Source organism: Balaenoptera ricei, chromosome 5 (genome assembly GCF_028023285.1).
Source record: "Balaenoptera ricei isolate mBalRic1 chromosome 5, mBalRic1.hap2, whole genome shotgun sequence".
Taxonomy (NCBI): domain Eukaryota; kingdom Metazoa; phylum Chordata; class Mammalia; order Artiodactyla; family Balaenopteridae; genus Balaenoptera; species Balaenoptera ricei.
In genome coordinates, this window is record NC_082643.1 from 39,699,138 (window position 1) to 39,832,129 (window position 132,992).

Below are 132,992 nucleotides of genomic sequence, written 5' to 3' on the forward strand. Positions count from 1 at the left end.
ATACGTCATCAGGATCTCACATGTACCAATATAATAGCACAGTAGCTATAATCTCATTAATCTCATAATCTCATTTGTTCTTCAACACTATTCTGACAAGTAACAGGAGAACTATTTTTAAATGCCCTCTAAGCTATGGTGAGAAGTTTAAAGACAGCTCATTTCAGCTCTCTCTAAGAATTGGGCATTCTTAACGCAAGATTCTAAAAAATGAAAAAGAAACAGGTCTATTTAATAATAGAGAGTAGACAAAGATAGAAGTGGCACCATCTGCCTACTTGTCCTCTTCTCTCACATCTCTGGTTCCAGGACAGGATCCTCTCAGGGTTCTGTGCTAACAGCTCCTGGGCATAGCGGACACAGTGATGGAGATGGAGATGGAGAGAGAGATACTTCCTGTGTCAGGAGCACGGAGCTGGACCCAGAGCACCATCTCCCAGTTTGACACCAGCTGCAGCACGGAGTCTGTCACCTCCCCGCCTTGCCCTTTCCCTTCATTATAGCACAAGTTTTCACCGATTCCTCTCTCCCTAAAGCTGCTACACCGGACTCTGGGCTTCTTTACATTCCTGAGATCCCTTCTGTGAGGGGTGTGTGGTGGAGGGAATGTGTCTAAGGACTTGACTGCTTGTCTTGCTCAGGAAGTCAATGTTACTGACACTTAGGAGCCATAACTTTTTTATGGTCAGATTTTATTGGCCCTTACAAAGCTATGTCTGAGCCGTGGTACATTTTAACCAAAACATAATACCACAACCTAAAGATTTTAGTGTGTCTTCCATGTTTACCTACCCTTACATTCTATAGAGAATTTCCTATTGGTAGGCTTATGGGCTTATCAGGAAAAGAACTTTAATAAATATCTTAATAACAACTATACTGTCTTCTAGTTAATATGAGGAGACTGAGCTTCCGGAAGGTGCCAAGCACCGCCCCCCCCCCACCTATCATTCAGTGAGGTCTCCTGAGCAGAGCCCAGGGCTCTCTCTCCCCACCATGATGCCTCATCTTTCGAGCTCATTTTTCCCAGTGTTAAGTTAGTCAGGTTGCAGTCTCTCACATTGTCAATAGCGAAGGAAGCAACTTAATTGTCTACTAAATTTCTGTTTCACTCAGGGACCTGATTGCAGATAAGCCAGGCACATTCCAGAATTAGGATCTGGGCTCCCAGGGTCAGGGCTGGGGTTAGAGGTTGTGAGAAGATCCATGGGGTCCTCTAGAGGGCAAGCTGCCAGAAAAAGGCTGAGACTGAGGATGGCCCCTCCCAGAGGGAGGGCCTGTGGGAAGGAGGAGGAAGGAGACACCTAGGCTGCTTGACCTCAGCCCTTTCTTGGCTAAATGCAGTCGTGACCCAGAGAGGTACAGAGGGGCAGAGGGGGAGAGTGCCGGGGGGTAAGGATAGAGGCGGCAGAAGAGACAGAAAGATAAGGGTGAAGGGACGTTATGGAGACTCATGACAGATAAAATGTGCCTGAGACAGACGTGATCAGGAAAACAGAAAAGTAGAAATGCGAAAGAAATGGGTGCATGTTTTATGTTGCAAAAACTCAAAAATAATGATACCAGGTTTCAAAATGACTCCTAAGTGGGGAAAAAATAACTTTCTGCTTTTCCATTTCTTTGTTTAGGTATAATCCCAAAAAATCTGTCCATGTAGGCCACATACAATTTATGGAGGCTCACAGCTGCCCCAGATACGAAGCTGGAGTTTATGTTATCTCGTGCTCTGGTTGCCGGGGGGGCCGCATTCTCATTTCTGTGTGGGTGAATCAAAGGAAGAAGAGATACCATGACCAGGTTTGTGCGGGCAGGAGCCTGCAGGACCATTCACTTGGCAAAGGACTCAGCCAAAACTCCAGCACCTAATCCCTTTTCCACATCTGCCTGTCAGCTCTGCCTGTCTGTCGGTGCCTCCTGCAGACTGAAAGAGCACATGTGGCCGGACCTTGAGGTGGACACACACAGCTGGTGCTTTCTTACTTTAATTACACACACACTTGGCTTTGAAATACCTCTGTGTATTTAGTGCACAGGGAAGTATATTTAGGTTTAAAGTGAAGAATGCTGCACCACCGCAGCTTTAATCTTCCCTGACCAGACTCCAAATCCCACAGCCGTATTTCACGTGACCAGATGAGCCAGGACTCCAACAACTGCACGGAGCCCTGGTCAGGCTCAATATGTTTTCCTCACCATCTTGCTCTTCAAATTTAAGGTTTAAAATAAACACAAAGGAAAATCTGCAGGGAAGTTTCTGGAGGGTAGCTGTGGGCAAATGACTGTGGCCAGCTGCTTGTAGACTGTTTCATTGCAAGGGCAGGGATGGAAGTGGGCCTGGTGGTGTCAGGGTTGATTTTTCAGGAATTTCTAGAATAAATATTAGTGTAAAATGTGAGAAGAAACAGCAGTTTTAGCCAGAATGTTCATTGGAAAATCGTTAAGTCATCTAATCAAGACAACGAGAATGCATTATTATGATATTCAAACTCATGAAATTTGACTAACTCATCCACTGATTAAGCTATTCAAAAAGTCATTGTATCATTGTTCACATATTTTGTACATGTGTTATGCTTTGTTTTTTTGTAATCAATTAGTGATTTCTTAGAAATTCATTAAATATTCACTAGTCAGTTTTTTTAAGTCCATGAATAGGTTTTCGGCCAGATCAATTTTAAGACACAGAGCCAGTTACAGTTTAATTCTGAAAAATCATATAGGAAAGAAATATGAGAAAAAGACTGTATTTCTTCCACTTTTACAGCAATTGCAGTAGGTACATTTTAAGTGTTTATATAATAAAAAGGGCAGGTTTATTTGTGTCTATTGTTTCATCAGTGTTTTCTTCCCCGTAGGTTTTCTAAATGTGTCAGATGGATTGCTTGCTGTTGATCAGGCTCTGATTGTATTTGTGGGTCGATGTTGGGACACCTTTGTTCAAGGGGAGGCTGCTCACCTGACGTCATGCACCTTCCTCTCTCACATCATCATCTTTCCAACAGATACCTGAGTATAGACACCCATGCCCAGTAACCCCGTGTCCTACCATCTTCCACCACTGTACTCGCCACATGGATGTTTAGCTGATGACATTTCAGAAACACCAAGTTTTCACAGTGGAGGTTGGACACTAACCTCACAAATCTTGAAGTATAAATTCATTATGGTTTTATTGCTCTTTTTCATTGTATCATTCTGGCCTTAATATTAAATGGTTGCTGATTATACACAGAAATGAGTAGAAAAAATACAAATAATTATTTTAGATCATTTTAAGTTATTCAAATACTGCTATAGTTGACACTAAAAATATTACTAAAGAAGACCCTTTTGGTACCGGTTGCGGCGGGGCGGCGGGGCCGGGGCCGGCAGGAGGCCCGGCGCCCGCGGTGTACGAGCCGCCGAGCCCAGGGGCCCGGGCCTGCTGCCGCTGCTGGCAGTTGTGCATCATGAAAGATGAGCCAGCAGAGGCAGAGCTAATTTTGCGTGATGCTCTTCTTCTTGCCTATAAGCGTGATAACAAGAAGGCCATCACTTACACTTACGATTGGGCGGAAAAACTTTTTAAACCAACAATGAGTTACCTGCTTAGAAGGGCCATGGAACAGGAAGGCAATGCAATAATAGTAATCTCTCTAAAGCCGGCCACTATTTATGCTGCTCAGAATAGACAGGAGTTGACTCTTGCTGGTTATGAATTCTGCATTTCAACTCTAGAGGAAAAAATTGAAAGAGAAAAGGAATTATCAGAAGACACTTTGTCAGTGGAAGAGAAAGCCAACACCCACCTCCTCTTGGGCATGTGCCTAGACACCTATGCCCGCTACCTTCTGTTCTCCAAGCAGCCATCACAGGCACAAAGGATGAATGAAAAAGCTTTGCAGATTTCTGAAGAAATACTACGAGAAAGACACCCACAGACCATGGTGCTGCTGAGTGACCTGGCCACCACCCTGGATGCGCAGGGCCGCTCCGACGAGGCTCGTGTTCGCTCGCAGAGGGCGTCAGACCTGGCGAGACAGGTGGAGCACCCTGAGCTCCACGTGCTGCTCAGTGATCTGGCTGCGGCCCTGATGCACAGAGAACAATATGCACAAGCAGAAGAGATCTACCAGGAATGCTAAAGCGAGCAAAGCTGAAAAGAGATGAGGTTTCTCTGCAGCACATCAGGGAAGAGCTGGCTGAGCTGTCACGAAAAAGTAGACCTTTGTCGTAACCTTATCAAGCTCTAGACCCCTTTTGGTTGTAGGGAATTTATAGTGACACCTCTTATTCTAGTCCCAGTGGCATCCTGATCAATGGCTTAAATTCTTTGTCCTTGATACTCAAGTCCCCTCAACTTAGCCTTGCTGGAGGACAAGCTGTATACACTGTATACACTGCCATGTTTGTTTTGCAAAGAAAACTTTCACCCCCACCTGATTTTGCTTCTAAGGATGGGTGTCAGTTGATGCTTTCCATTGTAGCAGATGGTTGGTTAGGTGCTGTCCATGCTGGTCTGAGAATAACTCTAGATTAAGAGAGGCCAGTTTCCCTCTGGGGTGGGGTCTGGCATTTCAGCCAGGTGTCTCTCCCACAAGAGTTTTGTCCACCGATTTGCTGCCTTCTCTTATCAATACCTGGCAGACCAGAGCTACCGGTCTCATGGCAAAGGGGGATGACGGTGAGTTATTTTCTCTTATAGTCTGTCTCCTGAAGCCCAGTGTGGGATTTAATGCATAAAAATGTAGTATCTTGGCTTGCCACCAGCATCCAGCATGAAGTTTTAAAGTGGGAATTAGGCACTTGAAAGCATAGCGCCCATTTGATTATAAATAAAAGTGAACTGTATGTTTTTGTATGTATCTGGTTGTACACAACTGTGAAAAAAGGAGGGCAAGGAATGACGGCCACCTGCATCCCTGCTCTCTGAGCATTCACTCCTCTGCACCTGGTCACAGTGTCTCCAAACCCTCTGACTCCGAGTGGGGCCCTGTAGGTGTAGTGTTGAAAGCTTCCCAGTCATTCTGACGTGTCCCGCTGGTGCTATAGAAGAACCAGTGCCCTGAACCCTAGCTCTGGCTTTTGGGGTTTGGGTCTCAGTATCCTCATGTGTAGTGAGAGTCTCTCTTAGCTCTGGAAGAATGCATTTGGTGGATGACCTTCCCTGGATAGGCCGCTGTGTTGAGAGCCTTATCACACTGCCTCAGAGTGTGCAAAGTACACAACACAGGGTACTTTAAAAAACACTTTAAACATTGCATCTGTTTCACAGGTACTTTAAAACATCGATGATGTTTTCACCCCAGCAGCTCTGCGGTTCTTCTAGGTACCACGAAGGAACCCTGTTGTTGCTGGTATGTCGGTGGGGGTGGGGTGGGCAGGATAAACTGATAGTTGGGTTCCTGTGTACATACTGGGAGAACCCTTTCATAATAAACTAGACACTCTACAATAAAATTAAAAAAAAGGAAGAAGACCCTTTTGTATGAGGCCCACACCTTTTTCCCTTTGCTGCCCACTGGTACCACCGTCAGACTCAAGTCAACTTCAGCTGCCTGGACTGATCCTGATCTAACAGAGGGATATTTAAACAGTTCCAAGGGTCTTATCTCCATCTCGATATTACACCATTGCAGTTCTGATAAATAGGTTTTCACCTCATGTCCAAGCACTGGTCCCACCTCTGGGTCTTTTACCCAGGTTTCTTCCATGGTCCCAGTTTTTCAGTACCAAATCTCATAACCTACCTTGCAATAACAGCAGTAGTAATAAAAATAATAACACATCTTCGAGTAATAATAACACATTGTTGAATAATAATAGCAATAATTACATTCTTGAGCACTTGCTACATGCCAGGCTGTTTTCAAAATGCATTACACACATTAATTCATTTAATATGTGCATCGGAGGTGCCCCCTTGCCAGCCTTCCTCCTAGGATTGTAAACCGACTGGGAACTTTGTCCACGAGCAGAAGCCTCCCTCTGCGTGGAGAGCTGCCTTAACACTAAGGGTCTTGATCCCTTCATCCCATTATTGAAGTGTTGTCTACATCAATTTTTACTGGATTTTAGGGCCCTTAGCATTTCATTTTACACCCTCCCATCCACTCCTGCTGTAGCTTGCCCTGACTACAACCTCCAGACAACTTCTGCAACCAGAGCCTGCAGTTGGTCAGCTGCCCAGGAATCCCTGCCTCCTCGGAGGAAGGGGGCAATAGGGGGCAGTACTGGTGCCAAGCTCTCCTTTCTTCACCGGCCCTGCTTTGCTGTCAGTTACTGACATGTCCTGGTAAATCCTGAAACGCATCTCTCTATGGCATTCATGTCAGGGCCAAACATCACCATGTCCACAGGGAACTTGATGCAACGAACTGATTCACACTAATTCCATGTAGCAAGAAACTATAAAACAGGAGCTTATTGTATTTATTTGCAAAATGTTTTAAAATTATCTTTAAAGGGTTTCTTTCAGAGTAGGTAATAAATACTCCCCAGAAACCCTAAGCATAGCAATCAGCATATGTGAAGTAATCAAAAGAATAAAACAATGTTTAATCAAGAAGAATACAGCTCTTTCTGGGTCATGCTAGAGAAATGAGGAAACAGGACAGGCTCAGGGTCAAGCAATTAGGAGTTTTAATGTTGGTCTGTCATTTACCAGCTGCGCGAGGTGAGGAATTTAAGTTCTGCATCTGTTTCTTCATCTGTTAAATAAAAATGCTGCGACACTTCTATCTTACAGTGCTGCAGTGGGGTTTCAAAATATGGCATTTCAAAGTGCCTGGCACAGAGTGTGGCACAAATACATGCTCAGTAGTGGTGAGGACACTAGTGATGCAATGATGATGACTACAATGACCAATGGCCATGGCCATGGACCATGGAGATGTGCTATTTGGCTCTCCGGGAGAGACCACAGGATGAGCATTTGGTAACTGATGAGTGAAACATCAAAACAGAAGAATGGAGAAAGGAAAAGGAAGGGAAAGGGGAAAAAGAGCTAAGATAGTTTAAAAAACCAGAAGAGGCAGAAAAAAGTAAAGCAATATAAAACCAGCCTTGTGGTCCCTGGCATCATAAACATTTCCTAGAAGCTTCATCAAGCTGATTTTTCTTTTCTCAGCCATTGCAGACTATTTCAATATCTGCCTGGGTTGCACTGAGGACCCTTAACCCAACTAAGTTTTGCTCTGTGTTTAAAAACACTGATTCTCAGGGAATTTGCAATGATTTAAATTAATCACATGAAACTAAAGGCATGTACTACACTACGCTACAAACTCAAGTTATAACTGAGTTGGCTGTCTAGTAGAAATAAAGAATAAAGAATCAGAACATCATAAGTACCTAGAATGATATTTACCTAAGAACAGCAAAAGCAGGAAGTAGTGCAGACATAAAGTGAGACCTGAAAGTCAACATTATTCTGTCGGACTTTCCTGAGGCAGACACCCCAAATGCCATCCAATCCCGACCACAGAAGACAAACCTCGTGAGAATTTTGAAAAGACAAGTTGAGTCATATGTTGGAAAAAATGATGGGTTTTTACTCTCCCACAACACCAAATTGTTGAAAGCTTTCAGAGGTTGTATAAATAAAATATGAATATCGAAGTTCATAGTTCCCCTTCCACAAGTTTATCTCTGTTTATGTGAAGAATTGAAAATCAAAATGTGAGTTGAGATTAGCTATTCCTTCCATAGTAATTTCTGATTTTGTCAATGAGGGAAAAAAAAGTTCAAATATGTTTATTATTTCATTAAAATCAACTGCCCAGTCCTCTCCCTTTCTGATTTTCGTTACCTAAAAAAATTTGGTCTTGTTGTTCACAGTCCGATCTGCTTAATGCTCAGCTCTAACATCCCCCATGTTCTTGTCTGCTCTAACCTGTAGTTTCAAACCAAATCAAAAACGTTAGTTCAGAGTTTACATTTATGCTAAGTTTATGTGAGGCAACAATGCAACATAACCTCCAAAAAAGGTAAGTATCATCCTAGAGATAAGAGAAGTACAGTATTCAGAATGCAAGAGGTGCTGGTCCCATTTCACTTTTGAAAAAAAAAAAAAAAACAAAAGCACTACACCTAACATATTATTTATATCTCTTAAAGGTTTTAGGGATTCCTCCATTCCTGAGTTCAGAACCAGCCAAAAAATAAGACACGGGAGACCAACAGGTTAAACTATCAGCTTTATTACTGATAAACTGATTGGAGAAAGTGATCTTAGATCTGTGGACAAAAGAGCCTATTAATACTGTACTCCTACAAGCCCTTTCTGCATCCCAGCGCACACACACAAAGCCTCCCTCAGTGCCCGGGGGAGAGTCTGGAGCTGCCTCTGCCTGGGGCAGGGAAGGGAGGGTAAGGGAAGATTACTGTCCTTTTATATTAATAGATTTGTTCCACCCCATTAGCTCACCAGTCATCACCTAACAAGTGAGTGGCTGGCTTCTCTGTAGGAAAGAGTGAGTGAGGGATGGATTAAAGGCCAAGAGTCTCATTCCAGTAGGGGTCCTTCAACATAGAAACGTTAACCAAATGAAAGGAGAGTCCTTCTCAACAACACTCAATTCTAGACTCCTCATCAGATAAAATCTGAGCACGTTGAAACCATGACCAGGATAGTTCGGACCTTTAAAACCCTGTATCATAATCACAAATTGCTGTAAGGGTAGGACTATGTGAAATTAACACCTTCCTTCCAACTGTTAAATGAGTGGTGGATTTGTCTGCATGGCCCTGTGGCAGAGGCCGACATTCTACTTGCCCCCCAGTATTTCCTGCATCCTGTTCAGTTAGGCAAGGCCACGTGACTAGTCCTGCCCAGTGAATTGTGAGCAGGGTTGACGTGTCACCTGCAGCCTAAGGCAAGTCTGTTCTTGGTCCTTGGGTCTCTCTTACCCTCTGCTACAGTGACCTGGGAGGTCTCATGTTCCAGATGGTGAGCTATGCTAGGTGGGGCCTCTGTCAACCTAGGTCTTGAGTGAATGAGAGAGACGTTCAAGAAGGCAAGGCCATGGCCACGGGGAACAATGAGGAAGGAAGTGCTTCCCAGAGTGTAGAATCAGTTCTGAATCCAGGAACGTTCTTCATCCCCTGAAGAGGAGGCCTATAAAATATCCGTTCAGCAAGATTTCAGAATTGCTGCAGATCAGTGATTGCTGGGCACCTCTTACTCCTTATCATTCTGAATGGAGTGTTGACTCTGTTCTGTCACTGTATGCTGGGTGTGAGGGATGCATAGAACCTCTTTTTAGTTCACAAGTTTCTGGAGCAAGAGTGACCATATGCAGACCTCATACAGAGGCTATCATGGGACGCCTCAAAAATCCCAAACCTGAAGCTCAAAGCCTTGATTTGCTGTGACTTTAAGCTGCCTCCCCTGTGGAGGAGCTAGGTGAAATCTATATTTGGAAAAAGAAGAGCAAAGGTATGTTGGTGGCCAGAAGGAAAGACTAAGGTGGTGACAGTGTTGCTCACCAAATGCTCTGGTTCAACGAGGCTAAGCGCCGAGGTCTTGTCAATAAGCTGTGGACGGAAGTGACTCCAGGTATCTGTCCCTGCGTCCAAGACAAGAGACTAAGGAAACTTTATGTTGAGACAGCAGAGCCACAGCAGAGCCTGAAACACTCCTGGTGCGTCACTACACACTGCAGGACAACTTTCCTGGAGAGTTACAGGGACCTATAGGCATTTCATGAAATTACTAAGTTAAACCATTAAGATTTAGGGTTTTGCTTCTTACTGCAGCATAGCCTAGCTTATCCTGTCTGATATGAACCACAGGGAGCAGAATTCTGAAGTTCCTCAGAGATCAGTCCGGATCCTATTTTCCTTCTAACTCTATGGGCTCTTCCTAGAGGATCTTATACATTCTCATGACTTTAAATAACATCTATAGGTAGGTAAGCCTACTCCCAAGTTGCCCCTGGCAGTTCTGAATTGTACTTGCCATCCTGGCAAAATTAGTTGTGCCCCTTTCATTCTCAAAACTGCCCTGGTTTGGATAATTAAATAATATAGCACCTTATTTATATGTCAACTACTGTCAAATCTCTATTTCCAATCCCAGGCCTCTTTTAGAGCTTCACACATAGACTGTGCAGCCATACATGCAACACCTCCATTTGTATATATCACAAGCATAGGCATCTCAAGCTTAACATTTCCTATACTGAAATTTTTTCTTCTCACCTTTGCAATCTGCTGCTTCTTCAGTATGCCACATGCCATGTACCCATTTGGTCAAGTTAGAAACATGATGTCATCTGTGACACCTGCCTCCTCATCACCCACATCCAATGTCTCACCAAGGCCTGTCAATTCCACCTCTGAAATACATCACAAACCACGCACATCTTCTCATCTCTACTGCCACAACCTGATCCAAGTTGCCACTATTCTTGGCCCTGAAATAGCTTCCTGACTAGTCTCTACTCTTGCTTCTACTCTGGACACAGCGGCAAGAATGACCTTTAAAACTTAAATTAGATCATGTCCTTTCCTAGCTTAAGACCATTCAGTGATTCTAAAAACAGAATCCCATAACCTCAATTCTGGTCCATAAGGTCCTGCATGATTTTGTACCTGTCAACTTTCCTGGCCTTTACTTCCCACCTCCCACATCTCTGCTCCAGTCATTCTGTCCTTTCTCTAGTCCTCCAGCAAGCCATGTTCTTTCCTACCCTAATGCATCTTCACCTACTCTTCCTTCTATCTGGCAGAGGCTGTTAGATGCTCACCAAAGATCATATTCTCTTCACTTACATAGGTGTGCTGCTAGACTACATTTCCCAGACTCCCTTGCAGTCATTATAGCCAGAGGATACAATTCTAGACAATATGATGTGATCATAAGTCACATATACCTCTTCCAGGCCTGGCCCATACAGACATCCCCCACATGCTCCTCCGTGCTCTTTCCCCTTTCCCATTGGCTGCAATGGAGATGACCACCAGGCAACTCTGGCAGCCACATGTAGAAGATGGAAGATCATCTGTCAGAATGAGACCCAGAATGACTGGGTGGAGAAAAGCTATCTCATCTTTCTGTCTTCTGCCCAGTACAGGTACCTGAGTAAGAAATACACTTCTATTGTGTTTAAGACAGAATATATTTGGGGGTCTATTATTACAATGGTTAGCACTATTTAATCAAAAACCTGTACCTAGAGCATTGCTCAACCATACCACCACCACCATGCACACACACACGCACCCCTACACTCAGTAACTCTGCATTGCTCACACCTACTCATAGCCTAGGTCTGGGCTTACATGCATTGAGAGGCCATGCCTGAATCCCCTCATCCACTCTAAATTAAGTTGTGCTGACATTCTCTTTCTCCACACACTAGTCCTTCCTGTCACTTTACTCATCACAATGCTTAATTACATATTCATTTGTGTGTATATTTATTTAAAGTCTATGTCCACAACTGGTCCATAAGATCCATGGAATCAGAACCTTTTGTCCATCAAAATAATATACACAGAGCTTGCACTGTGCCTGGCATACAACAGTCACTTAATAAATTTAAAAATATACAGGATGAACCAATGAGAGGCCACTCTTAAGGGAATACATATGTTTTTTATCACCAGACCACAACTCTAGACCAAAAATCATAGAGAATTAAAATATAGATCATAGGGAATTTTTAATCTTTATTCATTCAGAACGCAATTCTGGGACAATCGACAACCAAGAGAAACCCTACACTGTGAAGTAGTGTTAGCCAGCTGAATAATATAACAGTATTGCCCTGATATGTGCAAGCAAGAAGTCAATTTCCATTCCTTTCAAAAAACCTCTTGCTAAACGTTTACATTTTCTTCCCATCAAGAATGCATTAACAAGATCATGCTTATATAGCTAGTCAGCACAAGAGACAAACGACAATTTACACAGGTCTGTTTAAGTCTTGCAGTAGAGTGCTCACAACTCAAGCTACAGCTGTTGACCTTTCCGATGGCATTCATTATGTGACATTGTCACCAATTACATTAAAAGGACTCACTAACTTTTAAAGGTAGAATTACTCAAAAAGTTCTGTATTGCAAATAACACATGGACTATTGCATCTACACCTAAAATGGCAAAATCACTTAAATCTCTTCTATGGTCCTCCGTGTCTTATATGTAGGAAAATGAATATTATAGACCAAGTTCTTATATTTTTACTTGAGTCTATTTTAAGTAATGCCTATTAATATTTAAATGATTAAAAAATAAATCAATGTTAAATATTAACTGCACAAAATCTAAAAGAAAATGGCCATATTACATCATACTACATTATATAGATAGATTAAAAGCAGTTAATTAGAAGGCTTTTTAAAAATTTAAAGTTTCTGACATCATCTTCCACCATTCCATTAATTCTTCCTTCTCTTCTTCTTTCCTTTCAGAAAATGACTCCAGTTCAAAATCAACCTAAAGGAGAAAATAAGGATATACTCTTATCAAACTGATTACATACTTTTTAAAACTGAGAAAAGAACAACAGGTTTAGAGTTTATTAAAATAAGCTCAATCCAGCCACCTGAATTAAAGTATATCCTAAAAAAACTCTCATGATAAGCAACAAGATACTTTTAGGGAAGAAGAATATCAAAAGTCATTATGTTTCAAATGTGCTTTGATCTAATAGCTTTCTAGAATTATTGGAAAGCAGATTATTTAGAGGCAGATTGTTTAAAGGCAGTTTTTCCCCCATAAAAAGATGTAACTTATAATTAGTTTTCTGCCTTTGACTATTCAGTGAGCTTCTCCTGCCAACCTTGAATTTTCTCCTAAAAGCTGGGGGAATATGGAAGAATGCAGTTTGGTGTCCTGGTGTTCCAAACCACAGGGTTCTGCTTTCTAGAACCTTGAATGTGCTAAAGAAACTGATGGAAATACACACATCTCCAAACCACCACGAAGGCCAGTAGTCCAGGAACTCAACTCTCCTATGAACTGGGCATCCTCATCAGGTCTATGGAGAATTCATACACTTCTGCACAAAGGACTATTCAAAATATGCAGCTCCAAACCCCAGTCCTCCCTGGGCCCAGGAGACAGCCATGCCCCATTCCACGTGGATCTAAGAGTTCTTTGATCTGGCCACTCGAGCCTGTGGTTATTTAAGAAAGTGACTACTCAATACCTCCTTGAACTCACACGGGCTAGAAAGGCTAAGGGTCAAAATAGTTGAACCTTTTACAACCTGGCTCTGGAGCTACTTTTTTCCAGGTTTTATTTGCCCAAATTTACCTCCTGATTTTAATACATATCCAGCCTAATATATATATACACACAGTCGAAACCAAAGCAACAGTTAAAAACTCAGGATATTTAGTTTGCAAAACCAAGCATTTATACTCCAAACTTTGGGGACATAAACAAAAACACAATAAATTCTTTTCAAGCTTTTTAATTGGAAACTCTGTAGGCCATTCCATAGTAATGTAATACAAGGACAGTAGTAAAATCCTTCTCTAAGAGAGTTTTGGTCTTATCACCATCACCTTCCTAGTAAAATAAATGGTATTTACTTAAATAGTATCATTCTTGATAGTTCTTAGCATAGAGGGCCTTGCTCATAGTGTGTGCTTAATAAATGTTTAGTTAATGCCTAAGTTACCTTGCAGGCCTAATTTATTTTTCCAAATACTTATTGAGTAAGGTATTATACTAGGTGCTAGGGATAAAAAGATAAATTGAACAGAATATTATTGAGATTGAAATCAAGGTCAGCAAATAAAAGCTTCATTTTTTAAAGGTTTTATTTGATTTTCTGGTGGATCTCTTCAAAAACTGAGAAATGGTAATAGAGCTTCACATTGAGTGGTATTAAATCAATCACTGAGCCCTTGGGCAAGTCACTTAACTTTGCTAGGCCTCAGTTTTCTCATCTTTTAACAGATGGATAACAGGATAATAATGGCTTCTATCTCACAGAATTATTATGAAAGCTAAATATAATCACTTAAACATGCCTGACCCATGGTAAGTGCTTAATAAATTTTAGCTATTATCACGATCACTTACCCTGACAGCGGGGCTATAAGGAACTGCCACTTTCTTTGTTATCGCCAGATAGCCTGGTGCTGAGGCTGTAACTTTATAGTTTCCAGGTACAAGCAATCTCCAGTAATCACCATCCTTTGCTGCAGGGCAACAAAATTTCAAGTCACAGGCACATATATGAAATGCATAGTTATGCCATCTAAGTTCAATTTTGATTCCCTGTTTTTAAAGTAGATGTTTATTGAATTTAATGAAATTCCATTGAAAAGATCATGACACTCTCTAGAGGGCATCGTTACTTACAGCAATTTTACAGACATTAATGTTAAACTGTCTAATAAATCTTCTAATATGATGAACCATCATAATCATGTCAGGAGTAACACAGGTTAACGGATATATCAAGTCCCCAAGCAGTGGGATCCCACCATCTGGCACCGTGTTTTGACTCTTGCCGAGCATCTGGCTGTGAAGACCCGGCGGTCTGAGTCTAGGTCAGTGTCTCAGAAAGTGTGGCTGAAGGCACCTCGTCAGAAACCCTCAGGGACTTGTTAGAAATTTCAATTTCTGAAGACTCAGAATAGTTGGTCTGGCTGCCTTCTAGGAACTGCATTTTCAATCAGCCCTCCAGAGGATTTCTGTTCCCATTCCTCCCCTCACACCCCCGTCCTCTCCTTGAGCAGCTTAGGTTCCTGGGCACCCCAGTCAATGACACACATATCCTTCAACCTATGTGCTGTTCTGCACCTGCTTATAGGCCTGGCAAACCACCAGCGCTGGGTAACACCCACCCCCTCTACTCTCTGCCTGCCCCTTTGGCTGCGAGGGGCTGGGGAAAACACACACCCATGCTGAGCTGTCTCCTGTCCACAAACACCAGCCTTCCACAGGCCCTCGTCCTGCCCTGTCTTCCTCCCGAGCCCTTTCACTCTCCCATTTCCTAGATTAGTGCGCATCAATCACCTGGGAAACAGTAAAGTACAAATTCTAATTCACTGGCTCTGGGATGAGGCCTGAGCTTCTGCATTTCTGACCAGCTCCAGGTGATGCTGAATTCAGCTGCTGGTAGGGGTCATACTCTGAATACCAAGGACCTAGTGGACAGTCTCCCTTTTCCTAACACCTGTAAAGCATCCTCTTCATCCTCACTCTCTGTTGATGCTTCACATTGTATTTCATTGTGAATATGGAAACCATCAGAAAAAAATAAAACCCCATCACCATCTCTTCCATTCTACCTCTGGACTCTACATCTCCTTTCAGCTAGTGCCTCATTTATCTTCTTCGCTTTACAGCAAAATCTCTGGGAAGACTTGTCAATACTCTTCATTTCAAATGTGTCTCCTCCTCTCTCCTTAGACTCTCCCCAGTCGGGCTCCGCTGGTCCACTGAAATAGACTCATCACAAGACTCTCCACTCTGCCTTATCCACAAGATTCTCCACGCTGCCTCATTCCTGACACTTTTCACACTCTCTCCCTCCTGAAACATTCCAGCCTTCCCGAACAAGGCACTGGGTTTTCTCTCCACCTTAGACCCCGTTGCTCATCCCTCCCTACTACCTCACCCTGCCCTAGAAAAGCTGCAGTGTCCCAGAGCCCACTCCTCAGATTTCATTCCTTTCTACCTATAATTATTCCCAACATCCAGATTTTTCTAAATTTTTCACATCTGGAATGCAGAGAAAATAATGTTTGTATGTTACGCTAGAGCTAACAGAAGCAGTTACTTGTGGCCACACGGGACATGGCCTGGGTCCTTCAGGAGTTCCTCCCTGGGGGCGAAGGGAGCAATAATTTGGCACAGGTTCTGGCCTATTGGTCTGGAAGCTGGGCTGGCACTTCATGGGGTGTTGATAAGTATTGTTTAATAAATAAATAAATGGAGTTTTAGAGAACAAATATTCAGGATTAAAAAAAATACAAATTATAAATGTGGAGGTTAAGAAACAGGTAATGGTATAGGATGTTTGGGCACTAAAGGTTAATTAATGCTAAGGTCTACAAACATGTAGAGTTTATAGCTAAAAAGATATTACTGTTGTTGAAAAGATCCCAACAGATGAGAGTTACACTAAAATAAGCTGGATAGATATTTATTAACAGGAGTAGGTAGGTTTGCCAAGAAAATACATCATTTTCCCCAAAGTAGGAAAATGGAAATGGGGCTTTAAACTTAGAAATAACTAACATCAACCTCAATCCTGTAACATCCTGTTCAGCCTTGAATACATCTGGATTTATGATACAGATTAAATGAAGAAATGGATGGGAAATCCTAGACACACAATACACCGGCAGTTACCGTCCTTCCTACTCCTCTGCTCCCTCCTGAGGTTCACCAGTTAACAGCTCATTAGTACTTCTTCTTAGGAGAGATCAGTATTTTAATTCCAGCTGGTTCATCTTCCTTTGCCTCAACAACTGCAAAGACTCCCGCAGATGGCCCCGCCTCGCAGCTCTGGGGTGAGATAGCTGAGGAAAGGGCGCCACCTGCTGTACCCCAATTTCTAAGTGCAGCAGCCATCCTGAGTAATTGCCTGACCTGCTCCCCAGAAAAAATTTAACTAGATCAAAGCTGGGGGGAGAGATGGGGTAAAGAGACATGAGGCATTTAATTGCTGTGCTTAGAACAGTGTAAGAAGTATAACTATGCTAAGAAGTAACCACGCTCTCGTGTGCAATACTAGAGCCTCCGATCACAGCAGAGAACACCCACCAGATGTGACATCATGGTCTATTCCTTCCACGGAGATGGTTGCATTGGCAATTGGGTTACCCTGAAGGTCTCGGACAAATCCTTTAACTCCTCGGTGTATCTGTGATGGTCAAGAACAACCAAAAAATCTGTATTAGAAACGACCTAAAAACATGCTTCAATCAAACATCTCCTTATTTTTTAGCAAAATACTGCAGATCCCCACTGTTTAAGAATCAAAACAAGCTAAAAAAAGCCGCTGAATTTTCTGTGTACTCTTTACTCTGCTTTTCCGCAAGTAGACAAATGAGAAGTAACCCCCTGAAAACTGACATCTTGTTCTGAGTCAAAGAAGACTTTGAAGTACCTTCCAAACCACCAAAACAAAAACAAAACAAAAAGGTCTGTCAATGTGTAAAACAGTTCTGGTCTTAGCACATTTCATTGTTTTCTATTTTAAATTTGGTCACTTGCGTATACTTTATATGGCAGCTGTCAGTTAAAAAGATAACCACATTACAGCCCTTCAATACTTTTTACTTCTAGATAAAAGGATATATACACTGTGAATACTTTTGCATTAAACCCATTAATAATATCATTCTGATTGATAATCAGTGCATGAAAGGTCAGTGAACTTACTAACTGAAAACTGGGTTTAGAAGTAAAATGGAAGAGTTTTTATTGAGACAAGCCCCTGAATTAAGTTGCTGTCATCAGCTAACTACTGCAATGCAAACTACAGAAACAGCTTTATTTTTAAATGATAATTCAACTAAGTCAATATGTATCTGAAGTGACGGAGAGTCACTTAAGGTCTCTGAGAAGGTACTGCTTCTGAAATATCAAATGATAATCTATTAAGCTTGATTACCTAACAAAACGTCCCCCTCCCCAATGCTCCAGTTGCTCCTCACTCATCTGGCCCCAGAAAATGAATTTTCTTTTGCTACTGATGATATTTGAATATTTCCCTACAGAAAGTAGAATAAGTCTCATGTGTCCCTTTGTCACTGGAGAATAAATTTGGCAGTGGTACAATGTTTTATCAAAGAGATAGCCCTGGATAGCAGCAAATTTTTTTTTCACTTGCTATTTTTTTAAAAAGCAAAACCTCTGAAACTCTATAAAAGTAACACACAATTCTTTTCTCTAAAGGTAATTTACCAATGGTAAAAAGCTATACATGTTGTCAGTAATAATAAATAATATTTTAATGGCAACCAGTATAGTGTGAAGAGAGTAAACACTTTTTTTTAAAACAAAAAGACATTCTTAGACTTTTCCCCAAGACTTACCTATGGATTAGCTAACCAAAATTGTAAGAGACTGAAATTTAGCCACTGGAAACAAGAAAAGTTAGCTTTCTGAATGAAATTCACATGGTAAAAGTCATTGGGATCAGAAAAATTGTGGAGATGAATTTATTCATCTTGAGGCACTATAATCCTGATATATTATAAACCTTAAAGAAATGAAAGTTTGAAACTTCCTCATCTTTGGAAAATAAATCAATCATTTCAAAAACATATAATGCACCTACATTAGGCACAAATATACCCAGTTAATATTCATAACTTTACTTTTTTCTGCCTCTGCAACCCAAGACTTAAATTACAGTATGTGATTAACAAATAGTTAAATAAGTAAATGTCTATCTCTGATATGCCAACTGTGGAGCACAATATTTCTGTTTGAAATTTTCCACTGTAGGAATAAATCTCAACTGAAGTGTTATAGGCTGTCACGACTCCACAGGAATGCAGACTGGAAAGTACTGTCACTTTATGACTTTTGCAAAAGAAATCCCAGAAGTTCAAATTTCACTCATACCTGGGGAAGCTATTTTACTACACTTGTCCTTCCTATAATTCTCTCTCCCCAGATTCCAGGACATTTCAATCAACCAAGGCTAAAAAAAAAAAAATGCTGAATATTCTTCATTGTTACTAGAATTGTTTATGTCAATAGCCCTTAAATCCTCAAATACTTAAATGCCCCCCAGAGAGCTTGCTGAAATGGAGACTCCAGGGTCCTGCCCTGCTAGGAGTGTGATTCAGTGTTGGGACAGGAAACTCGTTTTTAACAAGAATCTAGATGATTCTGACGCAGGTGCTCATGAACCATTCTTGAAAAATTCTTTGGAAATTTTGAGAACTAGATGGTTCCAAAGCTATTGTGTGGGAGCTCTTCTTAGCAAACTATTTACCCTAATTAACTTTACAGTTCCAGTTCCTGCAAACATTCCTTTAAAACTCTGCAAGAGATTTCCTCTCAACCAATTACTGAATTGTATCTCCTAATCACCTACTTTCCATGAGTTGTAAAATTAGTCCACACTTAGATTTTGGGCCCAGGTGTTCAATCATTAATCACCACCATATTGTTCCATTGTCAAGAAAATTTCAACACAGAACTTCTGGCAGTCTTCACTGATCTTCCGCCAGCCTTTGATTCCCTAAACTAGAGTGTCCTCCGAGGCAAGCTGTGTGAGCTCACTGCAAATACAACTCTTACTGCTTCTATATAGTCTGCACCATAACACTGATGTCATGCCAGGGTGGGTCACAGGTATCTGTGGACAGATCAAATTCTCATTCCAAGTGGCATAAAACAGGACTGTATGACCTGGCCCCTCTTCTTTTCAGCTTATTCTTATATAAATTGTAACAGCTTTTAGATGAATTAATGCACCTGCCACCATAAATATGACAAGCATTCTCCTCTTTCCAATGGCACACATTTGGGTTTTGTTTTATATTGCATTTTTTTCTCAAGAACTAAGAGAGAACTTAAGTAGCAGCTGAACTAGTTTTTTAATTGTTGACAGGGTAATAATCTTATTGACATGGACTACAGGGAATCCTATAGCATAGCTCCAAGAAGCCTTTTCTGAACTGGCAGGACTGGGTTAGGGACCCTTCTGTGTACTGCCATTGCTCTTTATTTTAGCATTTATCATCCTCTCTTGTAATTAGGTACTGACATCTGAACCTCATTAATACAAAGCCCTCTTGAGGGCAGTCAGTCTCCCCAGTACCTCACAGGGTACCTAGGACATGAAAATAGCTTAATTTTTGTTGAAAAAATATGTACATAAAATGAAAAGCATTGTATTAAGGAGGCACTCTTTGATACCTAGGCAAAGGACACACCAAATCGGCCCATCTTACTTCCTCTGCCTAAAACTATATGTTTAAATTTTGCTCTTAAAAGGTCCATCCAAATATAGCTCTCCTCAAAGGACATTCTACAGGGGTACCCACTAAGGTTGTTCCAGGGTCAACATGGCTAATTATCCTTAGTTTTGTTGTTGAAAAATGCCTTTTTATGTTAACATGCAGCAGGATCCCAATGATTAAAAAAATCCTGTGTAATGGGTGTTTTTTAATCACTGTCTGTCATCAGTGGATCTATTCCATGATAATCTCTTTTGGTAAGGTATTATATGTATACTTGACATGTGTAAAAGAATTCTTAAGCTGATTTTACATTTTTTAATGCACTGGGTTCATGTGTATATGTTTATATGTACCTATATATGCAAACAACTACCTGTCTATTTAACAGCATCTGTTTATGTCAAATTAGCTTAAACATTAGTCTGGACTACCTGCTAGCATATGAAACTAACATCACTCTCCCTGACTTTGGGTGTAAATGGCCGCATACAGAATGGAATGTGAAATTGTCAAGGCACTGCAGGCAAAGAACAGAGTCCTTAGGTCTTTCCCACTAGCACTGCCCCTGGTGCCAGTGTCTACCTGGTACAGAGGGCTAGGGCTATCAGGGCACCGACCTGGGTTAAGTCTGAGTAGGTAGGTATTTTATTCTGACACATTGTGAGATTCCCCCAAATTCTGTACAGTGACTCTCTGGTAAAGATCTAAGCTTATGTCATGAGAGGCAACATGGCATGGTGATTCTGGAACTAGACATCCTGGCTGTTTAACTTCTCTGTGCCTCTGATTCCTCATTTTTATTTCAGGGATGATGATGATGAGGGAGTAGAAGATGATAATGGATCCAGCTGAGTCTAGGGTGAGACAAGTGAGTCATGTCGGGCACAGAATTTAAGGAGATACTCACACCCCGGTGCTGATCCTATACCCGCATGACCTTGAGAGTGAACGGCTCCTTAAATTTGCATCCCAGGTGCCTCACTTACCTCATTCTAGCTCTGGTCCTGCCTCAGATGCCTGACAGACCCAAGGTGATAAGGGTGGAGGAGGATCCTAGGATTGCCCTTGCTTAGTGCAATATGAAAGAAAGTAAGGTGTCACCTCACTTCTCCACAACTCTCCAGTTTAATCAGTTCTCAGTGAATATTCATGAACCACAAAACCTATGACAAATGAAAGCCTATTTGAATCACTACTGACACATTTTCCAAACGCAGCATCCTCATTCTGGGTCAGATGGAGTCCCGTAGGCTGGGATCCTCTTAGGAGACTATTGTACTCCAGGTTTAAATGTTCTTAAATCTCCCATTTTATGCTAGAGACTGTGTTTACCTGCTGAATGTAGCTAATGAGGGAGTTTTTGTTATCTTCCCAGTAGCTCTTCAAAGTCTCTTCAGGTGGAAACTTTTCACAGCTAAGCTCCACGGTAATCTCAAAGCAGTTGCTGCTGAGGTAATTGAAATCTTGCATTCCTGACAAAAAAAACAAATGGAAAGTCAAAATATGCATGTGGTGACTAAAACTCTACATAGACTGCTCTGCTGAGGGCCAAGTAAAAGATGTACCAACCAGTGCATCTTGGGGAGACTGTGGGAAATCGCAAGTGAAATCACCTACCATAAGCGATGGAACAACACACTTGGGAAATAGTTACCACCTCACAAGCACAAACTCTCTCAGGTTCTTAAGCAGTCATTTAGTGTAACACATTGCTGTTTTACAGTGCTAAAGCAAGTATCAGCCACGTTCCACAATGCTGGAATCAGCTTTGAAGACTGAGAGTGGTGTCATCAAAATGGTGAAACAGGAGTTTTCTACTGTCTTCCCTCCCCAAAGAACACCAGTTTTGACAATTACCCATGAATAGAGTGCCTTTGTGGAAGTTCAGGAATCTAATGGAAAAGTTAAAGCACATCACTGGAGAAAAAAAAAAATCCAAGCTTGGACACATTGAAGGGAATAAGAGGAAGAGTTTCACTTTACCTGCGTCACCCCCTTCTCTAAGGTGGCACAGCTCAGTGCCAAAGAGACCTAATTTAGTGATATTCAAACATATAAAAATATACAACACACTGGTAAAGGTAAGTATATAGTCAGATTCAGAATATTCTAATAGTTTAATATGGTAGTGTATTAATCACTTAACTCTAGTATAAAGGTTTAAAAATATTAAAAAATAACAATAGCTACAATAATTTGTTCATAGATACATAAAATGGTAAGATGTAAATTGTGACATCAAAACATAAAATGTGGGGGGAAGGAGGTAAAAGGGTAAAGTTTTTGTTTGCAATCAAAGTTAGGTTGTTGACAGCTTAAAATGGAGTGTTATGCTATAAGATGTTTTATGTAAGCCTCATGGTAACCATAAAGCAAAAACCTATGGTAGATTCAAAAAAAGCTAAAGAGAAAGGAATCAAAGCATACCATTGCAGAAAATCATCAGTTCACAAAGGAAGAGAGCAAGGGGGGAAGAAAGGAACAAGGGGACTGCAAAACAGAAAACAATAAAATGGGAAGTCCTCATCAATATTTTAAATGTAAATAGATTAAATTCTCCAATCAAAAGGCATAGAGAAGCTGAATAAATAAAAAAATGAGACCCAACTATAAGGCGCCTACAAGAAACTCACTTCAGCTTTAAGAATACACATAGGCTCAAAGTGAAGGGATGACAAAAAATATTCCATGTTTATGGAAACCAAAAGAGAGGAGAGGTAGTGATACTTATCTCAGACAAAATACAGTTTAAGCCAAAAACTGTAACAAGAGACAAAGAAGGTCATTATATTTTGATAAAGTGGTCAATTCGTCAAAGGATATAACTATCAAAAATATATAAACACTCAACATTGGAGCATCTAAATATATTAAGCAAATACTAACAGGTCTGAAGGGAGAAATGACAATAGTACAATAATAGTAGGGGACTTCAGTACCCCACTTCCAATAATGGATAAATAGATCATCCAGACAGAGTATCAGTAAGGAAACACTGGCCTTGAACTATAGTTTATACCATATGAACCTAACAGACATACAGAACATACCATCCAACAGCTGCAGAATAAACATTCTTCTCAAGCATACATGAAACATTCTCCAGGGTAGATCATATGATAGGTCACAAAACAAATCTCAGCAGACTTAAGTAGACTGAAATCATACCAAGTATCTTTTCCAACCATAGTGATACAAAACTAGAAATCATAACAAGAGTAAAACTGAAAAATTCACAAACATGTAGAAAAGTAAACAACACACTCTTGAACAACCAGTGGGTCAAAGGGAAGCCAAAATATCTTGAACAAATGAAAACAGAAACACAACCTGCCAAAACTTATAAGATGCAGCAAAAGCAGTCCTAAGAAAGAAGTTTATTATGATAAATGCCTACATTTAAAAGAAAAAAGAAATATGTAAAATAAACAATTTATTCCTACACTTCAAAAAACTAGAAAATGAACAAACCAAGAGCAAAGTTGGCAGAAGGAAGGAAATAATAAGGATCAAAGCAGAAATAAATGAAATAGAGGCCAGGAAAATAATAGAAAAGATAAACAAATCTAAGGGCTGGTTTTTGAAAAGATAAACAAAATAGACAAACCTTTAGTTAGACGTAACAAGAAAAAAAAAGAGAGGGGACTCAAAAAAATCAGAAAATAAAGAGGAGACATTTCAACTAATACCATACAAATACAAAGGATCATAAAAGACTACTGTGAACAATTATAAGCCAACAACTGGATAACCTAGAAGAAATGGATAAATTCATAGAAACATACAACCTACCCAGACTGAACCATGAAGAAATAGAAAATCAAAACAGACCAATTACTGGTAAGGAGATTGGATCAGTAATCAAAAACTTCCTAAAAAGAAAAGCCCAGGGTCAGATGGTTTCACTGGTGAATTCTACCAAACATTTAAAGAAGAATTAACACCAATCCTTATCAAACTCCTCCAAAAAACTGAAGAGGAGGGAACACTCCCAAATTCTTTTTTACAAGTCCAGCATTATGCTGATTCCAAAGCCAGATAAGGACACTACAGGAAAAGAAATTACAGGCTAATTATAATGATGAATACAGATGCAAAATTTCTCAACAAAACACTAGCAAACTGAATTCAACAGTACATAAAAAAAAGTCATACACCATGATCAAATGAAATTTATCCCTAGGATGCAAGGATGGTTCAACATACACAAATCAACAAATGTAATATACTGCATTAATAGAATGAAAGATAAAAATGATATCATCATCTCAAAATACGCAGAAAAAGCATTTGAAAACATTCAGCATTTTTTCATGATAAAAACCCTCAACAGATTGGGTATAAAAGGAACATATCTTAACATAATAAAGTCCATATATGACAACACCACAGCTAACATCATACTCAATGGTGAAAGATTTAAAGCTTTTCCTCTAAGATCAAGAACACGACAAGGGTGCCTACTCTCACCATTCTTATTCAACTTAGTGCTAGAAGTTCTAGCCAGAGAAATGAGGCAAGAAAAATAAATAAAAGATATCCAAGTTGGAAAGGAAGAAGTAAAATTATCTCTGTCTGTAATGATATGACCTTATGTATAGAAAACCCTAGCGACTCCACAAACACACACACACAAAGAAAAAAAAAAGTTGGGACTAATAAAATAATTCATAGAAGTTTCAGGATACCAAATCACCATACAAAGGTAAGTTGCATTTCTATATGTTAACAACAAACTATCCAAAAAAATATAAAGACATCAATCTCATTTACAATAGCCTCAAAAACAATAAAATACTTAGGAATAAATTTAACCAAGGAGATGAAAGAGCTGTACACTGAAAACTATAAGACACTGATAAAAGAAATTGAAGAAGATACAAAGATAATGGAAAGATATCCCATGTTCATAAATTTAATATTGTTAAAACATCCATACCACTCAAAGCTATCTATAGATTCAATACAATCCCTATCAAAATTCCAATGGAATTTTTCACAGAGATGGGGGAAAAAAAACAATCCTAAGATTCATATAGAGCCACAAAAGACAATGACTAGCCAAAGCAATCTTGAAAAAGAAGAACAAAGCTGGAGGCATCACACTTCCTGATTTCAAACTATACTACAAAGGCTAAAATAATGAAAACAGTAATGGTACTGGCATTAAAAACAGACACACAGACCACTGTAATAGAATCAAGAGCCCAGAAATAAACCCTGATATATACACTCAACTAATATTTGACAATAGAGCCAAGAATACTAAATGGGAATAAGACACAGTCTCTTTAATAAAAAGTTTTGGGAAAACTGGATACACATGTGCAAAAGAATGAAATTGGACTTTTATCTTACGCTATACACTAATATTAATTCAAAATGGATTAAAGGCTTAAATGCAAGACCTGAACTGTAAAGCTCCTAGAAGAAAACAGAGAAAAAGCTCCCAATACTGGTCTTAGTAAAGTTTTTTGGGTATGACACCAAAAGCACAAGCAACAAAAGCAAAAATTAATAAGTGGGACTACATCAAACTGAAAGCTTCTGCACAGCAAAGGATACGGTCAACAAAGTGAAAAGGCAACTTAAGGAACGGGAGAAAGTATTTGTAAATCATATATTGCATAAGGAGTTAATATCCAAAATACATAAGGAACTTATACAACTCAACATCAAAAAAAACCAAACAACCTGATTAAATAATGGGCAGAAGACCTGAATAGACATTTTTCCAAAGAAGACACACAGGTGGCCTACAGGCACATGAAAAGACGCTCAACATCATTAGTCATCAGAGAAATGCAAATCAAAACCAAACTGAGATATCACCTCACACCTGTCAGAATGGCTATCATCAAAAATAACACAAATAACAAATGTTGACAACGATGCAGAGAAAAAGGAACCCTCCAACACTGTTGTTGGGAATTTAAATTGGTGCAGCCACTGTGAAAAACATTCTGAAGGTTTCTAAAAAAACTAAAAATAGAACTACCATATAGCCCAGCAATTCCACTCCTGAGTATAAATCCGAAAAAAATAACAACATTAATTCAAAAAGTTACATGCACCCCAATGTTCATAGCAGCATTATTTACAATTGACAAGATATGGAAGCAACCTAAGTGTCCATCAACAGATCAATGGATGAAGATGTGGTATATTTACACAATGGAATACTACTTAGCCATAAAACAGAATGAAATTTTGCCATTTACAGCAACATGGATGGAGTTGGAGGGTATTATGCACCCAGTGAAATAAGTCAGACAGAGAAAGATAAATACTGTATGATATCACTTATATGTGGAATCTAAAAAGTAAAGCTGTGAATATAACAACAACAACAACAAAACAGACTCACAGATATAGAGAACAAACTAGTGGTTACCAGTGGGGAGAGGGAAGCGGGGGGCAAGATAGGGGTAGGTGATTAAGAGGTACAATTACTATATATAAAATAAGCTACAAGGATATATTGTATAGCACAGGGAATACAGCCAATACTTTATAATAACTATAAATAGAGTACCACCTTTAAAAATTGTGAATCACTATGCTGTACACCTGTAACATATACTATTGTACATCAGCTATACCTCAATTTTTTAAAAAAACAGAATAAACATATATCAGAAAGAAAAAATCTGGAAGAATATTTTTCTCAGGGCATAATTCAACCAAAAAAAAAAAAAAAAGCATATTAAACAAACCAAAATACTATAATTAGCCACTGCTGCTACCGTCCTAAATTCTCTTTTCACTTCCAGGTAGGCCACAGAAAATTGTTCTTAGGCAGAGGAAAAAAAATCAGTATCTTTACGTTTCACTCTTCATCCTTGGTAGAGGCAATATTACACAACTATGAGTGATCCACGTAGCCCGAAAAATGAGAGCTCTTCAAAGTCCATACTAGAACAGATTGCCACATGAGCTGCCTTGGTGTCTAGAGATGCTTCCTCCAGCTGTGCTGAGGTGGGCTTTTCCCTTTTCAGACCCAATAAAAGGTGAAGTGCTTCCTGATCTAATAATAGTGTTTACTGCAGCAGTGAATACAAAATAAACATTCCACATGAAGTGAAATTTTTTAAATAAAAACAAACGGTATGTGGACCAAGATACACTAAAGGCCAAAGCCAGCCCTCTAAAATATACATTTACCTACAATCGAAGCATGACTAACATATAACCAGGATGGTATCTTATTCCTTAAGGCCAGAATTTGAAAAGTAGGGTAATTAACAATATTCAATCTATATTTTCCCAGCGGATGTCTTCAGTTCGTTTACTACAGCTCTTCAATTAGCATCTTGATTCTTAAAAATCAACAAAAAACTATACATAGCAATCATTCATACAGAAAGCGGACTAATTTTAATGGATGAACTATAGGTTCAGTCTATTTCTTAATGATTGAAGATTGAAGTTTCCCTAAATGTAAACGGTAATTATTTTTTAAAAGCCACTAATCACATAAAGAGCGAAAGGGAAACTCGCCTCCAGGCACGCTGTACCACGCTGCGCCGTTGGTCGTTCCTTCTACGAAGCTGCTGTCGTCATCATTCTTGCGACACGGGGGCCGATCGGGGTCCGACATGGGGGGGTTGAAGGACGAGTACGCCCGCGCCAAGCTTTGGAAGATGTCATCATCTGGGCAGGAGCTGTATTCATGAGCGCTACCTGGAAAATAAACCCACAAGACTAAAGAAACTGACACAGGCTGAGGAGCACTGCGTGTTTTCTGAAGAGTGATTTGGTGTTGATCTCTTGCTGACGTATTTTTTAGCTACATCACTATGGGAAAGGAGTGAAGGTTTACGTACTCAACAATTACACCTTAGTTTTTAGGTGGTATAACGTCCACTCCTAATACTACAAAGCAGAAACTGGGTAGAATGTACATTCTGCTTATGAATTGAAAGCTTCACAAGAAAAGGTGACAAGTTCATAGTAAATTGGACTTGGGAAGACAGCAGGGAGATTTCCATTGTTAACTCCACAGGCACTATGAACTCTCACACATATTTTTCAGTATCTAAATTTACAGTTTTAAAAAATCTCCTATGTGTATTACTGAAATAAATAATATCTATTTTAGTACACAGTATTCTTATTCTGTATTATCAACTATGCCAGTCCTTTAAATTTCCAGCTATTGACAAACCACAAAATCTCCAAATTTTAAGGATGTTTTACCAGACTCTTCAAAACTCAGTTTCCAATACCTACAGTTATCCTGTGTTTACAAAGACCTAACTTTTCAAAGGCTCCTGAGAATCCATTCAAAGCAGGAAATTTCCTGGAACAACAAAAATTAGGCTGATAATATCTATGTGGCTAAAGTTTGCTGTGCTTAACTAAAACTAGTTAAAGCTTAACTAAAACTAGTTAAAGGAAACCAAAGCATCACTTCCCCTCCCTGACACCACCAAGAAACATTTCCAAATGCAGAAGTGTGAGCGCACAAAAAGACACATGCAGAGATGTATATGGGCCCTGATGGAGCGCCAAAAGGCTGCCTCCATTTTTAAGCTATCTTGTACATAAACCTACATAAATTCCATTATTCCTCCATTTTACCAGAGTCTAAGAGTGACCCAAGTTCATGACTCGTTTTCTTCCTTTCTCTTCTCTAAGTATTCAGTCAAGATCATGTTTCTCTTCACCTAAACTTTTTTTTAAATTTATAGTCTTTTTCTGCCAGATATATATGCCAATACCACATGAAATAGGGAATATTCCAGTTCAGTAGATGTATTTCTACAGGCAAAATCAGTGAATGACCAGTCCCTTAAAAGAATATTACAGAAATCATCCAATAAACTCTTGTAAACGAATTGTAAACCTTGAACCAATTAGAGAAGCAGGAAGGACACCTACCGCTCCGCGTCTCATCATATGGGTAATTAGCCACAAGGTCTCCTCCATGAAGATTGGCCGATAGCACAAAAGGAATATCCATAATCCAATGAATGACAGCCTTGGTCTCAGGAGCAAGCTGTATTAAAGATTAGAGATTAAAAGGATTCTAAATGTGGCAGTCATTGGTGGGATCACTTGACAGAAAAGACATAGAAAAGGTAAAAACAACAACAAAAACCAAAAACAACAACTGAAAGCTGGTCATATTCCAAGCACTCTGTGATTGTTTTCGTAGAAAAAAAGAAAGGAGCAGCATTCCCCATCTCTATCTTTCTCAGACTTATAAAAAATATTTCGATTTCCTTGAAAGTTCTACTTAAAAGCTGCCAGCTTTTCTTTCTTTGTAACTTGAAAAATAGCATACAAATCACTTACAAATTTGGGCACAACGCCATCTGATCTTTGTTAATAATAACTAAGGATAAGACAAGGAGAAAAGAAAATAGCTGAGCCACAGAACAGGGTTCTTTCTCTGTGGTGGTGCAACTGAAGAAACATATGGTAGAGTTTCCTTCCAATTTTTGCTTACTATTTTTCCAATTCTCTTCAACTGCTTTAAACATTTTTCCTAAGAGAAAAATTAAATTGGGTCTCTTCCAGATTTCACCATCAAATAGTTTACTTTGGGATGATCATCTTAAATTTTAAAACAAAGGCAAAAGTTTCAGGAATTCATGTTGTCTTTTGAATGATTCACAGCCCCTCACACCTTGGAAGCAAAACAAAGGAGGAAAGAAATTTATACCAAAGAATTAAACTGAGCCAAAAGCTTGATACTTTTATGTGATGAGTTTTTAATAGCAACTAGGAAGACTCTCAAACTACCAAGTACCTCTCTGATTAAAAAAAAAAAAAAAGCTTTTTACTGGAGATGTGATTCATATTGTTCTTTGGGACAGAATAACTAAAAGCATCAGTAGGTTTTGATGGTTATAATTAGATCTTGTATTTGTATGTCTCTGTTCAGTTTATGAATAGCTCTCACATACACTATTGTATTGAGCTTCACAACACCCCCATTTGATAGGGGATATCCATCCCCATTTTACAGGTGAGAATCTGAGAGTTGGGAGTGTTAATGACGTGTCCAAGTTCAGACATTTAAGATTCAAATCCAGTATATAAACTATAAATCCCACATTATTTTCAGTATGTCAGCTTTAATGTATCAAAACTATCCTATTTTTCATGTAGGCTACTCCTAATTGTGGAAAAGTGTGATTTAGAATAGGACATTGTCTTTATTATTTGTTTGGTTTATCTTATTCTCACTATAAAAAATATGTTCACTGTAAAAAATGTAGAGGAGATAAACACAAAGGAAATTAATATCATTTATATACCATTTTGTATGCTACCTATTTTGCTCAACAGATAACACTTTTTCATGTCACTGAATATCCTGAGTTATTATTTTAATGGCTGAGTAGTATCCAATGTATGGACATACTCTTAAACATGGAACAAATAACAGCTAATACTTATTAAACACATTCTGTGTGACACACTGAATTTTCACATCCACCCTATGAGATAGGGACTGCACATACCCCCATTTTACTGATGCGTAAAGTGAGACACAGAGAAGTCGGGAAATAGCATGAGGCCACCTCGTTGGGAGTGGTAGGACTGGACTCAAACCCAGCAGCCTGGCTCAGAGCTACTACACGAGCACTAGGGATCTCCATTTGGTGGAAGAGGAGGAGGAAATAGGAAGATGTTGGTCAAAGGGTACAAACTTTCAGTTACAGAACGAATTAGCTCTGGGAATCTAATGTATCCCCAAATGACTTAATAATACTGTATTGTGTTCTTGAAATGTGCTAAGAGCGTCACAAGCGTTCTCACCACAAAAGAAAAAAAAAAAAAAGATAACTATGTGAGGTGATGGATGTGTTAATTAGCTTGATTGTGGTGACCATTTCACAGCATATACATATATCAAATCATCACACTGTACATCTTAAATCTATACAATTTTTATGTGTCAATTATACTTCAATAAAGCTGGGGGGAGTGGACTGCCAATTGCTGGGTATTGACTTGTTTACTATGAAAAAAAATGCTGTGAACACACTTGTAGCTGCACTCTTTGTGCAGATCCATATTTTTTTAAGGGAAATTTCCCTAGAAATGGAAAGAATTGACCAAAAGCTAAGCACATTTAGAAGAAATTTTTAAATGTATTCCAGACTGCACCCCTGAAAGATACAACAATATACCCAGCAACAGTATAATAAACCTGTCATTTGTAATTACTCTTACCAACATGGGATATGTGTTTTTTAAGTCTGTCACTTTGATACATGACAAATAGAATTTTTAAAATTTTCATTCTTTGATTAATAAAACTAGAGCAGTTTTTTATATGTTTAGTGACCATTTAGGTTTATTCTTTGGTGACATGTTTATACATGGTTTAACTGATTTTTCTATTGAAATGTATATTTTCTTATTAATTTGCAAGAGTTGTTTATTTATTAAAAGCATTAACCCTCTATCTACTACATATTATAGATATTTTCTAAGTTTCTTATTTGCCTTTCAAATTTAAGAATAATAATAATTAAAATATAAAACATTAAGATATTTATGTTGTCAAATCTACTGATCTTTTTTTATGGTCTTGTCCTTTGCTTTTATATTTCATTCCTTTATTCAATAACTACTAAGTGGCCACCATATGCCAGTTTTCTATACTGGGATTTAGAAAGTTCTATCACACTCCAAAAATGACAGATTTACCAAAGTTTTCTTTTACTAGGTTCATACTTTTTATATTTAAGTCATAATACATCTAGATTTTATTTTGATCTATGCTAATATTTGTGAGATGGAGTTGTCTCAATTCCATTTATTGAATAATCTATTCTTTCCATAATAATCTGAAACACTCCCTTATCATAAACTAAATTCTTATACACACTTAAATTTGTTTCTAAAGTTTAAATTAATTTAAATCAAATCCAGTTTAAATTTTAATTTAAATCAACTTTAAAATAACTAATATAGGACAATTTAATCAAAAAATCTATAACGTTTATGCTTTTTTGCAACGAATTTACGGTTTATTAGGCTCAATTGCTCAAGAATGGCATTAATATTATATGATATGGGTTTATCACACATTCTTCTATAATATTCTGTTCAGAAGTGTTTCTTTTACTGCTGAATTTCTTGTCAGTCCTCTTGTTTGTACATCTGCCCCATTTTCCCTATTTATTCAAAACCCAGTGATTGGCTCTGACAAATATTTCACTGAGTTCAGACGAGACAGAAATCTCTGTGGTTTGAAGAATCACTGAGGATTTCAGGAAGGAGGTGGAACTTCACAATGTCTCGGGGGAAAAATAAGGTAGATTTGGATAAGGAAGCAAGCAAATACTCCCTGGAGCGAAGGATAGGTTTGAGTGTGAGCTCAGGAGGCAACGCCATTCTGTGGCGGACTGTACTCTTGTATTTATTATTCACCTGAAAGGATTCAAAATGGCATGTTTCCATATATTTATATGTTGATTCATGTGTAAGAAATAATTTTGAAGGACACATAACAAAATGTGAATGGTGGTCATTTAAGAATGTTGGGTAATGGGTTATTTTTCTGCTTATTTATATTTGCTTTATCTTTTTGTTTATAATAAAATATTAATTTTTTAATAAAAAAGTTTTTAAAGAAAATGTTTTTTGAAACAAATTTAAAGATACAGTCCTGAAATGAAACACTGACACACGCTACAACATAAATGATCCTTGAAAACATGCTCAGTGAAACAAGCCAGGCACAAAAGACCATATATTATACAATTCCACTCATATGAAGTGGCCAGAACAAGGAAATCCATAGAAACAGAAAGCAGATTAGTGGTTTAAGCTGGAGTGGGGGTAGAGGGATAGGGGGGGGATAGCTAAAGGGTATGGGGTTTCTTTCTGAGATGATAAAAATATTCCGAAACTGTGTGGTATTGGTTGCTCATTACCTGTGAATGTACTAAAAACCACTGAATTGTACACTTCACATGGGTGAGTTCTATGGTATATAAATCATATCTCAACAAAGCTGTTTTTTTAAAAGAGAAAAAGAAAAAAAAAGATACAGTCCTGAATACACAAAGTCATATGTGGCTATTAGGTTTAGCGTATTGTTAGTTCCTATACATACACTATTGCTAATATTCATGTTACTAGATGTTCAAAAGCAAGAAAGCAAACTCCACAATTTGATAAGTTGAACTCCATTTCTCTTTGACTATTAATAGAGTCTTTTAGGCTGACTAAATGCTGAAATCTCCTGGGTACTGTAATCACATATTTAACTAATCCATAGAGAAGTCTTAGGAGCACCTCTTAGATGGAGCCCTTAACAGAATCCAGAGCCAATTATGACCTATCTTTAAAACTTCCATTTTAAAGACTGTAAATATAGTTCAAATGTTATGCTCTATAAGTAGATAGCTTTGGCTCTTAAAATATATCAAAGCTATATTTATTCCATTTTCTTCACCACTCTAGCCATTAAAGACAAGTATTTAATATAATTATTTGATTTAATCACTCTGTTTCCATGCAGTCCAAGCCAAGGCTCATGTACCAAGCCCAGATAATGGTGGAAGTGACCAGGCTGAAGAGCTGGAGAGCAGATGAGAAATGACTTAGCAGGAAGAACTCCGGGGAGCAGGAGAGACCTTGCATGCAGAGAGGTTTGGAAGAGCAAGGAGAGCCTCTGGAGGACTTGGTAAAAATGCAAATTCCTTCCTATCACTCATTCCCATAGCATATACACCCCAGACTTCTTGATTCAGCAATCACAGGAATCTGCAGTTTTTAAAATTGACGTATAGTTGATGTGCAATATTATATAAGTTTCAGTGTACAACATAGTGATTCACAATTTTTAAAGGTTATACTCCATTTGTAGTTATTATAAAATATTGGCTATATTGCCTGTGCTGTACAATATGTCCTTGTAGTTTACTTATTTATACATAGTAGTTTGTACCTCTTAATCCACGACCCTTATCTTGCCCCTCCCCCTTCCCTGTAACCACCAGTTTGTTCTCTATATCTGTGAGTCTGCTTCTTTTTTGTTATATTCACTAGACTGTTCTTTTTTTAGATTTCACCTATAAGTGATATCATACAGTATTTATCTTTCTCTTGTCTGACTTATTTCACTTAGCCTAATGCCCTCCAAGTCTATCCATGTTGTTGCAAATGGCAAAATGTCATTCTTTTATGGCTGAGTAATATTCCATTGTATATATGTACCACATCTTCTTTATCCATTCCTCTGTTGAGGACACTTAGGTTGCTTCCATATCTTGGCTGTTGTAAATAAGCAATCTGTATATTTAACCCCTGATTCCTACAACCATAGAGATTTTAAAACCACTCTAAGGAAACAGGGAACAGATTGGTGGGTGCCAGAGGCAGGAGGCTGGGGGTGGATGAAATAGGTGAAGGGAGTCAAAAGTACAGACTTCCAGTTAAACAATAAATAAGTCCTAGGCATGTCATGTACAGCATGGAGACCATAGTTAATAATACCATACTGTATATTTGGAAGTTGCTAAGAGAGAAGATCTTAAAAGTTCTCCCTGCAAGAAAAAAAATGTGTAACTGTGTATGGTGATGGATGTTAACTAGACTTATTATGGTGATCATTTCACAATATATAAAATATCAAATCATTATGTTGTACACCTCAAATTAAATAATGTTATACATTAATTATATCTCAGTAAATACATACACACACACACACACACACACACACACACACACATACCTACATACACACACACCACTACAAGGCCAAGAAGGGGAAGTGAGAAAGGCGTGATGTGTAATAACATTAATGAAATGCCTACTATGTATCTTGTACTGGGCTGGGTCCAAACACTGTCTCTGTCTAATTGAGAAAGATGGAAAAAGGAGATGAGCCAGACATGGGCAATATCATCCCGTGATTTAAGCAGGTTTACTGAAGATTTAGTAAAATGTAAACAAATCTTGCTTCTGTTCCAGAAAGGAGACTAAAATTTAATTTTTATGCATTTTTCTTTATTTTACCTTTACCCAGAAAAAGTATTGGCATTGAGACTTTTTAAAATAAAAGCTCTAATTTTCTAAAAGTGCCTTAAACAAGCATCTTTTTTAAAAAGTATTGCTTAAACTAGATATATGAAAACATCTAATATAAACATTATACAAGTCCCATTGAGGAAGAGGAAGGCAGTGCTGGCTGAAAATGAAGGCACTTACATGAAGGCTGCTAATCTCATATCCTGTCAACATGAGTTTATTTCACAATTCTTCTATGATAGGTGACAGATATTCTTTCTCTCATTTCTTAGTTTTAACAGACAGCATGGGCAAGGGGGAAAGTTTGGGCTGATATCCACACTGGGCTTCCAGAACAGTTTTTCATTTCTGTCTTAGGCCTCATAGGTCATCACACAAGACTACCCTCTTTTCCCCTCTAATTACTCCTGCCCTTTGCTTTTCCAGCTCTCCCTTCTCCAGGGAAAGGTGGTTTAGGGGCTGAGAAACTGCGAATCTGTGACTCAGAAACAGGAGTGTTTAAGTGAGTCACTTATCAAGTTCTGCCAAAATCCTCAGCCCCTGGCAGCCCTTTTCAAAGACCAGTACCCACTTGTAGGCTCAGCCCAGGTTTCTGGGATGAACTCTAAATATAGGCAGGAGAATTTGAAGAATTTTAGACCAATAAGCTGAGATTCCCTCTCTCCTGGACCCTCTACCCAGTGTCCCAGCCACGTGCTGAGTGTGTGTCTGGAACTCCAGCAGCTGGTGTTGCGATCTGCTTGCCAGGCTGGATTGCACTCATTCATAATAGGCTTCAAGCCTACTATGATTCAGACTCAAATAGGAATTCTAATTCCTGTAATCAAGGGACTGAAATCTAGAATCAAAAAGAAAAACAGCTGTGTAAACAAATAATAATATAACATCTATAAAGTTCTATATAACTATAAGCACCAGACTGGAAATATACATAAAGAACATAAAGGCATGCTCAACAGGATCTGTCTGGAGGAGGAGAGGAAGGCTTCACAGAGGAGGTGACATGGAAGGAGAGGGAAGAGCACTGTGAACATAAAGTTAGTAGAAGACAGTATGCTTAGGGAATACATGGCATGGCAAAGCCAGATTAAAGAGTGGCTGAGCTGGCAGCTGCCAGGGGCCAAGGGAAACTTGAATGGCCCTGGAGCTGTAATAAAATGGAGACACCATCTTTTCCAAGCTCTCACTTAGGAAAGATACTGGAAGAAGCTGATAAGCCAGAGTTGAACTGCCTGGAAAGACACAAGACGCAGTGGGGGCTGCCCCCAGCAGTCCTTGCCGTTCCTCCGTGATGGGCTCGCCTCCCCTCTGTGGAACTGAAAATGGTGTTCAAACGGTATGAGCTTCAAACCCAGTGTTTAGTGGGTGTGTGCGTCCATCTGACCTTGTGGTCCATAACAGAGCACTGAGCAATGATGCTGACACAGCAGTAACAATTCCAGGTCCTGGCCTCCAGCACCGCACGTGTACTGGCTCATCCAATCCTCATAACCTCACTATGGGCTGGATGCTATAGTCACGTCCACACTTCGGATGAAGGGAAGGAAGCACACAGTGGTTACAGAACTTTGCAAAACTCACACAGCAAGGACGGAACCAGAATTAGAAGCAAGGTGGCTGCCTCCAGAGCCTCCACACTAAACCATCACACTATTCTGACATTTTGAGTCTTTTCCTTTATCCTCTGGGCAGTGGAGACCCAGCAAGGTTAGGGTTTTTCAGCAATAGAGCAATAATTTGTGTATGAAGATCACTCTGGAGGAATTTGAGAAGACTGAATGGAGCTGGGAGAGGCTGAACCCAAAACAAGAATGGGGGCTCCCTTCCTCGTCAGAGCAGCCCACAGGGCCTGAGTTGGCAGAGGAAGGAGAGGCTGAAGGGTGTCAGGAGGCCGAATCGCCAAGATCTGGTTACATGGGTGGTGAGTGGTGACAGAGATGGAAAAATCAAGGCTTTGATGATCAAGTAAATGAGAGAATAGTGTTTTCTTAGGGAATGATTTATTTCTGGTCATGCTGAGCTTGAGGCCCCAGATGTCACTAGATAAAGGGACTCAGTGAGCAAGCAAAAGAGATCTGGGAGAATCTGTAAAATGGACAACACTGAAGGTCCAGGAGAGGATGGAAACCCAAGGAGAGACAGGAGGGTAGCAGATGGGACCCTGAAGGCCAGCGTTTAGGCCAAGGCAGAAGAAGCAGGGAAAGAAACTGAGGAGTGGTTTGAAAGGCACTAGAAGAGGTAGGAGAAAGTGCAGTTGTGCAAGGCAGAAGAGGAGAAAGTTCTGGAAAATAAGAAAAAGGTCAACAAGTGCGGAATGCTGTAGGAGTTGCTAATCAGATGTGCTGATAAAGGGCCTCTGAACAGGCCAAAAAGACTTTCTAGACAACTGGGTTCTCCCTCCTGCCCCTGTCCCTACCTCCCACTCCCTAAACCCCTGACCAATTCTAGGGGCAGGACTAGTTTCCAGGCCCCAGGCATCCCAGCCTTGGCTTTCACATCCGTAGTGAACTATCCCATACAAGCTTTCACAACACTCCTGCGTCCTTCATTGTGATGAAGATAATAGACATCTTTCCTTAGGCTGGAGGACAGAACCCAGGAAAACCATACATGTTCTCTACCTTTGTGTTTTGATCCACAATTTTCTTCAGATTTTTCAACAGATGATTATTTGGACCACCTTCTTTCTCATTAACATAAACTATTCTGTCCAGGTCAGGAAAGTTCCGGTTCAGATCTATTCCCTGGGCATTGCTTCGACCCACAAACCAGTCCTTCAGCTCACCAGGCTGAAAAAAAAAAAAATCAGAGGAAAATCATCAGTTATTTATTATTATTGTTACCATCTATTTAAGGTCTTCATTAATGGTTTTTAAAATAATTTATTAAGATTATTCATTTCAACAGTATCTTCCTACAATGGCATTTTCACCATCTTACTGATATACACATGAAAGTATCAGGTTTAAGGTATATATTATGGATATTTTGAAAATATTCTCAACGAACAATATTTTAAATGTCAGTAATAATTATATTTAAAAGATATTCAACATCAAACTGCAAAAAAAGTCCATGTGTGTTAGCTAGTAGTAGATGGCATGTCTCACAGCATGCCACTCTGTACTTGGTTTAAGTAAAATACTCACTGCCTCCAAAAAGCACAGCAACTACTTTTAAATATTCAAAAGAATAAATTACTAAAGAAGGTTAGATGCTTAAAATGAGTTTAACATGAATTGTTTACATATTAATAATATACCTCTCTCTTACAGTCTTCATGAAAAAATATGAGCTCTAGAACTTCTGCTTCAACTTTGTAAGCTGAAAATTTTCTGTTCAATTTTAAACCTTTCATTTCACTAATGATATAATCTGGAAATTTAATAAATTTCCAGAATATTCAGTTATATTCCATAATGTAGATTTTCTTGTTTTACTATTAAATTATACTAGATCGCTAATATAGAGATAATGCCCGTATTCTTAAAGTCATGTAAACTCAGATACCTTAGACTGTGAGGAATCAAAACCTGTAAGACAGAAAATAGCAATGACAGTTTTTTGTCTATCCTGTCTTACAGTTCTGAATATCACCTTAAAATAGTCAATAATTTAATTCTCTATGTTACTAGAATTTTTCTCTCATAACTTTAGAAATTATATCAATATTATACTTACAGAAATTCACTGTCTGGGTTTCTTACAAGGTCAATCAGGTCACTTGATCTTTTATTTTTAAGGTACAAAACAACTTCTAAACTATAGATTAACATACTAAATATATGCTTTAATATGTTCCCGTAAAATAAGAAAATTATTTCAAACTGTAGAAAATAAAATGTCCTCCACCCCTGTCTAAACAAAACAGGGAGCACACTTAACTGTGAAAACATAATTACTTCCCAGCTTCTCTAACAGTTAAAATGTATTAAATTAATTTTGATTTATAGGTAGGAGGGTTTTGTTTTTGTTTGTTTGTTTGTTTTTTACTTTACACATCGCATATAGATAAGGATTAAACATCAGTGAAACATTGGCCAAAAATCCTCATTCCTTGATTTCAGTAGAGGGCGCTATGATATCGCCTCATTCAGAGACAGCAATGGCCTCACTCTTCAATACATGGCAGTAGTTTTCAAACTTCTAGATTTTTAGGAAGAAACTTACCTAGTCACACACATGAATGAATAAATATGATTCATTTAACAACGAAAACAAAACATTAATTTAATACTGACTAACAAAATTTCTCATTCTCAATCTCTGCTAAAGAAACCCTCGCCCACCATCCTTTACCTTCTGCACTTTTTCCTTACCAGCAAATTAAACACCATATCATTTATACCCGCCCCTGCACTATCTGTAAGCTTCATGTGAGCGTATATTCCTTATATATGAGCATATATGTACAAACCATAAAAAAAAAAGCAAGCATGCCCTGTTGTGAGCTGGCCCACACCCACCTGAGATGCTGCCTTCTCAAAGCCATCAGGGTTGAGGGAGGGCATGATGTGGATCCGGGTGTTGTGGATCAGCTGGACGATTGTCTCATTCCCCTTTTGGTATTCGTTGCACAGGTGCTGGGCCAGGAAAACCAGCAGTTCCCGTCCAACAGCCTCATTGCCATGCATATTCCCAATGTATTTAAATTCAGGCTCACCTAAAAGCACAAAAATAGATAGTATGGAGACTTTTTCTATCGCACCAAAGAGAAGGCAAATGACATACAGTGTAAAAAATATTGTATAGTTACTAATTTATTACACACAGCTGATAACTTCTTTGCCCTCCACAGTTGACGCCTAAGAAATCTGCCCTAAAAATGAAATACTCCAAATGCCCCTTCTGTCCTTCTAGTTCTCTCTCCCCAGCTTCCCATTTGTTATGCAGTGAATTGCGCCCCCCAAACTCATAGGTTGAAGCCCTAAGTTCCAGTGTGACTGTATTTGGAGATAAGACCTTTAAGGAGGTAATTAAGGTTAAATGAGGTCATAATCCAGAAGGATTGTTGTCCTTATAAGAAGAGGAAGAGACACCAAAGATTCTCTTTCCACATGCATTAATAAAAGGCCATGTGAGGACTCCTCAGGCAGGCAGCCGCCTGCAAGTCAGGAAGAGGCCTCATCAGAAACTAACACTGCAGGTGCCTTGACCTTGGACTTCCAGCTTCCAGAACTGTGAGAAAATAAGTGTCTGTTGTGGTATTTTGTTATGGCAGCCCGAGCAGACAAATATACACCCCCTCCCAATAACTAATAATAGTACATCGTGTGCGTCCTACCATTAAACAGTGAACTTTCATGTTTTCTTATTTAGTCCCCACCAAACAGCTAAAAATAGGTATTATTACCCATCTCTATTTTAAGGTGAGCAAACTAAAGTTCTGACTGCTTGAGAGGCCTGACTTCAGTTACACAGCCAATGAACCCAGGATTCAAATGCTGGTCTTCTGATTTAGTTAAAAATCTACTTTTTTTAAAATTCTTTTTTAAACCATAGTGACTAAAAGCATTAACTTCTAGAGCCAGACTGGGTGGTTTCAAATCCTGGCACCAATTCTTACTGGCTGGCCTCAAGAAGTTACTTCAGCTCTCTGCGGCTCTGTTTCCCCATTTATAAATGAGATCCTAGATTCTACCTCATAAGGTTATTACAAAGTTAAATAATGCGTGTCAGTGCTTAGAACAGTGCCTGGCAAAAAAACAAGTGCTATGTGTTTGCTATTAATTTTTAATATTATTATTATTACATCACATTGTCTTGTCATTGTAAGGTGCTTTACCATACATAATCTAGTTTTCTCTTTATAACAGCCCACTAAAATACAGAAGACAGATAGTTTTATTATCATTATCGTAGAAATGCAGCCAAAGAGGATAAATTTTGCTCAAGGTCCCAGAATTCAAACATAAATCATGCTGCCTATTCCATTGCATTTTAGGAGGAGTAATAAAATTGCAGAGCATGGCAGCAAAATAATCTTTTTTTTTTTAATTTACAGAGACGTTTAGTTAGCTTTATTTACAGAACAGAGATTTTTTTCAGTCTCCAATGGTGCCTAGATAACATCATTAGGCAAGAATGCCAGTTTAGAAGAAATCTACGCAGAATCCTAAAAATAGCAGATGTTGATGCTCCTCAGGCAGGGGCAAGTTTGACTATATCAGCAGCTCTATGTCTCAGAAGCAATTCTGTTGCAGTCTCTACATCCCAAGATTTTGAAGACAAGGCCACTATTACTGCATTCCTATCAAAGCCCATAGCACATAGGTTTTCTATTTTTTTGGTGTATTCTGGACTAGAAACTGGTGCTCCAGCATACACATGTGCCCGAAGTCGAGCTGTCTGAACATTTCGGGATTTTGTTTGTACTGATTTGCTACTACTGCATCTTGTGGATCATCTGGCTCTGCAGCTGCCAGTAATGCTTGCAATGACAATAATACCGTGCGGAGAGTCATTGCTGCTGCCCATTGATCTTTCAGGATATCCAAACAAATAGCCCCTGTGACAGAACTAATATTAGGATGCCATATTTTAGTGATAAACCGGACCTTAGGGGGATTAAATGGATATGTTGCTGGTATTGTAATCTCTAGTTGATACCTTCCTTCTTCATATGGTGTGTCTGGAGGTCCTACTTCTCCTCTTAATTCTGTAAAATTCTCATCTACAAGATCTACTTTAATTTGATTTTTGCACCGCGATGTTGCCCATGTCTCCGCCCGCAGCTGATTCGTACCCGCCTCCTCCGCCACCGCTACGACCCCCGCCGCCTCTTCCTCCACCGCCTCCTCCCTCGGCGATTCACACCCGAGCACACGAACGCTGCCAATACCACCCCTGCCGCCGCGCTTTCCTGAGTGTGGAATCACCTCCGCGCCCGGCCACCAAAATCCAAAATAATCTTAATTAATCCTATTGTTCTGCTCCTTTCTGCTTCATCCATCCAACAGGACCAATTTCTGCAGTGAACAAGATCCTCCCATTTACAAAATCACTAGGACTGCTCACCCCTGGTTAAAAAAAAGAAGTTGGAATGATCCTTCTCTTAGAAATATGTTATCTAAATATTCTTTGCATAAGATTCCTGGGTGTGTGATTTGAGTGACCGCCAGCTGCAGAAACCATGTCCTGTGTGACCTCTCGGACTGAGCTGAAGCTAATCTTAATCTAAGGATCAAGTGGGAGCAGGGTCAGGGCTGTATTTATATGTCCCTCATTTTTCACTTGGAGGGAAAGAAAGCCTCACTTAAACCACCTCCAGGGACACGCGCCGAAGGTATGCATGTGGGAAGAGATGTTTTCTTCGCTTCTGATTTCAAGTCATCATCATCTTCCTCCTTTCTGTCAAACTCACCCCTTCAGTGTGTGTGTTAGTGGGATTGAGGCACAGGGGAAACTGCACCAGTCCACTATGGAAGAAAACAAGAGACCAGGAAGCCAGGGGGTTCTCAGAAGCCTGCCTCCCAAAGTTATTAGAGAAGATTGCGGTGTTGGAGGCTTTCTGGTCCTGCCGCTTTACCCCAACACAACTTTGGAGCTTTGGTCACTCAGAAGAGCTTGGCCCACAACTCATAATGAGTACGTGAGCACATTGAAATTTTCTATTATTCCTCTGGATTAAAAAACTAAAATTCTTTAATCACTTGAAGGAGAAATGGCGAACTCATAGTCACTTAGCTAAACTTAGCATCCCAGTGTTTTGTTTGGCTATCAGAGCCTATCTTGTGTTTGAATTTGAATGCTTGGGATAGAGCGTGCTTTTTCCAGTCTGCCACAGGCCGCACCACTCCATATCACTGCTTTATTTATTTATGTTTCCAGAGTCAGAAAATTTCCAATGTGGTTTTGCTTCCTGCTCTGTAGGAAGTCTCAGGAACCAATCTCCCCAATATGTCTATTATATTTGTAAGGAGGTAGTAATGACACTAGCAATGCTTTAGGTTGACATAAAGATAGACTCTAAAGGTCATTTCATAGAAGATATTAACGTATGGAAATAAAGTGCAAGGCATATATGAGTTAGCAAAAGAAAAGGAAAGTATATTTTTATACACTTCCTCTGTCTTCAGGAATAAATTAGATCGCTAGATAATACTGTCACCAGAATACAGAAGGGCTGTGATCTTTTAAGGCGACTGACATGTCTTGTGAGTTGGGGAAGAGGCACAGTTTAAATACAGCCTTTGCTGAATGTATGCAAAGCCCAGTGTCAGACACTACAGGGACCCCCAAAGCAAGTAAGGCAGCATTCCTGAACTCAAGGAACGCAGGGTCTGGAGGAGGGCACTGACATGCGAACAGTGTTTAGGAGGGAGGCAACCATGCAGGAATTTTGGATCCAAAACCAACCAGCTTCAAGGCTCCAAAATGAAATGTTACCACCACCTCTCTGGCCTCTCTCTGGCCCTTTTTCCTCCCAAAGCCAGAGCTATCTTTTCAAAATACAGTCCTCATCCAGTTCCCTCTACCTGAAAATCCATCAGCTAACTTCCCACTGGCCTTCACCATAAACACCAAAGTTCTCCATAGTGTTAGAGCAGGCAGGTAGCTAGGTGTGAGCAGAGAAAGGGGGGCAGGGGCCAGGTGACAGGAAACCACGCCTCTTGTAAACAGTGGGGGTTCACGGGCAGATAAAGAAAAGCAGGAACTTCCAGACTGAAAGGAAACCATACATTTTGGGGTGATAAGTGTCCTGGAGACAGACAAAGAAAGGTGGGAAAGGGCAGGAATCTCCAGTGTCTGCATGTAACCTGTTGTTCATTATGCTCTCCTTACAATAAAATTAGCCTTGCAGATAAGAAATTCCCATCATGCACCAAAGCTAAGACACTTTCAATCAAAGCTAAACAAGGACAGAAATCCCTCCTCCCCTTGGGAATGTGGAGCTGGGATGAAAATCAGGGAATACGACCCCCAAACCTGTCCTTCCCCAGTGAAATCCCACCCCTTCATTTGGATGGCCCTCAAAACCGGCTTGCCAAAGAAACCCAGGGCTGCTCCTCACCTGTCTGCCCACTCTCCCTCTGAGAGCGTATTCTTGCTTAAATAAACTCTCACTTTACTTTCTTAGCCTCCCTGTCTCCTTTCTGAATTCTTTCTGCGAGGAGACAAGAACCTTACTTTCACAAGAACAGTAGGATCTCTAACCCCCAAGGGGCCTGGCCTGAGGACCTCTCATCTCCTGAGGCACCATCTCCTCTCCCGTCTTCCAGCCACACCTCCTTCAGCACAGGACTCTTCTGTGATGCTGTCTGCTCCTCACATACATTTTGCCCTCTCATCCCTCTGATCATGGATAACTCTGGTTTCCTTAGAGTATCTTTCATCCAAGTCCAGTTCCTTTGTTATTTTTAATACCTCAGTTGGAAAATGTACATTAGTCAGTGTGATTATGTGTTTAATCCCCATCCCACACTGTACGTAGTGGGATGGTGTCTATGTCAGCTCACGCGTGCATCACCCGTGCCTGGCATAGAGTCTGAGACACAGTGAGAGCACAGATATATCAGTTAAATAAATTCATGACTAAATGAATAGAGGAATGGTCTTTTTCTAAATCCCATGCTCCCAGCAGCATGGCTGAGAGTAGAGCTTACCCTTGAGATGTTCCTTTCGGGAACAGTGAAGGAAATAACTGAATAACTGAAGGGGGCCTGAGGCAGTGTCAGGGAGGCTGCGCCCCGAGTCCTCAATGCTTGTTGCCCCATCCTGTATTCTCAGACAGGAATGGAAATTCTTCTTCGGGGAGGAAGGCAGCAGTGCTGTGGATAGCTGATTTCCCAAAAAGATTAATCTCCATGGTCACAGAGAACCATAAAGCTCTCCAGGCAAGCAGTTCCCTAAGGCTGTTTTTGTTGTAAGGTCTAAACAAAGGGTTCTGACAAGACTTTGCCTTCATAATCTTTAATCCAGAAATAGAGATAAAATGGAAGATTTTGGAATAAGCCTCTCGGTTTCAATTTACTTTCAATTTGTTTAACAAAGGGGTGACAGCTTTTCCTGAGCACTTAATTTTCTTTTCTATGGCTATAGAGTTTACAACAGGATGACATATGCATTCCTGTTTATAGTGTCTGTGTGGACCAGATGCCAGGTTTAACCGAGACGTCATTCCTTGTGTTTATAACTGGTGACGCATGTGTACCCTGGCACTGGCTCATCTCTCTCCTGGCAACGGGAGGAAAAGGCAGCAGGCACTCTTCCCAGTACACTGGGGGACAGTTGTTTTTACCTTCATCTTACTTTCTTCACTATCTTTTTACGAAGTAGTTATCCTGTTCCTGAGGAATCACACTTGCACAGCCTGCATCACATTGGCTCAGGAAGTACAGTTTCCCTGTTGCACCAATTTTTCCAGTTTTGTGTAACTATCAGTTTTCCAGTCACTTCACATGGCACATAGTCATCAATCAAGCTAGCATTAAAAGACAATCAACTCACAAACCACATTCAGCCTGGCTGGGCTGCGTTTCTATCTTTCTCATCTGTGTCGTAGAACAATTAATGTACCTGAGTGGATCTGTATTTTCATCAGAACAAGATAAGGATAACTTATAAGATTTTTTTAACATAAGATCCAAACTTTTATTGAAGTCAGAAATAATAAATCCCCACCTGGAGCAAGCAAATAATTTTAAATTCCATACTTGTTGTAACTCTTAAGTTGCCCCAGTTGTATATTGATGTGATTTGAAATAATTAAATCAGTAAGGAGGGAGATGGGGAGGGGGAAGAAGGGAGGGAGGAAGGAAGGAAGGGAGGGAGGGAGGGAGGGAGGGAGGAAGGAAGGAAAGGAATTTCTATTGCTTTAAAAATAAAACATAAGTATTTTACACCCCAGAACCCCACACCCTTAGGCTCAGCATTTGAGGCAAGTCTGCAGCTGACAGCAGACTGGCAAAGCCCCCAAATGGGAGAATTAATGGTCTCAAGGTGACCAGAGAGACTCTGAAGCAGAATCCATACTCAATAGGCTGATCCTGAAAAAAATGATCAAATAAAGGGGCAAAAGTAAAAAAATACTGTCTGCCTTTCCCACAAAAAGCAAAATTTACTTTCACCTCCTTATTTGACCCAATTAGTCTCTCTAATATTTTCTCCTCCTCGAAATAGCTAACAGACAGGCTGACTATTGGGTAGAGTAACTGATCAGATACATTTAAGGTCCCTTTCAAATCTCAGAGTCAATTATTCAATGACCTTATATGGGAAGAAAACTGCAGAGGGAAAATATCTAATGGAAAATGAGATAAATGTGAAAGTGGGTGGTAAATTGTGAAGTTCTATCTAAGAGGTGTAGCGTCATTATTTAGAAAATATAAGTAGATTAAGGGTATTTTAAGAAAGAACTTGATCATAGTAACAGAACCCTTCTTCTTTCATCCTGTAAATAGAGATGAAACTCACACTGAGATGAATCCTCCAACATCAAATTATTGCCAAAATATAAGTTCACTAACTCATTCGAAGTGTATATACTTAACTCACTGATTACATAATTCTTAGAGCTAGGGACAATTTCAAAATATATGTTCCAGGCACAAGTAATATACTAAACACATTGCTGAACAACTATAGCATCCAAAAACAAAACCCCATTTCTCAAAGATATCATGGTAAAATGCACTCATAACCAATGATTTTGAGAAACTGATAAGCAGTTACACAAGCAGCACAATCACTGAACTGACTTGACTCACAAAACACTGGGCAAGCAAGTCAGACACACCTTTGGAACAGATGGACCTTTTAATCGATGACCTTCCTCCCTCAGTTGTGAAACTGGGATTAAGACGTTAGTGCTGGTAATGGTTTCCACTTGTTTGACATTCTAACATATTATAGCCTGTAAATCATTCTTGCAGAATGAACCCTGCAAGTTTCCTAGGACTCGTGGACAAATATGTCATAAATTGGCTCCTGTTTTAGCACATCTTAGCAACCTAAAATGCTAAGCAAATTCCTCAAAAAAATGCAAATCTTCAGGGTCCAAAGAAACAATGGAAGAGTATGGGTATGCTTATAAAAAATGATTCCTCTTCTACAGAAGAGATGAGGAGCAAATAAAGAAGGAAGGGAGAAAGAGAAACCAAGGAAAGGCAAAAGGATAAAAAACAGTTGCAGAAGAAATTACAGAATTAGAAGATTATATTATCTCCCCTCACTCCCTCCTTCAGAGTAATATTTTTAAGTAATTAAATTAAATGACATCTTGAAAGGGAAACCTGATTTTTAATGGGCAGTCAAAATAGAATACATTAAAGAATTATTCTGTAGAGATGCATTACAGAATTGTTTTTGAAAATATGAAGTATTAGCCATTACACATAATTTTAAAGTTTTCTTACATATGACATCCAGAATGTTTCTAGTAATATTCTACTTGAAGAAAGAGGCTAAACAAAAGACCAGAAGATATTTCTAGCCATACAAGTCCATAAAACAATGTAAGAGTTCTAATATTAATGAATACGCTCAATTTTTTTTAATTAAAATGTTTGTTTTCACGTGAGTATGCCAGATACAATGAGAAGCTGGTAAATGTTTAACAACCAGCTCTGATCTGTAGCATATGCCAATTTCCATGGTGTAAATACTCCCACCATGGCCAATTTGAAGCTATCTATGTGAGGTCAATTAGCTCACAAATTTACTGAATAGTAAAAATAGGTCTCCTAAGCCAGTACAAGCCTACTCCAGCACACCACTGGACAGCAGTTATTTGGGATGTATGGCTCCCAGTTTCCTCATAAGTTCTCCAGAAGGGGAATCTGAGGTCTAGGAAATTTGAAGACTTTTCAAACACATGATAAGAAATATAATCAGATTAGCTTCTACTCTACTGTCTTTCTTTATGTTTAAGGAAGAATTAAAAGAGGTTTGTTTGGGTTTTTTCTTATATTGAGATAGAGCTGTTTTCCAAAGCACTGCACCATCATCCATTCATTCTAGGAGGAAGGAAAGACAGAGAGAAGTGGGAAATTTTTTTGGTTGAGTTAATTATCCCAGAAGGGACTAATGCACTGGATTATATCACCCTTTGCTCTAAATCTGCCCATAATAAATCAATGAAAAAAATTTAACCTAGTCAATAGTTTTTCTAAAATATTTGTCAGCAGTTTCACATTTTCAAAGTTCCTCTGTTCTTCCTACAGTCTTGACCTATGAGGCTATCTTTACAGTGGAAAAGGCAATATAATTTCTGTGCCCACTCACAGAAATCAGTTATTTAAAATTAGTAACATGGGGCTTCCCTCGTGGCACAGTTGTGTTAAATTCAGGGGACACGGGTTTGAGCCCTGGTCCGGGAAGATCCCACATGCCGCGGAGCAACTAAGCCCGTGCGCCACAACTACTGAGCCTGCGCTCTAGAGCCCCTGAGCCACAACTACTGAGCCCGCAAACCACAACTGCTGAGCCTATGTGCCACAACTACTGCAGCCCACGCACCTAGAGCCCGTGCTCCGACAACAAGACAAGCCACTGCAATGAGAAGCCCGCGCACCACAACAAAGAGTAGCCCCCGCTCGCCGCAACTAGAGAAGGCCCGCGCACAGCAACGAAGACCCAATGCAGCCAAAAATAATAAATAAAATAAATTTTAAAAAGTTTTTAAAATTAAAATTAGTAACATGAAACACTTTATAATTACTGAGGAGAGACTGCCTACAAAAGCCTTTAGATTCAGAAAAATCTTTGATTTAAGAGCATCTTGAAGTGAACACAGAGAACTTTTAATACAGAAATGAGATAAGGCAGAGATTATTTTAATGATGTAGTTTCATGATAGATTATCTTTCTGTAATACTAATCACAGAATTGCTTTAAAGCACTGCAACAGTTATGGATCTCCCCAAATGCTTGGCAGGATGCCTTTGTGCACTCATTTACCAAAGGTGGCTTTTGGACCTTAAAGCATCCTTCAGAAATATTAATTTCTAGTTATTTTAGATAACTCTCTTAGAAGATTCTGCTTTCACCAGTATTCTTATCAAATAAAATAAAATGTAAAGTTAAATTTATCTAAGAGGCCAGGAACAGAACAGAATTAAATGAACTGGCACTAGAAGAGAGGAAAGGAAACAGGAAAGGACCCAGTTTCAGACAAGTGATTATGATTCAGGTCTTTGCCAACTCTCTCACTAACGTATTTTGTTGTGACTGGTATGTTTATTCTGGAAAACAATGCTTATGAGGAACTCATTTTGTAGCTTGAGAAGAGAAATTTAGGAGCAGCGTCAAGTTTCTGAAGGTTGAAGTTTAAGTTTCCTAAGGTTGTTATGTGGGGAAGGATTTGATTGATTCTGCAAAAGTCCAAGGACAAAACTAGAATTGAAACTAGAAAGTTCAGAGAGAGAGAGCATTTAATACAGCTGAAGAACAAACTTTCTTTCAGCTAGAGCTCTTGGAAGACAGAATGGCTGCAATGAAGTCATTAATTCCCAAAGCTATCTCAGAGATACGGTATAGAGGTTGGACTGGATGGTCTCTTAAAACATCCTATGATTCCACTGAAACAGGACCTTTGACAAACTATTGGTGTTTAAGCTTCTAAACTTGTCCTATACAAATCATAGCCCTCAATACATGATAGTTGACAATTTTGATAGTTCTCTGAAACAGAGAAAATGGTGGATCATCATAGTGAACTAAGACATGATTACGAAATGTAATGGAAAAACACGAGTCCATTTCTACCAATCATCTCTCTTTATGCCCATGAACAAAGAGCTAATCTTAGTTCAAAGATGAATATTTGAGAGGATGAGTAAAGTGAAGTCATCAGAACCTGTACGGGTGGAAAATGACAAGCATTTCTAGCAGACAAAGATGAATGAAGAAGAAAAACTTCAATTTGCTAATAAGCAGATAAAGTAGTAGCACAAGTAACTACCTAAAGCAAAATCAGCAATGTAAAAGCTTAGTTGAACAATCTCTCCCCAGAAACTCCTTGGAACTTTCTTTTTAACTCTCTCAGGAATAACTCAAAAGTCAAATTTATTTGTCAAAACATCTTCAAGATGTTATTTTTTGCAATATCATAACTAAAGACTTGCAGTGCTAAACATATACCAGTCTCAGCAGCAGTGGGCAACACAGCAGAATCTTCAAAGATGAGTAAAGGGCCAAATGGAGTCTGGTCTCTGTGCTGCCTCAGTACCTAGCTGGTGATGACTCACCTGTGGGAGGGCTGAGTCTACCCCAGGTCTCCCTCCTGGAGATTACTCCATACCAGGGCATGCATGAAGTATCCTCTTTTTTCAAAGATTTTAAAGAAAAGTGTGCTGACTTAACGGCTCTGTAGGTCAGAATCATTTGTGGACTTCCTATACATACAGATTTCTGAGCTCCGTTACCAAAGATCATACTTCAAAAGGTCTGAGAAGGGGCCTGAACACATGTATTTTTTAAAGGATCTAGAGGTGATTCTGATGCCCTTCCAGGATTGAGAAGGAGTGGTTAAGGAGGCAGGTGCAGGGAAAGTCTAAAGGTAGAGAGGAGTTCGATAATGCCAGCAGACAGGTGGGAATTCCAACAGCCAATTCCATCAGGATACAGCCTGAGTAGGGTGATCGTTCTTAACAATTTGAGGGTTGTGGACTTTTTTTGAGAATTTGATTTAAACAAAACTATGAATTCTCTTCCCTCACATTTGCAAGGAAAAAAAATCCACAAAATTATGCGAAGATCTTACAAACTTAAGGAATATTATACTAAACATTTATGTGTCAAGAAAGAGGGGAAATCATAGCCACCATAAATATCAATCTCTTACACAGGTTTCTTTTCTGTTCCAGACAAATAGGAGACTATTGCATGCACTTCCTTCCTGCAAATGGAACACGGCAGCACAGCAGCAACTTGGCACTGTTTTAAAAAGTTGGGGAGGTGCGGAGCATGGACTTTGATGAGACAAACTTGGGTTTGAATTTCAGCTCTAACATATCTAAACTTCTGCAAGCAACCCCTTCCCTGAACCCGAGTATTCTTTTCCATAAATTGGCTTACTAAAACCTCTTTTGTCGAGTTGTTGAGGATTAAATGAGAAAATATAGACAAGGCATTCTGCACCATGCCCAACAAATAGTAGGTAACCAATAAATGGAAATAATATTGCCCATGACCCACGCTGTTATGATAATATGAACAATCTTCTCTACTCAAGGCATATAGAAGCTAGAAGCTTCCAACAGGAATATGAGGTGCGTTGGGATCTTTCAAAGAGCTATGGAGTGTAAGTGGGTTTGGAAAACTAACCAGTCCTTCCAGGAGTGTAGATAATAATTTCAGCCTAGTGTCAACCTATCCCGTATGGCAGGCTCCTCGAGCTTGGATGTGCATGTGAATCACCTGGAGATCCTGTTAAAATGCAGATTCCGATTCAGTAGGTCTGCAGTGGGGCCTGAGAGCCTGAAGCTCTAATAATCTCCTCAGGGATACTGCTGCTGGTCTATGGACCACTCTTTCAGTGTAGAAAGACTATTTGAAACCTCTAAAATGAAGAGTAGGAGAGCGAAAGAGCAAGGGAGACTGACTTTTAAATAACAAAAAAACCCTTTAGAAACTTGAGTGCTTCTTCTTATTGTTGGGTTACTCCAACCAACCTGAGTGCCTACCTCCCCAAAGGGACACAGCATAATTCTGGAGGCCATGACATGGCCTTAGGTCTAAGATTCACAATAAATGCTAAACTGCATGACCAAAAAAGTATCTGCTGGTGTACACTGAACCCAATGTTAGATGCAGGAAGATGGTAGACTATTACAGGGCTTACTGAAATAACCCTATAATGCTCCGGAACTATTCAGATCATAGGAAAGTACACTGCTCTTCTCAATTTTAATATCAATGTTTACACTTTAAATATACATTAAATAATTATACACAGGGTTACATTTTTATTATAGTTATGAATAAATTGAGTAATCAGAGTTGTATAGGATTATGTACTATCATATTTTTATTTTGTTTATAGTTCTCTCACTAAAGTACTTTCAAGATTTTCACTGATTGAAACTATTGATTTTACCTCCCACTCCATCTCACCCATTTTCTGCTACCCTTTTTATTTCTTCAAAGACTAAGATAAAACCTATAGAGAATTTGTGGGGGTTTTTTTGCAATGAAGAGAAGAGGTTAGTAAAATAAGGGACAAAATCTCATACGAGGTCAAGTAGACAACTAAACAGATACACATGGCCCCCAAAAGACTAGAGATTTCTGATCTTATAATATTTTATATTAGTTTGTATCGATATTAGTATTTTAATTTTTCCTTCCCTTAGGGATTCTTTAATGTTAATTTAAATAAATGTTCTACAAGCATTCAAAAGTAAAAATAATACTGAAATGTTCTGCTAAATAAAATATAAGCCACCTGGCTTCAATGAAGAAATAAAGACAATGAAGAAATAATGTCCTAAATATTAACTAATCATCTTTAATTTCATGTGATCACAAATAAACCATATCTAGAATCCCAAAATGTCAACAAAAAGTTTTATATTGAACCTTATTATTGTTTTTGCTATCATTGTTTTTATTCACAATTCTTTTAAAGCTATTTAAGATTTTGTATTTGGATGGTTTGAGATATCTTGTCAAAAACAGTCTTACTGAAACATTTCTTGGTGAACAAAATAAAGTTGTCTGTTTTCAAGTTTAATGACACAAATCATCATGTGTATCAAAATTTTCCATTTAAAAAGATTTTCTAATTGCTTAACAGCTCAGAAAAAGAAAAATAACTGTATCCCAAGCCCAACAAGAGAAAGAATTTCTTTTCTGGGAACATAATTAAGTAACAACAACAACAAAAAAAACCCAGAAAAATTGCACATGAAATTGCATGAAATCAAAGAAAACAAAAATTTATACAGTTCTATCTACACAGATAGATACGTATATTTCAATAGCTTCTTCCAAAAAGGTTATAGCAATTCACACGCCCATAAGCAATGTAAGACAGTATCTGTTTACCCAGACCATGGCCAGCAATGGAGCTTATTGTCTGTTTTTAATTTTAATAATAATTTCAATTTAATTTTAACTTGTATTTCTTTTATTAAAGAAATTGAACCTTTTTCCTATATTTCATTCATTTGTATTGGCCATCTGCATTCCATCATATGTATCTTGCTTAATTGCAAGCTTTGCCTATTTTCTATCACGTTTCTGTTTCTCTTATTTTTTATAGAAGCTCATAGTACATTAAGTACAAGTTTCTACTTTATCATGCAGTCTTGCAAATATTTTCTCAGTCTAGAATTTTATTTTTTTACTTTTTGTCACATATTTTCCCACATAAAAATTCCTAATTTTGCTAGTCAAAAACTATCCAACTCTTTTTTTAAATGGCATCTAGACTTTTCTTCTCTTTTAAGAAAAATTAAACAAATGTAATCCTAAATTTTCTTCTATTACTGTATCATTTTAATTTTTGCATTTAGATCTTTATTCCACTTCCATATATGTATATGATGTGAGGTAGTGTTTAACTTTATCTCATTCCAGATGGAGGCCAATTACACCAACATCATTTTCCCCCTGAATTTAAATTATACATTTATCACAAATTAGATTTCCATATATACTTTAGTCTATTTCTGGATGTTTTTCTATACTACTAGTTATTTCTTTCTGGACTTTACACCATGCTGTTTTGATTAGATAATCTTAAAAGTATATTTTAACAGCTGGTAAGACAATATAATTTTCCTTTTCCAAGATTTTCTCTGGAATTATGATACATTCATTCTTTCACGTAAAAGTGGAAATAATTTCCTTCATTTTAAAAACATAAGACTCTGGCTGGAATTTCATTAAAAATGCACATTCATTTTGGAAGAATTACTATTTTCATGATTTTAAGTTTTTCTGTGAATTCAGTTTCCATTTATTCAACTCCTCTCAATAAAACTGTACATCCTTCTTCACAGAGAAGCTGCGCCTTTCTTGTTAAATCTATTCATGGATATATAACTGTGAAAGGAATATTTTTCCAATACGATATGTAACTTATTATTGCTACTATTTTTTAAAAACTGTTAACTTTTTTGTTGTTTCTTTTATTTTTTCAAATGCAAAGAAAATATCAAAATCAACAAAAGAAGGTAGGGAATTTTCAAAGCTACAAGCAAAAATTAACCACTAAGATAGGAAATATTAATAAAATATAAATTCTGTTGAGTCTGAAAAGAAAAAAAGATAAAAGGAATTTACATACTATTAGAAAAAAGGATAAAGAACCATAAATGTAGACAAAGTTAAAATAACTTTTATTATTAGTAAAAAACCAAAGCAACAAAACATAAATAAACAAGTGGGACTACATCTAACCTGTGACCTGTTTTCCCCACTTGGTCATCATCACCCCCAAAGCTCCACCTCAATCAACAGTTATTTCTTTTTCTAATACATTTCAAATCCAAATGGGTTGCCAGCTTAAGAAGATGCAGTACCTCTCCAAGTGGTTAAAAATGCAAGCTCTGGAGGCAGACAGGCTAGATTTCTATCTGTATTCCATCATTTACCAGCTGGGAGACTTTGAGCAAGGTATTTATCCTCTGTACCTCAGTTTCCTCAACTTGGATGCAGGAATAAAAATAATACTACTTCATAGGGTTACTGGGAGGATTAAATTAGAAAATCTATTAAAAGCACTTAGCATAATGGCTCGTATGTAATAAATGCCCCAAAAGGTTAACTATTTGATAATGATGATGATGACGAAGAGGAGGGAGGAGAGACGGGAGAAGAAGGAAGAGAGGAAAAAGGAGGAAGCACTCAGAAAACTGTTTGCTAAATTCTTTTTTCTGACTTCTACATGGAAGACACTTCCAATGACTCTTACCTGCTCCTTCTCATAATTCCTAGAGAACCTTCAAAATGATCCAAACCCCAAGAGATGCTCACATCTTTGTACTTAAGGACCCTTTAATTGGTCTTTGCTGAGTTCTTTCATTTATTCACTCACAGAAGTGTTTATTGAGTGTCTGCTATGAGCCAGGCCCTGGAATTACAATGGAAAACAAAGCAGACGTAGACCTAACGTTCATAAAATTTCAAGTCTCCTAGACCTTGGGTTCTGAGTTCTGGGACCACTTTTAGGTTTCATTGCTCTTCCTCAAACTAACACAAGGGTGTCTCCTAGAGCTCTGACTCACTGGCACAGACTCAGAACTGAAGACACACTTCAGGTTGATCAACTATATTTTCACCAGAGAATAAAAGGACTGTTTATACAAGCTCTGCCTATTCCTCTTTGACATCGCCATCCAGTAGAACTTTCTGTACTGGTGGCAATCTTCTATATCTGTGCTGTGTATAGTAACACGAGGGCACCCAAAATGTGGCTAGTGCAACTGAGAACTGGATTTTTAATTATACTTAATTTTAATTTAAATAGCTGTATGTGGCTACCATATTGAAGAACACAGGACTAAACTCCTTACAGCTTTTTTGTTTGTTTGTTTGTTAAAATCTGGAAACCGAATTTGGCACTTTTGTATGAATTCCCTGTATGCTGAGTTTATTTACATTACAAAAAGAAAGGTTTGAGGAGTTTTGGAAGGAAACTCAGAAGCACTACTGTGGACAAACAAGCAAAACCTGCAGTTATATTTTGGAATAAAAAACTCACTGTTTTGCTGTAGAAAGAAACTGTCCTTAGTGGGGAAATTTTAAAAGGTTCTGCCAAACCAGAAATTCTATTTGAATAATAAGAATTTACTCCCTTTTTTTTAGCAGCAGAGATGACCAATGATTAGAACCATTTACAAAAGTCACCTTGAACACATCTGCATCCACAACCTACTAAGGCAGCAGCAAGAGAATGGAAGCAACAGAGGTCATTTTGGTGTGGTCAAAATATCCATAGGTCCTCAACCATAACCCACACCCTCCAGCTAGTGATGAAAGTCAAACCCAAGATTCTGAGTGGAGTCAAAGGAAAATAAAAAGGATCTGTAAAGAAAGCCCAAATATGATGTGTTAAATAATTGAGAGTAACTGAAACCAGGACCTTATGGAAAATGCCCACACTGAAAGTTACTATTATTGGTTCTAGACTGCTACTTGGAAAACAGAGTTAGTGAGCGTGTGGAGCTGGCTTGCGAGTGCTGAGTGGCCTACTCCAGAGGCAGGCCTTGACAGGACATTCAAATGATGGCATCGTTCTTTAGCAAAATGGAGCTGAGTCACTGTGATGTCCTCTGTCACAGGAAAGCTGAGATCCACCAAGTGCTGCTGATCAGCCTTCTCTATGAGTTCAGGATATACACGAGCCACCTCTTCTCCAAGTTGCTTCACTTCTCTGGATAAACAATACTTACGTATTTGAGCCATTAAAAACACTTCAACATTCAGCAGATAACCAACCAAATTGGGACTCCTGAGAGTACAAGGGTTCTCAATGATTAATTACTCCAGGGAAACAGTCATAAACCAGTCCATCCTGAGCAAACCAGGATAGGCGGTTACGCTAGCAATGCTGGGCATCTGGTGCAAAGGCCCCAGTTTGCGGTCAGGAGATGTTTCAGCACCTGTATCTCCCTCACTTTGTCTCCTTTGTACTGATGAAATTTTCCATCCAGTGACATGCTGCAGTTCTTTTAAGGTAACAGCATTTTACATTCTTCTTTTACTGATGAGATTAGATTGTAGGGGCTGGACTTTTAAGATTTACCTCATACTGACGTTTGCTAATGTTGTCCACGTGATAAGGAGCACGGGAGCCTCACTGGGAACCAAGAAGCCCCTACCTCAGAGAGGGCTGTCAGACACTCAGTAGCCAGTGCTTATCAAGAATTCACAGGTCCCTGAGGAAAGCCCCTCAAGGCAAGCATTTCCCCATTGGAGATACAGAGACAGAGGTGGCCGTACTTTCTTGCACACTCCTTGGAATTCCCCCAGCACTGATGCTTATATTTACTAAGGACTATAGGTCATAGTGACACTATAAAGGAGCTCAAACGGGAGGGTATGAAGAGGATATCCTGTAAAGTGGATAAGGCTTAAAGTATATAAATTATTATAAAAATTTACTCTTGTTCATTCCCATGGTATTTACATGAATCATAAAATCAGTGACATTTCCCAAAACCCTGAAAGTCATACCACTGCTCCAGAAGCCACAGCTTGGGAAGGGGTATGGCAGTAGCTGGGGGAATTCTGAAACTTATGCTTTGTTTGTTTCTGCTGCAAATGAATACCTTGGTAATACTTCCATTTGCCAACATGTATGTTATAAGAAGGGCTTAGCTGATCTGACTTCTGAATAAGTAGAGACAAAGTTCTTTTCTGTGATGGTGAAGATTAACTCTAAAACCACCAATCTTCCTGCTGCCCAGTGATTCAGCACTGACAAAAACACTAGGAGCCTTTCTGGTTAAAGACATCACAGCATGAGAAGCATGTTGAAAACTTGGAGAGGATACACAGAAAATAAAAACAGAAAACACACATATACACACAGTGTTTTTAGTAGGAAAAACTAAACAAAGCAAGAAAGGCTGATGTGGAAGTCCTATGTGAAGCTACATAACAGCATAATTATATTATGCAAATGATAGTCTTTGAGCTAAGGTATTCAAATCTAAAAATTTCTAGAAAGCAGAGAAGTAAATCTTCAAACAATCAAATTGCATTCTGTTTGTTCATCGGGTTAATGAGCTGATCTTGGGAATGGTTTAGCTCACTCATAACTCCATCAGTTCCCCATCACCTCAACATTCTTTTATCTAGAACACTGACATTCTCTCAATTTGAGAAATCTGCTCCCCTTTTCTAACCAGATGGCTGCCCCAATCTTCTGGAAAGTTCTAGCAACTGCAGATTTATATTCTCCTTATTAGTAACAGTATCCTTTTATTGTTAGTCTCTCTGAATTTTTTATAAGTAGGAAATGCAGCATGAATTTTCTGTCACATGAGAAATAAGTTTAAAACTGAAGTAAATCTTCAAAGTGACATAAAAAATTGCTTCAGCAGACTTCTGCCACAATACTTTGTTTTTCCTATGCGGATAAATTAGCAATAGAGAACACAGATGAATAATTTACCTCTAACAATTTAACTAGGAAATGAATTCCTCTTGCCTTATTTTTTCTCTGAATGCTTCACATATATGCTTTATTTAATCCCATAACAACCCTTTGAAGTAGACATAGAGAGGTTAAGTGACTTGCTCAAGGAAACACAGCTAGTCAGAGCTGCACCAATGTTCAAACCTAAGCAATCTGGCTCCAAACTCTGCTCTTAACCACTCCTCTGGAGTGAGGGTTTCCAGCAAAGGCTTTTTTTTTTTTTTTTTAAATTGAAGTATAATTGCTTTACAATGCTGTTACTTTCTGCTGTACAGTGAAGCAAATCAGCCATATGTATACAAATATCCCCTCCCTCTTGGACTTCCCCCCACCCCTTCCCATCCATCTAGGTCATCACAGAGCACTGAGCTGAACTCCCTGTGCTAAACAGCAGGTTCCCACTATCTATTTTACACACGGTAGTGTATTTATGTCAAACCTAATCTCCCAATTCATTCCACCCTCCCCTTCTCCCCGTGTCCACACATTCGTTCTCTACATCTGCCTTTCTATTCCTGCCCTGCAAATAGGTTCATGTGTACCATTTTTCTAGATTCCACATATATGCGTTAATATACAATATTTGTTTTTTTCTTTATGGATTACTTCACTCTCTATGACAGACTCTAGGTCCATCCACATCTCTACAAATGACCCAATTTCATTTCTTTTTATGGCTGAGTAATATTCCATTATATATATGTACCACATCTTCTTTATCCATTTGTCTGTCAATGGACATTTAGGTTGTTTCCATGTAGTGCTGCAATAAATACTGGGGTACATGTGTCTTTTTGAATTATGGTTTTCTCAGGGTATATGCAGTAGTGGAACTGCTGGGTCATATGGTAGTTCTATTTTTAGTTTTTTAAGGAACCACCATACTATTCTCCGCAGTGGCTGTATCAATTTACATTCCCACCAACAGTGCAACAGGGTTCCCTTTTCTCTGCACCCTCTCCAGCATTTATTGTTTGTAGATTTTTTGATGATGGCCATTCTGACCAGTGTGTGGTGATGCCTCATTGTAGTTTTGATTTGCGTTTCTCCAATAATTAGTGCTGTTGAGCATCTTTTCACATGCCTCTTGGCCATCCGTATGTCTTCTTTGGAGAAATGTCTATTAGGTCTTCCACCCATTTTTTGATTGGGTTGTTTGTTTTTTTGATATTGAGCTGCATGAGCTGCTTGTGTATTTTGGAGATTAATCCTTTGTCCATTGCTTCATTTGCAAATATTTTCTCCCATTCTGTGGGTTCTCTTTTCATCTTGTTTATGGTTTCCTTTGCTGTGCAAAAGCTTTTAAGTTTAATTAGGTCCCATTCACTTACTTTTGTTTTTATTTTCATTGCTCTAGGAGGTGGGTCAGGATAGAAAGCCCCAGAGATAAACCCATGCACCTATGGTCACCTAATCTATGACAAAGGAGGCAAGAAGATACAAGCTTTTTGTCTTGTCTCTTTCTGACAGCTCTAGCAGTTTTCATATTTGGTCATAGTTTCAACATTTTAACATGTGAATTATAGGGTTCCATGTTGGTTTCCAGATTTTATTGTTTGACTATGTACTATGGAACTTTAAGTCATATATACATATATATATATTATTCTAAGGGGGGAAATGTTATATTTTTCTTTTTCTATAAGAGATGAATAAAGTGGATACTTTTTCTATTGGTAATGATTGAGTTCACCTCTTTCAGAAGACAGTTTCTTTCTCTTCTGAGTAATTCAAATAAAATCTGGCCCTTGTGAAACCCTGGAAATCTTAAAAGTCTGTTGAAATACCAGGTTAAACACATTCCAAGAGATCTGTTCAAACTAAAATTCTTTTGTATACTTCTGAGGTGCCTGAGAAAAAGACTTCATTATTTATGAGAAAATGTGCTTTATCTTGGAAATTGTGTTCAAACATTAGCTTACTATTTTGTAGAATGAATGCTTATAAAGCTGACACGAGACCATCTCAGAAGAACCAGGCAGGTTCCTTTACCTCTTGCTTGCTTTTCTGAACAGTGTGAATACTACACATTTCTTTCTAAATTACTCTAGATTATACAGATGTCAATGGTATGAAACACCACTGTACTGGAAGAATTAATATATTACTTTAGTAATGTACCAGAGCTAAATGACTGAAGCTTTAGGGGTACATAAAAACCACCGTAATTTGTATGACATTTTGAAGTGAATTAAATATTTTTGAACATGCTTCTTCGACAGCCAGTGTTATATTTTTTCAGATCAACACAAAGTACAATGGTTACTCTAAACTCAATATTTTCAAATTCACATAATTTAAAGTCATGCAAGCTGCAATTTCCCTGTCTAAATTACTGGCTGCCAAATTTATACCTGTTTCTTCAGCTGTAGCTTTTGATATTTAGAATTTTTAAATTTCTGTAAAGTAGATTTTGTAGAATGTAATGTGTTCACTGCCTTTGTGAAGCAGTGTATAATTGTATAATTTCTGTGTGTAAACTGAATGCTTGGGCTTTCAATACAGTATTCATATAAAGCAATAAATATTAATGTTATGAAATTAAAAAAATAAAAATAAATAAAAGATCCCCTAAGGTAATGCTGAAATAATCACTTCCCTATTTCCTTCAGGTCTGAAAGACCGTAATGTCCTCCATTCATACTCTCTCTGGTCCTGGATTCATCTCCTCATGTAGTCTGGAAATCACCTTTGACATCCCCCAAACCAGGCTTCCTGCTGAACTGTTGTCCTTTAGTCTCAATCCTGTAGCATCCACAGAAAGGGAACCCCAACACACACACAGACCCCATGTACCTAAGGGGCAAGGTAGCACCATAAGCGAAAAGAAAAGAAATTTAGAGCAAGATTTTTTCATTCTCTAAACTAATCCCAGGCTTTCAGTTAAGCCTTTAAAATATCTATTAGTAAATTATTCCACCTTCCATTTTGGGAAAGGAACAAAAAAAGTGAAGACAAATTTGGTCCACTCCCCTTAGTTATCTTTTCTTTTTTTTTTAACAGCTGCAAACTTATAAAACCTCTGTCTCAACTCAAGTAGTACTGAGATTCTATTTCAGCACCTTCTGGGATGACAAGAATCCATCCAAATGTATAATAAAAATAAATCTCCATTAATAGCTGGGTCTTCAGCAGCTGACAGAGTTACTGGTCTCTTTTGTTTACTCACCCAGAGAGGGTGTGAGTTCTACTTTGGGCATAGCTGTGAATAGGACCATTAATAGTCAGGCTGCATCAAAAAGGGATCAGTTCATAGCTCTGGGCTTCAGTGATTATTTTTTGATCCTTATAAATTGAATTGTTCTTCTGAATGGATTGCTCATACAGTTCAAGACTGATTCATTAAGATCTCTGATTTTTTTTTGGATTTTTTTTTTAATTTATTAACTTAAAAGCCTTGTATGGTTGATAGAAAGAGGGGCAACCAGTACACAATCCTGAGATTTCTGTAAATCCCATTAATACTGCTTCTGCAATGAATTTACAGAACTCAGCAATATCAAGGTTACTAGGTGAGCATAAAGTCTAAATACACATGGTATCAATCATGGTATATAAAATATGTTCAAATGTATGTGTCATATTATTTTTTGCTCCCTTTCTATACCTTTTATGAATCATAAAGCTAAGAGGGCACACAAGAGAGGTCATAGGCCTCATATTTCCAAAACTTTCAGGAATTGTTAATATTTCACATCATAGCTATAATTACTTCCTATAATTAAACAACCCATAACATATTCCACTAATGAGTTAATTATATATCTACTCTTTATAAAAACACAAACTCAAGCTTTCATTCTTTCTTCCTTTGCATCTCTGAATTATTTTTCAAGGTATGTTTTCTCCTATAGCCCAAAAAGCATTAGCATTTCAATTCTCCCAGAAAGTCATGATGTGCAAAATCATGGTCCCTTTTCATTTCATGGAGGCTGTATACAGTATTTGAGGCTATAACTTTTCCATCTTTTTTCCTATAGTTTTGACCAACTAGCTCCAAGGATCTTTTGTTATCACACATCAATCACCAGGTGTTGCTACAGCTCTTGTACCTGCTCACAGGCAGTTTCCCTCACTCTTACTTCCAGGATTTCATCTCCATCAAGAGCTCATTAAACCCAGTGTTCAAGGCAACACGGTCCAGGTGGGCACTGTGATCCCTATGTTGGTGTTTGTTGGTTCCAATGAGTCCTTTAGGTGTTGGAAGTAAGAAGCTATACGAAAGAGGGTACACAATATTTAGTATTAGGTTGAGGCACATGAAATTGCCTTTTTTGTAGGTCAAGGATAGTCAAATGTAAGCAGTTTCATATGGTTCAGCCTCTGCAGAAAAAGTTTTTCTTGCAAAATCTGTAGGCCCTCCATAGCTGCTAGCCAAACACTACAACATCTCCATTTCACCTTGATACTAGAAACTAGAAACAGTCTCTCTAATATCAATTTTCACATTACAGATAGCAATTATAGATTTATTTACTTAGCAAATATTTGCTAAGTGCCTACTATAAAGGCACAGTATTTGATGTTGAGAATTCATAGGTGAAACTCCAGACATGTTTCCTGACCCTCAGGCTTTACTGTCTAGTAAGGGGCTAAATGTTAGACAAACAATGACACAGTTGGGACTTCCCTGCAGTCCGGTGGTTAAGACTCTGCTCTTCCAATGCAGGGGGTGCTGCTTCGATCCCTGGTCAGGGAACTAAGATCCCACATGCCACACAGTGCAACCAAAAAATAAACACAAAAAACAAACAAAAACCAATGACACAAGTTTATTTAATTAAATTGAGTTTAAAACTATGAAAAAAAAAGTACGGATATAGCAGAAAGAAACTAAATTAGTCTGCAAGGGTGTAGGGACGATTTCCCTAGGAAAGTGACATGTAAGCTGAGAGTTGAGTGAGAGTTAGGAAAGCGAAGGTTTCCAGGGAAAGGAAAACAACTTGTATAAAGACCCCAAGACAGGAAGGAACTTGGAGCTTTCAAGGACCTCAGTGAAATAAGGCCAAAAGGACTGGCTCAAAATGATCAAGAAAGAAGGGGGTCATAAGGAGAACAAAGACGCGGGCATTTCCAATTTACTCCCGTGAGCTGCGAGAAGCAATTAAACAGCGTTAAGCAGGGGCCTGACACCATTCACTCTGCATTTAAGAAGCATCACTAGCCACAGTGTAAAGCAGGATTCTCAGCAAACCATGGCTAGGACACCAAACCCTGCGGATGTGTTTTGTTCTGTTTTTCTATCTACCACATTCTTCTCTCTTGCCTTTGTTACCTATGTTCTCTATTAGCCTCTGCCATGGATGGTAATATCTACTTTATTCTGTGAAGCCCTAAATATATGCCCTTCCCTTCAGATCTTTTCTCATATATTTAACCGTTCTTATGACTCTCTGGGATCTTTATCATCCTTTACCATATTTTAATGCCTTCATGTTCAAACAGAAACCTAATCAGCTTTCACAAGTCTCTACCCCAAATTCCAAGTTCTTCAAGTACTTAATTTCAGTTATCACCATTGTATGTTATACAGAAAAAGCTGAAGCTTTCCATTTCAAATGTTTCAAACTTGTAAGGCAGCAGCATGTTATGGTGGAAAAAGAATGATTTTTGTCAGAAAAATTCCTCCTATTAACTGTGTGTCCTGACGTAATGGGGCTATGAACACCTGCTTCATAGAGAGCTGAGGGAATTAAATACAGAGATTACATATGGAAAGTGCCCCCAAGTTACCTTCTTCCCCTTCTTCCCTTCCCCTCCTCTCTCTTATACAGAAAGACAATCAGTTCTGCTAGCCCTTTACCCTTTGTGTAAGGGTGATTTTGTAGCATTAACATGCATTAAAGCACAGTCAGACAGGTATGGAGCAGATGCAAAAACAAACGCTGACGCTAACCTGGGTGGCGTAATGTAGGCATGGACAGTGGGCAACAGAGGTGTCCCCTCAGGACGAGGGAGTCGTACCAGAGCAGGATCTGACAGGTATGGATGTCACTCAACACTACAGCTCCGGAGCTCAGAGGAAATATGGCTCGCAGATCAATATAAGGAGATCTAAGGGAAAAAAGCCAGGAGGCTGGGAAAAGGCAGGGGACATGTGGGAAACTCACTAGGAAATGGGGCTGGGGCTCCATCTTTCCAGAGTGAGCAGGTGCAGCAGGGGTTTGAGGCCAGGTGCTGAAGGGCTATCTTTGGAGGCAAGTTTACTGGAAAAGGCCAGAGCCCAGGGCTGGTCACGAGCAACCACCAAAGCCAGAGTTTCCTCTAGTAGGGAAGGTGCTGCATCAGTAACAGGATGCAGGTGCTGCATTGGACTTGCCCAGAGTCCCATTCAGTCCTTAGTTTCCTCTGGACTGTGTCAGCATCCTTCAACCTAAATCCAAATATTTAACTGAAATCATTTTCTGATTGTTCTTTTTGCTTTTTCTGAAATACAACTTCCTCACCCTAAATTTCATTCTCCCTTAGTAAGCCTGAAAAGTATATATCCTTAAATAACTTTCTGTTTACATTTCTTTTGTAAGGCATATAGTAGATATAAGTAAAAATCACTTTCATACAGATCTATATTTTTTTCAAACTCCAACATGGAATGAAAACTATATATTTTACCAGCACACAGTTTCAACCATCAATCATATTGTGTATTTCAGAGAGCTCTTATCATCTTCCTTTTGGGATTTGTGCCAGAAATGATGAAGCTTAATATTAATTGACAACAGTTCTAGTCTGTTCAAAATGTCACTGAAATGGGATCTTGCAGAATATATCTATAAACATCATTCAAAATGTCACTGAAATGGGATCTTGCAGAATATATCTATAAACATCATTCTGAAATCCCACACAAGCGCTTAGGTTTGGAATCAGGCCCCCTAAAAATATTTTTGTTAATTTGTCACATGTTGTTTTGCACTGCTTTAAAAAAAATTTGTGCAAACTTCCCAAAGTGACATTTTCTTCAGGAACAAGAAGTCTTGTAGCAAGTATGACTAAGATTACTTCTTCCCAAAGTTGAGCCAGCACATGCAATCAATTTGGCCACATATGGTTACTTATATTAAATAAGTTAAATTTTTTAAATGAAAACTACCTCTAGGCTATGTGATTTCTATATCTATTAAAAACTGATACAAAGATAAAAAGACTAAAATCAATCCATTGTAAAGAGCATGGTAGCAATAATAACATTATTTCTATTTTTCTTTGATATTTACACTCAGCTTTCAAACAGAATAATGAGTCCCAACACCATCCTGACTGGACTCATGCCAGTTGAGGTTATGACTTCCCCAGGAATTAGAAGTTAAGCATAAAACCTTTTTTACCTAACCATTAGTCATATATACAGCATGCTAAATAATCCAAAAACACAAGCACAGAATAAACAAGAATTTATAATCCCTTATGGTTTGTCTTGGTGATTTATTGTTTTTACATTATATGTACGTATATTTAATCTTTCTTATAAATTTAAAGTGTTGGTAACATGACAGAAGCTTAATAATTTTTAAAGTGTGTGTAAAAGAACAAAGAATCTTCCGAATATACTTACTCTGGTAATGCTTTTGTACAAACTTGGATTTCCAAAAGTATTAAATATGGGAGATGCAGGGAATTGTTAGAAACTGTTAAATTAATGGCTCTCAAACAATCACAACTCCCTGAGTCCACATCCTGTGGCATCCCCTCTGGCCTGTTGGTAACCCATAGCCTGCGCAGGCAGAGATAAGTGCAGCCATGAACCCACCAGCTTCTATGTGAACTCAGGCAAACCCAGAAGAACTGCCCAGCTGAGCCCAGCCCAAACTGCTGACCTACAGATTGATGAAAATAATCAAATGATTGTTTTTAAGTCACTGAGTTTTGAGGGTGGTTTGTTATGTAGCAATAGATAACAAACTAATACAGGAGAGAAGAGTGACAGCACTGGTTCAGAGAAACAGTAAAGATTGATGTTGTTAAAAGATAAACTGAAGCATATTAAAATGTTTTGGAGTTTATTTGAGCAAAAATCGATTCAAATCAGGCAGCATCCAATCTAGCAGACAGAAAGGAGCTCCAAGAAGCTGTACAAAATGGAAAATTTTTACAGGCAGAAGGGAGCACAAACAAGGAAGTTATAATAGGCAAAAAAAGCAGGTTGCTTATTGCAAGGTTCCTTTCCTTCAGTGGATGGCAGGGGTCTATCAGGCAGGTTACTAGTGCTACTGGTGCTGATCAGGTGATTCCTAATTGACTGGGTTAAGTTTCCACTTCTGGGAGAGCTGAAACTGTCATTAAGTCTTGGTTTGGTGATGTGGGGCTCAGCAAAATTGACTCCATATGCTATGAGGAGATTTCACATACAGAAGAGGAGAAAGCAGTGTGACTACAAAGGCAGAGACTGGAGTGAGATGGCCACAAGCCAAGGAATGCTGGCAGCAACCACAACCTGGAACAGGAAAGGAAGGGGCTCTCCCCTAGAGCCTCTGGAGGGAGCAATGGCCCTGCCAACACCTTTACTTCAGCCCAGTGATGCTAATTTTGAAATTCTGGACTCCAAAACTGTAGAGAATAAATTTCTGTTGTTTTAAACCACCAAGTAATTTGTTACAGAACCCACAGGAAACTAATACAATGGGTAATGCATGTATATGGGAGACAGGCTGTCTTTATGTATGACGTCAAAGGAAAACTTATCTCCCATTACAGATAAATCTTTTTTCTTTGAGCAGCAGGTCATTCTTTGAGTGTTTTCACTCTGGAATACTTAAAACTTGCCAAGGCGTAAGAAAGTACAGCATAAAGTACATAATCTTAAGGAAAGAGTCCATTTCACTAATAAGAAATAAAAACATTATTTTGGGGCCTTCCCTGGTGGTGCAGCAGTTAAGAATCCGCCTGCCAATGCAGGGGACATGGGTTCAACCCCTGGTCCGGGAAGATCCCACAGGCCACGGAGCAACTAAGCCCATGCGCCACAACTACTGAGCCCACGTGCCACAACTATTGAAGCCTGCGCGCCTAGAGCTCGTGCTCCGCAACAAGAGAAGCCATCTCAATGAGAAGCCCGTGCACCACAACGAAGAGTAGCCCTCGCTCGCTGCAACTAGAGAAAGCCCATGCACAACAACAAAGACCCAACACTGCCAAAAATAAAAATAAATAAAATAAACAAATATTTAAAAACACATTATTTTTATGTTATAGAATGCAATACAAATTCATATGATTTTTTTCAAGAAGAAAATTACACCTAAAATAAATATCAAATGTACAAGGTATGGGTGCTTAGGAATACACTCTGAGAGATTCTAAATCACTATCCCCTATTGCTAGAGGAAATTCGATGAAAACTACTGAGATGACTTATATCCACTTGTATTCATGTGACAAGGATAATGGATACTTCTGACAGAGTCTTAGAGATGTAAAGCATCATCAGCAGGGAGTTCTGTCCATTCTGTAGAAGACAGGGTCTCCTTTAGAGGATCTAATATTCAGAAAGAAAGAATCAAAAAAGTTTGTAGGTTCTTACCCAATGTCCATATAATTTTTTCTTTTTAATTCAGAAAGTATTCTCCACAAAACAAGTAAACTATGCTACATCCATAAAATGGATTATGATGCAACCATTAATATGTCTTCCAAATCCCTGTAGGAAATGGTTGAGGAGATGTTTCTGATAAAATGCTTTAAAAAGGCAAGGCAAAACTATAACATCTACATACACAAAACTAGAATATCTACATACACATATGCATGGAAAGAGGACAAAAGAAGGAGTAATGCCAAAGCACTACTGTGGTTATTTATATTTTTAATTTTCCCAAATGTGTGTGCATGTCTTTCTTTTATAAACCAGAAATGGTCCACCTCAGATAGACACAGGAGATTTTTACTTCTTCCTACTTCTAAAAGAATTTGAGGCAGCTTACATAATTTAACATTACATAAACTAGACACTGAAATTGAAAAGTAAGACCAAGACCAACAAAAGGTGTCTCAAACTTTACTGTGCATAGAAATCACCTGGGACCTTGTTTACACGGAGACTTTGATCCAGTGAGTCTGTCTAGGGCCTGAGAGCCTGCACTTCTAAGGCAGGTGTTGCCAGTGCTGCTGGTAGAGGGGGCGGAGTGGGCACCACACTTTAGGCAGCAAGGAAAGAAACAGGGAGCAGGTGGCGTGGAGCACCTGAGATGACTTACTCACTGTAACTGGATGCGGGATTTAGCACTTTTCCTACCTGTTTAAACAGAATGAATCACCATACGTAACAAAGGCTAACCTTGGAAACTGTAACTCAGTAAAAAGAATTTTTCCAATAACCTAGCCTTCAATTTTACTTTTTAAAAATACACAAGTTTGCTTCACATCCTTCTTGAAGAAACAGTATTTACAGATTTACATAGGCTTTTGTTGAGCCACTAAAATAGAGCCTTAAGTTTCTACTCTTGAAAGGCATTCCCCAAGAGAATTTTTTTCAGTGTGGTAAAATTACCAGTTATTTTGACTTGGCTGAAAACTCTAGATCATAGCTAGTAAGAGTCCTGAAATCCAAAATACAGAGAATACAGAAAAGTTTATTGCTGACATCTTCAAGCACTTCATTCAGGCATGAATAGGTATTTGGATTTTTGCTTCTGTCTTAGAAAAGTTATACAATGCACATCAACATTATAAAAAAAACAACATTTACTACTGTACATAACCACTTAATCTAAAGTATCACCTAAGCTAAAGGAGGTATAACTGCGGCACTACTGCCCTTTGGGGTCAGATTATTCATTGTGGGGCTGTCCTATGCACTGTAGGATGTTTAGCAGCACCTAGGCCTCGACCCAATAAATGCCAGTAACACCTCTCCATGAGCTGTAACAATGAAAAATGTCTCCAGACATTGCTAAATGTCCCCTGGGGAGCAAAATCTCCCCTTGAAAACCACTAATCTAAAACATCTACTTGAATTTACTGGTATTAAGTAGTTTTTAGAGGAATATTTTGCTTGTAAACATATCTGACTTTGAGCAATCTTTGTATGATTTTGAGTGCATTATCAATATCTTGGCAACTCTGACAGATTATCTTTCGTTTCTGGCTCATCTTTATCCAACTAAGAAACAGGCAGGTTGAAGTTTCTATTTTCCTAAGCAAGAATCAGGCAAAGCTTTCACCCTATCTTCTATCTGTAGGCACATAAAGGGGATATTAATCCAAAATATTTCTTGAGCAGACTTCTACAAATTCCTTATACTCAGGAGATTAATTCAAGAACCAGAAGATGCAGTAAAAAAGGACCTGTAGCAGTTTTTTAACAAGATAAAACTATAGAAGCTAAAAAATCAGAGGAAAAACTCCTAACTTAAATACACAGAACCAACAAATGTTGAAAGATTTATATTTTTATAATAATAAAAAGATTATAAATCTATATTATCTTTATGGTAAGCAACAGTGAAATTAAAAAGAGCTTTCTACTTTTTAAATCATTATAGAAGCTAAAAATAACGATGATGGCCTTTGTTGTAAAATGCAAAATAGAAAGTAAATAGTAATGAAAAATAAAACCATAAGAATGATAAAATCAGGGGCTTCCCTGGTGGCGCAGTGGTTGAGAATCTGCCTGCCAATGAAGGGGACGCGGGTTCGAGCCCTGGTCCGGGAAGATCCCACATGCCGCGGAGCAAATAGGCCCGTGAGCCACAACTACTGAGCCTGCGCGTCTGGAGCCTGTGCTCCGCAACAAGAGAGGCTGCGATAGTGAGAGGCCCGCGCACCGCGATGAAGTGTGGCCCCGCTTGCCGCAACTAGAGAAAGCCCTCACAGAAACGAAAACCCAACACAGCCAAAAATAAATAAATTTAAAAAAAAAAAAGAGTACTGTTTAAAACAAAAAAAAAAAGAATGATAAAATAAAACATAATAATTATGGCAATAAATATAAACCTTTTATATTTTACTTCTATAAATCTTTTATATTTTACTATCAAAATGATAAAGGCCTAAGCCTAATTCTACAACTTCTGATAAATATACCTAAAATAAAATGACATGGAAATATTTTTTTTAAAAGAATATGTATAATGCATAAAGCATGTATAAAGCAAACCCAAAAATAAAAAAGTGAACTAATTATGCAAAGTTGACTTTATCTTTTTCTAAGAAGTAAGTAATATTTTGAAGTTACAATACCTACTGAGTACATATAACTCTGAATAAGGCATCAAGAAAAGTATATACACAAAAACCTTTGGAGATATAAGTAGAAAATGGTCAAAGTACACTTACATAAGAGACCAATCGTCCTCCACCAGTTTTCAGTAGGTCAAGCAGACAAAAAGAAGGATGGGGAGATTTTAAAAAGAAAGATGAAAATTAATCAAAACATATCCAACTTGATAATCTAGAAATGGGAAATTCACCTTCTAACTTACAAATGAAACATAATGACTAACTACATAATTGGTCATAAAGAAATTTTTGAGAAATTTCAAGAGGCAAAATTGTATAAATAAGACTATAGATCACAGTCTCTAATAACAATACAACAAAACTGGAAATTAATAAAAGTTTGAAAAGAGGCATATAATTAGAAATTTTAAAACGTTTTCCTAAAAAATGAGATTAAAGAAAAAATTAAAATCAAATAGCAATAATGAGTTTGTTTTATCAAAACCTTTAGGATTGGTCAAAAGTATATGTACTCAGAGACACTGCCATTATTTTTTTCATATTTAAATATTAAAATAAATGGACAAAACTATTTTTAAATTATAAAAAGATAGAAAAATTCCTTTAAAAATAATTAAAAGTAAAAAAAAATTAGGGGGCTTCCCTGGCGGCGCAGTGGTTGAGAGTCTGCCTGCTAATGCAGGGGACACGGGTTCGAGCCCTGGTCTGGGAAGATCCCACATGCCACGGAGCAGCTGGGCCCGTGAGCCACAACTACTGAGCCTGCGCATCTGGAGCCTGTGCCCCGCAACGGGAGGGGCCGCGATAGTGAAAGGCCCGCGCACCGCGATGAAGAGCGGTCCCCGTACCGCGATGAAGAGTGGCCCCCGCTTGCCGCAACTAGAGAAAGCCCTCGCACGAACTGAAGACCCAACACAGCCAAAAATAAATAAATAAATAAAGTAGCTATAAAATTAAAAAAAAAAAAAAAAAAAAAGTAAAAAAAAATTAGAGAGAAAAACTATGACTTGAATAAACAAATTCCAAAACTCCTTACTTGAAGAAATAATGATGTTGATGAAATAGACTAACACTTGCCAAATTGGTGCTAAGGAAAAAGTCAATAACTGTGCCAAGAAAAAGTCTTCCTCTACACAAATAAGTTCTTTATTTTTAAGTTCTTTAAAACATTAAATAGACTTCACAAGTTTTCCCGTTTACTTTGAAACTTCTCAGATCTTTTCTTATGTTAATATGTACTTTGAATCCTTAAGAAGGGTATTTACTACAATTTCCCAAGCTTATTTGCCCTCTTTTTTAGTATTCTGAGAATAGACTGCAAAATGCTGAACTAGACAAACCCCTAGCAAAACTATTAATGAAAAAAGCAGAAATGATTAGATTAGAAACAATAAAATGGAAATAATATGTAGAGAAAAATGTGTTAAAATGGGGTGCTATGCACACACATTAATTAAAATGGGAGAACACACTAAGAAAGCACTGCCTTCTCATTTTAACTTTTGTTTTAAATCAGGACATGATATTAATTAGGATTATAAGATGGAAGAAAATGTGAGCACAAAATATTTAGCCTAAATCCAATTTTAAGTGAGCATTCTATAACTGCAGTTCAAATTGTCCTTTTCCAGGTGAAAAGATAGGCTATTTGAAGGGAGACAAAGAAGCTTCAAGTGTTCCTCTTTTAAAAGCAAGAAGGATAGGGGATTTGTTAGGCAAATGTTAGGGGTACTTTGGCCAAACTTGGAGAAGAAAAGGGAATTTGCGCATTGGGAATGAGCCCTACCTCAGACAGTGAGACACAGGGACAGGAGCTTTAAACTGCCATGTTCAGGGAATGGAATAGGGGCAGAGGTTATTTGCTGACCAGCCACACAAGGGACATAAAAATTAAGATTCAGTCCCTTCTCTGCCCACTGGAGGAAAAGGAGCCAGGCATGCACGTCCTGAAAGTAAACCTGTCAATATACCTGTTCTTTTCTGCCCTGAAGAAACCATCAGCCTACAGAGCACAGCAATGAAAAGTCTCCAAATCCTACTACAGGGAGAGTAGAAAAAAATAGATTTAGATGATAAAATATTTTTTACTTTACTACTGCACTTAAGTGTCTGCCTTAAGATCATGCTTAATTTGACCAGTCTTAGGCAATTAAGGCAGAGTATTAAGAACTGTAATACTTATGTAATTTTCCTCTATGATGCAGACCTAAGTACATTTCCCATTACATTAATAAATATGTAGATCTCCATTAAATAATTTGCTGAAAATAAATTACAACTCTAATTCCAAATCTGACAAAAACTATATAAAATAGAAAAGTATAGGCTGTCAACTGAAAAAAAAAAAAGCACAACCTAAAAGTTGAGAATTACGTTTTATTTGGCAGACAAAACTGAGGACTTAAGCTGGGGAAACAGGTCTCAGCAGCTCTGAGGGATGGGTCTCAAGAGGTCAGGGAGGAGCCAGGTTACACAGGAGGTTTTGCAGCAAAGACCAGGCATTCGGAACATCAAAAGATTACTGTTAATTAAAGACAACCAGACATCTCAAGTTAACGAGTTTAGCACTTTTCTTTGTATGGGAAGATTCAAGAGTCTGGGCTCATTGAAATCATTCCTTTGATACACATCTTAGCTATCTAGGGCCATATCCTGCTTTTCTCCATCCTGAATCCCCTCAGGTGCACAGGTGGGGGGTGGCTGAGTGTCTGACTGCCAGATGGTAGGGCACCCCGTTTCTATCCTGAGTCCCCTCAGGGTGCACTGTCAAGGTGGCTGTTATGTGATGGCTTGAAGGCTGCAACACCCTTTGTTTACTGATATGGCAGGCAACATTTTTTCATTGACAAGGCCAATCTCCTTTATGAAAATAGACATAAAAATCTAAATGAAATGTCAGAAAACAGAATATATTAGAAGAACAATCTGCCCCAATCAGAGTTTTTAATAGCTTTTAAATAAAAATTCATTTCAAGTCAAAACAACATTTGATACAACTAATTAATTATTGTAAAGGCTTAACATATTGAATCTGCAAGTACAGAAGTGTAGGCATGTGGACCATCATGCAGTGACACAGAAGAGCCATTCTTTCAAAAGTCAGAGGAAAGAGATACCTAATGGTATTATTATGTAACAATGCATTAGAAATTCTTAACTTTCAATATACACATGTGAAGAAATTAAGATATATAAACTTTGACAAAAAAAATGCAAACATTGTATACAAATTATATCATATATTCAGGAAAACTGAAAGGAATCAACTGGACTACTATTAGACTTGAGAGTTTGGCAAAATGGCCCAAAATAAGATACATATACAAAAAATCAATAATTCTTATACTCCAGCAATAACTTTAAAATACAATTGAAAGACAATTCACCCACAGTAGTAATAAAAATATTGTCTATATAGGAATGACTATAATGAAAAGTATATTACCAATATTAATAAACTGCTAGAATTTTCTGAGAAACAAAAGGTGTAAAATATTTTCATTTTTTCCAGATTCATTCTTTGATGCATTTTCAGTCAGTATAAAAGAGGATATTTTTGTTACATGATAAAATGATTCTGAAGTCCTCTTATAGAACAGAAATGGTGAGAATAACAAAACAAAGAAAAAAATTAACGAGATGAGATCTGAGAATGAGGGTGAGGAAAGCACTAATCCTGAAAGATATTATGAGATACCCATACATATAAGCCATAAAAGTGAAAAAAATATGAGCACAAGAAGAGAGAAATAATTATGTGTATATGTACATATATCTCTCAGAAATAACCTATTGTATTTCTTAATACCTGACAAAAAGACATTCTAAATCTGTGGTTTAAAGACAGTATTCAATAAAGGAGGTTGGATCAATTGGCTAGCAACTTGTAGAAAATAATGTTTAGGTCTTCACCTACCACCATACAATAAAGACTGAGTGGGTGGATGGGTGGGTTGGTCGGTTGGTTGGTTTGGAAACCTTGAACTTTAGCAGTTCCCAACTGAAGGTTGGAATCAGAAGCTCCCCTGAAACTTTTTCCATATATGTATGCTTAGGCTCTACCCTGGACAAGTGTAAAGGACAAGTAGTCTAGGGGACAATGGGATTTATTTGCAAAACCCCTCCCCCTATTAAGATGCACTAGCAATGGAAAGAGCTGGGAGACAAACAAAACTGAATTTAATTCCTGACTCCGTCACTTATTAGGTGAAGACATTGACTTGGTTTTTATGATCCTTTCTTTCCCCAATTATAAAGTAAGGAAGATAATAACTGTTAAAATGCTATTGTGAGGATTAAATAACTTATGTAAAGTGTCAAGATATCATGATTCTGGTTCATTTAAAAATATACCAATACACAAGCTTGTTTCTCTGTCTGGAAAACCGTGTTTTTAAAAAGTAAAATAAATTTTCATGATACAGTTGACCCTTTAACCATGCAGGGGTTAGGGGCACTAACCCTCCACACAGTCGAAAATACATGTACAACTTATAGTCGGCCCTCCATATGCGAAGTTCCTCCATATTCACAGTTCCTCTTGTTTGCAGTTCTGTATCTGCAGATTCAACCAACTGAGGACCAAGAGGTATTGTAGTACTTACTGTTGAAAAAAAAATGCCTATCAGTGAAGCCACACAGTCCAAATCCATGTTGTTCAAGGGTCAACTTTATATCTGTTTTTTTGCCTTCAGTTTTCAAGGTAAAAGGCAGAAGCATCACTATACAATCCACCCCCCAGCCTTTCACTGTAGCCATTTAAACTTAAAACACAAAACTTACTTGTCAGTATGGTTAAAAATACAAGAGCAAATCAACAAAAATAGATAAGAATCCAATATATTAAATTATTAATAATTTCTTCTAAAGATGGAGAGTGAAGCATCTAATATTTCTTACACATGAAATCAAAGGCATGTTCAAGCACACAGCAGAAATGCTTAGGTGGTCTAGAAGAAGGCTATAAAAACTCAAACTTCTTTGATTCCTTAAATTGGATACTGCCCTAAAAAAATGAAATAAGTAGATCGAATTAAAATTTAAGCATAGAAGGAGGCATGGCCAAGATGGCAGAGTAGGAAGACCTGGTCTCACTTCCTCCCGTGGACACACCAAAATTACAACTATTTACAGAGCAACTATCTATGAAATGACCTGAAGACTAGCAAAAAAGATTTTCCACAACTAGAGACATAAAGAAGGAACCTCAACAAGAAGGAAAAGAGGGGCAGAGACATGGTATACTCAAGACCTACACCCCTGGGTAGGTGACCCACAGACAGGAGGATAATCACAACTGCAGAGTTTCTCCCCAAGAAGTGAGGCATCTGAGCCCCACATAAGGCTCCCGATCCCAGAGGTCCTGCACCAGGAAGATGAGACACCAGAATGTCTGGCTTTGAAGGGCAGCAGGGCTTCCATACAGGAGAGCCAGAGGGCTGTAGGAAACAGAGACTCAGCTTTTCAAGTGCATGTGCAAAATCTCACACGTGCTGAGACTCAGGGCAGAAGTAGCATTTTGAAAGGAGCCAGGGTCAGACCCACTTGCTGATCTTGGAGAACCTCTCAGAGAAGTGGGAGGCAACTGGGACTCCCCCTGGGGATATAGATGCTGGCAGCAGCCATTTTAAGGATCTCATTCTACCATGAGGACAACGGCACTGGCAAATACCCTTTCAGAATCATCCCTCTAGCCTATCAGCACTGGAGGCTTACCTACCCACCAGGAGGCAAGGATGGACCCCCAAGCCCATGCATCCAGTCACTCCAAGACTGGGCCCCACCCACCAGTGAGCCAAAACCAGCATGGGACCCCCAGCACTAGCAGGCAGACACCCCAGGACCTGGCTCTGCCCACCACTGGGCACCCAGCCCCCACAGCCAGCTGCCCCTGGACCCAGCAGCATCCACCAGTGGGCCAGCAGCCACTGCATGAACCAGATCCTGGCAGCTAAGTAGGCTAGTGGCCAGCCCTGCTTACTAGCATGCCCATAGTAGTTAACCCTGCCACAACACAAGGGTCCACTCAGCACACATAGGGAGGATGCCTAGATCATACAGCTCTGGTGACCAGAGGGGAGAGTGATGCTGGGCTCCAAAGGATGGCTCCTATAGAAGGCCACATCTCCAAGAATCAGGAAACATAACCAACCTACCTAACACATAAAAATAAACACAGAGAATTAAAATGCGGAGACAGAGGAATATGTTTCAAATGAAGGAACAAGACAAAACCTCAGAAAAAGAACCAAATCAAGTGGAGGTAAGCAATCTACCCAATAAAGATTTCAAAGTAATGATCATAAAGATGCTCAATAAACTCAGGAGAAGAAAGGAAGTGAGAATTTTAAAATGAGTTAGAAAATGTAAAGGATAACCAAACAGCTGAAGAATATAATAACTGAAATAAAAAATAAACTAGAAGGAATCAAGAGTAGATTAGATGATACATAGGAATGGATCAGTGAACTTGAAGATAAAGTAGTGGAAATCACCCAAGCTGAAAATAAAAAAGAAAAGAGAATTTTAAAAAATGAGGATAGTTTAAGAGACCTCTAGGACACTATCAGTGTACTAACATTTGCATGACAGGGGTACCAAAGGAGAAGAGAGAGAGAAAGGGGCAGAGAATTTGTTTGAAGAATAATAGAAAACTTCCCCAACCTCGGAAAAGAAACAGACCTCCAGGTCCAGGAAGCACAGAGTCCCAAATGAGAGGACCTGAAAGAAGTCCACCCCAAGACACATTATAATTAAAACAGCAAAAATTAAAGATAAAGAGAGAATCTTAAAAATAGCAAGAGAAAACCTTATGAACTGCCATAAGGCTTTCAGATGACCTTTCAGCAGAAATTTTGTGGGCCAGAAGGAATGGCTTTATATATTCCAAATGATGAAAGGACAAAACCTACAACCAAGAATACTCTACCTGGCAAAGCTTTCATTTAGATTTCATTCAGATTTGATGGACAGATCAACAGTTTTACAGACAAGCAAAAGCTAAAAGTGTGCAGCACCACCAAACCAGCTTTATAAGAAATGTTCAAGGGACTTCTCTAAGACCATAACTAGATACATGAAAATTACAAAATGAAAAATCTCATTGGTAAAGGCAAATATACATAAAGGTAGTAAATCAACCACATGTAAAGCTAGTAGGAAGGTTAAAAAGACAAAAGGAGTAAAATCATCTATATCCACATAAGTAGTTAAAGAATACAAAAAACACAAAGATGTAAAATATAACATCAAAAATATTAAATGAAAATGGGGGAGTAAAAATGCAGGGTTGTTAAAATGTGTTCAAACTTAAGAGAAGATCAATTTAAAATAATCTCATATATGTATATATATGAACTTCATGGTAATCACAAAACAAAAACCTATAATAGACACACACACACACAAAAGAGAAAGGAAACCAAACATAACACTAAAGATACTCATCAAATCACATGGGAAGGGAACAAAAGAAGAAAAAGGAATAAAAAACTACTACTACAACAACAACCAGAAAACAATTAACAAAATGGCAATAAGTACCTACCTATCAATAATTACTTTAAATGTAACAGGACTCCAATAAAAGACAGAGTGGGTAAATGGATTAAAAAAACAAGACCCATTTTTATACTTCCTACAAGAGACACACTTCATATCTAAAGACAAGCACAGACTGAGTAAGAGGATGGAAGAAGGTATTCCATGCACTTGGAAATGAAAAGAAAGCTGGGGAAGCAATACTTAATGTCAGACTTTAAAACAAGACTGTAACGAGACAAAGAAGGACATTATATAATGATAAAGGGATCCATCCAACAAGAAGATATAAAATTGTAAACTATATGCACCTAATATAGGAGCACCTAAATACATAAGGCAAATATTAACAAACATAAAGGGATACATTGATAGTAGTACCAGAACACTAGGAGACTTTAACACCCCACTTACATCAATAGACAGATACTTCAGACAGAAAATCAGTAAGGAAACACTGGCTTTAAATGACACATTAGACCAGATAAACTTAATAAGTATATATATAACATGCCATCCAAAAGCAGCAGAATACACATCCTTCTCAAGTTTTCATGAAACATTCTCCAGGATAGATCACATGCGAGGCCACAAAACAAGGCTCAACAAATTTAAGACAACTGACATCATATCAAACATATTTTCTTACCAAAACAGAATGAGAATAGAAATTAACTATAAAAAAAAAATTCTAAAAACACGAACATGTGGATGCTAAATAATATGTTACTAAACAACCAATGGGTCACTGAAGAAATCAAAGAGGAAATCAAAAAATACTTGTAGACAAAGGAAAATGAAAGCATAATGATACAAAATCTATGGAACGCAGCCAAAAGCAGTTCTAAGAGGAAATTTATAGCAATACAAGCTTACCTCAGGAAACAATAAAAATCTCAAATAAACATTCTAAGCTTACACCTAAAGGAACCAGAAAAAGAAGAACAAAGGAAACCCAATGTTACTAGAAGGAAAGAAATCATAAATATCAGAGCAGAAATAAATGAAACAGAGCCTAAAAAAACAGAAAAGATCAATGAAACTAAGAGCTGATTCTTTGAAAAGATACACAAATTGATAAACCTTCAGCCAGACTCATCAAGGAAAAAAGAGGGCCCAAATAAATAAAGTCAGAAATAAAAGAGGAGAAGTTACAATAGACATCACAGAAATACAAAGGATAATAAGAGATTACTAGGAGATATAAAATTGACAACCTAGAAGAAATGGATAATTTCCTAGAAATGTACAATCTCCCAAGGCTGAATCCAGATGGAATATTTTTAAAAACTCCCAACAAACGAAAGTCCAGGATGAGAAGGCTTCACAAATAAATTCTACCAAACATTTAAAGAAGAGTTAACAACTATCCTTCTCGAACTATTCCAAAATTAGCAAACTTAATTCAACACAGACATTAAAAGGATCATACACCATGATCAAGTGGGATTATCCCAGGGATGCAAGGATGGCTCAATATCCATAATTCAATCAATGTGATACACTACATTAACAAACTGAAGAATGAAAATCATGATAATCTCAATAGATGTGAAAAAAGTTTTTGACAGAATTCAATATTCATTTATGATTAAAACTCTCGACAGAGTGGGTATAGACGGAACATACTTCAATATAATAAAGGCTATATCATAGTCAATGGAAAAAAGCTGAAAGCATCTCCTCTAAGATCACAAACAAGATATGGATGCCCACTCTTGCCATTTCTATTTAGTATATTATTGGAAGTCCTAGCCACAGCAATCAGACAAGAAAAAGGAATAAAAGCAATCCAAATTGGAAAGAAGTAAAACTGTCACTGTTTGCACACAACTGATACTATATACAGGAAGTTCTAAAGACATCATCAAAAAACTTAGAACTCATCAATAAGTTCAGTAAAGTTGCAGGATACAAAATTAGTATACAGAAGTCTGTTCAATTTTTACACACTAACAACGAACTATCATAAAGAGAAATCAAGAGAACAATTTCATTTACAATTACATTAAAAAGAATAAAATACCTAGGAATAAATCTAACCAAGGAGGTAAAAGACTTGTGCTCAGAAAACTATAAGATGTTGATGAAAGAAACTGAAGACAACACAAACAAATTGAAAGATATACTGTGCTTGTGGATTAGAAGAATTAATACTATTAAAATGACCATACTAACCAATACAATCTACAGATTCAATGCAATCCCTATCTAAATACCAAAGTCATTTTTCACAGAACTAGAACAAATAATTCTAAAATTTATATGGAAATACAAAAGACCCCGAATAGCCAAAGCAAACTTGAGAAATAAAAATATGCTGAAGGTATCAAACTTCTGATTTCAAACTCTACTACAATGGTACTTTAATCAAGCCAGTATGGTACTGGCACAAAAACAGACACATAGATCAATGGAACAGAATAGAGAACCCAGAAATAAACCCATATGTATATGGTCAATTAATCTACAACAAAGCAAGCAAGAATGTACAATGCGGAAAAGAAACCTTCTTCAATAAACTGCATTGGGAAAACTGGACAGCTAAGTGTAAAAGAATCAAACTGGACTACTTCCTCACACCATATACAAAATTAAACTCAATATAGATTAAAGACTTAAATGTAAGACCTGAAACCATAAATATCCTAGAAGAAAACATAGATAGTACACCCTTTGACGTCAGTCTTACCAATCTTTTTTTGGATCTTTCTCCTCAGGCAAGGGAAACAAAAGCAAAAATAAACAAATGGGACTACAACAAACTAAAAAGCTTCTGCACAGCAAAGGAAACTACCACAAAATGAAAAGTCAGCCTAGTGTATGGAAGAAGATACTTGCAAACTATATACCTGATAAAGGGTTAATATACAAAATACACAAAGAACTCACAACTCAACATCAAAAAGACAACCAACCCGATTTTAAAATGGGCAGAGGATCTGAATAGACATTTTTTCAAAGAAAGACATACAGATGGCCAACAGGCACATGAAAAGATGCTCAACATCACTAACCAAAACGGAAATGCAAATCAAAACCACAGAATACCACCTCACACCTATCAGGATGTCACCTGACACCTATCAACAAAGAAAACAAATAACAAGTGCTAGTGAAGACGTGAAGAAAAGGGAACCCTGATACACTCTTCGTGGGAATGTAAACTGGTGCAGCCACTATGGAAAACAGTATTGAGGTTCCTCAAAAACTTAAAAATAAAACTACCACACAATCCAGCAGTTGCACTTCTAGGTATTTATATAAAGAAAACAAAAACATTAACCCAAAAAGATATATGCACCCCTATGTACACTGCAGTATTACTTACATTGGCCAAGATACGCAAGCAACCTAAGTGTCCATAAATTGATAAATAGATAAAGAAGATATGGTGTATATATACAATGGAATATTAATCAGTTATAAAAAATGAAATCTTGCCATTTGTAACAACATGGATGGATCTAGAGAGTATTATGCTAAGGGAAATGAGTCAGACAGAGAAAGACAAATACTGCATGATCTCACTTATATGTGAAATCTAAAAAGCAAAACAAACAAACAAAAAAAACCAATATGAAAACAGGCTCATAGATCCAGAGAACAAATGTCGTTGCCAAAAGTGACGGCAGTGGGAGTGGGTGGAGGAAACTGGTGAAGGGGATTAAGAGTATAAACCTCCAGTTATATAATAAATAAATCCTAAGATGTAACATACAGTATAATGAATAGAGTCAATAATATTGTAATAATGTTATATGGGGACAGATGGTAAATAGATTTATCATGGTGATCATTTCATAAGGTACTGAGATGTCAAATCATTATGTAGTATACCTGAAACTAACATAATATTGTATGTCAATAATATTTCAATTTAAAAAATTTAAGCATAGGGTGGAGTAGAAGGACGTGCACTCACTCCCTCTGGTGAGAGCACTGGAATCACAACTAACTGCCAAACAATCATCGACAGGAAGACACTGGAACTCACCAAAAATGATACCCCACATCCAAAGACAAAGGAGAAGCCACAATGAGACAGTAGGAGGGGCAGAATCACAATAAAATCAAATCCCATAACCACTGGGTGGGTGACTCACAAACTGGAGAAAAATTATACCACAGAAGTCCATCCACTGGAATGAAGGTTCTGAGCCCCACGTCAGGCTTCCCAATGTGGGGGTCTGGCAACAGGAGGAGGAATTCTCAGAGAATCAGACTTTGAAGACTAGCGGGATTTGACTGCAGGACTTCCAACAGGACTGGGGGAAACAGAGACTCCACTCTTGGAGGGCACACACAAAGTAGTGTGCTCATCATGAGGACCCCAGGGGAAGGAGCAGTGACCCCATAAGAGACTGAACCAGACCTACCTGCTAGTGTTGGAGGGTCTCCTGCAGAGGTGGGGGGCAGCTGTGGCTCACCACTGGGACAAGGACTGGCAGCAGAAGTTCTGTGAAGTACTCCTTGGTGTGAGCACTCCCAGAGTCTGCCATTAGCCCCACCAAAGAGCCTCTAGGCTCCAGTGCTGGGTCGCCTCAGGCCAAACAACCAACAGGGAGGGAACTCAGCCCCACCCAACAGCAGACAAGTGAATTAAAGTTTTACTGAGCTCTACCCACTGCCAGTCCCTCCCATCAGGAAGCGTGCATAAGCCTCTTAGGCACCAGACGGCAGACAGCAGAAGCAAGAAGAACTACTATCCTGCAGCCTGTGGAATGAAAACCACCTTCACAGAAAGACAGACAAAATGAAAAGGCAGAGGACTATGTAACAGATAAAGGAACAAGATAAAACCACAGAAAAACAACTAAATGAAGTACAGATACGCAACCTTCCAGAAAAAGAATTCAGAATAACAAGAGTGAAGATGATCCAGGACTCGGAAAAAGAATGGAAGCAAAGATCGAGAAGAGGCAAGAAATGTTTAACAAACATAGAGAAGAATTAAAGAACAAACACCTAAAAGAATTAAAGAACAAACAAATAGAGATGAACAATACAATAACTGAAATGAAAACTACACTAGAAGGAATCAATAGTAGAATAACTGAGGCAGAAGAACGGATAAGTGACCTGGAAGACAGAATGGTGGAATTCACTGCCACGGAACAGAATAAAGAAAAAGAATGAAAAGAAAAGAAGACAGCCTAAGAGACCTCTGGGACTACATTAAACGCATCAACATTCACATTAGAGGGGTCCCAGAAGAAGAGAGAGAGAAAGGGCCCAAGAAAATATTTGAAGAGATGATAGTTGAAAACTTCCCTAACTTGGCAAAAAAATAGTCACCCAAGTCCAGGAAGCAGAGAGAGTCCCAAGCAGGATAAACCCAAGGAGAAACATGCCGAGACACACAGTAATCTAACTGACAAAAATTAAAGACAAAGAAAAATTATTCAAAGTAACAAGGTAAAAATGACAAATAACATACAAGGAAACTCGCATAAGATTAACAGCTGATTTCTCAGCAGAAACTCTACAAGCCAAAAGGGAGTGGCACGATATAGTTAATTAGATGAAGGGGAAGAAACTACATCCAAGATTACTCAACCCGGCAAGGATCTCATTCAGAGTTGACAGAGAAATCAAAAGCTTTACAGACAAGCAAAAGCTAAGAGAATTCAGCACCACCAAACCAGCTCTACAGCAAACACTAAAGGAACTTCTCTAGGTGGGAAACATAAGGGAAGAAAAGGACGTACAAAAACAAACCCAAAACAATTAAGAAAATGGTCATAGGAACATACGTATCGATAATTACCTTAAACATGAATGGATTAAATGCTCCAACCAAAAGACACAAGCTTGCCGAATGGATACAAAAACAAGACCCATATATATGCTGTCCACAAGAGACCCACTTCAAACCTAGGGACACATACAGACTGAAAGTGAGGGGAGGGAAAAAGATATTCCATGCAAATGGAAATCAAAAGAAAGCTGGAGTAGCAATACTCATATCAGATAAAGTAGACTTTAAAATAATGTTACGAGAGGCAAGGAAGGATACTACATAATGATCAAGGGATCTATCCAAGAAGAAGATATAACAATTATAAATACATATGCACCCAACATAGGAGCACCTCAATACATACGGCAAATGCTAACAGCTATAAAAGAGGAAATCAACATTTAACACAATAATAGTGGGGGACTTTAATACCTCACTTACACCAATGGACAGATCATCCAGACAGAAAATTAATAAGGAAACAAAAGATTTAAATGATACAACAGACCAGATCAGATAGATTTAATTGATATTCATAAGACATTCCATCTGAAAACAGCAGATTACACTTTCTTCTCAAGTGCACATGAACATTCTCCAGGATAGATCACATCTTGGGTCACAAATCAAACCTTAGTAAATTTAAGAAAATTGAAATCATATCAAACATGTTTTCCGACCACAACGTTATGAGATTAGAAATCAATTACAGGGAATAAAATGAAAAAAACACAGACACATGGAGGCTAAACAATATGTTACTAAATAACCAAGAGAACACTGAAGAAATCGAAGAGGAAATAAAAAAATACCTAGAGACAATTTATAATGAAAACAAAATGACCCAAAACCTAGGGGATGCAGCAAACGCAGTTCTAAGAGGGAAGTTTATAGCAATACAAGCCTACCTCAAGAAACAAGAAAAAACTCAAATAAAGAATCTAACCTTACACCTCAAGGAACTAGAGGAAGAAGAACAAACAAAACCCAAAGTTAGTAGAAGGAAAGAAATCATAAAGATCTGAGCAGAAATAAATGAAATAGGAACAAAGAAAACAACAGCAAAGATCAATAAAACTAAAAGCTGGTTCTTTAAGAACATAAACAAAACTGATAAACCTTTAGCCAGACTCATCAAGAAAAAGAGGGAGAGGACTAAAATCAATAAGAGTAGAAATGAAAAAGGAGAAGTTACAACAGACACCGCAGAAATACAAAGCATCATTAGAGACTACTACAAGCAACTCTATGCCAATAAAATGGACAACCTGCAAGAAATGGACAAATTCTTAGAAAGGTATAATCTTCTAAGACTGAACCAGGAAGAATCAGAAAATATGAACAGGCCAATCACAAGTAATGAAATTGAAACTGAGATTAAAAATCTTCCAACAAACAAAAGTCCAGGGCCAGATGACTTCACAGGTGAATTCTATCAAACATTTAGAGAAGAGCTAACACCCATCCTTCTCAAACTCTTCCAAAAAGTTGCAGAGGAAGGAACACTCCCAAACTCATTCTATGAGGCCACCATCACCCTGATACCAAAACCAGACAAAGATACTACAAGAAAATAAAATTACAGACCAATATCACTGATGAATATAGATGCAAAAATCCTCAACAAAATACTAGCAAACAGAACCCAACAACACATTAAAAGGATCATACACCATGATCAAGTGGGATTTATCCCAGGGATGCAAGGATTCTTCAATATATGCAAATCAATCAATGTGATATACCATATTAACAAATTGAAGGATAAAAACCATATGATCATCTCAATAGATGCAGAAAAAGCTTTTGACAAAATTCAACATCCATTTATGATAAAAACTCTCCAGAAAGTGGGCACAGAGGGAATCTACATCAACATAATAAAGGCCATATACGGAAAACTCACAGCAAACGTCATTCTCAATGGTGAAAAACTGAAAGCATTTCCTCTAAGATCAAGAACAAGACAAGGATGTCCACTCTCACCACTATAATTCAACATAGTTTTGGAAGTCCTAGCCATGGCAATCAAAGAAGAAAAAAAGAAATAAAGGGAACCCAAATTGGAAAAGAAAAAGTAAAACTGTCACTGTTTGCAGATGACATGATACTATACACAGAGAATCCTAAAGATGACACCAGAAAACTACTAGAGCCTATTAGTGAATTTGGTAAAGTTGCAGAATACAAAATTAATACCCAGAAATTTCTTGCATTCCTATACACTAACAACGAAAGATCAGAAAGAGAAATTAAGGAAACAATCCCATTCACCATTGCAACAAAAAGAATAAAATACCTAGGAATAAACCTACCTAAGGAGGTAAAAGACCTGTACTCAGAAAACTATAAGATACTGATGAAAGAAATCAAAGATGACACAAACAGTTGGAGAGATATACCATGTTCTTGGATTGGAAGAATCAATATTGTGAAAATGACTATACTACCCAAAGCAATCTACAGATTCAATGCAATCTCTATCAAATTATCAATGGCATTTTTTATAGAACTAAAACAAAAAATCTTACAATTTGTATGGAAACACAAAAGACCCCGAATAGCCAAAGCAACCTTGAGGGAAAACAACAGAGCTGGAGGAATCAGACTCCCTGACTTCAGACTATACTACAAAGCTACAGTAATCAAGACAATATGGTACTGGCACAAAAACAGAAATATAGATCAATGGAACAGGATAGAAAGGCCAGAGATAAACCCACGTACCTATGGTCAAATAATCTATGACAAAGGAGGAAAGAATATACAATGGAGAAAAGACAGCCTCTTCAGTAAGTGGTGCTGGGAAAACTGGGCAGCTACATGTAAGAGAATGAAATTAAAACACTCCCTAACACCATATACAAAAATAAACTCAACATGGATTAAAGACCTAAATGTAAGACCGGACACTATAAAACTCTTAAAGGAAAACATATGCAGAACACTGTTTGGCATAAATCACAGCAAGATCTTTTTGACCCACCTCCTAGAGTAATGGAAATAAAAACAAAAATAAACAAATGGGACCAAATGAAACTTAAAAGCTTTTGTACAACAAAGGAATCTATAAACAAGCTGAAAAAACAACCCTCAGAATGGGGAAAATATTTGCAAACAAATCAATGGACAAAGGACTAGTCTCCAAAATATATAAACAGCTCATGCAGCTCAATATTAAAAAAACAAACAACCCAATTAAAAAATGGGTAGAAGACCTAAATAGACATTTCTCCACAGAAGATATACAGATGGCCAACAGGCACATGAAAAGACACTCTACACTGCTAATCATCAGAGAAATGCAAATCAAAACTACAATGAGGTATCACCTCACACCAGTTAGAATGGGCATTATCAGAAAATCTACAAACAACAAATGCTGGAGAGGGTGTGGAGAAAAGGGAACCCTCTTGCATTGTTGGTGGGAATGTAAATTGATACAGCCACTATGGAGAACCGTACAGAGGTTCCTTAAAAAACTAAAAATAGAATTACCATATGACCCAGTAATCCCACTACTGGGCATTACCCTGAGAAAACCATAATTCAAAAAGACACATGCACCCCAATGTTCACTGCAGCACTATTTACAATAGCCAGGTCATGGAAGCAACCTAAAGGCCCACTGACAGACGAATTGATGAAGATGTGGCACATATATACAATAGAATATTACTCAGCCATAAAAAGGAATGCAATTGGGTCCTTTGCAGAGACGTGGATGGACTTAGAGACTGTCATACAGAGTGAAGTAAGTCAGAAAGAGAAAAACAAACATCGTATATTAACGCATATATGTGGAATCTAGGAAAAGGCACAGATGAATCAGTTTGCAAGGCAGAAATAGAGACACAGATGTAGAGAACAAATGTATGGACACTAAGGGGGAAAGTGGGGTGGGGGGGGGATGAATTGGGAGATTGGGATTGACGTGTATACACTAATATGTAGAAAACAGATAAGTAACAAGAACTTGCTGTATAAAATAAATAAATAACTAAAATTTAAAAAAAAAGAAGTCAAGAAAAGAGGGGGAAAGTCTACAGGAAAATTAAAAATAAGACAGTAAAGCAATATAAATAAAAATAAATAAATATATCAAAATTAAAAATTTGAGCATAGACAATTACATCCTTTACTTAAAAACAAATCCCAATTCTAAATGTTTTTGACTGCATCTGCCTTAAAATATTGACAATGAATTTTTTTCAAATTCTCCCAATAACGTGAAATGATCGGTTCTTGCTGTTATATTTTTTCCTCAACTTTCTAATTAAAATTCTGTACCTTAAGTCTCAACATATTTATTTCTCCTTTTCTATATCCCACACCAAAGACCTTTCTAAGGGAAAAAAAATCAAAAACTGTTTTGTATACCCTTTCAGTTGGAAAATTATTATTGCCATCCTAGTAACTTATTACCATTCTTAAGAGAATTTTTTCTTACATCAAAATTGTGAAAGGGACAGATTTAATACTAATCAGGTCCTTCCTTTTATGAAAAACAAAACTTTTAAAATAATTTTCGTCACAATCTCTAAGTAAACAAAACTTCTAATGGAATAATGCATCCTGACACAAATACACATTTACTTAATATTCTGTTTCTGTACTATCGCCCTTTCTTTTAATAAATACTAGCCAAGAGTTTTAACTTTTCCTCAGAACTTCAAAATACTGATGGATAATTTTATAGTCTGTGATTTTTAGCACAATCACTGCTCACTGAATACTTCCTGTCACCCTCTGCCTCTTTTAATGCCAAATAGAACACTTCTTGGCTTGCTTCCTTTTCTGCACAGTCTGTTGTCCGGCATTTTTCTCACCACCTCCTGGCCTTCTGGATTTTTGGAGAGCTGCTGCAGTCTGATCAAGTCTCAGCTCTTCATACTCATGTGTTCCTGGTTTTTCCAGTGGGTGTTGAATGTCAATCAATGGGCTAAGTTTTCATTCACACAAAATGTGTTTGCCTTGCTGTCAGCTGATGATACTTGCGTTTTAAGCCAACACATTTATTAAATTCCTGTATCTATTATTCTAAACAACTGCTGCATTGGTATGTTCTGTCTTATTATCTTTTTTATATTTATTTATTTATTTGGCTGAGTTGGGTCTTAGTTGAGGCATGCGGGATGTTCGTTGTCATGTGCAAAATCTTCATTGTGGCATGTGGGATCTTTAGTTGATCCATGCAGGGTCTCTTAGTTGCAGCATTCGGACGCTTAGTTGTGGTATGCAGGATTTTTAGTTGCAGCATGTGAACCCTTAGTTGCGGCATGTGGGATCCACTTCCCTGACCAGGGATCGAACCCGGGTCCCCTGCATTGGGAGCATGGAGTCTTAGCTACTGGACCACCAGTGAAGTCCTGGTATCTTCCGTCTTAGAGTAAAGGTGTAGAGGACAAGAAACTCAGTTCTCCTCAGAATTTCATTCCAACAGTGAGTGTAGCAGTAGCACTTGAATTTGATCCTTGAAGTCCTTCATAATTTACATTCAGTGAAATGCCCCTTACACAGAATCACGGAGGGGGAGGAAAGTCAGACTTTGCTAATACTGAACAGAAAATGATTTATGATTCTGACTTTTCTCGTCCACCATAGATTATTTATTAAGTGCCCACTGTGCATCAGGCACTGTTCTGGGTGCTGAGGATACAGTGCTGGAAAAGACAGACGAAGTGCCCACCTCTCCAAATGGAAGGCCTAATGGGATGTGTGACTGCAAAACAGAGTGATAAGCAGGCAGCTGTGGGTTTATTAGAGCTTATGGGGTCAATCTAAGCCAGGCCTTGGGAATTGGGGGCATCTTACTTACTCTGAAATCTAACGAGTGAGAAGAAGCTAGTCAGACAATGGTGGGAAGAGTAGTCTAGGCAAAAGAAACAGCATGTGCAGAGCCTGGAATGGAACAGTGCTTTGGAGCTGTGGAGATGAAGCAAGTTACATGCAAGGGCTCAAATCGTCTATTGCATTTTCTCCCCTTTCTGGTTTCCAATCTGTTAACCCTACCTCCCCCTTGTGTAAGTGCTTCACCCGGCTATGAGCTGTGCTACTGGAAATTTGAAACAGTATTTTGTGTCCCCACGTGGGGGAGCATTAGGAGAGCAGCCCCTCGGAACCAGCCCAGTGGTGACAGCGTAACTGCTGAGAGCACAGAGGGGCAGGTGAGTGGAGGAGAGTGGGCAGAGTCAGGGCCACGCTTGGTTACACCCTCCGTGGATACATCTTCTCCCTCCATCACCCAGCATGGAAGATCAAGCTGACTAAAGAGGCCAGAGTCTCCTGCCACTGAACCCGAAGGCACTGATTTGGTCTCAGTTAAAGTTATGGTTGAGTTGGCACAGGAGTGTGGATGGTGACTCAGCTGGCAGGGAGTACAGATGGGAACATGCCTCACATGGACCAGCACCTAAGTCTCCAAAAAAGCATAAGTGCCATGCCTAGAACTGGAGAACCCAAGCCAAGTTCGAATTCTATATTTTACATTTACTGTTTAAATCTAGTGGATATAGATCCTAAAAAAAAACAAAAAAACTAAACTAAACAACCAAAAAGGCTGTCTCCTTTTCAGAGCTATATATAATAGGATAATGAAGTTTAGTTCAGTTCTCCCATATTACTTACAAAGCAGACAAAGGACTTATGTGTGACAAAGATATACTTGAATTAATTTTGATCTATACATTTCTAATCAAGATTATGTACTTTCAAGTTATGAAATAATTAGGTGATGCTAGGGAAACAGAGACAGACACAGAATATAAATGTTCACCAAAAAGCTTGTACTTGTGGTGAAAATTTAAGTATTAGTCATTGTTAATTATCCCAAAACATACCTTCAGGGAAAATAATACTGAGAAAGTATTAAAGACTGTGGTGACAGCTACCCTAAATAATGACGCTTTCATTTTGCTGTATTTAATCCAAATGGTAAAATAATTTATTAAAATTACCCTCCAGGTAGTAGTAGCTTTAAAAGAAAATCCAAGTCAGTTCTTACACAATCGCTCCCTAGAGAACAACTGATTCTACAAGTGACATGGGAAGAAACACACTCCTGTCTCTTGCCCCCATATTGGGAGAAGCAGATTAGCTCACTGCCACAGAAACCTGGAAAAACCTTTCTGTGAAGGTTTTCCCAACCACAAGGTCAGTGATGCAGAGAAACTTTCAGATTTGGCATTATTAACATTTTCACGAATTTTACCTGTTTAAGATTTGTGATCAGCAAGGCTAAGGATGAAATAAAGATTCTAGACCAATGTCTCTTTCAAACATATTAATTTGGAATTAATTTATAATAATGAGGCAATTACTAGAAAACTCATTCTTAGTGTTAATTTTGCTACAAACAAAAATTTGGCTTCCTGCCCTCCCAATCTGGCACTTTGTAAAGTCACTAAAATTCACTTCAAAATGCAAATATTATTCTAAGCAAATGATCAGCTGTCACTGCGGTCATGTGAGGTGGTACTTTTGAAGCTCAATTTTATTTCTGGATGCATTTTTCTGAATTACGTTACTCCATATATATATTTATATATTTTTATATATAAATATATATATATATATATACACACACACACACATATATATATATGTATATATACATATATGTCATCCAGGTTATTTTTGTCAAACATTTCTTTGGACAAATAGTATAAACCAGTTGATTTTATCAAACTACTATAACGATGAAGCCAGGCAGCCTTCAAGGGAACACTGTTCAGCCTATTAATACACACACACAATTTATGCAAGAAAAATATTCTTAGCTTCCTGACTGCATCACTCTTTTTATTTTTCTTACATAAAAACTATTCTTAGAAGCATAACAAATTTTGTTTTTCAATAAGAACATCTGGCTTTAAGTTGTATACAAATACACTCATTATTTAAATTCACCCTTCTTTAAAGCAGGTCATCCTAGTCACTACAGATTCTTTAAAATTTATAGCTTTGCTTTCATTTGTCATAAAAAAGCTTCCTTTGGAATAACATAAATTTTATCCAAAGAGGCAGAACTATTTTCAAAATATGTTCATCTGACCAATTTGATACATAAAGCCTCTTCAAGGAGTAATTCCTCAAGTTATTTTAGGAAAACTGATGAAAGAGTAAAAGCTTAAAATGTGAATTACATAGCTTTAAAAATTCTAAATCCTTCATGGATTTTATTTTGCTATTCTATTCTAGGAAAAATAAACAAATCTTTTGAGAAAGTAATGAAGCTAAGACTCCTTTTTTCCCAGGAAGCTATAAGCAAGCTCAGAAAATGTTTCAAACTGAACATTCCTCTTCTCCATATTAAAAACAGTAGTCTCCAAGTGCTATTAATAATTTAACCTAGAACTCTCGGTTGAGGATTAACCAAGATGGCGGAGTAGAAGGACGTGCTCTCACTCCCTCTTGCGAGAGCACCAGAATCACAACTGGCTGCTGGACAATCATCGACAGGAAGACACTGGACTTCACCAAGGAGGATACCCCACGTCCAAGGACAGAGGAGAAGCCACAGTGAGACGGTAGGAGGGGCACAATCAGAGTAAAATCAAATCCCGTAAATGCTGGGTGGGTGACTCACAGACTGGCGAGCACTCGTACAACAGAAGTCCACCCACTGGAGTGAAGGTTCTGAGCCCCACGTCAGGCTTCCCAACCTAGGGGTCCGGCAACGGGAGGAGGAATTCATAGAGAATCAGACTTTGAAGCCTAGTGGGAATTGATTGCAGGACTTCAACAGGACTGGGGGAAACAGAGACCCCACTCTTGGAGGGCGCACACAAAATAGTGTGTGCATCGGGACCCAGGGGAAGGAGCAGTGACCCAGGGGGAGACTGAACCAGACATACCTGCTGGTGTTGGGGGGTCTCCTGCAGAGGCGGGGGCTGGCTCTGTTTCACCGTGGGGACAAGGACACTGGCAGCGGAGGTTCTGGGAAGTACTCCTTGGCGTGAGCCCTCCCAGAATCAGCCATTAGCCCCACCAAAGAGCCAGGGTAGGCTCCAGTGTTGGGTTGCCTCAGGCAAAACAACCAACAGGGAGGGAACCCAGCCCCACCCATCAACAGTCAAGTGGATTAAAGTTTTACGGAGCTCTGACCACCACAGCAACAGTCAGCTCTACCCACCTCCAGAGCCTCCCATCAAGCCTCTTAGATAGCCTCAACCACCAGAGGGCAGACAGCAGAAGCAAGAAAAACTACAGTCCTGCAGCCTGTGGAACAGAAACCACATTTACAGAAAGATAGACAAGATGAAAAGGAAGAGGGCTATATACCAGATGAAGGAACAAGAAAAAACCCCAGAAAAACAACTAAATGAAGTGGAGATAGGCAACTTTCCAGAAAAAGAATTCAGAATAATGATAGTGAAGATGATCCAGGACCTCGGAATAAGAATGGAGGCAAAGATTGAGAAGATGCAAGAAATGATTAACAAAGACCTAGAAGAATTAAAAAACAAACAAACAGAGATGACCAATACAATAATTGAAATGAAAACTACACTAGAAGGAATCAAGAGTAGAATAATTGAGGCAGAAGAACAGATAAGTGACCTGGAAGACAGAATGGTGGAATTCACTGCTGCGGAACAGACTAAAGAAAAAAGAATGAAAAGAAATGAAGACAGCCTAAGAGACCTCTCAGACAACATTAAACGCAACAACATTCGCATTATAGGGGTCCCAGAAGGAGAAGAGAGAGAGAAAGGACCAGAGAAAATATTTGAAGAGATTATAGTTGAAAACTTCCCTAACATGGGAAAGGAAATAGCCACCCAAGTCCAGGAAGCGCAGAGAGTCCCATACAGGATAAACCCAAGGAGAAGCACGCCGAGACACACAGTAATCAAACTGGCAAAAATTAAAGACAAAGAAAAATTATTGAAAGCAGCAAGGGAAAAATGACAAATAACATACAAGGGAACTCCCATAAGGTTAACAGCTGATTTCTCAGCAAAAACTCTACAAGCCAGAAGGGAGTGGCATGATATACTTAAAGTGATGAAAGAGAAGAACCTACAACCAAGATTACTCTACCTGGCAAGGATCTCATTTAGATTTGATGGAGAAATCAAAAGCTTTACAGACAAGCATAAGCTAAGAGAATTCAGCACCACCAAACCAGCTCTACAACAAATGTTAAAGGAACTTCTCTAAGTGGGAAACACAAGAGAAGAAAAGGAAATACAAAAACAAACCCAAAACAATTAAAAAAATGGTCATAGGAACATACATATCGATAATTACCTTAAATGTGAATGGATTAAATGCTCCAGCCAAAAGACACAGGCTTGCTGAATGGATACAAAAACAAGACCCATGTATATGCTGTCTACAAGAGACCCACTTTAGACCTAGGGACACATACAGACTGAAAGTGAGGGGATGGAAAAAGATATTCCATGCAAATGGAAATCAAAAGAAAGCTGGAGTAGCTATACTCATATCAGATAAAATAGACTTTAAAATAAAGAATGTTACAAGAGACAAGGAAGGACACTACATAATGATCAAGGGATCGATCCAAGAAGAAGATGTAACAATTATAAATATATATGCACCCAACATAGGAGCACCTCAATACATAAGGCAACTGCTAACAGCTATAAAAGAGGAAATCGACAGTAACACAATAATAGTGGGGGACTTTAACACCTCACTTACACCAATGGACAGATCATCCAAAATGAAAATAAATAAGGAAACAGAAGCTTTAAATGACACAATAGACCAGATAGATTTAATTGATATTTATAGGACATTCCATCCAAAAACAGCAGATCACACGTTCTTCTCAAGTGCGCATGGAACATTCTCCAGGATAGATCACATCTTGGGTCACAAATCAAGCCTCAGTAAATTTAAGAAAATTGAAATCATATCAAGCATCTTTCCTGACCACAACACTATGAGATGAGAAATGAATTACAGGGAAAAAAACGTAAAAAACGCAAACACATGGAGGCTAAACAATATGTTACTAAATAACCAAGAGATCACTGAAGAAATCAAAGAGGAAATCAAAAAATACCTAGAGACAAATGACAATGAAAACACGACGACCCAAAACCTATGGGATGCAGCAAAAGCAGTTCTAAGAGGGAAGTTTATAGCAATACAAGCCTACCTAAAGAAACAAGAAAAATCTCAAGTAAACAATCTAACCTTACACCTAAAGAAACTAGAGAAAGAAGAACAAACAAAACCCAAAGTTAGCAGAAGGAAAGAAATCATAAAGATCAGAGCAGAAATAAATGAAATAGAAACAAAGAAAACAATAGCAAAGATCAATAAAACTAAAAGCTGGTTCTTTGAGAACATAAACAAAATTGATAAGCCATTAGCCAGACTCATCAAGAAAAAGAGGGAGAGGACTCAAATCAATAAAATCAGAAATGAAAAAGGAGACGTTACAACAGACACCACAGAAATACAAAGCATCATTAGAGACTACTACAAGCAACTCTATGCCAATAAAATGGACAACCTGCAAGAAATGGACAAATTCTTAGAAAGGTATAAACTTCCAAGACTGAACCAGGAAGAATCAGAAAATATGAACAGACCAATCACAAGTAATGAAATTGAAACTGTGATTAAAAATCTTCCAACAAACAAAAGTCCAGGACCAGAGGGCTTCACAGGTGAATTCTATCAAACATTTAGAGAAGAGCTAACACCTATCCTTCTCAAACTCTTCCAAAAAATTGCAGAGGAAGGAACACTCCCAAACTCATTCTATGAGGCCACCATCACCCTGATACCAAAACCAGACAAAGACACTACAAAAAAAGAAAATTACAGACCAATATCACTGATGAATATAGATGCAAAAATCCTCAACAAAATACTAGCAAACAGAATCCAACAACGCATTAAAAGAATCATACACCACGATCAAGTGGGATTTCTCCCAGGGATGCAAGGATTCTTCAATATACGCAAATCAATCAATGTGATACACCATATTAACAAATTGAAGAATAAAAACCATATGATCATCTCAATAGATGCAGAAAAAGCTTTTGACAAAATTCAACACCCATTTCTGATAAAAACTCTCCAGAAAGTGGGCATAGAGGGAACCTACCTCAACATAATAAAGGCCATATATGACAAACCCACAGCAAACATCATTCTCAATGGTGAAAAACTGAAAGCATTTCCTCTAAGACCAGGAACGAGACAAGGATGTCCACTCTCACCACTATAATTCAACATAATTCTGGAAGTCCTAGCCATGGCAATCAGAGAAGAAAAAGAAATAAAAGGAATACAAATTGGAAAAGAAGAAGTAAAACTGTCACTGTTTGAAGATGACATGATACTATACATAGAGAATCCTAAAACTGCCACCAGAAAACTGCTAGAGCTAATTAATGAATATGGTAAAGTTGCAGGATACAAAATTATTGCACAGAAATCTCTTGTATTCCTATACACTAATGATGAAAAATCTGAAAGAGAAGTTAAGGAAACACTCCCATTTACCACTGCAACAAAAAGAATAAAATACCTAGGAATAAACCTACCTAGGGAGACAAAAGACCTGTATGCAGAAAACTATAAGACACTGATGAAAGGAATTAAAGATGATATAAACAGATGGAGAGATACACCATGTTCTTGGATTGGAAGAATCAACATTGTGAAAATGACTATACTACCCAAAGCAATCTACAGATTCAATGCAATCCCTATCAAATTACCAATGGCATTTTTTACGGAACTAGAACAAATCATCTTAAAATTTGTATGGAGACACAAAAGACCCCGAATAGCCAAAGCAATCTTGAGGGAAAAAAACGGAGCTGGAGGAATCAGACTCCCTGACTTCAGACTATACTACAAAGCTACAGTAATCAAGACAATATGGTACTGGCACAAAAACAGAAACATAGATCAATGGAACAAGATAGAAAGCCCAGAGATAAACCCACGCACCTATGGTCAACTAATCTATGACAAAGGAGGCAAAGATATACAATGGAGAAAAGACAGTCTCTTCAATAAGTGGTGCTGGGAAAACTGGACAGCTACATGTAAAAGAATGAAATTAGAATACTCCCTAACACCATACACAAAAATAAACTCAAAATGGATTCGAGACCTAAATGTAAGACTGGACACTATAAAACTCTTAGAGGAAAACATAGGAAGAACACTCTTTGACATAAATCACAGCAAGATCTTTTTTGATCCACCTCTTAGAGTAATGGAAATAAAAACAAAAATAAACAAATAGGACCTAATGAAACTTCAAAGCTTTTGCACAGCAAAGGAAACCATAAACAAGACAAAAAGACAACCCTCAGAATGGGAGAAAATATTTGCAAACGAATCAACGGACAAAGGATTAATCTCCAAAATATATAAACAGCTCATTCAGCTCAATATTAAAGAAACAAACACCCCAATCCAAAAATGGGCAGAAGACCTAAATAGACATTTCTCCAAAGAAGACATACAGACGGCCACGAAGCACATGAAAAGATGCTCAACATCACTAATTATTAGAGAAATGCAAATCAAAACTACAATGAGGTATCACCTCACACCAGTTAGAATGGGCATCATCAGAAAATCTACAAACAACAAATGCTGGAGAGGGTGTGGAGAAAAGGGAACCCTCTTGCACTGTTGGTGGGAATATAAATTGATACAGCCACTATGGAGAACAATATGGAGGTTCCTTAAAAAACTAAAAATAGAATTACCATATGACCCAGCAATCCCACTACTGGGCATATACCCAGAGAAAACTGTAATTCAAAAAGACACATGTACCCGAATGTTCATTGCAGCACTATTTACAATAGCCAGGTCATGGAAGTAACCTAAATGCCCATCAACAGACAAATGGATAAAGAAGTTGTGGTACATATATACAATGGAATATTACTCAGCCATAAAAAGGAACGAAATTGGGTCATTTGTTGAGACGTGGATGGATCTAGAGACTGTCATACAGAGTGAAGTAAGTCAGAAAGAGAAAAACAAGTATCGTATATTAACGCATGTATGTGGAACCTAGAAAAATGGTACAGATGAGCCGGTTTGCAGGGCAGAAGTTGAGACACAGATGTAGAGAACAGACATATGGACACCAAGGGGGGAAAACTGCGGTGGGGTGGGGATGGTGGTGTGCTGAATTGGGCGATTGGGATTGACATGTATACACTGATGTGTATAAAATTGATGACTAATAAGAACCTGCAGTATAAACAAACAAACAAAACAACTAATACTAAACTTTCATTGGGTTATTTGTATGGAAATATGTTAATATAAATGTTTCAGACATTACACGAAATTTCTAAAAATCAAAAAAAAAAAAAAACAACTCTCAACTTTTAGGTTGTGAATATTTTTTTAAGTCGACAGAAGGGGAAGTCAGAGAGATTCACATCTTGAGAGGAGCTGAACCCTCCATTGCTGAAGGGGGTGAAATGGAAAACATGAAAAGGAATGCGGGCAGTATATAGGAACAAAGCGTGACAGATAGCAAAGTAATGGGACTTCAGTCTTATAACCGTGAAAAACTGGATTCTGCCAACCAGAATGAACTTAGAAGATCCATTCCAGATCTTCTTATCTTTCTTATCTTTCCTTGGTAAGAGCCCAGAAGGCTAACACCTTGGTATGGACTTTGTAAAAACTCAGAGCAGAGAAACCAATCAAGCCGAACATAATGAATCCATTCCCATAATGTCTCCTACAGAAACTTTTTCCAACTGTCTAACCAGAATTAATGTTTCCCTCCTCTGTGCCTGCTAAGCCCCTTGTAACTATCATTGACTTTATATTATTTTCTCTCAAGTCTCCTTCCATCCCAACTGAAAGTTCTTTGAGTATCAGGAATCCTACATAGGGGAAACATGACAGTGTCTTACAATGGCTCTCAAAGTGTGGTCCCTGGACCAGCAGCATCAGCATCCCTGGATACTGGTTACAAGTTACAAATGCAAAATGTCATGTCCCAAATCAGACCTATTGAATCAGAAACTCTAGAGGTAGGGCCAGGCAACCTATGTTTCAACAAGTTCTCTAAGTGCTTCTGATGCAGGGTCAAGTTTGAGAACCTCTGGTATATTTGAACAAGTCTGGGTTTTGGAAGCAGACAATCTAATTCCTACTGTACCACTGATGACATTAAGCAAGTCATTTGACATCTCTGAGTTGCCTCTCCTCATCTGTTAAATGGAGAGAATATTAAACAATGCCTGACATTTAATAAGACCTCAGTAAATACTACTGCCTTTATATTTTGTATCTTCAAAACTGGTGTCCAGTCAACACTGTGAAAATACTTTGCCCTCCATACTTATTTACTTAATTGAATGAAATGAACTGAATGGAATGAGAAGAATAGACACAACCCCTGGGAACCAAATAGTAACGAACCTGCAAGCAACACCACTGAAAGATACAAGTAATGGATAAGTAGGAAAGTCACATAAAACACCAATGAGGTAATATGCCAGGTCAGTAATCTTGACTGCTTTGTCTCAAAGTGACCCTCCTGTAATCTCAAATTCCTGCCATATCTTTGCCACAATAAGAATTCCATTCTCTGTTAGAGATAAATATCCCATCAATCTCCCAAATTCTATAATACTCACTGGGAATAAGTTATGGTACCCACATAAACTTTATACTATAGCAGTTATTTGCTAAATAACTCCTTTCAGTTGGGAATAGCGAACTTTCTTCCCATATTGTAGTCTGGGATTTAGAAAAGTTTGACCTCACAGAATTATCCCTGATATCTGGGGAAACCAATAAACCCATTCATGACAGCTGAAAATACTGTGGGGGAAGGTTATTTTAAGAGAATAATTTTCAGTAACTGGTGCTGAGATAACTGGATATCCACATGCAAAAGAAGGAAGCTGGACCCCTATCTTACACCATACATAAGTTACCTCAAAATGAATCAAAGACCTAAGTAAAAGAGTGAAAACTATAAAATTCTTAGAAGAAAACATAGAAGTCAATCTTTGTGACCTTGGATTAGGCAACGGTTTCTTAGATATAACACCAAGAATACAAGGAACAAAAGATAAAACAGATAAATTGGACTACATCAAAATTCAAAACATTTGTGCTTCAAATACCATCAAGAAAGTGAAAAGAGAATCCACAGAACAGGAGTAAAAGTTTCCAAATCATATGTCTGAGAACAGACTTGATTCCAAAATATATAAAGAACTCTTACTACTTAACACTAAAAAGACAAATAGCCTAATCAAAAACAGGCGAAAGATTTGAAAAGGCATTTCTCCAAAGAAGATATACCTATGGCCTATAAGTACATGAAAAGATGCTCAACATCATTAGCCATTACAGAAATGCAAATCAAATAACAATGAGATACCACTTCACACCTAGTAGAATGGCCATATCAAAATGATAGAAAATAACAAGGTCAATAGGATGTGGAAAAATTGGAACCTTCATATACTGATGGTAAGAATGTAAAATGGTGCAGCCACTTTGGAAAACAGTCAGGCATTTCCTAAACATGTTAAACTAAATGCTACAATATGACCTAGCAATTTCACTGCTAGGAATATACCTAAAAGAAATGAAAACATATGTCCACACAAAAACTTGTACATGAATGTTCATAGCGGCATTGTTCATAATCATCAAGAAGTGGAAAACAATCCAAATGTCTATCAAGGTGAACGGATAAATAAACTGTGGACTATTCATATAAAGAAATATTATTTGGCAATAAAAATGAATTAAGTACTGATACATGCTACAACATGGATGAATCTTGAAAACATTATGCTAAATTAAAGAAGCCAGTTAACAAAAGACCTCATATTGTATGATTCCATGTATATGAAATACCTAGAACAGGCAAATCTACAGAGACAAAAAGTAGATTAGTGATTGCCAAGGGCTGGAAGAAATGGGGAAATGGAGAATGATTGCTAATGGGTACAGGGTTCCTCGTTAGGGAGATGAAAATGCTCTAAAATTGACTGTGGTGATGGCTGCACAGCACTGTGAATACAATGAAACCAATGAATTTTATCCTTTAATGTGTGAATTGTTTGGTGTGTGATATCTATCTCAATAAATAAAATTTATTGTAATAAATATACTGTCATAAAATAATACTAACAGCAAGGCTTTTCGGCCATTAAAATAAAAGAAGCAGGTTTTAGGATACAGCTTGAGAACAGTATGACTGAAATCTCAGGGAAAAAACATGTGACGTCAGTTCAATTATATTCTTCTTGATTACAGTGTGTCAAAGGAAATTTTTTAAAAAGATGAAAATGAGATTAAAAATGTGAATTACAAGGGGCTAGTGACTTCATCTTTTTATGTCATTAGCAAACCAGAAAATACATCTCCCATGGCATATATTGCAATTTAAATCTTGTTCAAAAATTAAATCATTGTCACATTAATAGTAATGGCAAGATTTTGGAGCTGGAGCCCTAGTGATTGTCTATTTCAACTCCCAGTTTTTACAAAAATAAACTTCTCTACCATTTTTCATACCATTCCATACTGCTTCCCCTCTAGTATGCAAACATTAGTTTTTACTTAATGCAATTCTAATAAGTTGTCTTCTGGAACATGTGCTTCATGGCCTCAAGTATGCAGATTTATTTTTATCTTAATTTTCTCACACTGTCTTCTTTTCAAGCTTTGCTCATTTGAACCTTTGTTGTTTTGGTAGGTGGTGATGGTTTTCTTTGTGATATATACACATCATAACCATTCACCCTTCAGCTTTTTCCTTTTAATATCTTGTCTAGATAGTTATACAGAACTACAAAAGAATCAAGTAGCAATCTAAAAACTCTTCATAATACCATTTATTTTTAGTTCTTTCCCAGTGCTGGACTTCTTAAATCTGAGCTCAAATTCGGTGTGTCTACACTTCAGTTCAAGACCATCTCCCAGTATTTGTTTCAAATCTTGAAAAGAGGAGGAAGTCTGGCAATTTACATTCCAGATTTCAAAGCAATAATTATTCCAAAGAAAAAGAAAAACTTTTACAAGTACTTTAAAGACAGGTAGTTTTCTCCTTTCCATTTTTCAACTTGCCAAATTTATTAGATTTCCATATCGAATTGTTCCTCTTCAGTAGGGATAAATCTTTTTGTGATATATTTGAAAGTCTATATCTTAACTCACATGGTATCATGTAACAGGTCAGAATCACTTGAGGTACAAATATCCTCCAAAAGTGAATTATGTATCAGGAGAAGTCTCTGTAAGTATAAGAATAATAAAGACATCACAACTGGAAACAGTCATTACAAAAGTCATGCAAGATATGAAGAGGCAAATTAACATCTAAGTAAACAGTAGGTGAATCAGGCTGAAGATGTTTTCCATCATTATTACACATTCTCCTTCTCTCACACACATAGAGTGGCTCCAAAAAATCATGATATCTTGATCTATAAGGCAGTTTTACTAAATCTTTAATAAATATATCTTATCAAGGAAGTTATAGTCTTCTAAAAAACTGATATGAAAAAAAAGTAATCTACAGATTTATCACCTTCCCCTACCTATCTTTTCCTCTTTATCCCACTGTCACCACCCTCTTCTAAGTCCTCATCAAATTATGCCACTATTATTTCAACAGCCTCCTGGCCCTCTTCCCTGTCCCAAATTTTAATACATCTGGCTTGATAATAAAATAACTAAGTTTACTAAAACACCACTTTTCATAGAGTCACCCCTATACTTAAAAGCTTACAGATGCCCCTGTTATCCACCATCGTCTCTAAGCTTCTCTGTCTAGCTTTCAGGGTCTCATATATTGTGGTACCACCCTGTCTTTTCAAAAATATTTTGTGTTCCTGCAAACATGGACCCTCCTCCACTCAGATAGGTAGGTGTTCTACATTTCATCAACATGGGATATATGGTAGGAGAATAAGGTTTGGGGAATAATAACAGTCCCCGTTATTTACTAAAGATTATCATGTGCCATGAACGACGTAAAGCACATTACGTGTGCTATCTCATTCTCTCCCTACATAAATGTGTGTGTGAGAGGTTTCCTGATTTTACAGAATGAACACTGAGCCACATAGAGATTAAATATCTTCTTCAAGGTTTCTAAGCAACTAAATGGCACAGCTGGCAACCTATGTCTGTCTTATTCCAACACTCAAATTCTTGCCCACGTGTTGAATTTCACTTACAGTGAAACTGTCCACTAGGCAGATGAATATGCAAATCTGAAGTTCAAGAAGAGAAACTAGGGTGATATTTTGCAGTTACTGTCTTATGGTTAGCTGTACCTATCTCTAAGAATGAGCTTGTCCACAGAGAGGGAGTACAATAAAAAGAGAAAAAAACAGGAACAGAATTCTGAGCAAAAGGGGAGCTCAGAAAATACTGAGAAGATATGAGGAGAACCAGGAAAGTTACCCAGCACAAGTCAGAGAAAAGGAATTTCAAGTCACAGTAAAGAGCATGATCAACTCACAAAGCAAAAAAAAACTAAGTAAGGTCAAGTGAGGTAAAGATTGAAAACCGCTCACTGGAATTGTTGGTTAAGAGTTAGGGTGACTCAGAACTTATCATCCAAACCTGAACAGTTTTCAGAGTGAAAGAGGACTGTATTAGCAAATACCCCAGGACCATGGAATATTGTCCCATGCAAACCAGGACACATGGACACCCTGTAAAGAGGTCACCAGTGCCCTTCATACAAACAGTTTCAATAGAGAGACGCAGCGCAAGCCACACTGCTGTGCGTTCAGAATGAATGTGCGATGAAGAGGTAGAGAGAGAGACTAGTCTTTCAAGAACTTTGGTTTGATTGATGGGTAACAAAAAAGGTTAGTTAGTGTTGGAGGGGAATCCACCCCCCACTTCCTCCTTCTTCCTTTGTCTGGCTCCTTCCTCTCAACTCTACTGAAACTGCTTCCCCAAATGGCACCAGTGATCTCCAACCAGCTCAGGCAGAGAATAAGCGTCCTCTGCTTCACCCACTTCCACACCATCTGCATTGTCCGATGCCGCTAGCCCTTGAAACTCTCTCTTGCCGTGATTTTGAGGCACTGAATTTTTATCAGTTGTCCCTATTTCTCTGACTACTCTCTGCTCTCATCTACCTCTCTTAACCATAAAATCATCAATATATCCCAAGTTTCTGCCCTGAGACAACTTCTCTCTTTTGTTTATTCTCTCTCCCTCGTGGTCTCATCCACTATCACCACTTTCACCTTCACCAGTCACGCAAATGAGTCTGAAATCTTTTCCTCTGTCCTCAAAACTTTCTCCTAAAATGAAGATCCTCATTTCAAATGAAGGACCATACATCTCTCTCCAGTGGTTGGTCCACAACACCAGGTCACCAAATCTGTCAAAAATACACATTACCTTCTTTGTAAACCAGCGATCTGTACGTTTTCTTTTCTACAAATTGCCACACAGATGACATCTAAACCCTCAGCCTGGTAGTCAAGGTATGGTTAGAGCCTACCTGTTAAGGTTTTGCTTCTACTACACATGCAGTAAGCTCTAGACAGAAAGTGTTCTGTCAGCATTCACTGCACATTATGTGGGAACCCACTCTTAGAGAGGTGGGGGTTATAACTTTAATGAATGCTACTGCTTCTTCTAGAATTCTCTCTTCATCTTACACTGGCTAAGATTCTGGCCAATCGGGCCCCACTTCTTCCACAGGGACTTCTTGGTATCCTTACTGAATGTCCCACGCCATTCTTTAATCTCAAACTCAACTTTGTATTTCTACGGCACTGCAAGTCCTTAAGACATATTCTGTCTCGATTATCATAACATGTAGATAACTTGTGCATTATCCTCCCTACTATATTGGAAGCTCCTTAAAATTAGGGTATGTCTCTTAATAGATACACAACAGCTATTTATTATTTAGAATGGATAGTTGTCATTTGTGTAATAGATGCGCTTGACATCTTTTCATTCCTGACTTGAAAATCCATTATGTTGATCACTCTCAAATACAAAAGAAAAACTGACTATTCATGCTCTGACATATTAAGCATCCTCAGTAATCATTATTTTAAAAAATATATCTCTAACTATATAGTTTATGGGCACGCAATGTGAGAGAACATTTTATTGAACGGGTCCATTTTTAGGTACATAAAAAATAATGTGACCACGTAAAGGTGTATATTTAAGCAATTAAATTTGTATAACACAAGCAAGCTCAAAAGTAAAGCCCTTTAATTCCTAGTGTCATAGCCTAGAATTATGAATTACTAATTGGCTATAATAGGCAGTGATTTGAAGCAGAAATTCTTAGTCACTGATTAGTTAAAACAATGAACGCCAGCAAAGCCTTTTTTTTTTTTAAAGATTATTTTGCCTGTTTTTTTTTAATAACTGTGCCTTGATATTTATTTATTTATTTATTTATTTGTTTGTTTATTTATTTATGGCTGTGTTGGGTCTTCGTTTCTGTGCGAGGGCTTTCTCTAGTTGTGACAAGCGGGGGCCACTCCTCATCGCGGTGCGCGGGCCTCTCACTGTCGCGGCCTCTCTTGTTGCGGAGCACAGGCTCCAGACGCGCAGGCTCACTAATTGTGGCTCACGGGCCCAGTTGCTCCGCGGCATGCGGGATCTTCCCAGACCAGGGCTCGAACCCGTGTCCCCTGCATCGGCAGGCAGACTCTCAACCACTGTGCCACCAGGGAAGCCCATCAAAGCCTATTTTTAACACCTCAGTGTGTGTCACCCGGTAGTCTTTGTCCAACAGAACTGTACCTTTAAATACAGCTAATGCCAGATGGTCTCAATAACAAAACAGCAGGAGGCAACATATTAATGCTACTCAACAAGCAAATCTGCAGACACTCAACCAATGAAATTAGTCTTCAGTTGCTAAGCCTTTCTGTCACCATGGCAACATCTAGTTCAGAAAAAATATTGGATTTTCAAGATAAATGGGCCACCCATCTTAAAACTCCAGTATCCTCCAAGCTTATGATCAGATACTTCAGCTAAAAGAACTGCCTAGATCTCACTCATCTCCAATCAGGTCTACCTATGAAAAGCCATTTGCCCTTCCATTTAAAAATATTTATGTACATTCAGTTTCTAACTTTATTGACTTCCTAGATAAATACACCCCATTTAAAGGGGTGTGTGTATGTGCATATACTTGCAGGCTAACAGTTCTAAATATAATGACAAATGTTACTGTCTTAGAAATTTTTCACTGGTACATACTCTTATCAGTCTGTTATTATATCTGATTCAAGAGAATCAAAAAAATAAATAATGTGGAAAGACCAGAATGACATTCGTATTGTTATCTAAGATACCTAACATGAATGTTCAAAGTAACCATTAAATCTTACTTTTAATACAGCTTCATTTTTAAGTTGAAATGATAATTTTCCCCAAGGGAGATGATCTTGTTTTACCTCATGAAAATGCAGGGTATCTGAAATAATGTTTGGAAATATATTGTAGAATCAAGATATGATGGTGGGGTGGAAAGGAGGCTTACTTTGGAAGCAAGGAGACAGGGTATCTTAGAACATGGCAGCAGCTCCCACTCAAATCACATTGTAAGAAGAATTCTCCAAAAAGGAAAGGGAGAAAGGCAAGAAGAAAGGAGACAATTCAGAAGAAGGAAAGGGGATGAAGCAAATGGTATCTAATGCACTGATTTTTTGTATTGATTTAACAATGTAGCTATATATAAATATATTTTTCATATCTTGGTTTTGCCACTTACAAGCCCATGATCTCTCAGGTAAGGCAACAAATCACTTATCTCTCTGTGCTTCAGCTTCCTAATTTATAGAATGGGGTTAATAATAGTATCAACTCCATAGGGGCTGAGGATTAGATGAGTTAAACCTTTAAACAGTACTTGACATATACTAAGCATTATTTAAGTATGAGGGAGATAAAGTATACTCATTTTATTTTCACAACATTTAAATACGCTTGTTTAGCCTTTCTATTTCATCGTTAAACTTTATTTTCCACCTTACTTATACTGTTTCTTAATGCTTTTTGTTTTCAAGTGTGCTCACTTCCTTCTTTTATTTTAAATGCTATGTTTCACTCCTTTTAACCATCTTTTATTATCTTAACTTCTTACCTGAGATTTCCTATATTTGATGGCTCACTTCCCCACAGCTCCCTCAAAGCTAGGTTGTAGGAGTTACAACAGACCCCAGGCCACAAACCGTGGTGAGTCTGACATCAGCAGCTCCTACATCACCTGGGTCACCTCAGCCCAGTTAAAGATGACTTAAGGAACTCATCCCAGGAACCAAAAACCTCCCTGTGCAAAAAACATAGCTGATGATCTGAAAAGGTTTTCTCATGAAAAACTTTGTTGTATTTGAAATTTTAGCATAAGCGCATGTGTGCACACGCGTGCGCGCGCACACACACGCACACTTACTTTTCCTTTGAAGAGAGCAGAAAAGAGAAGACAAAGTAAATGGAACAGCTTTGGGGTGCCTCCTTTTTGTGGGGAGAAAAAAGTTGCAATGGTCTTAGAATAACTGACTGGATAAAAGTCAATCTAGTTTTTTATTTACTTAAGAGAAGGGGGGGATCTTCTCCATCTCAGGGTTAGCCAGGTCCTCTGGCCCATGCACGCGAGGCTGGGTTGTCATATCCTACTTCTGAAGTACTCTGGGCACCCGTGGGCCTTGCACCTACCGGGTTAGCACTCTCTAGGATTAACGTTTCCTGAGGGTCCTGTACAATTCTCTACATAGGAAAAAACAGCCAATAGCTTTGAACTACACAGAATGCACAGCATTTATGCTTTCAAGTTTTATCCTCAACTGTCTATTTAGCTTCTAAGCTGAATATATACTTAACAGAAAGCAAGAAACAGATGAAATCTGGATTCACACTCTTTTCTATTCATTCTAATCCATTTATATAAAAGAACTTGGAAAATGATGCTAAAAAGTCACTTTTTAATAGTCTGGCAAAGAAATGGCTGCTAATAAAACTGCCCAATCAAATGATCACAGTATTACTCACTGACCCCTGCTGCACTCAGAACTCTCGCCCCTCAGCCCTTCTTCCTGACCTTGCACCTGATTAGGCTCTGGGCTCCTACTCTCCTAATGCCCAATGGTTATGACTGTGCACAGACCAAATGGGGAATTAAAGTAATTATCTGAATCATTCAGACCAAACACCTTCATCTGAAATAACATAGTCATCAAAAGGCAAGTTATTTACCCTGAATTAACTAAAGCTACCTTGTCATTTCACTGTGTTATTAGCCCACTTCCTGTTCATGAGATCACAAACATCAACCTGAAGATCTGGGCATTTTTTTGCTTGCCCATATCCTGACTATAAATTATCAACAGAACTTATCATCTAATCATTTTGGTAGAGTTTCTCAAATGGCAAAAACCAAAACAAAAAATTTCACCCATATTTTATGTATATTCTTAAATTCTTGCAATAATTCCACTATTTTCTGAACAATAATTTAAGGAGGCACTTTATTCCAGGTATAGTTCCTATACATATTTATTGTTTTAATATAGGCTATTTCTTAGATATGCAATATATCAATAATTCTTATACCATAGTAATGTTTTATAAAAGATTAATAAATATGGAAATAAAGTTCTTTAAGAAACTGTATGCTGATTGTTGGTTTGGAAAAATTCTGAACAAATACGTAATCCTCTTTAGCACAAATAACTTCTTTCACATTAAAATTTAATGCAGACACATGAACAGGTCAACATGAGCACTATTTTCCTGAAAGGAAACCTCACCCAATTTAAGTTATTTATACTCCATGCCCCTAATCTCCAACATATAATTCATTCTGCTTGGCGCACACGAACCTTGAATTGGCTTACAGACCATAACGTTACTAAAGGCTCTCTCCCAGTGTTTACATTCTCCTGGGATCAGGATTCCAATTTGGAATACACAACTCAGGAATCTGGGATTTCACTGTAAATGGTCAGTGAGATGGGGATGTCTGGCTGACATTCCAAAAAAATTGCCTTTATGTCTTCTAGGAAGCACTATGGTATAGTATATGTCTGATCTTTATTAATAAGGTTAATAAGTTCTTGTTTTGTAACTTGTGTAACCGTCCTTCCTTGGACAACCTCTGGTTTTGCCAATCTTGAAGCAAGATTAAGTACTTCATCCCATCTCCCAAAGCAATCTACTACACAAAGCTTCACAGAGCATAGAAGATTCTGTGACGTCGCCATTCAACATGTCTGTTATCCCCAAAGTTCTCGTAAGCCACCAGCCATTAAGTCTTTCTCTCCCTCTCTGACTCTCCACCCAGCCTCTGAAAATATGCTTCTTTTTATTCAATATTTTTATTTACTTAAACTGAATAAGTTTAGCCCATTCCTGAGCCCTGAAGGCCCAGACCTCAAAAGAGTTCATCAGAACAGCCTTTCAACAAAAGCTTGTTTCTTTCTTGAGAGAGGATTCTACTGCCAAGAAAAATAATATTTTCTGTATATACTTACAGTATACTAAAGTGATTTACTTCAATCCTTTCTGGATTTTTTTGCCACTCAACATACTCTCCCGCCACCCAGGCCCGGTCCCTCCACCTGGAAACACCCATACCCATTACAGCACATAGGTCAGGAAACTGCTCTAAGAAATTGAAAACACACTGATAAGTTACATTCCTGTACACTCCCTCACAGACTTCAGTCCACGTAAATAATTCATGACCCTCAATGGCCACAGAAGTTATGTTTATCCCCCATCTGTATACATTGCTGTGAGGAATATTCTGAAACGAATGCCCAACTTCCTGTATCAGGAAATGGGTTCTAGCCTCCTCCAAGGCTACACAAGCTCGAGCAGGTTGTTTAAAATCTCTCTGAAACTCAATTTATTCATCTATAAGAGTGTTCCTTCCAGCTAGGAAAAAAAAACTATAATTCAATGTTTCACAGTTCTATGTAACACTAATGAAGACGGCTTAACACAAGGAGTGATTCAAAATAAATTTACCCTAATCAAAAACGTATAGTTGGAAATTTTAAGTAATAAATATTTCTGCATAGTGAATTTTTCTCCCAAAAGCATCCAACAAACTACATGGTCATATATAAGTGTTAGACAAGAGCAGCTGGATGAATGCTCTGGAGTGGCTGCAGGGCCTGGATGCAGCTATGGGCTGCGTCCTCCTTCAATAACTCAGACTATAGCACTTTCTTGTTGTGGTTCTTATTTTTGTTAAATACAGTTTTTGAAATGCAGAATCAAAACAGAACACGAATTGAGCAGTATATAACTGCTGGAAATTGGCCTAATAAAATCAAAATTACTTGACATCTTTTTACTCCATGCCTTCAAGAGAGTGTTCAATAACAGCTACCTAGAGGGGAAAAGGAATTGTAATCAATTATTGCCTATTACAATATAATACACATTATATGCTTAATATCATTATATTTATATGATATATATAGCCATATCATTATATATATCATAATATATATCATTATATATATATATATATATATATATATATATATATATATATATATCATAATCTCCATCCCAAATAGTTTTACCCTCATGATGAGGGAAATCAACCCTAAAGGACAGCACCCTAAAAACTATATTCTAACAAGGTGGAAATTTCACATCTTAATGGAATGTAATTATCTGTCACAAGACTTACTGAATATTGGTATGTCACCGCTATGGGGGATAGTGGAGAAAAAGACACAAGAAGCGTGAACGATCTTACACTGGCATAGAATGAAGTCCTCTCTTCTACTTTCCAGATGTGGTTCATCCTTTAAGACCTGCTCAAGTCCCTGCCTCCTTCTGAAAGCCCTCCTTTGATAATCTCTCTCAACTTCCTGTGGAAATTGAATTAATATCTTCATATTAAGTACTTTGTAAAATACTGTTGTTTGTTGCTCCTTTTGTAAGTATCTCTTCAATTTGCAGAATGTCACTAATATAGCAGGCACTTGGCAACTCTTGTGAAGTACATTCGAACTACAAATATAATAACACACACAGTAATGAAAGATGTACTTCGTTCTGACCTGCAGTACTCAAAAGAGTTTGATTTCTAAACGTGAACTGATTTAAAAGCATTTCTATCTGGTATTTCCAAATGTCTAGTGAATGAATGCCTTTAGTTTTCTTGGTAATTTGTCCAATTAGGGTGATTTAGACCTGCAAGTTGTTAGTAGGGTCTAAAAAGAACAAAGTGTTACTACCTTGGTCTGGGAACTGAGGACATCATGGAAAATTTGGTATGGGCTATAAAGGAGAGCCCCTTCTTGGCCTCTTGGAAATGCTGGTAGGGGTACGAATGTTTTGCTTATGCTACTGTCTTTACAGAGGCTATAAACACTTTACCTTTATTCTATAAGTTTGGGGAAAATACCAGCCAGTCTCACCCTCCGTACATTCATTTCAGAAACACATTCTCATTCATTCCCTCTCCCTGTGCACACAGGTCATAGAATTACCGCTGCCAGCGATTCAGCTTCAATGTTAAAATAACAACAGCAACAATACAAGTTTTAAAACTATTCAGGAAAAATGCTTGATGTTCCTAAAACTTACATGTCATTTTTTAAAATACAGTTTGTGCAAACTGAAGTAGAGTCCAAAGAGAAGGGGAAATGGTTTATTAGAACAATACCAGGTGCTCCCAACTCCCATCTATCCAGCAATTTGAATCAACTATGAAAAGCACACCAAAAAATCTAGAAATAATGGAAAAGAGGTCTCAAAAATATTAAAAACACTTATCACATAGTTCATGGCTTTTACCACTCGTGCAAGGCCTAGCATTGTCCTCAACATACAGCCCCCCATGTAGACACTGAAGTGAAATTAATATACTCTGTCAACGAAGCTTCTCCAGGCCAGTCCACAGGTACCAGTGAAGAGCAAATTAGGCACTAACGTGGGTTTGAGAGATACAGTAAGATTGTGTATAACTCACACATATGAACCAATCTCCTGTAGATACTGAGGGATGACTACACAGACTTAACCAAAATGTGCATATTTTCAGGCTCACAAGATTCTCCAAAACATAAATAACAGCATAATAACACCATAAATATCAGCAATTTATGTACCTTTTCATAGGGAATTGAGATCATTGTGACAAGATCTTTAAAAAACAAGAAAATCCACAATTCTAATTTTTCTTTTAAATACTTTTCAACAATAGGCAGACTCTTCCTGCATCTTTAAGTTCCCATAAAGATAAGTATTATCTAATTCCTCACCTGTGATAGGTATGAAAAAGCTGTTCATTTAGGACTAAACGAGGTTGTTTATGGGGAACCATGGAGTAAATGGCTGACAAATGAGCCAACACATATCCCAGTGGGTTCATGACCCACATTTATCAGATGAAAGCCTCCCAGCTGATACCCAGACAATGATCCTTTCTTATTCTAATACCCAGGGAAGAGGGGCAAGCAGAGGGGTACAGGGAGAAGAACACGCAGGGCCACATCCATCTGTTAGGGTCTCCAAGCCCGCCTCAGTGGGTACCCAGTCAGAATCCTCGTGAAAGTAAAGGCAAATTTGGCCAAATATTTAAAATCCTGGTGGAATATCTGACCATACTTAAAGAGGGCAACAAGAGCCCAAGAAAACTTTCTGAAAGAAAAAAACTTTTGAGAAATGATTTTTTCCATATAAGCCACTTAGATAAAAGAGAAAGGGTATTTTATAGATGTAAGTGAAATTTAAAATACTGTAAAATGACGGTTCTACTCATGATTATCCTGCTGTCATCAAGACTCAGACAAAACCTACATGTCTATACAGGATTTCAGTCCATGTGTCAATATAGCATTAGTCACTATACATCTATAAAATATTCACATGAGAAATATCTACCTATATTTTATATTGCTTTAACATCTTCCAAAAACTGAATTTGACTCGAGAAAATACATTTAACAAGCAGATTTCTCTCTATATATTTTGCTATATAGGTTCCGCTGATTTCGTAGAGTTAGTGCTGTTTCCAAAAGTACATTAACTTAATTCCCATGATGCTGATTATGTGCAGAAACTGGCCTAACATTTACTGGGTTCCCACAATGAATAACACTGGTTTTCTCCAATAAAATTTTTAAAAATTGTGCTGAACGATGTCACGACTTGAGACAAATGGAACTATTTCAATAGATCTGTTGTACTTTAAAATCAGATGTCCGACACCACACCTAAAACACAAAAAGGGCAAAAAACATTTTATTTTGCAAATGTCTAACATTCCCAGTAGTTTCACCTGCAGATACTGTCTTTATATCCGCTACATCAAGAATAGTATAGGGAACTATTTGATCCTGGCATCTATATGCAGCAAATATTTTGTAGAATCAAGGAATATGTCCACTGGTTATAAAACACGTCAGTTAAGCTCAACATGCGAAAGAGTGAATCCAAGACCAGTACCCAAATACACATTTCAATATGCAAAGGAACTGCTTAAAAGGGTGACCGGCAGATAGAGTAAAATAGCATATACATAGTGGGCATTCGTTAACTATTCCCTAAATTAAATTGACAGTACTAGCTATATTGACAAAAGCCTACAGCTTCTTTTCCTCTTGGAAAGTCAATTTTAGCTTAGAATGATACACAGCAATTTTTATAAAGGTTATGAGAAAAGGTTGTTTTAAAAATTACCCCTTGGCTAGGAAAAGAAAAATAAGAGTATTCAGGACATTGGTCAAGAATATGATGGTCCCACCTGTATATTCAAGTTTTCCTACCCTGAACTCATGGTCAAAGCTTATGATTTGTACAAGTTGCTGAAATGAGCTCTAGAAACGAGATATTTCTTGGGGGAAAAATTACAGAATGGCAGTGAAGGAAGATTTTCTGGTTTTGAATACTTTAGGCTATGCAGGAAGGGAAATTGTGTAGGTCCATTCTGGTGGCATCACTTTGGGATCTGAACATCTGAGTAGCTGCCTGCATGTGCAAATACATGAGATAATTGTTGCTTTTCCCAATTACCTTGACATGAATCACCACAGCAAGGGATTTTTTTAGAACCTGGATTTAAGTTAAAGGTCCCATTTAAAAAATAAGTAATCTGTATCCACCTTTTAAATAAACAGCTTCTGTTTGAAATCAAACATCTTTAAAATGAATGGCATTATTTTTATTGAACTATGATGCTCAGAGTGATTTCATAGTAAACAGATCTCTATTAAAAAAACAAAATATTTACCGGTAGTAGAAAGTTGTTTCAGGGTTTATTATCATAATTAACTTATTTATTTTTGTTTAAGAATCAACTTTGTAATTCTCTACATGAGCCACCTTAAAAGTTACTACCTAGGGACAGTTAAAGTTGTAGGTAAAGCACTGGAACATTAATAAGAGGTACTGGCAACACAGTCTCTTCTCTGAGGCCACATTGTATTAGAAAGAGCTGGCTGCTGGAAGGCCTACAAAACACCACATCCTGAATTTCAAAAGAAAGAGAAACATTTGCAGAGCAATGGACTGGCAGCGATTCCTGTAATTAACGAGATGGGAAGGAAAGAGCAAATTTAAACATGTCTCAAATCTGAGCTCATTAGACCCATCAGCTCACTTTCAGATACATCTCCTCCTCTTCAGCATTTTCAAGTGCATGATTTGAATGCCATTTTCATGAGGGAAGGAAAGTTAAAACCTGGAGATGTATGGCTTCTACGTGTAAAACAGCCATACTAAGGGCTCAGAATAGATTTTTTTAAAGCCAAAAATTTTACTAAGTGAATTTTCACTAATTATCTTTAGAACTTTTATTTAACACTTAAAAAGCACCTTAACTTTCTATCAATAAAATGTCTCAAGAGGAAAGAGGCCAAGAGGAAACGAGCCTCATACTACTTCACTTACAATAAACACACTCGAAAAGACATGCAGTAGATGGATTTCTCCATTATGCAAAACCGGATGCATCACAACAAAATATAAGTGTTCACATAAGGAAAATACCATTTCTATCCTTTCTTGATATCATGCTTCTGGCATGCTAACATGTATTAACTCAACACTGAACTTCAACACAGCTTTGTTTTGTGATGCCCATTCTTGCCTGTTTGAGAAATTTCATTTATTCCACAAACATTCACTGAGTGGCTGCTATGTCCTAAGCATAGAACTAGACATTTGGAATAAAGAAATGTGCAAAATACAACTCCTGACCACAAGGATCTCACAGCTCACTGGGGGAACACGTATACCAACAACAGAAAGTGCCATAAAAGAGATAATAATAATTGTTGACAGACTTAATTAAGAGCTTTACATTTACTACTTCATTTAATCATCACATTATTGTCATTTTGTAGGTGACGAATCTGGGGCTTTGAGAGAAGTTAAGTGACTTGCCGAAGAACATTTAGTTTAAAATAGGAAGCCATGATCTAAACTCAGGTCCCCTGACATTGAAGCATATACTGTAAACCTTGATGCTACCTCTCTTCAAAGAACTGTGGAAACACAAAGAAAAGACCCCAGTGGGGGTAAGAAAATTAGGGAGGGGTGAGAAAGGAGATTTCGAAGATCTTTCACTTACACTGAGTCAGTAGAAGAATAAAGTAGTCAGGACCTGAGCAGTTTTATTATAAATTCTTCAGAAAAATAAGTTAGTTTGCCTAAGTAAATGCTGGAATTGCCCTAGATTTGTTTAGTTACCTGAAGATATAGTCATAAAGACATCCTCAAATAACGATGAACACTTACACTGTTTCTATTGAATGAAGCAAAATAAGATGTCAAGCTGAAGCAAAGCAGGAATGTCCTACATTTTAAAAATCGATAGAAGACAAACGTTTGTGAACAAGGAAACACTGATGATGAGAGGGTAGAAGTCCATCAGGGCCGCCTGCTGGGCTTGTGCAGATGGGCTTCCACTGGAACAGGTAAGCATCCAAGGTCTCCTGTGATGACACACCAAGGAGGCCCCCTCCCAATGAGGAAAGCCAATGGAGTACACTCCAGACCAACTTCCAGTTGTGAAGAAACATTTTAACAAATTACCCCATGTTCTTAATAACTAGATGAAAGCAACTTCATTGAATTCTTTTCTATACTACTTTGGCCTCACAGCAGCCCTGTGAGGTTTGAGTTTTTAAAGTATCCCTATTTTAGAGACAATAAAAGGAGGTACACAGAAGTTAAAAGCATGAAGCTACGTAACAATAAAAGAATGGTAATGCATTTGTCACTTGAATCTTTCCAATCGAAAGTATCTGTCCTATGCCTCGTTGCCTCAAAATCATGTTCTCAATTCAATAAGCATAACCTAAGAGCTTACTCTACATAAATCACTAAGTCAGCTGTTTATGGGCAAAAAAATGGAAAACATATGCTCCCCACCCCTAAGGAACTCCCTATTTGAGTGTCTCTGCTAGAGAATTACCAAATCAATCCTTCAAAGTATGATAATGAATAATAATGAGCTAGTGCTGTGCTTCTCTAACTAGTGCAATGCCAGGTACAAGATAAGCTCCTTGGGGGATAAAAGGGAGTTCCATGGTGAAAAAGATTGGAAAATACTGTACAGCAAACATCTTAGTTGGAGGTTTGAAACATACATTAGCACATTAAAGGCGCTGATAAGTCTTGCAATATATAAACCTGTTTATCTTTGTTTACCTAATCCTTCTCAAACCAAGCTGAACTAATGTTCCATTGAATACACTTCCGGAAAAGCTGGCTTATGTATCCCCGCTTCTTACTGGAGCTGTTTTTGTATTTGTCAAAAATATCTTTCCCAAAGAACGGTAAAGGTGGGTATTGGAATATCCTCTGTGCTGCACAATGAGGGAGATGCTGGCAGATGATTCCTTTGCCGCCTCTCAAATCAGTTTCCATAGAAAGACACTTATTTTGTCTGAGTACAGGATATAATGTTAGGGGCCAGCTCAATTTCCTCTCTTCCTTTAGCCAATCACAAGTCAATCAAGCACATTATTTCTGGCAAGAGCTACATTGACTCACTTGGGTCTAAAAATAACTCTTGACCACATGTGGTATATCTAGATCCTTCTCCACAATCTAATGTCAATATTCACCAGTTGTAAGGTGCTACTCAGCTGTAATCATTGCCCACTAATTCACACTAATCTGGTATTAAAAGAGGCCATACGAAATAACCAAAACCCCACTGTTTTGGGGGTTTTTTTGAGTTGTATAGAAATTTTGCCAGCATTTAATGTTGCATCACGATATTTGGCAAATGCACATTGGCATTCATACACTTTAAATGTGAACATATTTGGGGAGGAACAAGTCCAAAATAATCATTCCAGCCTTTGAGAGAGGAAAATCTTATGCCCTAAAGAATGTTTCTAAGATAACATTTTAGCTATAAATCAGATTTTCTCCCCAAGAGCAATCTTAAACTACACGTGAAAGAATTAGTGTTTTAAACAAACTAATCTTAACTCATGTTTAACCCTAGGAGGAGTGGTCTGGGAATACAGATTCCATTGCTTAGACATAAATTAAGAAAGGCTTCTTTTATGAGTACTGCAATAATTGCTATGCGTACCTAGGAGAGCATATATTTGGGTTTGAGAACATGAGTCCCTATGTGTAGAAACATTTTAAATGTATAAAATATAAGCAAACAGAAAGAAAAATGGGAAACATGATCAGGCTTGGCAGGTATCATACCTCATGGCAACATACCCAAGAGCAGAGACTCAATCTTAGCCAAGGCTCCATCCCAGCCCCATGTCTGGCGTCCAGATTCATAATGTGTGAGGAGATGAGACTGGGGCCAAGACCACGCACAGTTCTTCTGAGAATGGCTGAGACCCACCACCCTCCTCCAGTAGATTTGTGCAGGCCTCCAAAGTGATCAAAATGAAAACTGAGACCCAACGTCCAGCTGGTCAGGAATCAAGCGGACAGAAGAGGTGTGGATATTCCTCCCTGACCAATTCCAAATAGAATTTTCTTTCCCTTTTGATGAATTCAAATGTGGAATATCGGAGAGAACTGATCACTTTCAGGAGATCAGTTCAAATTCAGCCCATGGCCTGGTACCAAACAAGTCCGATGATCACTTTTTTCTGCTCAGGAAGGGAGCTGGTGGGATCCAGGAACACCCTCTGTCCATAATCTGCAAATCTAACCACATCAACTTCTACCACAGGGAAAGACTTGATGTATATATGTTGTTTTGTTTTGGGAGAGTTTTTCTATTATGATAAATACTTAGACGTTAGCTATATTTTTTTAAAGTTCAGAAAAAGAATTTAGACTAAGAGGACTAACAAACCTGACACCTCTCTCTTGTTGGAAGATAAAATGAATATGGGCAACTTGATCAAAGTTTTAGTCAAGTAAATGAATTTGTTAAGCTAAATATTATTTCTGAATAGCTTCATCAGAAACATTATTTTAACCTTCCCCAAAACACTTATAATGTGAAAACAGCGAAGACAGTTGCCCTCTTTCAAAAGCAGGGGCTCTGCTAAAACATACATCTATATGAGCCACTGGAATTGGTAAATTTCACTAATCTGTACATTCCTGCCTTCTTGTCATCTATTCTTCAATAACCAAATGCCCTGACCTAACGTTCGCAGTCTCCTTTCTCTGGGCCTCCCACTCCCTTCTTGCAGCACTGACCACCTTTACACTGTCCTCCAACCTCCCAATTCTCAATCCCCCACAGGGCAAGGACCATCCTGTGTACCACTGTACAGCCCATACGACTTGCCTCATCTAGAGTGTGTGGGTGGTTCAAAACACACTGATTGCATCCATTTCTATCGCAAAATAAGTATGGAAATTCCCTTCTCATTTCTTAAAGTATTTTAATCTAAAAATGAATATGAAGGCCATTTAAGAATGGTGAATACTTTCCTTCATTCAAAACTTCCTAAAAATTCCCACAAGTGCTATCAAACTCATATACTGACCAGATCTCTGCATTCACTAGTGTTAAAAACAAGACAATAGGCCCCAAATGGAGTCACTTATGCTAAGTCCCACATCACCAAACTTAATTACAGTTTTGGCTCTCCCAGAAATGGAATCTTAAACCAGTCAATCAGGAACCCTGTGATCAGCACAAGTGAGGTAATCAAGGACCCCTGCCATCCCCTAAAAGAAAGTAACCTTGTGATAACCAACCCATTTTTTGCCTAGTGTTAACTTCCTTGTTCCTGCTCCCTTATGCCTATAAAAGTCTTTCATTTTGTACAGATCTTAGAACACCTTTCTATCTGCTAGACTGACTGATGTTAAATTCATGAATCACTGAATAAAGTCAATAAGATCTTTAATATTTACCCAGTTGAATTTTTTTTAACACTAGTTCCCTGAAGATTTCCAACCTGCCCATCTCCTCTAAAAAGGTGGTGGAGGGGGAAATCACCCTGTGGTTTTTTAGTGTTTGCTCATAATAGTTTACTTCAACCTTTAAAAATACAATGCGTAGACATTTTGTATTCTATTTCTTAAGTAATACCATGAACTTAGTTTCCCTCATTTAACAAGGACTTATAAAGCATGTAATGTAAACGTTTCTTTGTCCACCTTCTTAAAATGAATTTAATTGGTGTATTCTGTGTTTAAAAGGAAGAAAACATTGAAGGCATTGTGTTATTCAGCAAATGACTGATTCATTTTTTCCCTAATGTGACCTGAGTGTCCACTATGTGCCAGACCCGGCCTGGGTGCTGGAGACACAGCCCTACCTCATGGAGCCTGCAGTCTGAGAGGGATCTGCAGATCTTGACAGACTACACATTCCAGATATTTAAGCAAAAAAATTATGGTTTTCATTTTCAAAAGCATATAGCATTCTAACAGTAATATTGCTTAACAATTTTGTTTCTAAACTTGAAGACAACAAAAAGTTAACATTCGCTTTCATATAATCTCTCTGAAAAAACAATTAACAAAATGTGAGGAACAACCTACAACAGAATAACCAAAGGTTCTAATTAAGTAGGCAGGAGAATCACAAATATTTAGATTCTCTTCATCTAAGCCTAGGATGTCTTGGCTTTGATTATCTGAAATAACTGAAAATTAGTTGTCACATTTAAAATTTTTCTTTATCTTTAGATATAAACACGAAAATAATTTTCCAAATTTCCAATTCTACATGGTGAATCCTGCTAGAGAGCATTACCGAAAATGTTTTCTAGGATCTGATTTTAGGGTTTTGACTTCAAAATTATACAAACCTTTTTGTTTACATTATTTGAAGATAAGAGATATTTTCCATTTGAAGATTTATTATTTATCAACCCATACTCTTTCCATTTGAAGATCAAAGTGTCTCCATGGATCACCTATTTTCATCCCTTCTCAGTATGGTTCTTAAATATCATTATAAAACTATCTTGGCCCTACATTGAGAATTTTTACCTGTTTTCTTGCTTTCTTTGTCATTAAAAAAAAAAAAACAAGCATCCCATGCTAATGTCATTAGCCCAGATAACTTCAACAGTACCTTTACGATCATAAGACATAAGACCAGGCCTTAAGAGTTATATCATTTCCAAAAAGCAATGAAAAAGAAGCACCAAGAACATTTTTTAAAATACCTCTTTATTAATACCAAATGCATAACATTTAACATAAGTTAAAACGTGCCCTAACACACTCAGGAGGAAGATGCATAAGATGGCCATATGGAAACATCTGTTGGAATAAAATCCTGGTCACAAACTACTCATCTCCAAGGGCTAGAGCAGAGAAAATGGAATACTCCTTTTTCCTTAGAAAAACTGTGTGCAGTTTCAAGATCGGAATGCCTGCCAGAGAACACTTTCTCACCCTCTACCACCCAATGGTGCCAAGATCCTTAACATTCCCTGAGCATCCCAGCAGCGCATGTACCTAATGCGCACATACAGGTAGAGGTGGGTACGTAGAGCCATCAGGACCAATAACCTGGAAATTAGGAAACAAATGATAATTGACTTTTCCTCATTTCCTCCAAGTTCCTGCCTTCTGCACCTTATCGTTCTACTCCTGTTTGCAAGGAAGGGCGACCTCCTTGCAGAGGCCTCGAAGTTATTCCCTGCGGTCTTCGGTACAGCGAAGTGGGGGTGACAGCGGGTTTGCAGGCGTGCAGATTTGCTCGCTGCGCTCCTACCTCCATCCGCCGCAGCCCCTCGGGCCTGTGCTCACGCAAGGGAGGACCTCGAGGCTGGGGAGGGCGGCCGGCCGAGACTAGGAGACGGCAATCCCCATCGCCATCCCTCCCTCCCTCCACGTCCCATCTTCCACCCCGGGCGCCCCTCTCCCTCCTCCCCCACCGCCAGCCCACCCCGCGCGGCGCCCTTACCCGGCTCGTGGACGCCGGGGCTGTCGGACAGCTCGAGCACCAGCAGCTCGCGGCCCTCGAAGCTGCGCCCCACCGTGTAGATCCTGCTGACCGCGGCGCACTGCAGCCACACGGACACCAGCGCCTCGCGCAGCTCGGGGTAGCGGTGGTACTCGAAGGGGATGCCGTCCTCCTGAGGCCGCCGGCGCCGCCTCGCGCCCGCCGGGGGCCCTCCGGACCCACGGGCCTCGGCGCCCAGCAGCCACGCACAGGCCGCCAGCGCCCCGCACAGCGCCAGCAGCGCGCGGCCCCCTCGCCCGGCCATCGCGCCACGCGTCTCCCGTGCGGCCTCCTGTGTGCCCGGCGCCTCGGGGCGCACAGCCCGCGGGTCCCCTTGCCTCGCCTCCCGGCGGCCTGGAGCCGGCAGCGGAGGGAAGACGCGAGCAGCGAGCGTGGAGCCCGAGCGGAGCGCAGGATGCACCGCCGCCAAGCGCGGGACGCAGGGGAGGCGGCGCGGAGCCGGGCGGGGCGCGCGGGCGCGCGGGCGCGCGGGCGGGGCGGGGCGGGGCGGCGCCGCGGGCCGGATTTGCGGATAATCGGGGGCAGCTGCGCGATTTGCGGGCTCGGAGCTACGTCACAGCCAAATGGCGCCGGAACGACCCAGGTGGGATGACAGCTAAGGTTGGGTGTGGATATGTTGCTGTCATTGAGAGACCCGTGACACTGCCTGTGGAAAAAACACTCTGGGATTGTTAGTGCAGCCTTTTAATGTGCCATCAATTCCAAGCCGACCAGGTTTCCATCTTGATGCTCCAAAAACTAGAGAATATTGCAGAAAAAAAGAAATACAAAAGAAGTATTGGTAGCCGCTTGCCTTCTCCCCGTGATGTGTCTTTAATAACTGTACTGATAGTCCAAACACAAACCCACGGGTTGGATGTTCGTTGATTGCAAGGTCCGGCTGGAAAACAGAACACAATGCACTGTGATTCAGAGGTTTAAGAGACTAAAAATGCATTCTATCAATTTGCAGATACTGTCTTTAATTGTATTTATGAACATTCCTGGATTCTTGGGGTGCGGGCGCACAAGTGAGATAATGTTATCTGCCAGTGCCTATGCCAACCCCCTTCTCTAACTCCTGTGGGGAAAACAGAGTGCAGCTGGGGAGCGCCGGACAAGGGATTTAGTTTGATATTAAGGTTAAATCTTTCCAGAACAGCTTATCTGGGTGGTTCAGGCTCAGGGTCTCCTACCTGGTTGAAACTAAGATGTTGGCCAGGAGTGCAGTCATCTAAAGGCTTGATTGGGGCTGGAGAGTCTTCATCCAAGAAAAAAATAAAAGATCAAATCCTGTTATAGAAAGAAAACTCTGATGGTGAAAGATAAGATCTCCATTCCCCTCCCATAATTATTGCAAAAATACAAAATCATTTACAGCTTTAAATACCCAGCCTTTACACAGGATTTGTAGTCCTGGAACAACTCTGGAGCAAATGTTATTCTGAAGAGGTTGCCATTTGGATTAAAAAATAGCACAAATCTAAATAAATAAATAATCTATTGGGTATTTCAAGCAAACAGTAAAACTGGACATCATGTGGGTGATTTTTCATGTTAGACATTTTTTTTCTTAACTTACTCTTTCTCCACCTGTCTAACAGTGCAGTGCACTGAATAAAAACTTTCTCCTGGAAAAGAATCCAGATATTTAAATGATTTTATTGGATCAAAAAAAAATGCTGCTGGAGAGGTTGGTTTCAAAACCCTCTGACTGTCTACATTTCCCACAGCAACATGGATCTTCTTTTTTGGATTTTTTTTGGGAAAAGCTGCCACTGTAAAGACATGCCACTCAGTTGAATTTGGACCCCACCATGATCCTTGTCAATGTAGGCAGAGCTAAGAACCATATATTTTTCTCTATGACCAGTCTGAGTTTGATTACATGGTCCAGAAGTTTGAAACCAGAGTTATACTTAGATTTCTAAAATCATGCCCAAAAGAGCAACCTTGGAAACCTAGAAAAAGAAAACAGCGTAGCCAAAACCAATAACTTCAGAAGTAGAAGGTTAGGATTTTCATGTTAGCAATTTAAGGTAACCACACTGATTTGAGGCAAGGTGGGCCATATACTGGTAATGACACACATAAACAACATATGATTCAGTGAAGTCTTGTGTTGCCCTTAAGCTTCTCTTCAAACAAAGGGTGTGTTTTCTATTTTCTCCCAAATCTCAGTTTTATGGATTTCTTTTTAAACTTTTTTTGTAAATGGGTGGAATCCCACCAGCTCTGTGGCCTCACTTGAGGGGGATTTTTTTGAATCTTAGAAGTTTGTTTTCTTTAGCTATAAAATGAAAGATTTGGATTTATTCGAGTGCAGCCGGGTCATCTAGAGAATTTGTAAAGTATGCAGATTCCCAAGCCCCCACCAATGCAGAAAGTCTGCGATGGCTTTCAGGTGTTAACAAGGTTCCAGGTTTTAAGAAGAATACCAGATATTTCTGATTTTGATGTTTGGTTGACAAACATACTTCAACAAAGTGTTTGTTCTATGGGTTTTCTGAAGTCTTTTCAAATCTCAAATGCTGTGATCCTGGAAGTTTTCTTTTTGAGAAAAGTTCCTGCTCACCAAAGCTCTGGGACACACCACATACACCAAGGAATCAGTTCAAAGGAATTAAAACTTCGTCTTTGAATTTCTGGGCAATTTTAGGTGTAGGACAGCTTCACTGGAGCATAATTACTTTTGTGGTTTCATAAGCAATTATGTAAAAGTTTACATACCCATCCCGATTGCTAGATAGAAAATCTTGCATGCTAACTGTCTAATATGTTTGACCCTGTGTACCCATAGTTAAATCTAGTGTGCACCCACACTTTAAATCATGCACATGCATGCACACGCATGCAAGGAAGAAAGAGATCTGTTTTTTGTGTTATTTCTGAACATCTGTATGAGCATATTTAAACTCCACAAACCTTCACTTCCTGCATCACCTCCACTATTTTCAAACCCAGAAACTGTCTCTTCCTATATCCCAAACCCTGTATTCCCTCCTTCCAAAGCCATGCCTAAAACTCATCTAGGGCTTCCCTGGTGGCGCAGTGGTTAAGAATCCACCTGCCAATGCAGGGGACACGGGTTCGAGCCCTGGTCTGGGAAGATCCCACATGCGGGGGAGCAACTGGGCCCGTGACCACAGCTGCTGAGCCTGCGCTCTGGAGCCCGCGCGCCACATCTACTGAAGCCCGTGTGCTCTGGAGCCCGTGCTCCACAGCGAGAGAGGCCACAGCAATGAGAAGCCCACGCTCGCTGCAACTAGAGAAAGCCGCGCACAGCAATGAAGACCCAACACAGCTAAAAATAATAATAAATAAATTAAAATAAATAAATTTTTTAAAAGTTCATATATGCGTTAAAAAATAATAATAATAAAAAAAATAAAACTCATCTAGTCCACAAAGGTTCTGTAAACACATAGCTTTATATCCTTTTAGTGGTGTGCTGGTAAATGTTTGACACTCAGCTCTCCGTGGGTGGTAAAACCTGATTTAGAGTGTTTACTGATTTCTGTGGTATTAATATTCCCACCGTGGCTGATTCCAAATTGCCGATGTGACATCACTGAACACAGCGTTGAGGAGAGGCACACAGCACACTTTTATACAAATTCTTTACACTCCTTCCTTTCAAGAGGGGGAGCTTAATTCCCTTCTACTTGAGTTTAGGCAGGACTTAGTGACTCGCTTCTAATGAACATAATATGGCGGAACTGATGGGATATATCTACTAAAATTAGGTTGTGACAAAACTCTCTCTCCCCCTCTTTCTCATATCACTTGTCCTGGGCAAGTTGTCTGCCATGTTGTGGAGATGCACACAGCAAGGACTGGGAAGGCCTCTGTGGAAGCCTGAGAGGGACCTGCGTCTGCAGCCCAGCGGCTGTGAGTTACTGAGGGCTGTCAACAGCCACAGAGCAGATCCTTCAGCCGCAGGCAAGTCTGGGAGGGCTGCTTGACTGACAGCTTGACTCTAGCCTCCTTACAGACCCTGAGGCAGAACCACCAGCGAGGCAGCAAAAGGTTCCCAACCTACAGAAACTGTTAGAGAATAAATGTGTGTTGTTTCAAGCTGCAGAGGCTGGGGATAAGTAATACAGCATCTCTCCTGTACAGGTACAACAGATACAAAAAACCTCGAGAGCACAGAGGATGATAAAATATAGCAGCATAATGAACAAGTGGTGGGTTTTGAGTATTTATTCCCTTTTTCTTCATATAATTTATTTAATTACAAGTTTATATAATTTATTTTTTATAAATAATGGCTGTGTTTAACAAGTGACTCATAAGATTCCTTTAATTTTAACAATTGGCTCTTGCAAGTGTCAACCAAGAAACGCACAAGACTGCAAATAAGAAAAGAGTTTATTTGGGGGTCTTAGGAATTGCAATACTGGAGACACAGATTCAGATAAAACCGAGTGTTCCAAGGAAGAGAAAGAGTCAGGGGCTTATAAAGGCAAAAGCCACAAGGTTGTTAAAGTTGTCTGGCAAGAATCATGATTGACCCTGGTGCAAGAAGGAGATATTTAGCGTAAGGGTCCAATAAGCGTCTCGAGTTTCTGGAACATTGGGCAGATGTTCTGCATTCCCGCGTTAAGAGAATAAGTGGTCAAAAGGTCAGATTTCATCCGGAATCACTTCCTCAGTGGCCTTGAGGCTTCGTTTCAGAGCTCTCTTAGCAGTCCTGCCTGCATTTGATTTTCCTTCCACAGAAGCTGGTATGACCGGCTCCAGCAAATCTCTCTTCTTCCTTCTCCAGGCCCCATTCCTCACCCAGCAGTATCCCTTTCTGGCTGGCCCTCCTCTCTGGCCCCCCGGAGAGGCCATGTTGCGTTGAACTTAAGGGTTCATGAACCTGCTACATCAGAATCACCTGGTGAGCATGGCCACATTCCAGACCGGTTGAATCCAATTTTCAGCTGGGTCTGGGGCTTGGAAGTCTGCACTTGAATAAGTTCCCCCCACTCCCATCCCCTCAGGGTGACTCTGATGCACAGTAGGAGTGGAGGGACACTGGTGCAGGAGACTGGTGTTGAGGTTTGACAGACAGCGTTCTAATCCCAGGTCTGCTTGTTTCTGGAAGCTGCTCAGTGACTTCACCCCAAAATGAGGGGCACGATGAGCATCCCATGAACTCATGATAATGGAAGCAGAGGGAAGCAGAGTTAAAGAGAGAAAATGCTATGCTCCTGGCTTGGAAGATGGAGGAAAGAGCCGCCAAGCCAAGGAAGGCCGGGGAAAGAAGATGGAAAACGAACTAAGGCCTTCTTTTGTTTTTTTCCCCCAGCTTACGTGCTGAATAAATAAGAATTTATCTACATACAAACGCACTTCGTTTTCTGTAAAAGAGCTCAACGACCACACTGTTCTGTTTCTGACACAGAGGCCACGTGGACGCCCCGCAGGCGGGCGCAGGTCACGAGGGCGGCAGGTGGTCTTCCCCGCACTCCTGTACAGCTCGTCGGCTCCCAGCCCAGACAGCGCCTCGAAGAAGGGGCTCTGGGCCAGCGGAGACCCAGTGCGCTCAGCTTGTGGTCCCCAGGGCTGACCTCGACGTCATACCTGTCCTCCCACGCCTGCAAGGCGGGCGCGCACAAGAGGAGTGCTGGCTAAACAAAGCCTTCTGAGCCCCTTCACTCCCTGCTGGGACAGACTCCAGTCGTGGTACGTCTCGCCGGCACTGCAGCCCCATCCAGACATCCTGCTTCAGAATCCTCCCTCCCCCGTGAACTCCCAGCACCAGTGCCGGGCGTTCCTGGGAAGCCCTGAAGAAATTCTCTGACCAAACTCTGCTTGACCTTCTACCGTCCACACCATGAAGCCACTGTCGGGAGCCTGTGTCCCTGACCTGACCGGGGCTGCAGCTGGTCTCACCCGTCTCTCGTTTCTCCAGTTTCCCATTTCCTTCATCACTGGGTTGTGTGCAAACCAAGCGTCAGGCAGGTGTCACCAAAATGTTCATGCCACTTTTACTTGTCATTGTGTAATTAAGTTAAAAAACTGGGTAAACTGATAAATACAAGAGTAGAAAAAAGTTGGATGCTTTGGAAACACTTGAATTTTTTAAATTTTTTTATAAATTTATTTTTGGCTGCATTGGGTCTTCGTTGCTGTGCTCGGGCTTTCTCTAGTTGCATCGAGTGGAGGCTACTCTTCGTTGCGGTGCGTGGGCTTCTCATTGCGGTAGCTTCTCTTGTTGTGGAGCATGGGCTCTAGGCACGGGGGCTTCAGTAGTTGTGGCACACAGGCTCAGTAGTTGTGGCTTGCGGGCTCTAGAGCGCAGACTCAGTAGTTGTGGTGCACAGGCTTAGTTGCTCTGCGGCATGTGGGATCTTCCCGGACCAGGGCTCAAACCCGTATCCCCTGCATCGGCAGGCAGATTCTTAATCACTGCACCACCAGGAAAGTCCAGGAAACACTTGAATTTTATAAATGGAATTAGGTATGAACGAAAAAACAGTGAAGGACTGAGGAAAAGATAAAAATCTTTAAAGATTCTGCTCTTAGATTTGTTCAAAACCTGTCACTGTAAAGAAACTGTAGCAGTAGAAAACACATTGTGGGGAGAAGGCCTCGTTCCAACAACCAACAACCAACTGATGGTTGAGTGAACACATGTTTTAAGTTTAAATAAATTAATTAAAGTGTGCTTTGTGCTTCTTTTTTTACGATTCTCTTCTTTAGTTGATTTTTTTTCCATTAACCACCTACTGCATATTCTAGTTGTATCAGCCGAGAGGGTGGATGTACCATAGCAGACAGGTAACAGCCAAAGGCACTCTGAACCCGCTGCATGAATCAGCAGGACAAAACTCCATGTATAGGTATCAGAGCCTGAAACCTAATTAACCAACTCAAATTAAATATGGTTTATCACTGTTATTCTACAGCTCTGCCTTGTACCAATTCCTCCGTATCCCAGTGGCCACCCCGGTATTACTGACCTCCCAGCAGCACTGCCCAACAAAAATATATTTTGAGCCATATATGTAATTTGGGACTTTCTAGTAGCCACGTTGTTTAAAAAAAGTAAAAAGGAAGAGGAGAAATTAATTTTAATAGTAAAATTTTTAACCCAATATATTCCAACTATTATCATTTCAACTTGTAAACAATAGAAATATATTAATGAAATACTTTTTTCATACTAAGTCTTCAAAATCTGTTGTGTAAGTCACATCACAGCACATCAGCACAATTCAGACTAGCCATATTTCCAGAGCTCACTGGCCACAAGTGGCTGGTGACAGCTGTATTGGACAGTTGAGATATATTGCTGTTCTTATATTCCTATCTTCTAAAATTATTCCTCCTGCTTTCTCTTCCCAGTTAATGCCTTAGTCCAGGCTCTGGTTATTTCTTGCCTGGACTATGGCAACATGCTCCCCTGAAGATTATTCCTCTCATCACCGGTTAATCTCAGTTTCTAATCTTGCTGCCAAAACCACCTTCTCCATCATTCACCTTGATTATGCCATCCACCATCCTGTCCTGTCCATCACTCAGTGATCAAAGCCAAAGCCGTGGTCCTCTTCCTCGGAGAATTTCCTTAGAGAGCCTTAGGAAAGCTCACTTCCTTCCTGCGCCCCCTCCTGCTTCTTTCACTACCACACTTTCTCAAATCCCTGCACCTTTATCCCCCAAGCCACAACGTAGTTACACCTACCCTATCCTTACCCTGTGCCGTCCTTCCCCCTCCCCAGGCCAGCCTTAATCCCCCACCCCACTCCTGCCCCACGTCCCCACCAGGCAGGCTTCCTCTCTCCTGAAACTGCACCTCTTTGCTCTCCTTGCATTTCCCTTTGGTCAACCCTCTTCTCTCCTCTGGGAAAAACCTGAAATTCTCATTTGAGTTTCCTTTCCCCATTAGTTATCATCCAAACACCTCAACTTTCTCAGAGCTCATTCCCCTCCCACTCGACTTCTACTCTGTGGGTTCTACCCACCCAACCAGACTTAACGTCCTCTGGCCTTGCCTGGGCTTCCTTAAGCCCACACTCGGCCTATTGTTCTGCTCCCTCTTCACGTGCTCTGTCTGGGTGACCTTATCCGTGTTCATGATGTCAAGTATCACCTCTCTGTTGCCCTGTTTGTAGCTCCTAAGATTGAGTCCTATATCCATTCCCTCCCACTGAGAGACAGAGACTGGCCTGCTTGTGTGTTTGCCTCCACAGCCCAGCACAATGAGATCCACGGCCACTGGGGCTCAGTATGCTTGCCATGAGTGGATGAACTACTACTGCCACCATCTACCTTCTACCTTTGGCACTCAGACTTATGCCTGTGTTTTTAATGCTCTGCTCACTCTGCAAACTCCTGGGCTCTTACATTCTCCTGCAGGATCCCTTCCTAGGTGTGACACAGCCAGTTCAGTTCCCTCTGCACTCATCAACCATATTTACCAAGTTGCTTGCATGTAACAAGTCATTTGCTAATGTTCTCATTTTATCTAATGTAGTTCCTATTTCTGTCTTCATTATTATTTTCCATGTTGTCAGTTTACGTCTACCACATCACAAATACAATATTCAGAAGAGAAAGCTGGAGTTTTCTATGATGTTCTTACCTTTGGAAACCAAATTACTGAAATGAAAATCAAATTGCCAATTTCCATCAGGTAAACCCCTCAAAGAACGATTGGTTTTCCCTTCAGCTGCTGGAAGCCAACCAACATAAATAATACATGACAACTTCATATGTAGGATGCTAACTTTATGGAGCTCAGGAGTATTAAGCATTATGTAGATGTACAAAGAAGTACTGAAATCCCTCATTATAAACAATAACCTTACCTTATCTACTATGTGACTCATCAATCCATAAGATTTCTTGTACCTTTTTAAATCTCAAATGTCCAAGAAAGAAAACTATTCACCTCTTTGTTTTATACAACATACAAGATGTCAAAGTGAAACTGTCTCTTATCTGTGGAAGCTACCCAGTTCCCTGTAAGCTCAAAATTATAAATGTAAGTAAACATAGTTGTGTCCACACATATGAGTTAAAGTGTCTTCTGCCTTGGCCAACATTTTGGAAGCCTCTGCCTCTAGAGGGACTGACCAAGGTGCTAATGAGGTCGAAATTGAGGCTGACTGATGACTCCTGTATAGAGAGAAAAATGAGCAAGTCAACAAGCAAATCTCTCACTCATTACCAGGACTGCACCCTTAATTTCAGAGAAGCTCCGTGGATGACAACAAATCCAACCCCTCTGAAGGAATGACGTACATCATCCTGCAAGTGGGTGAGCAGTCAGTTACAGCACTATTTGTGGGGAAAAAAAAAAAAAGACAAAAGAAAAAAATACAGCATATTCATCAAGTGGACGCTCAAACACTATTCATGGACAACTATGACTTTAACACGGTACAATCACAGTCATTGCTATTGTGCACTTTGGTATGGATTGATGAAAGTCTTTGAAGTTAAATCAGGCTTCTCCTACCCCCCAAACATAAGACTGGGGTTGGCCCTTTTGTTGAAAAGTAACTCACAGGTTGAGTCTTGCTCCAAGTTAAAGAAGAAGAAGGTTTGTTTTGCTTCCCGCTTGGTTGCGTGATTTACTCCAGGGCTCTGCAACCAGACAGGGAGAGGGCAGACTCTAATACACTGAGAGATGAGGGGCCAGGAGGTCTGGAGTGGTGGCTGCCCAGCAGGTCCGGCGGGCCTGCCGGTCATGCCTTCTCATGAGCAACTTAGTGACTGTCTCCTTTAGGGTGAACCCCACGGTGAAAGGAATAGACTGTAGCTGAGAACCTAGGTGGGATTTGTTTAAGAGAGGAAGAGTGGGAGGGTGGGGAGCGGGAAAGGAGAGAAATAGTGAAAGAGAGGGAGGAGGAAGAGGAGGAAAAAAAAAGAGGAAGAGGGGAAGAAAACAAGCAAAAGTAAGGCAGTTGAAAACCTGGTAATCTCTCTATTCAAGGAACTTAATAAACTTCATCTACTTTGGTGTGATAACCATGGGAAATTTGGAAGATTAGTCCTAAGTCAAACTGAGGAATCTCTGTATCTTATTTGCAATACACAGTAGCATAACAACAACAACAAATAAAAACTGGAACATTTCCAAAGTGTTTCCCCTGCATTTTCTAACTTGATTCTCACAATGACCTCATTTCATTATCCACATTTTACAGACAAGGCACCTGAATTTATGGAGGATAAATTCTAAAGCAAGGATACACTGGGTCAAAGAGAAATATTATTAACTCAAAGATATATTTTATAATTACTCCTTCATTTAATCTTTTGGATCTTTTTGATTGTATTTTAGGAAAACATACTATAAATCTAGAGTCTTAACATGTTACTAGGAGCCAAGAATGAATTGCATTTCTGTGTTCTCCTCTCTGGCTATGAAGAAATTGTTGCTGCACCTTTACCAACTATAAACTGTGATATGTCTTTCACAACTATAAAATGTGGTGACGGTGTTCATCAGATTTAACTTAGAATGATATACTTTGCTATTTAAAACAAGATTCCAAAAATGGAGTAAAAAAGATAATATAAAAACTTATAAAATATTATGCTAGACCCTAGTAGCCAGAGAAATGTATTACTTTATAGGCCTTAATTTTTCCACTAATATTATACACTCACGTTTGGGAATGACGTGACCAAAATAAAAATCAAATGCCATGCTCTTATCAGACAAATATCACAAAGGATGACCAGTTTTCTCTTTAGCTACGATGTTTATGTTGACCATCTTACAAATTTTTAAATATTATAAATTAACCAGTCTTGTAAATAAATAAGATCTTTATTTATGGTGTGAGTTAAGTTGCTCAGGAATCTACAGTGGTAACTCTAAACATTGCCCAGGTGTGCATGGCACATCCCTCCCTCATCTCCTCTCCCCCATCACCTCTCCCCTCCCCCTCCCTCTCCCATCTCCTCCCTCCCATCTCCTCTCCTAGGTCTCCCAGGCACCCCTGTTACCACCTGTCAAGTCTTCAGGCCTATTTCCCTCTTCACACTCATCACAAGGTGATGTTTCTTTACTTGTGTTGGCTCTTTTCCCTTGAGAAGGTGAGCAACTTAATGGTAGGCTCCTACCACCAGAGTCTAACTCATAAAAAAGATAATAAATATTTGTTGAAAAATGAGACATGTCCTAACATTTTCACTTAAGTCCACAAGAACTTTGTGCCTTTTAAACTTTAAAGGTTTCATGGAAATAACCAAGTTACCTCTAAAAGAAGAGTATCATTTCTAATAGTCTCAATATCTAAAATCTTTGACCTAAGCACTGTACTAATTATTGGCTTTAATCTTCCAGCATTTTACCACATTTTCCAGATCAGAAGACTAAGGTTTAGAGAGGTTAAATAATTAGTACAAGTTTATATGAATAGGAAGTGATGAGAGCAAGATGGTAGAGAAACATGGCTTTATTTCCATGGAGTACTGTAGGGCTTTAAATTCACCCGTTCATCCAACAAACTTTTATTTAGAACCAGGTACTTGGTAGTTACTTGGTGGAATGTGGTCAGTGAGGAATACAAAATTGATTAACACATAGTTCCTGCCAGAGAGGAGCTCAGAGCTCACTCTCCCATGTGGAAGCCCAAGATAGTCTTGTCCATGTTGAGTGTGTTCACTGTGAATGGGAGAGTTTGTTTCAATTGGGATTTAGCGGAGTTAAAGTCTGGGGAAAACACATACTATTAAGAAGTGACTTGTTGAGTGTTTTCAACACCTGAAAAGCGATATACAATAAATATCCAATAACTAGATTTGTCAAGTAATTAATTCACAGATTCAGAATGCACTACACTCTAGCTGCTTGGGAACCCACTTGTGGCAGGAAGTGTCACCAAACACACTGAGTCATTAAGTCTTCCTAGTTGGGTAAAGAAATTAGGTTCAGCCACCACATTGCTCAAACTGTTTCATGAAAGATTCTTCCAAACTTCAGTGTCTTACTTCTATCTGATTCCTGGCCTCAGGAAATTAACCTTTTGACTCCTTGACTTTGCTTATATTTTATTTTACACTTGCGAAACCCAACTACTGTCCCATCTTTAGTCTAGTTTCACCTCTTCCTAGGAGCTGGTTTTTATCTCCTTATCTTGTTCAGGCTGCCTCCCAACCTCTGCTGTTTCGTTAGCCATTTAACTCATCCACCCCTGGATGTCTATGAGTGACCCAGGCTCAGCGGGGCAGCCGACAGGGGATGAGCAACAGCA

The 132,992-nt window shown here is 38.7% G+C and overlaps 2 protein-coding genes and 1 pseudogene across 2 annotated transcripts; 1 reads left to right on the forward strand and 2 right to left on the reverse strand.

Annotated features, from left to right (window-relative positions):
* Positions 1-3,449: 3,449 nt before the first annotated feature.
* Positions 3,450-4,124, forward strand: LOC132366394 (tetratricopeptide repeat protein 19, mitochondrial-like). The gene has a single exon (XM_059923966.1). It carries the CDS (start codon positions 3,450-3,452, stop codon positions 4,122-4,124), a length of 675 nt encoding a protein of 224 aa, XP_059779949.1.
* Positions 4,125-11,635: 7,511 nt separating this feature from the next.
* Positions 11,636-121,232, reverse strand: CPE (carboxypeptidase E). The gene is made up of 9 exons (XM_059923967.1): positions 120,748-121,232; positions 39,354-39,550; positions 37,509-37,676; positions 28,761-28,882; positions 27,382-27,560; positions 21,214-21,353; positions 16,721-16,820; positions 14,024-14,142; positions 11,636-12,424 (listed from the first exon to the last, which is right to left on the reverse strand). The coding sequence occupies exons 1-9, from the start codon at positions 121,049-121,051 to the stop codon at positions 12,326-12,328; spliced, it is 1,428 nt and encodes a 475-aa protein (XP_059779950.1). The 5' UTR covers positions 121,052-121,232; the 3' UTR covers positions 11,636-12,325.
* Positions 41,029-43,404, reverse strand: LOC132366717 (ubiquitin-conjugating enzyme E2 K-like; annotated as a pseudogene).
* Positions 121,233-132,992: the final 11,760 nt, after the last annotated feature.

Coding starts and splice junctions, on each gene's coding strand:
- LOC132366394 (XM_059923966.1), top strand. CDS start 3,450: ATGAAAGATGAGCCAGCAGAGGCAGAGCTAATTTTGCGTGATGCTCTT.
- CPE (XM_059923967.1), bottom strand. CDS start 121,051: ATGGCCGGGCGAGGGGGCCGCGCGCTGCTGGCGCTGTGCGGGGCGCTG. Junction 28,883..37,508: donor TTGTGGATCAAAACACAAAG/GTAGAGAACATG, acceptor TCTTTAATACAG/CTTGCTCCTGAGACCAAGGC. Junction 14,143..16,720: donor AGACCATGATGTCACATCTG/GTGGGTGTTCTC, acceptor GTTGCCCTGCAG/CAAAGGATGGTGATTACTGG.